General features: G+C 36.4%; 2 protein-coding genes and 1 long non-coding RNA gene across 4 annotated transcripts; 2 read left to right on the top strand and 1 right to left on the bottom strand.

Moving 5' to 3' along the window:
* Nucleotides 1-2496: 2496 nt before the first annotated feature.
* Nucleotides 2497-6437, bottom strand: vip (vasoactive intestinal peptide). The gene is made up of 6 exons (XM_065297503.1): nt 6281-6437; nt 5762-5866; nt 4927-5031; nt 3615-3746; nt 2870-2978; nt 2497-2768 (listed from the first exon to the last, which is right to left on the bottom strand). Coding segments are annotated over exons 1-6 (462 nt in total). The 5' UTR covers nt 6283-6437; the 3' UTR covers nt 2497-2759.
* Nucleotides 6438-10013: 3576 nt separating this feature from the next.
* Nucleotides 10014-74667, top strand: anapc1 (anaphase promoting complex subunit 1). The gene is made up of 48 exons (XM_065296176.2): nt 10014-10184; nt 10881-11117; nt 11831-11986; nt 12090-12132; nt 12534-12634; nt 13283-13365; nt 13456-13529; nt 15129-15271; nt 15539-15762; nt 15842-16051; nt 16136-16231; nt 16591-16681; nt 17098-17163; nt 20816-20953; nt 21916-22056; nt 24431-24491; nt 28378-28565; nt 28730-28804; nt 30538-30803; nt 32151-32242; nt 32519-32667; nt 36683-36761; nt 37711-37747; nt 37848-37921; nt 38817-38995; nt 41356-41582; nt 41868-41986; nt 43945-44216; nt 47116-47350; nt 48053-48144; nt 48536-48670; nt 49929-50011; nt 50870-50948; nt 53182-53256; nt 53724-53794; nt 53888-53978; nt 55950-56003; nt 56096-56289; nt 58406-58492; nt 59097-59214; nt 61411-61488; nt 61626-61693; nt 65125-65263; nt 65600-65686; nt 69949-70044; nt 72365-72563; nt 72658-72792; nt 73259-74667. The coding sequence occupies exons 2-48, from the start codon at nt 10905-10907 to the stop codon at nt 73363-73365; spliced, it is 5820 nt and encodes a 1939-aa protein (XP_065152248.1). The 5' UTR covers nt 10014-10184; nt 10881-10904; the 3' UTR covers nt 73366-74667.
* A 4871-nt stretch (nt 74668-79538) lies between these two features.
* LOC135786675 (uncharacterized) lies at nt 79539-117680 on the top strand. Of its 2 annotated transcripts, XR_010546977.1 has the most exons (3): nt 79566-79862; nt 88881-89227; nt 117042-117680. It is a non-coding gene; the product is annotated as an uncharacterized lncRNA (long non-coding RNA). The 2 variants fall into 2 exon arrangements; XR_010546976.1 differs by lacking the exon at nt 88881-89227 and having other exon boundaries at nt 79539-79862.
* The last annotated feature ends 26118 nt before the right edge of the window (nt 117681-143798 follow it).

Genomic DNA, 143798 nt, shown 5'->3' on the forward strand with positions numbered 1-143798 from the left:
TTTTACAAAATGTATAAAGTATAGGTAAAAATGTTTAAATATGTATAAAATATAAAATTATAAGTATATGTTTGCAGTTGAGCATTTAATTTGAACCTTTTCTAACCTGTTATGTTTTTCTTTCAATGCGAAAATGCTTTAAAATATATTTATAAAAAAATAAATATATTTTAAAGCATATATGATTATATATATATAAAACATTTTTTTTTAAGAATTTATGTTAGAAAAAAATATATTACAATGACCAAAAAATATACAAAAATGACCAAAATATATTTTTGTAAACAAAAATTTGCTGTAGTTATGCAGCTGTTTGCAAGTAACTATACTGTAGATTTCAATGTAGGCTATGTTATTTACTGGCAACTGGTTTGTTTAAAGTTAAATGAACATGAAACATTAACACGTCTTTGTATTTACAGATTAAAAACTATAAAATAAAAGCATAACGCAAAGCATTCTGGGAACCAGAAATCCTCATCTTCCTTTTTCTGTTTTTTTTCTCCATCAGATTTTGGTTCCCAGAATACTTTGCATGAGGCTGTTATTTTATAGTTTTATTCTGTAAAGACAAAGACTTGTTAATGTTTAATTTTCATTTAACTTTAAACAAACTGTTGCCAGTAAATAACATACATTTAAATCTAAGTTACTGGCAAACAGCTGCAAAACTATGCAATTTTTTAAATATATTTCAACACATATATTTTTTGACCATTTTTTGAACTTATGTTTAAAAATATATATTTTTGCCATATGGATTTGGTCAAATATATTTTTTTGTGTTATTTAAACCCAATGGCTGGGTTTGATTCTTTTTGACCCAGCGCTGGGTTGAAAATAAGACAGCATTTGAAGAGTGTAACACTAACCTTTACCCTTAACCTGATCTCCAATTATTTTCCCATTTTAATTGATCAATCCTAAAACTTGGATGAATCAGTTGTTAAAAAATGAAGTTATTTTTAACCCTGCATTGGATCGAAAAAGGGATAGTTCACCCAAAAACGAAAATTCTGTCATCATTTACTCACTCTCATAAACACGCATACATTTCTTTGTTCTGATGAACATGAAGGAAGATATTTTGAGAAATAGAAAAGGAGAGTTTTCTGCTCTTCTGTGATCCACAACAATCCGATGCAACCAGGAAGGAAAGAACAACACAACACAGACCAAAGGAATCGCTGGTGCAGCCCAGATGTCAATTTAGAAATAATTTAAGGTGCACAACAATGGCTAATGTTTTAATGCACAATTACATCTTCATCAGAGTCCTGATATTTTGAGAAATGTTTGTAACCAAACCGTTTCTGGACCCCATTCCCGAAAAAAGAATACTAAATGGGGTTCATTTATGCGTGTTTGTAACAACATGAGAGTGAGAAAATGATGACAACATTTTCATTTTTGGGTGAATTATCCCTTTAACATTGTTGGGTCAAACATGAACATGGCTGCGTTCAACCCTTTTTGACCCAACACTTTTGAAAATAACCCAGCATTTTAGTGTATCAGTTATAGTTGTTTTTGCAAGCCAGAAAGATTTTACAGGCCAATTAACAAGTAAAAATACACTGAACTTGACAGACATGTCTAATTTTGGCACCACTGCCTTATATAATGCCGTTTTGTATCCTTTGACATTTATGATTCAAATTTCCTGGGCTGTGTTGTACACAAGCTTAGTCACAGTCCAACTAACACTAAAGACCATTTCCTAATGCTACGAAATCAGGCCCTCAACAGACGTCAGAGCAATGAATTATGTGTATATTGAATCACACACCATTTCTGTAGTATGATTTAGTTGAGTAATTTCATGTATTTTGAGCGTAAACCCTCTTTCAAATGAAGATTTTCAAATTGCATACTCCATACATCATCTCATGACACTCATATATAATTGTTTATATTTACATTTCTTGCATTTTCTCAACTTTATCTGAAAAGTGAGAGCAATGCAACCATCTTATTTTGTATTTTTGTCCGGCACTGTTCCGATTTATCATCACGTCCAATTTATTTGTCTTTTTCTGGGACGAAAAACAAATGGCAGTCATAAGTCCTAGAAATAAAATTGAGACATTACTCAAAATAATGGCCCACAACAGGTCATTTCTTGTGGCAGAAAACAGGAAGAAGATTGACAAATTGTCATAAGACTACGGGTTTCATTGCATGGTTAAAGATGCAACGATGTACATGTGAACTTGAAATTGACAGCAGTCAAAATGTTTATGGCTCTTTACATTTTTATTATACTTTGAATGGCAAAAATAAAGTTTTCCATTGCCCCAATCCCCACAGCCCCGAATGATTCTTTCAGACTTAACATAGAAGCGACATCGATAGTTTTACAAAATAATTTCATTTACAAAATGCATGAGGAAACATGAGGATTTGCTGTTGAGGTTAATGTTATATTTGCTGCTTCCGATCGGCAGTCTTCAGGTCTGAATGTGTGGTTCTCTTATTGTACCAGTCCAGGACTTGTTTCAATACATTTATTGATCTACAATTTACAAGAAACATGTCAAAGTCTCGCCTCGGAGGCCAAAACACATTATGTACATCTCCAAGCTAACATCTTTCATCAAAGTTTATTTTCTATGTACAGTGCAAACGTTTACGTCATAGGCAACCACATTTTTTTTCTTTAAGACGTTGTTTTAGTATTATGCTGATGTCCTACTATATTGTGTAGATGGAAAACCTATGATGGTCACAGATGTTTTCTTGCGGTCAAACCGTCCTCAGAGAGGCTAGAAGAGAAAAGAGCAGAATGTGGATTTACTTGCACAGGATGTAGTTTAACAAATTATATCAAACTGTTATAACATCACTAGCCCTGCATCTAACCTACCAATGGTAAATGATTCAGAAGTCGATCTACGGTGACGTCATCATAGCTCTCTCGATAAGTGGTCTCTCCACCAGTCGATTCTTCCTGTACACTGGGTGGGTCTTCTTGACTGAAGATATGAAAATAAAAGTTTGAAAAAGTACACAAAAAGTGTTTAGGACAATGCAAGTCATGTGAAAAAAAAAAAACATTTCAGGGAGTTAAAAATAAAGGAGCATAACAGAACTATTTTTGGTTCCTCAAAGAATATTTTGGCCATTTTTTCTTAAGTTTCTAGAATCTAAAGAACCTTTTTTCACAACACAGATGTTAAAGGGATAGTTCCTTCAAAAATGAAAATTCTGTCATCATTTACTCACTGTCATGTTGTTACAAACCTGTATAAATGTCTTTGTTCTGATGAACACGAAGGAAGATATGTTGAGGAATGTAAACAAACCCGTCATGAGCCCCATTCACTTCCACAGTATTCTTTTTTCTTACTATGTAAGTGAATGGGGTTCATGATTGGTTTCGTTACAAACATTCCTCAAAATATTTTCCGTCGTGTTTATCAGAACAAAGAAATACATTTTTGGGTGAACTATCCCTTTAAGGGTTCTTTATGGAACCATTCAGGCACAAATGGTTCTTGTATGGCATCATGAAGCATCTTTTAAAGAGTGTATATCACTATATAGATAACATCTATGTACAAAATGTGTGGCCTGTGAAAGCAGGGGTGAGTGTTTTTTTCATACAGTACCTTCTTTTTCCTGTGAGAACAGAGTTGAGATATTTCTTCACGGCCATCTGCTTGCGAAAGCGGCTGTAGTTATCTGTGAATATTGCATCTGAATGACGCTTCATCGGTGCCTGGTCTTCCATCAAATCATCACTAAAATTACACAGGAAACATCAGAAATACATTACATACTTTACTGAAAACACAATGTACAAGATTGTGTGTGATTCATATCAAAATATTGATATGAGAGATCATGAGAAAGCATTTTGCATTTGCTTTTGTTAATTTCTTAGACTTTCTGATATAAAGTACAGTACGGAGCAAGTGTCCAAGTATTGACCAATAATCATTCAATGAATTTGCATAAGTGTCAATGTTAAACTATTTTACAAGAATTTTAAATAATTCTTAGTTACCATATTAATCAATTATTAACAGATCTGATTTTGCTGATTTTTAAGCAAGGGATAGTAAAATTTTAAATCAGGCATCTATTTAAAAATGAAATCTAATTCAGATTTAAAATCTTGAATCTGCTCTTGATAACCAAATATAAATATAAGACAGTTAAATTAGTATGCATGTGCAGATTCCTCACCTCTCTGCTGAAAGACCAACTAAACCAGCCTGTTTGAGTTTACTATCTAGACCCCAAGGTGGTTTTCACAAGCTTATCTGGTTTAACTAGTTTTTGAGGACATTTGGCGGACTAGCTAGATCAGTTGAACACTTACCTACCTAATAAAGGTGATTAAAAGGTTTTTCACAGCGATGCCATAAAATAACCATTTTGAACGAAGCATTTCTTTCATACATTTTTATAATCTAAACCTTTAATGAAACAGAAAGGTTCTTCTGATGTTAAAGGTTCTTTATGGAACCAAACAGCCCCAAAATTCTTCCCAGCAAGCAATTTTGGCTAAAACGAGAAAGTCTAATAGACGTCTAACCATATAGCCCAAGAATAGACGATGTTTATACATTTAGAAGATGTAAAAGAAATTAAAGCAAACGCTTTGAACACCTGTAGACTTTGCTTACATGATAGAATATAGTACTTCTCCAAGTTATTTATATACCAAATTTAAGCTTATTTAAGAGGATTATTCATAGCTCGACTTGGGTCTATAGTTAGTCTCGTTTTTTGCTTGCTGGGTTCTATGGCATCGCTGTGAAGAATCCATAGCACTTCTTTTTGTAAGAGTTTGGCCAAGACCCATAAACCAACTTGGGCTGGTTTAAGATGTTTTGTTCAAAAGGATTTCTTCTCTAACATGTTCGGTCTAGATTGTTAACATCATACATTAGCATAAATAAAGTGATGATTTACCTGACTCGCTTTCCAATCAGTGACTCCAGATATCGTCTGGCAGACAACTGACCTAAAAGTTTACTGTATCCACTTGTGAAGAGACCATCTGCATGTCTAGGATCTCTGCACAAAAACACAAAAGCAGCTCCTAAGAACATCATCACATCCTCTTTTTCAGTCGCTCTTGCAGTTCATTTGATTTGGTCTAAAAGCTGCTTGCTTTAATCATTTAAATGCATTTTACAGTCCCCCTTACAAAAAAGTTACCATGGTTACCACAAATTCCCTCAATATACCACAATCACTTATTATTGTCTCCCATCAATATGATAAAGATATAAAACACAATGACAGAATCACAGAGCTTCTAACACTGTGAATTATTTACTTTTTTTATAACATCAGGAGAAACCTATGATTTCCATCTCCATAGTAAATTTCTCAGGTTTTGTAAGAACTGCCAACAGTAAAGCATTCAGGGGTAGAAATAAATAACCTTAATCAAAGAATACAATATAATAGCATTGTATTATATTGTATATACTGTATAATACTTTTAAACTATGATTTAGGATACATTTTATAATAAATAATTTTATACTGACTTGAAAACACAGGGGCGTGTTTGATTGAGACTAAATACTGAATTAAATTTAATTTAAATTAATTAAATATCTAATAAGAGGTCGAAAAAATCACTTTTGTGTTTTTTTCATTATCTTTTCTGAGGAGATTCACCTGCGCTCCTGTGCGCTCTGATGTCGCAACCAAAGCGCGCGCTTATCCCCTCTCATGAAACAACATAAAAAAAAGTTAATTTTGTTCTTGGTTTATTGTATTGTAGAGGTCTTACCTCATGGAGGCGTAGGGTAAACTTAGGGTCCGGGCATAAAAAACACTGCAAACGGTTATGAAGAGCAAAAGCTGAGAGCCGTTCCTCACGAGCATCGCTTTAAACCTGCGCGTGTATGCATACATGTGTTAGTTTGCATAAAATACAAATGCAACTTAAAAAAAGATAACTAAAAACATTTATCAAACACCAGTAAGAATTAAGTCACTCGAAACTTGCAGAGAAATGTGTAACCTAATTCATTAATTTATTCATAAAATAATTCGTAAATAATTGCGCTTTATTTCTATGTCATTAGAGTTTGCGCAGAGTTTAAGATTAGTTTAGTTGTTGAGTAAATAAATTCTTTATCATAAGACAATATTACTTAAATGACAAAAATATCAAGAGAATGTTACATGTGGACATAGCCAACTGCGTAATTGTAAACGTATAGACAATGTATTGAAATAACCTCCATATAACAAATGTAGCATAAATGTAAGTGAAAACGTAATAAATTGAATGAAAGGAACTTACATGTGCAAAAGAGATGTGATCCGCGCAGCTGAAACAGTCAAAGCTCCAAAAGTTAGCAGGTGATTTGTTTAAGTTCCTTTAGTTGCTCGTGCGTCTCTTTGAATAGTCTCTCCTCTCGCCTGGTTTTATATTGCTGAATACTTTCCATCACACAGAAAGACAATCAGATTTGATAAGCGTTAATACGTCACGAAGAAAGTCCCATTGGGATGCATGTTGTGTTCGTCATTGGTCGGCTGGCATGCTCAGTTCATGAAGCCAATACGCGCGCACACTGGTGAAATTAGGTTTGCGTCTGCCCAAAATGTTTTGTGTCAATCCTGGTGATTCATTCGGTGCATGGGTGGCCTTTTTCCAAAGAAGTTTGGAAGATGCATGAAACAATAAATGGCTTCCCTGCATGAATTCCATCTCTAAAATATTCCAAAAGAATGCCAATCCTAATTTTCATATCATCATAATATTCAATCATATTTACACTAATGGATAGATAGATAGATAGATAGATAGATAGATAGATAGATAGATAGATAGATAGATAGATAGATAGATAGATAGATAGATAGATAGATAGATTTTTTAGCTTCTGTGATCTCATCTTAACCCCAGCTTAAGTCTTTGCTAATAAAATCATCATCAGTGTTAAATCTATCAGTGCCAAAATAATGGAAAAACATTTCCAATTGTTATGATGACACAAAGCAGACGCTTTTAAGGCATCAACACAGGAAATGTTTACATCCTTACTAATAAGTGGCCAGCCAGTCCCTGAAGATGGTTGCCTGATTGTGCAATTCTCATTTAATAACTTAAAGGGTCATGACTCGTGATTGTTCTCATCAACGATTACATTGTCTTACGGCACTCCCGAACGAAGAGCCCTGGTTTGTACATTTCCCTGCAGTAACAGTTACCACTTGCCCTGTGACCTTAACAACATTTTAATGATTTTAGGGCCTGGAAACTTGTGGTTAAAGTGATTAATGAGGGCCGTAGAGTGCCGAAGTGTTGCCAATAAATCAAGTTTACAAATAGTCTGATAGTGAGTGTTGTCTAGTGGAATCAGGGACAGCAGTCTTACATCTGCATGTTGAAATCATGTGTTAGTGCACATGCTTATTAAAGGCGGAGTCCATGATGTTTGAAAGCCAATGTTGATATTTGAAATAGAATCTGGACCTTCTGTTGATAGACCCACCCCACACATACGCAACCCGGCATTTGATTTGATTTGATTGGCTATAAGTGTGTTTTGGTAGTCGGCCCGTCTCCTTTTCCAAACCGTTTTTCAAACATCGTGGACTCCGTGTTTCATATATTATACAAATTCAAAATTCTGGCTTTTATATTTCTTGATTCCTTTCTTTTCCCTCTCAACCCTCGTATTTTGCATTTTAATAAAATGGAAAAGGTAAAAAAAAAAATTCTTAAAAACAAATTTGGCCTCTGACATAAAAGTGACATTCCTCATTTACCGAATCGATATGCTGTATTGTAATCTGTTCCTTATTGGCATTTTCATGATGAGTGTGATATGTTAATGGTTGAAGAGTCAGATCTAATTCACAGCACATGTGAAGTCATGAAGATCCTATCGTTCTACTGTTGTCTAAAACCCTTGTGACAGATCAGTTAGGCAAACATTTAAATGCATGGCAGCTAAAGCTGTAAATATATCCATACATCTTTTCACACACAGGACATTAGTGTCAATAATTCTATCAGAGCATCATTATGGTATCACAGCATCATGCCTCTGAGACACCACACGGCCAATCATATTAGTCTTTTTAGCCTTTCCTCAACCATTTAAATTTAAATTATCCATCCAACATACAATCATCAAAATTCCCATAGGTAAAATTTCCCTCTTCTAGGATTGGTTTTAAAATCATTACAGAAATACTACAGGGATTCAGTACAAATGTGTAATTCTAATTGTTTTACTCCACTTTAAAATGTAATGATTTCCAAAGGTGATACTTTGTACAGACGACATATACAAGAAACTCAGACTTATTTTTTGGACAACATCTACCACATATCAGTCTCCTGAAATTCTTCAGCATTGCTTGTGTATTGCATATTTTGACTTGGACAAGTGATGACACACGATTATTAGTCAAATATTTATTCTGCATTTCTTCAGTCGATATTGGCAATTGAGCTAAAGGCCGTGTGTGCGGTTGAAAGTCTTGGGTTTAGTAATTCACCCAAAGAATTTGAAGGACTGAAAAACAGTCCTGTGGTGACGCTTGCCATATGTGTGACAGGGAAGAGCTTTATTGAAAAATAATCAAGTGAAATGTCAACACTGGAGACACATTCTTTCAGCCATCTAGTGCGCAGTAAGATTTCCTGTGAGTCTTTAGAAAAATGGAGAAACCCCTTTTTCATTCTATTGAATTCATATTGATCTCAGCACATTTGTCTTTATTTTCTATGTGTCAGAGTTTATGGGAACTAATATATGCGAAATTCACTACCAAACCCAACAAACTATATTTAGCAGTTTCAAATGGAATCTATTTCGCTATTGATTGCTTTATACAAATATGCATCAAAATATAAATAAGAAATACATAGCATGCATAAAATTCATGCTTGCATTTTCAAGTATAGATCTTAAATTCAAGTAGCAGCATAAGCAATTAAAAAAAGTTTCTGGTGTTCAACTGAAACTGAATTGAAAATTTAGTTTTGTATGGCATTTATATTTCTAATTATACCCATTATGTCCTGTCAGCCTTAAAGAGCAAAATACTGTAGAAAGGCAATACGGGTTTATGTTATTGTGGTCTCAGTCCTATATGACAACTGGTTGGGAAATAGTTACAAATGTCAGCATTGATATGCAATCACTTCAATCGACTGATCAAAAAATTGTTTTATGGATGTACTGGAAATAAAAGCATAAAACATATTCTGTTGATGCTACATTCAAACTTTTATTTATGTGATTTATTGTTTAAGTTTGGTTAAATGGAGTGTAATTGTAGGAGCTATTAAAGGGGTAGATCACCCAAAAATTAAAATTCTGTTATTATTTTCTCACTCTCATGTTGGCACAAGCCTGCATAAATGTCTTTGTTCTGATGAACACAGAGGAAGATATTTCGAGCAATGTTTGTAACCAAACTGTTTGTAAGCCCCATTCACTTCCATATACACTTTCAATACTATGTAGGTGAATGGGGCTCATGAATAGTTTGGCTTACAAACATTCCTCAAAATATCTTCCTCTGTGTTCATCAAAACAAATACATTTATACAGGTTTGTGACAAAATGAGGGGGATTAAATGATGACAGAATTGTCATTTTTGGGTGAACTATCCCATTAAGATGATTTGTGGAACAGAATTAAACAGAATCAGAAACTCTTTATGAACAATAATATGTAGATGAGTTTGTTGTTAGACACACTCAAAATAATTTAGTAAAAAATAAATTATGTATTTAATATAACTTCCATTCTACGGAAGTATTTTCAAAAAATAAACACTTCAGACTTATAGATTTTGACACAAAGATGTCAAAGAAAAACCCGTGAAAAGTACCATGACAAACCTACTGGATTTATTTTTAAACAACTTGGAGTAAATAAATATGGTATATATCAGATATATTGATATATGTTTTATCACATCACTGACAGCATTTTTTCGCAGCTGCCGTATTGCTGATTTGTGATTGGTCAAACCGCCCGGAAGTGCGTCACGGGCTACCAATATGTCCGCGTTCATTTAAAACGGCGAAGTGAAGTGTGCCCGATCGCTTTTCACTGCTTACTTCTGTCCGTTTGTATGTTGGGCGACACGAACAGCCGATTTCAGAGGCAGAGGCATCTGTTAAAAGAAAGAAGCGCACATCAGGACAGAAAACTTGATTATTTGTTATTAACAGGTGTGTGTTTGAGCGGATGTTGTTAGCCGTAGCGCAGCAGCTAATGCTCACTGACAGACTGAAGGAAAGGGGTTTCGTGTTTCCCCCCCGAATGTAATAAAGCTGCCACTAATGCTCTATTGTGGTTGAAATCTCTGGTAAATGCAGTAGTATTGTCTGTTGTTAGATATTTTTGTGCTAAAATCAGCGCGTAAAAATGACGTAACGTCGTGTACATAACGTTAGATGTTGATAGATAACTGTTACATTAATAGAAGCGGACGCCATATATTTTTCTTTATATGGTGTAGCTGTGAGTTTATTTATGATTATTTATATTCTGGTAATGCTTTACAAAAGTTATATTTGTTAACATTAGTTAATGCATTAGCTAACATTGAACTAACAATGATTAATACTTCTACCGCACTTGTCTTATCAATCCTAGTTCACGTTATTTGCAGAATACATTTATAAAAAATCTAAAATTGTAACTGTTATTAGTAGTTAATGTGCAATGAATAAAACAATTTTTACAATAAATAAATAAATGACAAATAAATCTATGTTATGCTCCAGCCCCCATCACCACCATCCTCCAGAGGACAAGCAGGTTTAAAGGATTAATCTGTGTGTGCAGAGGTTATCTGAGGCAGGTGGACAGACATCCGGATAATACATCTGTCATGTATTAATGTGTGTGTCCTTTACCCACAGAAATAATGCTGATATTGGGAACTCATGTCGCACGTCTATGAAGAGAGACCCACAATGATAGCCGCAGGCGAGTTGCAGTCGTTTGTCCCGTTCGGTCGTGAGCACTGCAAAAATCACCCGAATGCTGTGAACCTCCAGCTGCGGCAGTTGCAGCCGGCGTCTGAGCTCTGGTCCTCTGATGGGGCCGCTGGACTCGTGGGGTCCCTTCAGGAGGTCACTTTACAGGAGAGAGAGAAGGTAGCCGGCCACATCTTCACAACATAGGGATAAAACAGTTTGATGTTCACAAGCATCAGTACATATTTTACATGCATTTTGTCAGGCCCAAAGCAAAGTCCCTTTATGGAAGTTTTGCATTGTTTGCATTGCCTCTGGATAGTTATTTTGTACCATATAAGTTTAATTTCTTAAATTGTGCTAAACACCTTTTGTCATAGTTGTTTTAGCTTCTGTGAATGCACACAGGTTGACAAGCGCTTCAAGCGACCCTATACATAGCCCCTCCCTCTGAGAATAGCAGTCTTTATAGACTGATGATTTGTTGGTGGTACATCTGTTGCCCAAGTGGCCATATTGAGCGTGACATTGTCCCATATTCATATAAACAGCATTGCTTAATCTTGTTATATCCAATATCTTTGCCCAAAGTGACTTAAAGCGCATTTACATAAAAAAAAAATTATGTTGAATCTACAACCTTTGCACTTCTAACGCAATGCCCTACAAAGTGAGCTACAGGAACACTAAAATATACTTTCATATATCCACTTATAGTCTAGATTTTTGACAAATTTACTTGGATATATTTTTTCAGAGGAACAGAAGTATATGCAAGAAAATTGTGTTGGCAATGATTTGTACCTCTTGTCTACCTTGCAGTGCACTGTCATCATGGGCCGATATTGAATGCATTGTTTGTATGATAAGTATGATATTTTTGGGATTGGCAGGAGCGCTGGCAGCTGAGGAAGGGAATGGCTGCTGATGGGGTTCATTATGAGGAGGAGCTGTATGTGGTCGGAAACATGGTCATATGGAGCCATGGTAGTAAAAATCAAGCCTCTTGTGTTTACAAGGCTTTCACTGTGGACAGCCCTGTTCAGCAGGTACTAACAACAGATTTGTATATATATTGATCTGTCTAAAAATAATATTGTCTTTATAAGGTTTAAATGTATTTATTTATAATTAAATTTGTGTTTTTTGTAGGCTCTGTGGTGTAATTTTACTGTCCCTCAGCCTAAAACGGATGGTAAGCATTTTGTAGATTTTTTGTGTACTAATGTCTAATAGTTGTGTTATTGTTGGTTACTCTTTTTATTATTTGACAGTCAGGTATGCTTGTTTCTGTCTGGTCAGTTGCCAAGCACTGTGTGGCTAAACATTGTGTTTAATGATCAGTAAACTGGCAGATTTGACCATTGTATCTCAGTTGCTTCAGCTGCACAAAGGTCATGGATTTGAAACCCATGAAGTGATAAAATGTATAGCTTGTAATGCACCGCAAGTCGGTTTGGATAAAACTGCAAAATGCTTAAAAGATAAAGTGAAAAGTCTGTCTGTACACTTTCTGTTACTTGATTGCTCTAAGATAACATTGTGCCCAGCTTTATTCACCCATTGTGTTGATATATTTTCTTTTGTGACCTTTAGCGAAAGATGTGGTGGAGCAGACAGTGTGTATCGTCCAGAGCACCTGTGTGAACGTTCACAGCACGAGTGGAAAAGACTTCATATCTCCACTCCCCTTCCAGGTCAGAGGATGCAAACTTTTCTGTCTGTTGAGTTTCACATATGACAGGACTCTATGACTCCCAAATATATGTGTCGACTTCAGATCTCATTCTGTAGAGACAGTCACAGCACAACATTAGTAAGTGTCATCAGGGATTGAACCAGCCTGACTGTCTTTTAAGCTCAGTGACGGATGTTACTTTCAAGTTGTCTATTCATGAGGCATAATGGGTTATTTGGCATGCAGACAGGAATGCATTTGAGTTAAAGAACTGCCTGTATTTAGACAACACCATTTACTGTTTTGGCTCAGTCTACTTATATTTTACATGAACATGCTCTGCTGCTGATGTAATTCTGCTGTCTCGGGGGCTTTTTGGAAACATAACAGACTTGTGACACATTCATGCTGTGTATAATAAAATTATGAAATGGGCAATGTTTTACCATTTCTTTAGAATTTAGTATGTCGTCTTTCAGAAGACGAACCATTTTTGCAGCTGACTTAGGAGTAAGTGGATGTGTTCTGCAAGTAGTACACAAATTATTTTATTTTTCAAGATCAAGGATGACGTCTTCTCATGCAATGACAATGTAAACATTACTTTTCAGGTCCCTAAAACTTGCAAGCATCCCTTTTTCTCTTCACATGAATCTTTCTGATTTAGGTCTCTACTCTTTGGTCGACAAAGTTTGGTCTGCTTTTAGAGCGCAAAAACATCACAGCTGAAGGTCACATGAGCCCCAGCAGGTATGTACATATTCATACAGTAACTGAGTGTTTGTTTGGGCCAATGGAGAGTGTGATATTCGCATGTAGTAATCATATCTCTTTTATTAGGGAACCTCTTCCGACACTCTTCAGCATGCTGCATCCCTTAGATGAAATTGCACCTGTTGTTTGTAAGTCTACAGGTAAGGCCTAAAAGAAAATTGTAAGATTATCAATATGTATAACACCCTGTGTGTATAGTAAATCTGACAGTTCATCAAGGATGTTCTTATATTTAGATTTTAACTTGGTGTGGTGCAGTTCTTAACTCTTTCCCCACCAGCGTTTTAAAAAAAGTTGCCAGCCAGCGCCATCATTTTTTATGATTTTTACAAAAGTTAAAAGGCAGGGAATCTCATTTGATCCAGAAACATTTTTATTTATGCTGGTTAAAAGTCTCCTCACATCCTGATAGCAATCACTATGTTAAGTTGTTTAAATGTATTTGTAGAAATTTATGTCATCTGTGAAAGGCGTACGACCAAAAAAATTTTCAACCAATCATAGATCTCAGTCCGAACGGACGTTTCCTTTTTTGTCCTTCATCGGTACGCATAAATTGAATGCCACCATACAGCCTGTTCACGCAGACACCATATGTCATCGGCGCGTTCATGTGCACTCAACTCCTGACCTGTCTGTAAACGGGGAGGATGGCAAACTTTCCTGAATTGACAACCTGCACAGGAGCCACAAAGCGAAAAACATGTTTTATAACAACAACAGCAAAAACTGCCTGGATCAGCAAAGAGCAAAAACCCAAATTAACATCGGTAACTTTACTGCTTTACCACCCGATGCAAGATGCAAACAGCAGCTAAATTAGGCAAAGGGTCTGAAAGGGGTCGTTGCACTGTTTATTTTGGTAAGGTAGGTACGCGATATGTTTGTATTAAGATGGATTCAGATATTCTACTTTGATGAAACATTCTGTTGCTTATGAAATGTGTGTTCGTTTACGGATAAGCGTAACAATATAGTTACTACGTCTACGCAACCGAAAGTGTGCTTTAACTAATTGTGATGTAAACCAGTTGTTTATGTTGGTTGTTTTGGTAATGTTATTCACTTTGTACTGCAAAGTTTTCTCACTGGTGAATGAGACATGAGATGTGACCGTCTGATCTGTGCGTGTTCATGTGTTTTGGAAGACGCGTGACTTTGGATGGCGATTTGAATAGAGGGTGGGATCGTGATTTAATTGTTAGTCGGCTACCGTTAGCATTTTTCAAAATTTGATACCATACCTTAAATGCCTTCCAGAAAATGTTCTTCTTTAAATATATAAACATACAATATATCAAATGAAAGGACAGACCCTCTGCTTTCAAAAAAAAAAAAGTTTCATCCTACCCTAATTTGTTCTCTTTTATCACCTCTCTTATATTGGTAGGTTTCTTCAAAAATACAAAATTTTGAGCAAAAAGCTAAGAAAATTGCGTTTTTGTCAAGGACAAAACATGCTTTGCAGGATTAACTCATCATTGGCAGGGAAGCATTTTCTCTTAATTGACTAGTTAATTCGTCAATGGCCGGGAAAGAGTTAATAAAATTTTAATCAACTTCATTTTTCCACCAAAGCCTATTTTACACTTCTTTGGCACTTGGAGATTGTTAATTTTGTATGATGTTGAATTGACACCATTACTTTAATAATTCAGCTCTAATGCCCTGTTGTTGACATCTAAGCGACTGACAGTGAACTCATGACTTTCTCTGAATGCTCCTCTCTGATGGCTCAGGTCTGTTTGAGTCACGGCTCCAGTATGTCTCAGATAGCGCTCTGAGAGTCGTGTTCACGTGCCTTGAGCCCTCCATCATCATGACGTATGACACGCAGCAGTGTACGCACACAGTCTGGGCTCTGCGTAAAGTCACACCTGAGGTACAGCCATCTGTCCCATGCTTCTGTTTCCTTATGTTTTTTGTCATTAGTTGATATGTCAGGTTGCTCTTCCTCATATGAATATTACATTTTTTTCCTTTTGATATTATTAAATGCATAACAATGTTATGTTTGAGTGGTTTTAACCTTTAATATCATACACATATTACGTTTTAGTAATAAAATGCATTAAAACTTAATGTACTGCATTGTAAAATAAATCAATCATGCAGCCCTATTTACTGGTTTCGTTTGTGTCTTTTGCAGGAACAGAGAACAGTGTTAAAGTGTCCCGAGCAGCCCGGGCCGGTTCACACACCCGGTGCAGCCCCCAGCCTTCTCGGCCCCCACCTAAGAAACGTAACCCGGCTGGACTTGCCCGCCTCACCCCTGCACTGTCACGCCCTACACAATCAAAGCCGAATCCCAGCCTCCCCCGGCCTGCACTCTCGTGTTCACTCACCCAGCATTTCTAACATGGCTGCTCTCAGGTACAAAATCATAGTGTTTAGTAGAACAAAATTAAAGACACGGTTGTGTTACGCATATTAATTTGTGTTTGGTGGTCAGCCGGGCTCACTCTCCTGGCATCGCCACGCCCTCCTTCTCTGGAGCTCAGCGCTTCAACACGTCGTTCCACACTCCTTCTCCGCGAGGTCACAGCATCCTGGCTTCACCCAACAGCACTCTAAATGATACCGCCCTGACGCCCGAAATGGAGCCCATTCCCCCAGACCTCTGCATTGAACAGCTGTGGACAGAGACCAGTGGTACCTCCAGGTCTGCTGTCATGCATTTAGAGTTTACAAAATGAGATATACTTATTGTCTGTGGTCTCCTGTGAACAATGTTGTCTGCCTACAGGGAGAAGGCCGGTCATGCGTCTAAAGTCTTTATCACCTCTGACCTGTGTGAGAACAGGTACCTGTGTTTCCTGATCGAGTCCCACCAGCAGCTCAGGTGCATATGTTTTTCCTTCCCTTAAAAGGTGCATGATTTTTGAAAAGGGAGTACCAAAATCATCAGTATGGGGCATGTCTACTAACCAACATTGTTGCCTGGGGGGGGGGGGGTCTATCAAAAGAAGGTCCAGATTCTACTGGGGTAGGGGAGTCTTTGTTTAGGTGATTTTAAATGTCAACATTGGCTTTCAGAGATCATGCACCCCGCCTTTAACTTTCTTTTTTGAAATAAGTTTGTTTGTGTATATGCTGAAACTTGAGTATTATTATAGGCGGAGCTCAGATGAACAAACAAAATAATCAAAACACATGAATTTTAAATATTTAAACGGTTCTATAAAACGTCCCTGTTCACAGGTGTGTCAAATTTCTTGAGAGCAACGAAACATCTCAGTTAATATTTGCATCAGTGACCATCATCAGTGCAAAAGACGCTGTGCCCCTTGAGGTGAGTGCTGGAACATTTTAAAAAATCTTAAATAATAAAACCGAAATTATGAAAGCATTTTGGTAGCTTAAATTTTTTTCTTTCACCTATGTTAAAGTTAATATCTAATCGGTATAATTGGCCCTATTTATAAAGTACATCAAATACATGTCTGATCTTGGGCATATTTCATCGGTAATCACATTGTAATTTTTTATTTAAAATATAGTACCTAAGTACCTAATGGGTGAGTAAATATTGGCAGAATTTGTATTTTTTGTATAAGCTGTCTCTTTAAGGGTATACATTCGCATTTCACCAAAGTACCGCTCTTTAGTATCATCTATAAAGAATAGTTTAAGCAGTCTTATAATTTTTTGTATGTCATCTTTCTTCGCTGTCGTCATCAAGACATATTTTCTCTTTATTTCTTGAAGGACATTCATGCCATGCTGGTGCTGGAAGCCAGTGGAAGTCTGGTCCTTTACACGGGAGTCACACGGGTGAGCGTTATTGACATTATTACTGCAATGCCTCATTTATCGATGCTCAGGTGTTTTGCTGTGAAATCTCAGACTAAACTAAAGTATGCATTGTATTCTCCATGCATACTTCTCTTTTATTAAAAAGCCCAAAGGCATCTGTACATTACAGTCATTGCTCACAGCTTGGTCTTAACTTCAGCACATCACATCTATCATGTTCCCCACAAATCACCAGAGATTTGAAAATTGGTTGTAGGTGAGTCACTCATATCTGGCTGAGAGTCACGTGATCTAGAGAGAATGCAACGATTGTTTACAGACATTGAGGCATTTCTATTTATACGGTTAAAATAAAAGTGATAACACTTAAGATAAGGTTCTATTAGTGAACTACATTAGTTAGCATGAACAATTAATAGTACTTGTACAGCATTTATTATTTTTAGTTATGTTAATTTCCACATTTACTACTCAAAAAAAAAAAAACTCAAAAGTTGCATCTGTTAACATTAGTTAATGCACAATGAAATAACATGAACGAACAGTTAATAGTTAAACTGTATTTGTATTAACTAACATTAAAGTCACAATGAAATTAAAATGAAAAACTTTCATTTGTTTTGGAATATTGTGGTATTTTTTACAAATGACTTATCTGCAAGCTTCATTGTTTTTTTTTTCAAATTCATGTGCGCTCATAATCTTTAATCAAAAACGCAAATCTCATCCTCTCCTTGAAACAATCTCTTTTTACTTCCGATCATATGGTAATGGAAGGTAGGCGAGGTCTGGGAAAAGATTGCAGCGATTAGCAAATAGCAACATGACCCATCTTCAACGATGGAATCAGTTTTCGATGGACGAGTTCAAGTCCCATCCTACCTTTTTTTATTTTAAAAGTCGTTTTACTCGGATATACGTCACCACTGGGAAAATAAGACAATCGCTACTTCTGTTTCATGGTGACTTTAACAAAGATTAAATGCAGTAAAAACATATTCATGTTAGGGCATTAACGATGTTAACAAAAATAACTTTGTTTTTACATATATATTTATTGACATTAAGGGTGCAATGTGTAGATTTTAGTTGGTAATGAATCAGAACCAACGGCTCAGTCCACTTCTCACCCCTGCCTTTTGAAGTACATAAAGTAGCTATGATAGCCACCACAAGATAAACATGTCATCGTTTCGGACAACATAGTGATGAAACACACTCTGTAGAGCAGTTTGTCCATTTAGGGCTACTGTAGAAACATGGCTGTGCAAAATGGCAACTTCCATGTAAGGGGAGCCATGGTGTATTTAGTTGAAAATGGCTCATTATAAGGTAATAAAACATAACAGGTCATTATGTTTTTATACACAACTAAAAATATTGTTTATTATTATGTTAGATTTCTGTCAATAGATCATCCTAAAATTTACACATTGTACCTTTAACTCTTATACAAATGGGGTGGCCGGTGACTTTTTTGAGGGAGCACAACATCTATTTGAGGGAAGCTCGTCAAAACATCTATTTAGCCCATCATGGGTGGCTCGTCATGTCAAAATATGCTGGGTTCCCACGGGTCCTTGAAATCCTTGACGTTTGTGAATCAGGGGGGAAAATTTCAAGGCCCTGGGAAGTTTTTTTAAATATACATACATAGATACAGGTCATTGAAAGTGCTTGAATCTATTTTATGCAAGAAGTTTTTTGAAAAATAAAATTATCTCCTGTCTAGTGTAGGATAACATCATAAAAATTCTAGACTTTTTAAGCACACGTGCTAAACTGTTCGCTTTAAATGCTTATATCTTCTGTATGCAAATGTTGATTCATACCAAAATGCTTTTTTAGTTTTTTAGCTTTCATAGTTGTGTTTGACACATGAAAACTTTTTGGGTTACGTATATAACTGCTGTGCAATATTTCAGATAGTGATATACTTCCTGGCTCCCACATCACCCTGTCTTTGTCGTTAAGCCTCACCATTGGTTGAATTTGATATACACATTCAGACGCACTTACCCTAAAGTGTCACCGCAGTGACGCAGCGCGAGTTCCCTCAAAAGGGAACTGTAACAATGTATCTTTTTTTTTTTTTTGGGCCATGTTTGCCTTTATTTGATAGAAAGTAATTTCAGAGATGACAGAAAAGTATAGGGTGAAGAGAGGGGTAAGGGATTGGCAAAGGACCTCGAGCCGGGATTCGAACTCAGGTCGCCAGAAGTGCATCTGCACCATGTGTCGGAGCACCGTCCACTACACCATCAGCTCCGACACAATGTATCTTTAAAGGTAACACAATGTAACCTTGCTCTCACTTGAAATGTGTCCCCACATTTAGTCCTTGAATTTGAGGGTATTGGACCTGGTAAGTCCTTGAAAGGTCCTTGAATTTGAAGTTAACTAAGGTGTGGGAACCCTGAATATGTTTTCGGCGTATCATGTAAACATATGTGCATCACGCGTCATTTCTAAATACGTGCCTGCTGAAGATGCTTCAAAGGGGTTTATGATAAAAGGGAGTTTATTGTTAAGTTAGTGTGAACAAGTATTTTGTAAACATGAGTGTCTGTTTTATCATAAACCCTTTTGAGGCGTGTGCAGCAGGCACGTATTTTGACATGACGCATGATGCACAAAGGTTCTGTTCAACTGATGTTCGAACACATATTTTGACATGACGAGCCACACAAGACACCCGTCCGAACACATATTTGGAATTTGCAGAAGAAAGAAGAAGAAAAGTCACCGGCCGCCACTGTATACAAACATACAGTTAATCATACAACGAACAAACCAACCAACAATCTAAAAAGGAACAATACAATAAGGCAACAAAATAATTTAAACCGATATAAATATATATAACATGTAATATGTAACAGACAAACAAAATAATAAATAACACTTATTTCTCAGTGTGTTTATATGAATGATTTGAAGAGCACCTCTTTTCTCAGTTGCCTATAAGCATCAGTTTCATCTTGTTTATTTCATTTTGGTAAAAAATGGGATTCCATATCTCCTCAAAGGTGCTATATTTATCTTTTCGAATATAACATATCTTCTCCGTTGTCACAGTACTCTACCAATGTCTTATGTCTGGGAATTTAACACATTTCTAATCCAAAGAAATCAGCAATTTTGCTTGTAATATACATATAGAAAGAAATATATATTTATAATCTTTAAGCTTTAGTTTACAGGGATTAGTTGTTTTGACTAAAGGTACTAATTGTATTTATATGTTTAGGATTTGCATCAACCATGTCATCATTTCAGAATTTTTTATCTATTTAATCCAACCCAATCTTACGCAAATTCGAATCAGTAAAAATGTTTGTGACTAACACAAATTTTCGTGAGATTGGGTTGCATAATCACATTCCCAGATACAATGAAAGAAGGTTTCGTTTGAGTTATTTGCAATGCTTTACCACTGAGCTATACAGGATTTATAAAAAGCCTTTTTCACTTCAGCACACGTTGATAACATGAATGATAACTCTATAGGTGTAATTTTCTAGTGATTGTTGTGCTGCCGATGCGAAGTGACACATCAAATCAAAACATGGTAGTACAAGGTTTCCCCGTCAGACTAAATTTGTCTTGTATAGTGTGTGTTGGTTGAACTTTTTGCCACTTATGCAATCATGATTTTTTTGCTTTTCAGGTCAGCAAAGTGTTTGTCCCAGGTCTTCTGTCTCCCACTTTCAGTGTACCGAATCATCAGCCCCAGTTAAGCACACCTTTCGAGAATGTGAGCACTCCGGCCAGGGCTACGGTTCAGCACATAAGTCGACTGGAGGAGGTAACATGCTGTGATTGTTATGTGAATATTGTATATGGGATTTTATTGTAGGGTCAGTGATTATTTAATGTCATGTAACAGGAATCATACATATAACCAAGATAAGATAGAGTATTTTAGAGAGATCTCTCTTAATATTATGTCCTAAAACTAATGGGCTTTCATTTAGTTTATGTGGCCGGATCAATATCTGTATTAAATTGCAGTGTTACGCACAACTCCATTTGCTTTTCTTTGACAACAAACAAAACAAGTTGATCAAAGGATGGTTTGATAATCTAATTTCACGAAGCTGAGATCTTAAATAAAGTATACAATTGATTGTAAGCTTAATAAATTATTTAGCATGGCCAATAGAGTATATTAATTTATATTGGGTTACAAGAGTAAACCCATCTTGAACCTTCATTTAACATAAAAACATCTCTGTGAAACCACAAACAGCATTTTATTGACTTCATATCCTGAGAGCAGCATTAAGGGAAGATGATTTACTTACAGATTTACTTACGGAAAACAGATTGCAGTTTGTTTCTTTTGGACTAATTTCATTAATTTAATACTAAAACGCTAATCGAGTAAAACATTTATTTTATTGTCTTTTACAGAATAGTAAATAGGCTGTGTTTAATTTATCACATGCAAATTGTAATGTACATACGTATGTAAAAATTCTGTGCCATTTCCAGCATAAATCTAAAAAAAATTCTTAAATTGAGATATATTTACTTGATAAGCGAAATTATTAAGATAATAAGTCTTGTGTAAACAATTATGAAAATTTTTTAAGCATGAGTTTATGCTTAAAACAAGTAAGAATATCTGCCTAAATCTTAAATTCAGTTTTACCTAAGATCAGCCTTTTGTGACTTCGATCATATTTATGTTTCCTGAACATGACAGTTTAATTAAGTGTGTTTTTTAGCATTTTCTGTCCTCTGTGTCTCTTACTTTGATCTCAGGTCGGCATGCCGTCCCCAGTGTTGGAGATTCGAAGCTCGGCACAGCACCACGAGTCGTCATGGATGGAAGAGTCACCGTTTCAGCAGGCTGTTTCACACATTCACACGCTCAGAGACGCTGTTGGCAACAAACTTACGCTGGTCAGTGAGTCCTGTCAATTTTGATTCATTTGATTATGCTTGCTGGATAATACAGTGTGGAGTGGAGAGATTACAGTTTAATTTAACACATTTAATCATAATCCCTTGCCCTTAGTTTCACCGATTTTCCCCAAAATCAACACTTGGGTGACCATCCCAAAGATTCCAAAGATTGTGAATTATGTAGTACTGAATTGTGGAGTTTTTCCACACTTCTGTGTTTAGGAATATTTGGGCGGGGCTAAAACTAGGGATGCACCGATGCCACTTTTTTGGAATACGAGTACGAGTACGAGTACTTGCATTTCAGTACTTGCCGATACCGATACCGAGTACTGAATAAAAAACATGATTTAAATTTACAGGTAACAGCTTTAGTCATATAATTTAACAAAAAAACAAGGGACTAGTTTTCCAGTTTGTTGTAAACTCTGCCTCTTTGGACAACACAAGAGGCATTAACCCCTTACACGCTGCTCAAACATAGACATTTCTCAGACCGTGGTATCGATCCCTGGTATCGGGGGACTTTTAACGAGGACGAGTACTTTAGAAAATGTGGTATCGAGGCCGATACCCGATACCAGTATCGGTATCGGTGCATCCCTAGCTAAAACGGTGTCTTGATGATGGACTGGAGCCATCGTGCATGGCTCCACCCCTAAAACAATCGCAAGCATCTATTCAGGTTGTGGCTGTATTTGAACGTTATGATGGACAGCAGGTTTCTACGAGTGGGTGTGGTTTCAGTGCAGACAGCGGACATGCCCCTACCGCTTCAAAGCAGAGAATCCTGCTTATTTTTCCAAAATTTTTATAACTTATTTTATTTACTAGGCAGTTTCAGGGTTCCCACTGATCCTTGAAATCCTTGAAAGTTTGTGAATCTGGGGGAAAAAATTCAAGGCTCTGGGAAGTTTTTTTTAAATAAACATACATAGATACAGGTCATTGAAAGTGCTTGAATCTATTTTATGCAAGAAGTTTTCTGGAAAAATCCTTATTATTCCCTGTGTAGTGTAGTGTAGGATAATATCATAAAAAAAACTGTTTGCTTTAAATGCTTATATCTTCTGTATGCGAATGTTGATTCATACCAAAATGCTTTTTTGCATAGTTGTGTTTGACACACGAAAATGTCTTGGTTTACGTATGTAACTGTTGTTCCCTGAGAAGGGAACGAGACGCTGCGTCTCCCTTGCCATACTTCCTGCGTCCCTGTAACGCCGTCTTTGGCAATATTTCAGATAGCGATATACTTCCTGGCTTCCGCGTCACCCTGTCTTAGTTGTTAAGCCTCACCGTTGGTTCAATTTGATATAAACATTCAGACGCACTTACCCCTGGAGGCGTCCCCAAAGTGTCGCCGCAGTGACCCAGCGCAAGTTCCCTCGAAAGGGAACTGTAACAATGTATCTTAAAAGGTAACACGCTGTAACCTTGCTCTCACTTGCTCTCACATATAATCCTTGAATTTGAGATTATTGGACCTGCAAAGTCCTTGAAAGCTGAAATTTTTTGGATACTTTTTAGCTTGCATTCTTGTTATTTCATTTTTGAATGAATATATTGATACTTCTTTCCACTGTTGAATGTGGTAAATGTGTAACATAAATGAATGCCACCAGATAAGACATACACAGAATTGCTTTACCCAGTTATAAAGTTGCGGCCAAACAGGGTGATAAATACTGCGTCCATGCTTGTTCTCTCCGCTGTTGCTAAAGGCACGAGCTGGTAATTGCTTGTGTCATACAGTGGCCGGTCTGTAATTGAGTGCTGTCACAGCGGCAGGACACGACCGCCACGTCTGTGTGGTGCTTCAGACATAAGCACCAGGAGCCCGTCACTGTTTTGACAAGACTCAATAAGGTCTGATCCCCTGCAGTCGAGCCCCTGTCCGCAGGGCCAGTCTTGTCATTCCCGACTGAACGATGTGTTCCTGCCAAAAGAAATCCCCTCGCAGGCATGTCAAAGCAATTTCTCCTCGACAAACTTATGTCGGATGATATGCTTCTTAAGAAAGCCTTTTAAATAGCAAACGACTGTAAAGGTCTACATTTATCCAAATTTCTTCAGATGCAAATGTTTTTTTGTATTTACATGCACGCATTTGGCTGATGCTTTTATCCAATCGACTTATAGTTCATTCAAACTATACATTTCATTAGTATGTGTGTTGCTAACTTAATCCTGTACCAATTGTACTACTACAGGAAAAGGAAGACAACATAAGGACAATACAAGAAGAGTCTAGTTGCTTTTGACTAAATTTAACTGGATGTAAACCGCAACATGGCTTTTGTTGGTTTGAGTTTTTATTTGCTATTGTCTGTGTTGTTGTTGCTAATACCTCTCATTTTTTATTGTTCAGGAATTAAGCACCGGCTCGATGTTAAGAATCACCATTCCTGAGGTGGCCACTTCAGAACTGGGTAAGAGAAAACTCTCATATATGTATATATATATATATATATATATATATATATATATATATATATATATATATATATATGTATATATGTATATGTATATATATATATATATGTATATATATGTATATGTATGTATATGTATATATATGTATATGTATATATATGTATATGTATATATATGTATATATATATATGTATATGTATATATATGTATATATATATATATATATATATATATATGTATATATATGTATATACACACACATACATTTACTGCCCAATGGCGTGATGACGCAGTTCATAGCTGAGTCACAGTTTGTTTATGAGCTACTTTAAAAGTTCCATTTGAGCTATAAAAATGGACAAATGTATTTTATAAAATCTTTTTAGCGTAAATGATGTAGAACTGCCCAACTTGGTTGAAGTAAACCTAAAGTGATTCATATTCAACACTCTGAGGCTGTATACACTTGATATTATGATACGTTTTGGTCAATCGGATCAAAATTTCACGACGCTAAATACAGGTGTAAATGAAACGTTTTGAGCTGGTGATGAATTAAATCTATTAATATTGCTTGTAATAAGGATAAGGGATTTGAATACATCCTTTACCCTAAAAATTAACTTGATCTTTGATTGAGTAACCCGAGCATTATCCGTAAAATCATAGTGGCTCACAACACAAGGGCCATCCAGAATGCCCTAGCTACATTTTTTTGCACGGGTAAGAGGCACTTAAATTGTATTAGTGACATTCGTAACTGGGGGATGATATTTCCCCATGGCGAGTTAATTTAATTTCTTAGCTGGTCCTTTGTCGTAGGCTAATGGCACTTGATATCTTCCTATCCAGATTTCTTTACAATTATTCTCAATTAATGCCAGTCTCCCTTTAATAAAGGCTGTCGTTTGAAGTAAGTGGTCCTTCTGCTGCTAATAAAGTGGCATTTTCTTCAGCTCTGTCCTGACCTTTTACTGTTTGTTTGCTAATGAAGCCGCAGGCGTCATCGAGAGCGTGATGGTATGTTTGCTGCTGATTTCCAACATGAACAAGAAAAGTCTTTTCTTGTTCACATCCTGATTTACTTCATAAAAGTGAACTTAAACGACTATGTTTCATTATTTAGAAGTTTATTCACCTTAAATCCTTAAAGGATTTTATATAGATTCATATCATACTGTCTGTATTCAGTTCTGAATGCTTTTTACTCGTTTCAAATGATATAAATCCCTAGAGATTGCTGGGATCCTCCTTTCTCTGACTGGATTTTGGGAAGAGTACCACTATTTCAGTAGTTTTTACAATATTGAAATGATCTATCAAAAATTTGTCTGGGGCGGTACCCTTTTTTAAAAAAAGTACAGCTTTGGACCAAAATAGTTCATATTAGTACCTCAGAGGTACATATTGGTACCAAATGTATAAATATCTGTACCTAATGGTACATATTAAAATTTACTACGAGACACATGAGAAAGCAACAAGTATCATCATCATAAATCAAGTTATCATAAGATATGAAAACAGTTAAAGTTATCAGGGGTTATGGTACTAACTACTTATGTTAAATTAAATTAATAAACCAATGAATTGAACTGATCACAGCATGGTACTGAGCATTTGTTTCGTGTAAGCTGTGTGTTTACATTTTGCATTATTCCTTCTGTTCTTCACGTTTACAATGCTATGAAATCAGCTGAAATAGTACCCTAGAAGTCATTTTTGATGAGGTATGTGTCTTGTATAAAAAAAAAGGAAAAAAATTGGATAAAAATAGGATTTAGGCTACAGAAATTGTTCAATTAATTGAATTAGAAACACTGCAAAAAATGACTCTCTTATTTAGTTTTTTTTGTCTTCTTTTCAGTACAAATAGCAACAAATTCTTAAGTCGAGATGCATTTTCTTTATGGGCAAAATGACCAAATAAGTCACGAAGAAAATAAGTCTAATTTTTAGACCAAAATATCAATTTTGATATAAACTGCCACTACTTAATTATAGAAAAAAATTAAAGAAAAAGATTTTTTGCATGTTTTAAGCACAAATTCACTTCAATTATTTTTTGTCTTAAAGCTAGATTTTTCTTAGGGGATTTTGCTTATCAAAAAATGCATCTTGATTTAAGAATTTTTAGATATTTGTACTGAAAACAAGACTGTTAACTAATAAGTAAGTAATTTTTTGCAGTAAATCCACAACAATAAAAATCAGAAAACTTTCAAAAAAAGTTTTGTCCCCATTTTTTTTTTACAGCAAATGATATTTTAATGATATTTTAACCATTTAACTAGGAAATGTCCCCGGTTTTCATTTAAAAAATCTGGTCACCTTACTGTAAGTTAACTCCTGTTAGCATTGCATTGTGAGCGAATCATTCAAACATGGTAAGGAGCGTCACATTTCCAGCTGACGTCAGAGGTATTCAGACCAATCACAACGTTTAGATTAACTGGCCAATCAGGGACACAGAGCTTTTCAAATCGGTGCGTTTCAGGAAGAGAGTGAAATCTGGAGCTACAAAAATATGGTATGTGTAAAATAATGTGTTTTTAATCATAAACAAGGCAAACACATTGTATTATACCAAATACACAAAATAACGTTGTTTTTAAGCAATGAAATAGGTGCTCTTAAAAACACTTGATGTTATTGTGCAGGATTCATAAGTGGTAATAAATGTCTGTGCTTTCCTAAATTATATCAAAACCCTACCATAAACAAAGTACTAAACTTGACTTTCCTTTTCGTTTTCTCATGCTGTAAAATTCCAGTCGAATCAAAACCTGATGTGTCTCTCCACCCTCAAATGTTCTCTTCCACATCTCTTCCTCTCTGCATCAGCTTGTGTCACACACTTTGGCAAACAGTCATCTATGTGTAGTGGTCCTCTGTTTTTTGTGGCCGCCCCCTCACACAGATTTGAGTTCCAACTCTGGCTGTGTCTTTTGAAGTGGCGGCCCCCTCCGTGCATACCATTCTATAGGATCACCTCCGTGTGGAGCATCTCAATTATCATCACCCCCTCATTTTATCAACACGCTAACGCTTTGATGTACAAGTGGGGGTGTGCGATATGGCCTAAAAATGATGTTTTAACATCTTCTGTCATTTTCACTTAAGGAAATATAATATTATGATAATAATTCATTCATTTAGAGTGGGTCAGTGAAACATCAGAATAGTCTGGTCCATGTATAATTAAATAAATCTCTTAATCAGTCTGTAGACACAGGGGGTGATGCTTGTTAGACTTGGGCCACAAAGCATTTTTTAGTTACTTTTTTTTTTTTTTAAATATGCCCATTTTCCAGCTCCCCTAGAGTTAAACATTTCATTTTTAGCGTTTTGGTAACCATTCAGCTGATTTCTGGGTCTGGCGCTAGCACTTTTAGCATAGCTTAGCATAATCCATTGAATCTGATTAGACCATTAGCATCGCCCAAAACAATAACCATTGGTTATAACAAAAATAACCAATGCTAATGGTCTTATCAGATTAAATAGACTATGCTAAGCTATGCTAAAAGTGGTACCAGCAGACCCGGAGATCGGCTGAATGGATAACAAAACGGTAAAAATCAAATGTTTAACTCTTGGGGAGCTGAAAATTAGCATATTTTCAAAAACAGTGGAGTGTCCCTTTAAAACAACCTTATTAGTTTTTACAAACATACCTTGCAAATAAACATTACTGGTGTGCATCTTGAGACAAAACAATGGCACTGATATATTTTAAGACGTCAGTGCCAGCTGCTTTAAGGAAAGACAGCTTAAAACATGCATTTAAGTCTTGGACTAGACTTAAGCCATGTCTAGGAAACCAACCTGCAGCTTACCAACTGCTTACAGAACATCTTTGTTTGTCCTTTATTTCTACAGTCAAGCGTTGCTTGCAAGCTATCAGATTTATTCTTCCCAAAGACACTGCCATGAAAGTGCTGGTCAAGTGGTACAACAGTTACAACGCCCCTGGAGGTCCCAGCATGCACCTGGAGTGGAACCTGTTTGTGACGTGTCTAATGACAATGATGGGTTACAACACAGAGCGACTGACATGGACGCGCAATGTGAGCATTTCCTTATGCTGAGTTTTTTTGTCTATTGTTTATTACTTAAGTGGCTGATAGAAACGGGACATTACTTATAAAAGGGGTGCAGTGAAGTTTCAATTGGCGAGTACTTCTATGTTTTCAGCTATTATTAATAATATAGTTGTTGTTTTTTTCTACAGCTTCATTTTGAAGTGCCTCTCTCGCCAGTAATTGCCCCTAAAAAAGCTCGTCCTGCAGAGACAGGTTCTGATAAGGTAAGTGTCCTCCTTGCACATGTTAGAGGTCAGGGTCAAAAGATCCTGCATGATCTACTGTAGGCTTTCCTGTCATCCAGCTTTTAGGGTTAATCATATACTATATAATTAATAATTTACAGTAATGTACAGAATATTTTGATCTTTGAGATAAAACATTTGGATTTATTTTTATTATTGGAATTTTCTTGTTCTCTTGTTATTTTTCGTGCAAGATCTGGCAACACTAGTCAACAAACGCTTGTGCCTCTGTCCAGGATTCATGGAATTTTAAAAGGGCTTTTCCAGACATTGATAGTCAGGGAATTTTTGATTTTTTTTTGACCAAGTCATGGAAAATCAGGGATTTTTGTTTGTTGCTTTAAATTTAGTTTCCTTTTTTTAATTTAATCTGCTTGCTTGCTTTTGACGTAAAATTGTAATACACTACATTATCCAGGCTCATGCATCCTGGACATAGGTCATGGAAATTCAGCATTTTAGTCAGGGAAAAGCCAGGAAATTTGACATTTGACTTAAAGTGTAAACCCTGTCTGTCATTTTTTGCACTGCGCATACAGAAGACTTTTTCCCATAGGCATTTTTTTTTTAGAAAAGAGACCTGTCATGTGCATGATAAACATTTAAAAACTTCATTAACAACTCGTTGTTCAATTCAGTTTGGCTTACTTACAATAAATCACTTACTATATGTTTAATATTATATAGATAAATAAGATTTAAGTTGAAAATATTACATCATAACACTTTACAATAAGGTTGTAACTTTAGTTAATGTAGTAGTCCACCAAAAAAATGGGGCCCATTGACTATAGTCATAGTAGAAATAAAAATCAGTCCTTCCAGAAAAACGCACAGTTTTTTGTGATTGTTGCGGGCTAAAATCCTTGGTCTTGCGGCATGTTTTCTTAAAAAATGCGATGGAATATGTGGGATATTTATACAATTTAATGCGATAAAACTGCAGGAACTTGCAAAAACTGCATGAACTTGAAAAAACTGTTTGATTTCATTGATGTTCACTTCGCGTAATTACATCACTTCATAACATTCCATTGACAACAGGGGACATGGCTGCGCATGTGTGAAGTAAATGCAAAACTTTCCGCTAAGATATATATGACTTTTTGCTACGAAAATGTGGGGATTATGAAATCATGCAAGCCCCACATATTTTGCGACAAGAAATCTGCAATTTATGGGGCAAAAGTGCTGCGTATTTAAAAAATGCGCCCCCCGCATAAATATGCAGACTTTGGCTGATTATGCATTGAATCATGCGATCGCATAATCGTGTTTTTCTGGAGGGACTGAAAAATGACAACTAACAAGAACAAGTGTATAACAATTATAACAATTGTAAATATTAAATAAGATGAATGAATGCTGAAAAACAATATTGCTAATTGTTAGTTCATGTTAGCTAATGCATATACTAATGTTAAGAAATACAGTCTTATCGGATACAATAGCTTTACCATAAGAAAATGCCTGTCCTGCTTTTTACAACGTTGCTTTGTTTTAACGCAGCTTTACAAGAAAATAAAACAAAAGCACAGGAAACTTATTAAATATGTAGCATGCATATGGATTAGAATATGTATGACATTATAGCAAATGTCATTGTCCTCATGAAAAAATTGTAATCCACTAAACTATACATACATTTGTTTGAGACTATAGGAAATTAAGTATAAGGTTTCAAATATGACTACATCTGTTTTGACCAATAGGATTGGGCATACCTCCGTTGCTCCAACTACCACTGGCAGGTTTCCATGCGACCTGTTGTGGCTGTTCAGGGCATGGAGGCGGTGTCGCCCCCTGCTGGTGTGGAGAAGTATGAGTCTCCTTTGGGTCTGGAGTCTTCTGCACTGCTCTTTCCACACATCCCAGTTCTTTTCTACGTGCTGCACCTGCTTTATGAAGACCTGAAACTGGACGAGCTCCAGCGAAGTGGGGCGAGAGCTCTGGTCGTCCTTCTGCAGCAGATGGCCAAGTATTTATTTATTTTTTTCAAACTTTTCCACTTTTTTTTTCAGTATAGTTGAAAGAGTACAATCATGTTATTAGAAAGAGGACAGAAAATAAAATATTTTTTTATGTTTAACTTTGAAATTGTATTCATTGTATAAGGCGCCACAGCTCAGTTATACTGAGTAATGTCACCTTCCTTACATTGTTGTTTCTTTGTAGGTTTATTTAGGCTGGATTGCTGTAATGCATACTCTATTGTTTATTGAAATGTTAAGTGTTTACATGGATAAATCTTTAGTGAGGGTTTAATCTGATGCTATATTACCAATATGGCCATATAACCTGAAAGCAATATGTTCTGATAATCATCATATTATGACTAATGTTGATACCAGACCAAAGAGGATCTTAGTAGTAGTCCTTTATTGACTGGTCATCTTCTGAGTATTGTTTGATATACATTGGATGATATACCTGCCAGTGCCAATAACTAAAAATAATTAAAACCCCTTAAACCAGTCCTTCCAGAAAAAGCAGTTTTTTGTTATTGTTGCGGGCAAAAATCCATGCTCTTGCGACACATTTTCTTAAAAAAAGCGATGGAATATGTGGGATATGTATCCAATTTTATGCAATGAAATTGCAGGAACTTGCAAAACTGTTTGCAGCTTTTCATTGATGTTCACGTTGTGTAATTACGTCACTTCATAATATTCCCATGACGCATGTGTGAAGTAAATGCAAAATTTTTCAACTTTCTGCTAAGAAAGTCTTTTTGCTACGAAAATGTGGGGATTATGAAATCATGCAAGCCCCGCATATTTTGTTAGCAGAAATCTGCAAATTATGCGGCGAAAGAGCGGCGTATTTAAAAAATGCGGCCCCCACATAAATTGCGGACTTTGGGTGATTATGCAATGAATCATGTGATTGCATAATCACGTTTTTTCTGGAGGGACGGTTAAGCTACTGATGAACTGATGGTTGCATGTTTGTGACGTAAGAAATTGAGGCGATTTCAAATCGTGGTTTGAAAAACTGCAGTTTTATAAAGAAAATACCCAGCAATGGTCTTAAATGATGAATTTATACATGGTTTGTCTTAAAGCATAATAAAAACACCATAAAGACATATAAATATAATAAAAACTTGATTTTCAATACAGGGCGACTTTATAATCGTAATGAGACTTTGTACAATTCTGTCTTTATCAACCAGACGACTTATAAAGACTTGTTAATCAGATCTCTATTGGGATTCGGTGTGAATGAGTCACGCTTTGGTCTGGATCTTACACCAGTATTAGTGTATATTGACAATCTGACGACTCTTTTAGCCACTAACCATTTTTTACTCTCATTTCATTAGGGACCTACAGCTGGACGAATACATTGATCTGTACTGGCGCGATTACCCCTCATTCATCAAAACCTTCAAGGAGGCCTGCGTGATTGATCAAGGTACGAACCCGATCAATGCTCATTAGCACCCAAAGGCATTTTTATCCATTTGCCACCCAATCTTGACTTGTTAAAGGGAGTTGGAACAGATGTGCTTGTGGTTTTTTTGTGGGGTTTGATTGAGGGGCTGGGTTGTATTTGTGGGAAGTACTAGTAGTAGAAGGAGCAGGCACCTGTGCATTATTCGGAGATGTTTAAAATAGTTTTTGATGCAGCCGCCTCACCGCAAGGCTCTGCTGTCATTTGTTTGACATGTCATTTCCTGTTTGTGTGCAGACCAGATGGAGTTAATGACTTGGCCAGTGTTCTTAAATGGAGAGGCTCCATGTGTTTTCGGGTGGCTTAGTCGCTGTCTCAGAGGGCAAAATGTGCTACCCTTTCCCTATTTGCCTGGTATCTGTCAGAGGACCAAACTACTAGTGCTGGTAAGGGCTAAAATGACTCCTGTGAAAAACTTTTGCTATGATCTTTAATAGGGCTCCAAGATATACAGGAAAACTGCAAATGCGCATATAACATGCATCAATAATTCAAAAAGTTATGTATAGTCTTGTAAAGTTTAAGGTCAATCCAGTGGCGTAGCATCTGGGCATGCAGGGTATGCACGTGCAAATGGGCCTGGGCCTGCCCCAGCTTTTAATTAAAAAAAAAATTTCAATAAAATTTTTTTTGGCAGCAATAAATATATTTTTGTATGCATATCATGTGTAGTGATTTCTTATTTCTCCGTAATGTCTACGTCATTTCTTGTTTGCGTTTATTATTTTTTTGCACTCCGCTGCTGCCATAGACTTATACGGCATCATTTTTTTACATAATGCATCGCCGTGCCAAAAAAAAAAGAAGTTTTCACACAGTGTGAGAGGTTACTATAGCCACTATCTACATGAACATTAAGGATGGACAAATATAAACATAAAAGTGGGGCCTCAAAGAGAAAAGAGAAGGCGGAGAAGTTACTCACAAGTCAAAAACTACCCAAAACATTAAGTTTTTCTTTATTTAAATCTACCCTTTAAACAGTGCTTTAAGTGGCCCAAAAGAAGTGCCGGTACTCTATTTTTCTTTCTTTTTTTTTTTTGCTGACTGGACTTCTATATTGAAGGGGTTTTATATTCAGCAGTCAACAGACGACCTTGTAAAAAATAATAAATCCTTATATAAGTTTGTGGATTTGCTTGAGCTAGAAATAGCTATTGAACATACATAAAATCTGCAAAAGGTAGATATATATAAGTAAAATTTTCAGCATGGTCAAATGCTAAAACTAGTTGTTCAGATAGAAAGAGCTTAAAAACAAAAACTTTAAAATGACACCAAGACCATGTCTATGGGTTCAAGAATAACAAAATACTGGCAATTTAAAACTAGAAAGTCGTCACTTTATTTTTTCCCATTGTTTTCCATTTTGCTGGTGGTAAAACTACTGTGCGCGTCGTTCAAATTCATTGAAATTTCGTTGGGCAGTGTCCCAAACCAAAAAGGGCACTAATGGGGGTGGTACTATTAGTATGGTTTTAATAAAGTATTATAAATATGATGTGTTATATTACTAGCATCAACTTAGACAAGTGATTATAATGGGAAATATAATAACAAGAATTAAAGTGTGACAAAAAATATTCAATATGATTTACCTGCTGGCTTGATGGATCTTTGAATCCATGTTTGCAATGTTGAACTGCCTTTAGAAGCAGCCTCCCTTTCCATTCTCTGTCTTTATTTTGTGAAGTCATTTGTGTTTTTTGTATTTTTTGCCTACAAAGTGTGCCAACAACAGCAAATTTAGTGTTTATATTAACTTAGATCTGCTCGGGAACATTAAATCCATTAGACAAGCGATAATAGTAAGAATGTGGATATTTTGTTGTTGTTTGCTTGCTAAGTTGTTAGCACTTTTACATTTTACAAATACATAAACTTCCAAATGAGTAATTCTGCGGTTTAACAGATATAATGTAATAAATCTACCTGTTAATGCAACGAACTTCAGAAACTGTCGTCCAGGCAGAGAGTGCACACAGAGATGCTGCGGAGCGGGCGGGAAAACACGAAGTGGATTAGCGGAATCAGTGGATCTTTAGCGATCTTTAGGGTCTTTTTATAGATCACAACCTTTGCGTGCGAAATTACGGAGGATAAAATACGGGAGATTTAAGGGAAAATACTAATACGGGAGGACGGCGGGAAAGAAGGGTAAAATACGGGACTTTCCCAGCCAAAACGGGATACTTGACGGCTACGGTGAGTCACGTTGAGGCTGACTGACAGCAGGCGACGCATGCGCTTTTAATTTGTAAACTCAAGGGTGTATGGGTAATGTAGTCTCTGCTCTCGGTGGGACGAATTAGGAAGTGTACATTGTGAAGAGCGCTCTGAAAAGCGGCAGCGTCGCCAAAGGATTAAAACCTCTGATTTAAACAGATGTGCAAATGAGCGATCCGGTACGCTAAAAGCACGATCTGGGCTCAGGGAGAGGTGGTGGTACGCTCAAGAGCTATTTTTAGAAGTGGCGGTACTGAGTACCGGCGCGTTCCGGCCCACTTAAAGCACTGCCTTTAAAGTAAAAAGTAAAGTAAAAATATTTGACTACCTTATTAAAAGTATATGTTGTTAACAGACCTGCACTCACAGGTAACAGTGCCAACGTGCAAGGTTGGGGGGGCTTTGGCTTAAGGGGGCCCGTACATTTTTTTTGCATATGGGCCTGGGACTCACTTGCTACGCCACTGGGTCAATCCGCATTTCAGAAAGTCTGCCACGACAGAGAGAGTGATGATTTCTTTTTCCAAAAATCATGTAAAAATGTATGTTTAATAATTTGCAGTTTTTAAATATATTTTTATTTAATTTAAATAGATTTTACAACCTTAAAGTATTACTGTATTACACATCGAATAGCATTTTATTTAGCAAGTTCGATATGACCCTTATGCCTCGTTTGGGATCGTTTAGAGCCCTTTGAAGCTGCGTTGAAACAATAAAGTCTATTAAATTGAGAAAAATCCTGGAATGTTTTCCAAAAAAAAAAAAATTTCTTCTCAACTGAACAAAGAAAGATATTAAGAATCAACATTTTGGATGACAAGGGGGTGAGTAAACTATCCAGATTTATTTATGAAAGTGGAGTATTCCTTTCACAAAAAACATAATTCCACACAAAAAATGTGATTGACTCAATATGCTTCCAAAAGTTTTCATGTGATTATAAGCCCCAGTACTGAATCCTCCTTATTGGTTTCACTGCTGACCAACAGGGGGCGCTAACAGTGAGCAGAGAAACTGGGTTGCATGCCCTTAACTCGCACGCATGTTCTGTGGAAATGTCAAGTAGTTAGATGGCAAAATGCTGCAAGCTAATCATAATGACATTTTATAATCACGCAGTTCTCCCAGGGCGGACTCTACTTCCTGTGTGTGTGCACGAGAAAGATGTCCCACCTCAATTAATCCATGGAAATGTTGGGCTGAATCACTCAAAAGGGTGTTGGGAGGGGTCATGGGTGGCATGATGTGTGTGTGTTGGCTTTTTACTTCCATCAGACCGGGCAAAGTGACGCACAACAAACCCAGTAAGGCTGCTGACGACCCGTTACGCAATTATGGACCGTGTTTACCCCACTGCTCCCATCCTTTAGATTATAGCCCAGAACATTAGAGCATCCATTTAACCGTTTACACGAACACGAGCTCTCTCTCAATCTCTATTTCTTTCACATCTGGCAGATGCTTTTATTCAAAATGACTTGCAGTGCATTCGGTGTATAATTTTTTTTTACAGCATGTGTTATGCTAAGAATCAAACCCATAAGTTAACGTTTGAGCTAACTCCATGCTCACTTTATAGCTTTCTGTCTCTCTCTTGTTTCTTTCAACACATGATGTTTAGTGATGTTTGTTAAGGCAAACATAACTATTATTGTTACTTAAGTGAAAAATCTGTTTTGTGCTTTAAATGCATGGTACCTCAAATCTGCAGCTTGTAAAAAGTGCTGTTTGCTTTCCAAACGTTTTCTTAAGAAATCTGTAGGAGCGTCGAAGGGATCCAAACCATTTCCATGGACCTAAAGGATCCAGAACACCTTAGCATCAGAGGATCCTAGCAACCATGTAGCAAAATATTAAAAACCACACAAAACACCTTATCAACCACATAAATGACTTGGTATTCACCCACGTTAACCCAGCATCCCAGGTGGCGATTTTTACTAAAATGGTCTTCCTGCGCTGTGCCCCAAACACCATATTACCCATGTGCTGCGGTTATGTTGCATGCAGTCATGTATGTGGTTGATGACTCTGTTCCTGCGTCACGTCATGATGAAACATGTTCATTCCCCCTCACATGACAGCAGCAAACCAAAGCCACACAGGTGCTGCCCCACTGCTAATACTCATCGTATTTCTCTTTCTCTCTCTGCCTGTCTGTCTGTCTCTCAGAGCTACGCCCTGTATGTGGTTGGAGATGAGGATGCAATCTCAACCAACGTGTCTAAGTACCTCTCCAAGCTATCAGCAGGTGGGCTCGCTGAAAGGGGACGCTGCGTATGTGTGTGTGTCATTGATGGGGTTTTATAACCCTCATCTTTAACACTGTACAGTATAAACACTGTACACTATACGCTACGTAAAACCTTGACAAATAATATCCATTATTATTAGCAAAGCATTAATATGGACTTTTTATCTATTCCAACTGCAAATAATTATTTTAATTATATATATAATTATTTAATTGGGGCTGTCAAAAGATTCATTGCAATTAATAATAATTAAAATAATTAAAAATTAAAAGTTTGTTTATATATAATATAAATACATTAAAAAAATATATATATATAGGGATGCTAAACAATTAATCGCGATTAATCGTTAGCAGAATAAAAGTTTTTGTTTAAATCACATATGTGTGTAAACTGTGTATAATAAATATTTATATATATATATATATATAAATATGAACACATTCATGTATAATTTTAAGAAATTTTTTTTTATATATTAAGTATTTCTATTTATATATAATATAAATTATACAAAAATATACAAATGTATATACACATGTAAACATTTCTAAAACATATACATGCATGTGTGTACATTTATTTATACAAAGTTATTATACACAGTTCACACACATATATGATCTAAACAAAAACTTTTATTCTGCTAACGATTAATCGCGATTAATCGTTAAACATTCCTGCATCCATGCATGCATGTGTTTGTATTTATATATACAATAATAGCACACACAGTGCACAGACGTATATTATGCAAAAACAAACTTTTATTTTGTATGCGATTAATTGCGATTAATCTTTTGACCGCAATCATTTTAATGATTGATTTCAACATGAACCTTAAATATTGTATTTAAAATTGTAGCGTATTAAATAAAAAAAATTCTAAAACAAATATATCCCTTGACAGTGTTTTAAAAATATTTTTGGTCTGTTGTTTTACAGGGCAAAAGAAAAACTTCAGCGAGTCTTTTCTGAGCAGGTATCAGGGCATCAAAAGTCTTCTCATGTGCCTTATGTTTGTTAACGTTAAGAAGTCGTCTTATTTAGTTTTTCCTTTGTTGGGTGTATTTTATCCACAGGCAGAACAGCGTGAAGCTCGGTCCATCATCCGGCTGTTTGGCTGAGAAACTGGTGGTTTGGTTAACCTCTTCAGGTCAGAATCACATATGAAACATTGATACTTCCACCTTTAAAGCCAAAAATATGCTTAGCGCAAGTATGCATATGCAAGCGCCTGGTCCTGTTGTGCAATTTTGTCTTACTGTGCTGATAACAGACCTCAGTACTTAAGAATGTGCTAATTTTCTAACACACTTAAAGGGATAGTTCAGACAAAAATAAAATAAACCCTAGATTTGCTTACCATTAAAGGGGCCATATCATAAAAATCTGACTTTTTCCATGTTTAAGTGCTATATTTGGGTCCACAGTGTTTCTATCAGCCTAGAAAATGTGAAAAAGATCACACCAGTAACTTAGTTTTGGTAAACCATTATCTGCAAGCATGTAAAAAATAGGTAATTGAAATTTGGCTCCCCTGTGATGTCAAAAGGGGATAATACCGCCCCTTAATCTGCACTATCCGGCACATTTTTGCTACAAAGTGGCAATTTTAACATGCTATAATAAATAATCTATATGGGATTTTGAGCTAGAACTTCACACACATACTCTGGAGACACCAAAGGTTTATTTTACATCTTAAAAACGTCTTTGTGAAATGTTCCCTTTACGCCATTCTTGATGTATATAATTAACTTCTTTAGACTACCACAATCAGAGTTAACAGTAACAACTGACATTTTTGGCTGATCTATCCCCTTCAGAAAACAACAGTGTATGAAACTGGGTTTGCATACTTATTTTAGACTTGATCACGATTAAGATCTTACTTGGTCTTACGAAATCTCTTGCATTTCTGCTAATGCTAGCCCAGAATGTGCCTAGTCAAAAACATCCTGCTTAAATAAAAACATTATGTCTTGTCAAGCTGTCAAAAGGCTTATGTGAGTGGATGCTATTTGACAAGTTTTTGGATTTACACTCAGGATTTACATTGAAGGATCTTGAGTCCGTTCCGTTTGGTGTGGCTCTGCCGATCAGAGATGCCATCTACCAGTGCAGAGAACACCCCTGCTCTGATTGGTCTGAGGAGGTCTGCGCTCTGATTGGACGACAAGACCTGACCAAGCAAGCTCACAAAGTTACCCTAGCCAATCGTAAATCGGTAAGGAAATTAATGACCCCTATAAAATATTGAAGATCAGAACTCTTGTTGTGTAAACTCAATGAGTTTAAAGGAGTTGCGCAATTGAGTCTCATATTGTGGTCGATTATTAAATACTTGGCGAATAGAGCAAAGGGCACAAAATGCCGTTTGGAAATCACCTGACTATCTTCATATTTAGTATACTGTGCATAGTATGTAAATTTTGTGTTTAAAATGCAGAACAGTCACATAAAATGTGGCTAAACTTCAGTGAAAACAAAAACTAAATATATAGACCTCTTCAAGGTTTGTAAACATTGAATGACAATCGGGTGCGCGCGCAGCATGGGGTCAAACTCTTCATACCATTTAGGCTTTAAAATTTAATCTAACATGGCTGAAAAAAGATGACTTGCCTCAAATGAAGTGAGCACTACAAACACAAGCCTCTTTGATATTTGCATTGTCCCAGTCTGCACGTTAATTGCTTGCAGACGCAGATGTTGTATTTTTTTGTTTTTGAGATTGTGCATGGATCGCGAAAACTTAACGGAAGACCTGGTGCGATTTTCACAGCCCACAACATAAGTAGGCATTTTTGACGATACCGAATAATACCCAACTCAATCTGCTGTAATGACTTTTCTGACCCCGACATGCGCAGTGGAAACTGCCTGTGTGATGTGAACCGTGAAGGGGTCTATAAAATGTCCTTACACAACCATTTATTTGAAGAGTTTGGTTCCAAAATGCAATGAATCCATTTGGACTAATTTGGGTAAAAATTTGTTTTATACACGAAGAAAATGACAAGATGAAAACCACTATTTTCTGTTAAAAACCTTTACATAGCATCTTTATGTTATAATAACATTAAAAATTCAAATCCATAATTCGATTTTTAAATATTTATTATAAAAACTGATTATTTTTTCTGCAAAATGCAATAAATCCAAGTTTTTTTTTTCAAAATTCTATAAATCTATTGAGTCAATATATAAATGTGCATTAATCTTTGCCATGTTATATTCATTTAGTTGACTAGTGGTATTGACTGATTAAAAAAATAAACATTAATGGCATTAATCAAAATACTTACTTTGTCACATTAAGAACACTATCATAGATTTTTTTATCTGTAAAATGTTTTGGTCCTGCTCGATTTTTCGTTGACTTCGAGTGAAATAATGGAAAGTTTTTCATAAGATCCCCTGGGGTCAATGTGTTAGCATGACAGAAACTTGATGCTGTTGTGTGAGAACAAGTGTGCCTCCCACATAAATTATTAGATTTTATTACACGGCTCTCTGGAATGCTTGATTCTGATTGGTCAGTTGAGACATTTGCAGGTTCGTTCTTTTCAAATAATAACCGCTCCAAATTAATAACGCATAGCCGGACTACTTGCACGAGTAAAATCGCTCCGCGCCAAAGATCTGTTTGGCGCCATCTTGTGACAAACACTGGACAACCACGACAAGACACAGACAGCTTACTGAGACTGAACTTGACAAAATAGAGCATGACAGCTACGAAGCCAACACACACAAAAATACAGAATGGGGATTAAAACTTCTCAAAGACTGGCTAAAAGAGAAAAAATGGAGACAGACAAGTATGAAGCAGAGGATCTTAATAAGATATTACGATTATTTTATGCATCTGTGCAGAGTTTCGCGGAAGGATAAAAATGTTAATTTAAAACAAATATGCCAATAAAATGTTTAAAATTCATATTCATGTCCAGTTTTTTTTCTTATGTGGCAAGTAGCCGTGTAATAAGCGGGATAATGTAGAGGCAGCCGGTAGTTATTGGGAAAAAAGCCCCTTCAGTGTGATACAAGACCCTCCGCTTCGCGTCGGGTCCTGATCACACTGTCGGGGCTTATTTCCCAATAACTACCGGCTGCCTCTACATTATCCCTTACTTGTTGCGCACGTTTTTTCCCCGTCACAGAAAACCAGCACAGGTTTATCAATGCCATCAAATTTTTATTTTGTTTTTGTTTGTTTGTTGATCACAAAGTACAAAGTAGATAAGCAAAACTAGGATTCTGTGTGTATTCAAAGTGCCGCCCTTATTGTTTACAATGCATGGAATGGTGCGCTGTGATTGGTTAAACGAATTTATTGCATTTTGCATAGAAGGAGGGCTGACGTTTGTCGCATCTTGGAAAAAAAGGTAGAAAAGATGACAGAATAACACGGCGGATATCGGCTTTTGCGTAAAATAAAGAATTTACTTTTTAATACTGACCAGATACAATACTGATTTTGGCGGTAACTAATAAAAAAAGTAACCAAACTCTTAATTTGATGTATAATGTTATAATTGCAGTTTTTTACAGTAGGCATATTAAATTGTGCATTTTGTGTAGGCTGTGGGTCTGAATGTGATGTTAGAGCCGCCAGTCACCAACGAAGCAGATGAGGAGGAGGACGGTATGGCGGACCTGCACCCAGATGTCATGGGCTTGATCTGGAGTCAGGACCTGAGGGTACAGGAGGTCAGACGTCTACTTCAGAGCTCCAGACCTGTACGGGTCAATGTGCCCCACCTGCCTGAAGTCAGTGACCACGAGTACATTGAGGAGAAAGAGAACAAGTGAGTGTGCTCAGTTAGGCCACCGTCATGACTCCATGTTTCTTAATTTTAAGTTTTCTCTCCCCTGTTTATGTATTTAATTTCTACCTCATATTTAAGTAACACATCTTAACAAAATCAATGACAGCCCTCATTCTAAGTGTGTAATATTACACTGGACAGAAAACCTAAACAGTCTCTGCCATTATTATAAATGTGCCATCAAAAAACTGTAGTATGTTCTTAATGTTTGGCTCATAAGTCAGTTATATAGGATTTTAAGACAGGTTTTTTTTTTCTTTACAGGCTACTACAATTGTGTCAGCGCACCATGGCTCTTCCTGTCGGGCGAGGGCTCTTCACTCTCTTCTCATATCACCCTGTGCCAACTGAACCACTCCCTGTGCCCAAACTCAACCTGACTGGTACTGTCATTAAACACCACCCATACTTTAAAGTTCCTTAATGAATGTCTTTATAGGGTTAGCAAGACGAAACAAGCCTCATACCGATCCCACCACAGAGGGTGTTACTGTACATCTCTTACTCTTCTTCATTTTAACAATTAAACGACTTCCCCATACTGACACTCCAGTCCAGAGATTTTGCAAAATAGTGTTGCACAATAGTAATAATTAATGCTCTATGCTGTTTTTTATAACAAACTTATTTTCCTGTGTAATTTGAAACACATCACATTCTTAATGTAGGCGGCATTTTCCATGAATAGTCTGCAAAATAGGGCCTGGAAATCTGAAGTCAGCTTTTTCATCAAAAGGTTAATTAACCTCAAAATATTTATAGTCAACCAAATTAGGTCAAACGAAATATTATGTGCTTTATGTGTTTGTTTTGTGTAAGGTTTGATCGTTTTTAATAGTAGTCAAAATGTGGGATGTCTCAGAATAGCCTTACATTGAAATAAAATTAGATAAAATTATAACATAAAAAAAGGAATTGAAAAACTACACCATAAATGGGTTACATGGTTGCAGATGTAGTCTAAATTAACTTCATTCAATCTTTTACCAGAAGCTAGCTATTTGTAACCACACGTAGGGTTTTGTTAACTTCCCAGTATTTCTTAGGGGTTGTGTACACCAAAACTTTTACGCCCGCGGCCGGCGCATGTTTTCAATTGTTTCCAATGGAAGCTCAGCGTTTTTCAAATAAGCCAGCAGCTAGCGGGTTTTTCCGCGCTGAAAACCGGCGCTCAGCGGTTTTTCCGCGCTCGGCGCTGAGCGTCGAGAGTTGAAAGAGATTCAACTTTGGGAGAAAAGCTCCACTCGTCAATGTCAGTTCTCACACAGCCGCCCAATCACAGTGGAGGAGGGGCAGGACATTACCACAGCAACCAACCGGCTCGCAGCTGAAGTATCACAGCTACCAAAGCGCTCAGCTGAAGAAAGCTGGCACTCAGCTGAAAAACAGCTGGTATTCGGCGTCCTCAAGGGGTTTTCAGCCGCGTTTAAAAGTTTTGGTGTGTCCAGCCCCTTATAGTAACTTTGGTAAGTGGTAGGGATGCACGATGGTGATGTTCTGCTTTTATGAAATATTTGGCCCACGCCGCACCACTGTATCTTTATTTACAACCATAACCATCCTCCTGCACCTCCTCTTTCATCTTCTTTCATATTTCCCAATTTGTTTTGTTGTTGTGGCTGGCAGCGGGAGCTAACATTACTAGGCACTTTTAGACTGAGGCCAAAAGTTTGGGGATATCAAGTTACGTTGCTACGTAGACCGACATAATTTAATATTATAAAAAAATCTAATAAAAAAGGAAATATATATTCCTAAATATTTAAAATAGGCTAGGGAATTGCATGCAAGATACATGTTTTTTTTATTTTGTTTTTACGACCCGCCTTGCAATGAAGTGACATTTTTCTTCACCCGCCCCGCGGGGTCGCTTGGATATTAATCGCGTGATCAGTCCAGAGGATTAATATCCAAACAGAGCGGATTGTCTTTTTCATCTACCACAGTGGGACACATTTCAAAAAGTTTTGCTTCTCTGTTTGTGCAAAAAGAAAGATGTTAATGGTCAGGGTCTAGGACAGAGGAGATCATTTTTTAAATTTATTATATGTGCTGCGTCATCTTGCGCACACATGTGCGTCTCCATGCACTGCGTGCAGCTTTCAGACCGAACTCAAGCACGGATACATATGCAGTACAAATGATTTCTCATACAAATTATTACTTTACCAGACCGTCAAGGCAGCAATAATTTACATAATTTACAGGCCAATCACAAATTAACGATTAAAAAGTGGAGAAAATTCTGTAGGCAATATTTTTTTCTTTTAACTTATATTATTCGGTCATAAATTCTTCTGTTCATATTACTTATACTGTCCTTTTATTTTTCCTCACTAAGGTCGGGCTCCTCCTAGAAACACAATGGTGGACTTAAACAGCGGCAACATTGACGTGCCGCTCAACATGACCTGCTGGCCGAGCTTCCATAACGGAGTTGCAGCCGGATTAAAAATCGCTTCCGCCTCTCAAGTGGAATCAGCCTGGATTGCCTACAATAAACCCAAAAGCGCTGACCTTGCCAATGAGTACGCAGGGTTCCTCATGGCTCTGGGCCTTAATGGCCACCTGACCAAATTAGCAACACTTAACATCCATGACTACCTCACCAAGGTTAGTTGTCAGCAGTAGCCATAGAGCTTAATTAAAGGATTTGTGAAAAGGGAGTCGGGCCGAGTACCAAAACACACTTGTAGCCAATCAGCAGTAAGGGGCCTGTCTGCTTACCCACATCATTGCCTGGCTTGTCAATGTATGGGGCAGGTATTTCAAAAGATTGGGGTAGGGGCATGTTTGTTTAGGTGATTTCAAATGTCAACATTGGCTTTCATAGATCATGCACCCCGCCTTAAAAGGAAGAGTGATGTGATTTTTTAAGAAAAAATATTTAAAACTTGCTGCACTATAATAACTGGCCTCGGGATCGATCACCTGCACTTATCCATAATGGAAATCTAGATTTGATTCCTGTTTTGGAGCATTGTAAAACTTACCATATAAAGTTTAAGTTGGGTATTGTAAACAAATTTAAGTGAAAAATCTAATTTAACGTAATGAAATCTGGACACAGAAATGAAGTACAATGCACAATCAAGCTTAACGTCTTCAGTTTGAATTTTACCATCCGACATTCAAAATGAACCATTAGTCTTTGACCCAGAGAACAAAGAGACTCTTTTCCCAAAATCACTTCCTCCTTTCCGCCTGATTCTCTTATCTCTCCATTTGTAGCATTGGAGTTGTCGGGTTTGCATGTTTTTGGGTTTTTTGCTCTCATCCTGTTGTTTTTCTCACATGAAAGGCAAACGTAGAGCTGAGTTTCACTCTGACAGTTCACAGGGCATTAACGTGTTCTGTTCTCTCATTTCCAGTCAGGTCAGGCTTTGTTGATACTTTCTGTGGTCGTTGAGCGTATCTGTAATCTATAAGCTATATCGAGCCTTGAGCTAGCGTGGTGTTTACACTGCCCTCTCCCACACTAAGATCTGTGGCCACGCTTTCTAGTCTCTCATAGTGCCTGTGCCGGTTTTACAAGAATCTGATAGAAAAACATCCTGTTGTACTTAATACAAACACGAAAATGAATGAATGAATGAGTGCCTTTAATCAATGAATGAGGTGTGTGCGCACTTCACTTGCATTCACATTCTCAGGCTGAATAGAGAGAGCAAATCAAATGATGATAATTAGACAATAGATGATAATAAATACATTTTTTTTTTCTTTGAGAGATTAGTGTTGGAATACCAATTATGTGACTTGAATCGGTATAAAAATAGACAAATGTTGGGCAAAATAGTAATGTCTTCAGGGTTTCCCGCAGAAAATTTGTTAGTTAAGGTGGTAGGGTTGGGTGAGTGGGCGGGGCCAAGGGTGTGGTAATCAAGGGGGCGGAGCGTATGAGTCATGATGAAATTTTTTATATTTTTATTTAAAACACTCAAAAAAAAAATTTAATTTTGAAGAAACTATGACAGAAAATGAACACATACTAGATTATTAATGAATTAAATGTTTTTACCTCTAACAGGAATAGCTGCCTGATGAAGTGAAACTAAAGGGTTAATAAACACAAACTAAGGCAGATGTTGTAAAACGTCAAGCGAACGATGATAGATAGCGCAAAAATTGTAAAAACTGATGATTTCCCACTATTAATTACATTATCTTAAAGGAGTGTAACTACTGTAGCATGTTAATAATGTGTATAAATAACGTGAGCAGAGCACTCAACAATTATATCGAATCAACAGGCACGTGAAACCTAGCTAGCAGGTTGCTCAAACAACAAAATTACCAGCTAACTTACTTTAAATTTGCAAGAACTATAGACTAATTCAATAACAGGCTTAAATAAACCCAAAACATAAGTTCACTTACAGTTCTCACGGACACGTGTTTTATCAACTAGCTATCCTTCAGACATGATGGACCACGTCTTTATCTCATTTCGGCCGTGTGACACACGTGCACGCTCGCGGTGTGAAGCACTTGACAGACTTTTTTTTTGGACAACCTAGTTAAGGCGGTAGAGTTTCCAAGCTAAGGCGGGCCGCCCGAACTGAAATGTGCTGCGGGAAACCCTGGTCTTTAAACTTTCAATATTTTTTAAGCATTGAATAAATACTAATAATCACCCATTTTGAATTTATTTTTCACTGAATGTTTGGTCTTTTTACCAAAATATACAGCGGGGAAAATAAGTATTTGAAACATCAGCATTTTTATCAGTAAAGGGATTTCTTAGTGGGCTATTGACACAAAATTTCCACCTGATGTAGCCATCAAGCCAAATATCTAATTCATACAAAAGAAATCAGAACATTTAAGTGTACAAGTTGAGTCATAATAAATAAAGTGAAATGACACAGGGAATAAGTATTGAACACAAGAAGAGAACAAGGTGCAAAATGGCATAGAAAGCCATGAGATCACCTGAAATCTGTCAGTACTGAAAGAAAAACCCTGCCCCCTTATCAAATTATAAGATATTAGCTGCTTTAGTCTTAATTGATGGCCTATAAAGGCTTCTCATTCCCAGGAGGCACACAGGAAAGACTTCATGATGGGTAAAAGCAAAGAACTCTCTCAAGATCTTCGTAATCTAATCGTTGAAAAGCATTTTAATTGGAATGGTTATAGGCGCAGAAGCTGTAATCACCAACAAAGGCATTTCTACAAAGCGTTAAATAAAGTGTTCTCAATACTTATTCCCTGTGTCATTTCACTTTATTATGACTCAACTTGTATACTTAAATGTTCTGATTTCTTTGTATGAATTCAATATTTGGCTTGATGGCTACATCTGGTGGAAATCTTAGAAATCCCCTTACTGATAAAAATGCTGATGTGTCAAATACTTATTTTTCACGCTGTACATGTGACGCTGCTTTATAGTTTAAATGTGTTTGGAATAAACATACGATCCCTTAAAATGCTGCCTACTTGGGCAGCTCACTAACATATATAACAGAACCACTGTAACATTCTTATCTCATTTCCTCCATATTAGGGTCACGAGATGACAAGCATCGGGCTTCTGCTAGGCGTATCTGCTGCCAAACTAGGCACCATGGATATGTCCATCACCCGCCTGCTAAGCATCCACATCCCTGCGCTGCTGCCCCCCACTTCAACCGAGCTGGATGTGCCGCACAGTGTTCAGGTGGCCGCTGTGGTCGGCATCGGTCTGGTCTACCAGGGTACCGGACACCGGCACAACGCTGAAGTGTTGCTGGCTGAGATCGGTTAGTTTAGTCAAATTTGGCTGCTTATTTTTGTAATTCAGTTTTATTTTCTATTTGCCTTCCATGACTATTAGCTTTAGTGTCTTTTTTTTGGGTGGGGGTGCTAATTTTTTGCATAGTTGTGTTTGACACATGAAAACGTCTCGGGTTACGTATGTAACTGTTGATCCCTGAGAAGGGAACGGGACGCTGCGTCTCCCTTGCCATACTTCCTGCGTCCCTGTAACGCCGTCTTTGGCAATATTTCAGATAGCAATATACTTCCTAGATCCCGCGTCACCCTGTCTTTGTCGTTAAGCTTCACCATTGGTTGAAATTGATATACACATTTAGACGCACTTACCCCTGGAGGCATCCCCAAAGTGTCACCGCAGTGACGCAGCGCGAGTTCCCTCAAAAGGGAACTATAACAATGTATCTTTAAAGGTAACACAATGTAACCTTGCTCTCACTTGAAATGTGTGCCCACATTTACTCCTTAAATTTGAGGGTATTGGACCTGAAAATTCCTTGAAAGGTCCTTGAATTTTAAGTTGATTAAGCTGTGGGAACCCTGTAGGATCATCTGGTGTTTAATTCATTTTGATTTCTTTACAAAATACTGTTTTCAAAACGTGAAAATAAATTCATTTAGACTCATTCACTGAATGAGTTTGTTATGTTATTTGTAACCTGTAAATGTGTTTGTGTGTTATTGTGTAGGCCGTCCTCCGGGTCCTGAGATGGAGTATTGTACAGATAGAGAGTCTTATTCTCTAGCAGCGGGGTTGGCACTTGGCATGGTCTGCCTTGGAGTGAGTTTTAGTTTTTTTATGTTTCCTAAACATTTTCCGAATGTTGTCCTCATTTTATTTGGCTGTAACTTTTTTTCAGCTTATAAGTATACTATCTTTGTAGTAGGGTAGTAGTGCAGTTAATAATGGCTTTATCTTTCTACGTACCCATATTTCATTCAAGGCATAGTTCATTCAGAATAGTGCATATGAACAATTTTCCACCACAAACTAAGCTAATGTACACCATCATTTCAGTGTACAACTTTTCAAAGTGTTTTTAAAGTATGAGTCAGTATTTATTTGTCTTTTGAGGGAAAGCAAGCGTGTCATATGTATTGTTGATGTGTATCAATGAGAGTACAGTTGTGGAGTTTTTCCCATGCTGAACAGTCTATTTTCTGTCTTCCAGCACGGCAGTAATTTGATCGGAATGACCGACCTCAACGTTCCCGAGCAACTCTATCAGTATATGGTCGGAGGACACCGGCGAACACATGCTGGCATCAACAGAGAGAAACACAAGTCTCCAAGCTATCAGATTAAGGTGCAGTTACAACTCATTAAAATGTAAAACTCACCTGTGGCTTTTCATGTGCTGGGAAAGATGCCACACCTCTCACAATACTCAAATACAGATATACATGGGTTATTGTTTGCAGTATTTTACAAGTTGGATCATTTATTATTATTATGCTTTTTCACATTACAGTAACATATCTGAGAGATTTGAACTGGTGAAAGAAGTACGGTTAAGCTCAGATGGAGATATTAAAGGATTAGTCAATAAAAAAAAAATCCTGATCATTTACTCACCACCATGTCATTCAAAATGTTGATGTTTTCTTTGTTCAGTCGAGAAGTAATTATGTTTTTTGTGGAAAACATTCCAGGATTTTTCTCATTTTAATGGACTTTAATGAACCCCAACTCTTAACAGTTTTAATGCAGTTTAAAATTTTAGTTTCAAAGGACTCTAAACGATCCCAAACGGGGCATAAGGGTCTTATCAAGCGAAACGATTGTCATTTTTGGCAAGAAAAAAAAGCACTTTAAAACCACAACTTCTCGTCTATGTCCGGTCCTGTGACGCACCAGCACGACTTCACGTAATACGCCATCACGTCTAGAGGTCACGGAAGACGTATGCGAAACTACGCCCCAGTGTTTACAAGTGTGGAGAAAAAGGACCATTCCGAAGTTGTTGTATGTCGAATGATACTAATTAATGTCTTTCTGTCAGTTTATTGTTTTAAATGGTCCACAAATGTGCGTTTAATATATGTAACACCTGACCTTTCGACGTCATTATGCAATTACGTGAGGTCACGCTGGCATGTCACAGGACCAGAAGATGACGAGAAGTTGTGGTTTAAAAGTATTTTTTATATTTCTTGCCAAAAAGACAATTGTTTCACTAGATAAGACCCTTATGCCTTGTTCGAGATCGTTTAGAGTCCTTTGAAACTGCAATTTAAAACTGCAATTTTAAACTGCATTAAAACTGTTAAGTGTTGGGGTCTATTAAAGTCCATTAAAATGAGAAAAATCCTGGAATGTTTGTTTTCCTCAAAAAACATAATTTCTTTTCGACTGAACAAAGAAAGACATCAACATTTTGAATGACATGGTGGTGAGGAAATTTTCTGTATTTTTTTTTTTTTAAGAAAATGGACTGATCCTTTAACATACCGCTTTTATTAATAGAAAATAGTGTTGTGCACACATGCAATGTAAAAACATTATTTTGACTGCAATGTGTAATAATAAAATTCAAAGGCAATAGTTTTTGTTATTTTTTAAAGGAAGGTGACACTATCAATGTGGATGTGACCTGTCCTGGTGCAACGCTTGCCTTAGCCATGATCTACCTGAAAACTAATAATAGGTGAGTGTTTGTGCGTATTCAGTTTAATTTCATCTCTTAATAAAGCAACAAATAGCAGGCTAATGTTTAGATTACACCTAACCAGATGCAACGTTCCTCGAGTCCATCCACCTGTTACCAACTAACAGTAGCAAGTATCATCAAATACTCATAACTAACATTGACATTGATGACATTGTCCGACTTCCTCTTTCATTAGCAATTATAGAAGCAAAGGAAAGAAAACTGTTCTCGTCAAACTACATTTTTACAGTATGTGGCTGTTAATATACATGTTACCAGAGATTCTGAACCAGTAAGATTTTACTGTCGATTGTCAAGTCTGTTTAAGATTAGAATTAAAATTCTTAAGATTTACAAACATAGAAATAACACACTTTGAACACTTGTTGCTTTATCTCAATTCGTCTGGTCAAGACACTGTGTTAATGTTCAAAAATAATGCATTTGATGTGCTGGAAGCAGGGCCTTAAAGGGAACATTTCACAAGACTTTTTTAAAGATTTAAAAAAAATCTTTGGTGTCCCCAGTGTACGTATGTGAAGTTTTAGTTCAAAATACCCCACAGATAATTTATTATAGCATGTTAAAGTTGACACTTTGTAGGTGTGAGCAAAAATGTGCCGTTTTAGGGTTGTGCTTCAACATGCAAATGAGCTGATCTGCACTAAATGGCAGTGCCGTGGTTGGTTAGTGCAGATTAAGGGGCTGTATTATCCCCTTCTGACGTCACAAGGGGAGGCAAATTTCAATGACCTATTTTTCACATGCTCGCAGAGAATGGTTTACCGAAACTAAGTTACAGGGTTGATCTTTTTCACAGTTTGAACATTATCACATCTCTGTGGACTTTTCCAGGTCTATTGCTGAATGGTTGAAAGCCCCTGACACCATGTTCCTGCTGGACTTCATTAAACCCGAGTTTCTGCTGTTAAGGGTGAGAGGGTCGGCAGAAGGGTCGTTTTGACCTTTGGGCTCAAACACTTACACATTAACACCTCGTTTTGGGTTCAGTCACACTTTTACCTAGCGGGCCTGTGGGATGTTTTATGGCTATAAAGACAACATATAGGTCAGTTCAGCACAGCCTAATTTACTTGTTAATCAACAGGAACCTTATTTTGGTTCCAAGGTACCTGACACCTAGTAAGGTGCAGTAGGTATAGTCCTGACCTGATGGCTGTTCCAATAAAATAGCCAGTATGACTTTGTTGTCTTTAAAGATATCTTATTTCGGCCATGTTTTTAGCTAGGATTGCATAAAAAGACAATCTCACGATGCATTACGAGAGATATAAGATAAATGAAAAAATAGAGACATGCTTGAGGTTCGTATAAAATTAATAGACTTTAAGATATCAGTATGATGCTTGTTTGATGTTTATCATGCTTTTGTTGGCTTATTGTGTACATGCACTGAAAAAACCCCTGAATGGACAGAAACACAACAAGATCAGCATGCATCTATTGGCCAGTATTAATGCAAACACAATTGTTTAGGTCTTATCATTAATAATATGTGTTGCTATCCTTAGCATTTGGACAACTTTAAAGGCGTTTTTCTTAATATTCAGATTTTTGCATCCTTATGGTACATTTACAAAGGGTGAAAGCATTAACCCTTGACCGAAGGCGTGTCTGAAGCATGGCCAACAGCCAATCATAGTGACAGCAACACATGCTCTTTTGTTTTCCGGTCTTGCATAAACGTAATTTGCTTGATTCGCACTAGGTTTTTGCATAAGGCGATCTGATTGGCTGATGCACACGTTGGCGCTTGAAAAGTTGAGAAATGTTCAACTTCTGCTGCAAGCAACGACAGTGACGCAACGTTGATGGATCCACAATTAAATTTGCAACACATTACATAACCCATTAAAAGTAAATGAGAAGTGTTAACCCTTGCGCACCGTGTGAATGTACTGTTAGATTCTAGATTTTCAAATCTTTACCAAATGATGTGTAAATCTCAAAAAAATGACTATTATGACTGGTTTTGTGGTACAGGGTTACAAATGTGTTACCCAATTTATGAAAACACTGAAGCCAAAACGTTACATTTACTAATTTTAAACTCTATGTATGTTTTGATAATCGGTCTGCATCTGATCTCCACCAAATTTCTTCACAAAAATGCAATTATTTCAGCTTTTTGCAAAAATTCTTTTAAGAAAAATATCCATATTTAAGAGTTTATAAGCAGAGAAAAAATATAGATGGGATGAAACTAGTGATGCATAACGATTAATCGTGATTAATCTATAGCAGATTAAAAGTTTTTGTTGAAATCAAATATGTGTATGAACTGTGCATAATACATTTGTATAGATAAATGCACACATCACACATGCATGTATATATTTAAAAAAATGTTTACATGTGTATATAAATTTGTATATTTATGTATAATTTATATTATATACAAATATAAATACTTAGAATATAAATACACATTTTAAAAAAAAATTACACATGCATGTTTGCATATTTAATTATTATACACAGTTCACACACATATATAATGTAAACAAAACTTTTATTCTGCTATAGATCAATTGCGATTAATCGTTAAGCATCCCTAGATGAAACATTTTTTTCTCGTTATTGTTTGTTTGTTGTTTGTTTGAAAACAGAGCATCTGTTATTTTATTTGATATATTTGTATGTTTATATATTTTTAGAAGAAAATTTTCCTGGAAGGCATTTTGTGAAACTTTTGTGAAAATCACAGAAAAATGGCTGGCGGGGAATGAGTTAACGATTTAAGACATACATTCATAGAAAATAATGTTTTAGATTTTTAGATACATGACGTGATGTGGTGTGGTGTGTGACCCCCTTTAGTCGTACATAAAAAGGCACTTCATACTCCTACCTAAATAACTTCAGTAGCTTAAATCGGTGTCATTTTTAAATCAACGTGAAGAATATTTAATTACATTAAAATATGAATTATATCTTTGTTTCATTGTCTGTTTTTTGTTCTTAATTTATAACTGACTATTTACTATCTTTAAGAGTGCTTGAAAAAGATAGTTTACTTTATTAAGCAAAGTGAAGTGAACAAACATTTGCAAACTTCCTTGCACACGCCTGTTGACAATTCGCCGGAGGTTTATTTGTAGCTTTTAGTGTTTAGTAACTGTCAAAGCATTTCCTTTTTTCTGCAGACGCTGGCCAGATGTCTGATCATGTGGGATGAGATCTTTCCCAATGCAGACTGGGTGAAAAGCAACGTCCCTCAGGTACAAGCTGCAGGGACCTAACCCAACATTGTGTTCTGTTTCTGATTGGCTGCTCGCTAGAGAAAGCTGATCATATAGACTTGGTTCATAATCTGAAAATACAAGTTCCCCCTCTGCACGTTGAAGTTCAAAGGCTTGTCAGGAATTTTGTAATAGTACTGTTGCATAAGGTTTAGTCACTGCTATGGTGGTCTGCTGGTCCTTGAGCAACAGAGAGGAATAGGAAGGTCATGTGAAGGTATTTTCATGATAAAGTTCATTCACCTTGTTACCATTGTTTAGATTTGGTTTATTCAGCCAAATTCTGACCCAGACTCATTTTTAATTTGTTCACAGAGATGTGTACATTGCAAACAGCATATTTTTATTAAAATTAAAAGGCCCAATTTCAGAGACACACAGTAATGAGCTGAGTTTGGCATTGCTAGCGTCACACTCCATTCATCACACAGTCGTTGTGTTTTCAGATTATCCAAGAGAACATTGGAAACCAGGACCAGGCGGCCGTCTCTGAAGATCTCAACATGGAGACTTTAGTGTGAGTCAGATACTGCGTTCAAATCGTTCTCATGTGTATTTCCATTAAAGTTTGATTGAATTATGACTAACACATCTGTTTTTCTTTGTACAGACAAGCTCATGACTATATTATCGCTGGAGGCTGTCTGGCCGTTGGGTTTCGGTTTGCTGGGTCTGCAAATTCAGATGCATTTGAATGCCTGGTATGAGAAAATTTTGCTATAGCAATAACAAAAATTACAGACGTCAATACCATAGTGTTACCATGCTTGTTTGGACTTGGAAAATAGCATGTTTTTTAGATTCAGTGCCATAATAAATAATAAAATACCATAGCATTAACATCACCACAGTGCACTTTTTGTAAGAGGCTCTTACAGGTGTTTCCTACAGTAAGTGCCACAGGGATGACATATTTTTTAAGTAAAACCCGAAGGCAAGTTAGCACTTCTGATTCCATCGTCCAGAAGTCAAATAGGTTTTTTGAATGGGGTTTTCATTTAACATAAGCCTAAGATGTTTTCACGTTTTGTTAAGTGCCATAAAACAAACTAGTAATACCCTCACTCGTGACTTTTTAAAGCTTTAAAGGGACACTCCACTTTTTGTTTTGAAAATATGCTCATTTTCCAGCACCTCTAGAGTTAAACAATTGATTCTTACCGTTTTGGATGATGGATTCTTATCCATTCAGCTGATCTCTGGGTCTGGAGTTACCACTTTTAGCATAGCTTAGCACAATCCATTGAATCTGATTAGACCATTAGCATTACGCTCAAAAAGTATTTTTCCTATTTTAAACTTGACTCTTCTGTAGTAGGGCTGGGCAAAATTTTTTTCCGATTAACTGTTTTTAAAACGTGGTCGATTCAGAATCGATTCTCAAAGAGCAAAATCGATTTTTTTCTTTCATATTTATTTCTGCAAACATTGAACGAAAGATTAACGTTAATCAAATTACTATTCTTCTTCACTAGATGTCACCCTCTTTTTTGCATTGCGCAATGTTACCAAGGGGCGAGAGGCAAGCCTGTCAGTCATTCATGATTTCAGGTGCTTCATCGATTTTATTAAATTCCCACTTGTAACCTGCTGCTCACTGTTCTTTTTATTAATATATTATTTGTATTAAATCTATATTCATTGAGTTAAATCGAGAATCGAGTATAAAAACCGGCCCAAGAACCGGAATCGAAAATTGAATCGAGAATTGAAATCGAATCGATTTGTTAGCTTGTGAATCGGAATCGAATCGATCTGAAAAATCTGAATCGATACCCAGCCCTATTCTGTAGTTACATCGTGTACTAAGAATGACGGAAAATTAAAAGTTGTGATTTTCTCGGCAGATATGGCTAGGAACTGTAGTCTTATTCTGGCGTATTAATCATGGACTTTGCTTTCCGTAAACATGACTGCAGGAGGCGCAATGATATTACGTAGTGCCCCAAAAATATTCCGCTGCTGTTGAAGACTATTGAATGATACGAAGGGTACTATTTTCGACTGCTGCGTAATATCATTATTTTAAAACTTTTTGGTTATTTTTAGGTGCGATGCTAATGGTCTAATCAGATTCAATGGATTATGCTAAGCTATGCTAAAAGTGGTACCGCCAGACCCGGAGATCAGCTAAATGGATTCCAAAACTGTAAAAATCAAATGTTTAACTCTAGAAAATGAGCTGGACAATGAGCATTTTTTAAAAATGGGGGTTGCTAACAAGTTGCTACATGCGACTACAAACTTTGTGGATTACACTTTTTTTGGGGATTGTGCCCACGTGGTATTGTTTTTGAGATTTTCATGCATGATATTTCATTATCAGGGAACATGTTTTAAATGTGTTTAATAAGGTTTGAAAGAGCTGTTAGAAGCTTGGTGGTGATGATGTTGATCTTGAGAGACAGCTGGTGTAGTTCACTTGTAACCTTTGATTTCTAGTAAATTCAAAATCAAGTTGTGTTAATCTGTGAAGATTATTTTGTTGGACAACACGTGTAAGCATCATAAACATTTGTTCAACACAATTCTTATTTTTTGCGAAGTCTATGGAAAAAATTAATGGGCTTTTTGTCCCACTAACTAAATATGTCATCCCTGCAACACTCTATTGTGGTTTTAAAAAAGTGTTAACTAAATGTTTCCTTATGTCTGTCACTGATGTATTTCAGTACAAATTTGCCCGCAACTTCATGCAGTGTCTGACAACGTCTACAGCTACCGTGGTAAGCAGCTTCGGCATTTATTTACTCCACTTTGATAAACTCATATATGCGTATTCACACAACTGATATTGCATGTGTTTGGTACGGTCCAGACCGGACAGTATAACCTGCAGACGTGTCTGAGTATGGTCCTCCTGGCCGTTTCAATGGTCATGTCCGGTTCGGGGAACTTGAAAGTGTTGCAGCTGTGTCGATTCCTCCATAAACGCACCTTTGGTGAGATGAACTACGGCTTCCACATGGCCCATCACATGGCTTTGGGTCTGCTCTTCCTGGGCGGAGGAAGGTTAGTCTGATTTTACTGGTAGAGCATTGTGTCACACACATCACACTCTGGTGTTATTTTTTTTTTTGGACAAAAAATCGGTTGCGGTAAAACACTAATCAGCTCACGCTCCCTTTCGATTCCCGAAGTTGCAAATCAGACTTAAAATCTTCACATGTGTGACCAGTCTTTGCGGCGCAAAAGATCTGGGTTCGATACCTAGGAAACTTGTACAATTGCAAAGCGTCTGCCAAATGCATAAGATTGTAAACATAAATCTTATGCATTCTACCAAAATAAAAATCAGATTGAGTGAAATTTATAAAACTAGTGTTCACAGAGGCAGGGCACATTTCACAAGACTTTTTTAAGATGTAAAGGAAATTTTTGGTGCCCCCCAGTAAACGTTTGTGAAGTTTTAGCTCAAAATATCCCACAGATAATTTATTATAGCATGTTAAAATTGCCACTTTGTATGTGTGAGCAAAAATTAGCAGTTTTTTGGGTGTGTCCTTTTAAATGCAAATGAGCTGATCTCTGTACTAAATGGTAGTGCCGTGATTGGATAGTGCAGATTAAGAGGCGGTATTATCCCCTTCTGACATCACAAGGGGAGCCATATTTCAATTACCTATTTTTCACGTGCTTGCGTGAAAAAAATCCACATTATTATTCCCTGTGTAGTGTAGGATAATATCATAAAATTCTAGACTTTTTAAGCACACATGCTAAACTGTTCGCTTTAAATGCTTATATCTTCTGTATGCCAATGTTGATTCATACCAAAATGCTTTTTTGCATAGTTGTGTTTGAAAACATGAAAACCCCAGAGAGGGTTAGGTATGTAACTGTTGTTCCCTGAGAAGGGAATGAGACTCTGTGTCTCCCTTGCCATACTTCCTGCGTCCCTGTAATGCCATCTTTGCCAATATTTCAGATAGCGATATACTTCCCGGCTCCCGCGTCACGCAGTGTTTGTCTTTTAGCCTCACCATTGGTTGAATTTCAGACGCACTCACTTACCCCTGGAGGCGTCGCCAAAGTGTCACCGCAGTGACGCAGCTCTAGTTCCCTCAATAGGGAACTGTAATAATGTATCTTAAAAGGTAACCCGATGTAACCTTGCTCTCACTTGAAATGTGTCCCCCCATTTAGTCCTTAAATTTAAGGGTTTGGACCTGGAAAGTCCTTGAAAGGTCCTTTAATTTCAAGTTAATTAAGGTGTGGGAGCCTTGAATTAAGAAAAAATGCTTTGCTGCCAATGACAAAGTTTCTATGGCAATTCATAATCCGCTATTATCCAGTAGATGGCACTCTTACCCAACTTATAAACATTAACGTTTGTGAAAATAATAAAAAAAATGCTGCCGCGGGCTGGCGGCTTTTAAAAAAAATGCTGGTGGGGTAAGAGTTGATGCTAAGTATAACGTTTCCTCCGTCTTTTATCCATTACCTTGAGTTGTTAAATTTACTTAAGGAAATTACAATAGCCTTTGTAACCCTTTTCCTGTACTACAGACTTTACTGCCAAATATACTCCTTTATCTCTCTTGACCCCACGCCCTGTTTTTGGTTCAGTAATGCCACACACACATTAAGCCTGCAGCAGTGGTGGACGCCACCCATATTTGTTTATAAAACCTCAACTGGAGTAGATATGAAAAAAATGCTTTATAACAAGCGTGGTAAAATAAGCAGCGTTTGGTACGAGGGGACGGCACTTTCGTGCTTTTAAAATTAGCTGAGTGACCTGCAGTCAGGTCAACGAAAGTCACAGCGAGAGCTCTCCTCCTGTCATAAGCTGTTCAAGTAGACTCTTTAACTCGGCCATTATTTGAAGAGAGGCCTTTTAAAGAGCACAAATCATACCATTGAACAATGGATGACCAATTTCCCCCGCTAGTCAATTGTGCGTGTCACATGCGTTGAGAAATATTGCCTCTAGGGACAATTGAATATGTTGCTTGTTGGGTCCTTTGTTTGTTTTCCAACATCATTGTGCCTTTATTGTTCAATGATGCATGTTTACTTCAACGATTGGTAAAGTCAAATACTCAGTCAAGATGGAAAGTAATAAAAACACACCTGTTATGGGGACATATGTTTTTAATAGACTCATGTTGACTTTATTTTACAGGTACACGCTCAGCACTTCCAACTCGGCTATTGCCGCTCTCCTTTGTGCACTTTATCCTCATTTTCCGGCTCACAGCACTGATAACAGGTAAACACACAGCCGTCGAAACAGCTGCTGACACACACTGTCTTTCAATGAGGGAAAATAATGGTTGTGTTCACTTATGAAGAAAACCACTTTCACTTTTACTGGAATGACACTTGTTATTCAGAACTGGCACTGTGGGGGATCGACATGGTGACGTTACTGTTGTATGGTGGGCTTAAAATATATTTGGACACTTAAATTTATATAATAAAACAAATTAGTCAAATATGACTACATCTCTGAAATCCAGACTAAGTTTCATAATAATAATGATAGTGATGACTTCACATTAATTTCAATCTTTGACACAATCTTACTCAATATTAAAGATATCAAGATTATGTTTTTACAGAATGGTCTATGCATTATGTTGGATGACTATATAGCAAACAGTACAAAATATATATAAAACACATACAGAGTATGAAAAATTCTGCACCTGTACATAAAAATTTAAAGATGCAAGTTTCTGATTAGTTGTTTATAGCTAAACAACGTGCCTTTAGATGTTAGCACTATAACACGTGTATGTGTCAGTGTTGTGGGCAGTTCTGAGTTTTTTTTTTGGTTTAAAGTAAACCGATGTTTCTGGTCATATCTGTAGGTATCACCTTCAGGCTTTACGGCACCTGGTTGTCCTCGCTGCAGAAGCTCGCCTGCTGGTTCCTGTAGACGTGGACACGCTGAAACCCTGCTATGCTCTGCTAGATGTCACCTACAAGGTATGTGTTGCATGTGCTATGTGTTTTGTGGCTTTAGACAAGACTTGTTTGCATATAAAGTCAAAATGAAATCAACTTCAAATTCATATATATGAAGAGTTGGGTTCCAAAATGCAATAAATCCATTTTGACTAATTTGGTTAAAAACTTGTTTTCTATACCAAGAAAGTGACAAGATGAAAACCACTATTTTCTGTGACAAACTTTCACATAGCATCTTTAGGTTATAATAACATTAAAATACATAAGTCTATTAAATCATTATATAAATATGCATTCATCTTTGCCATTATATATTTATTTAGTTGACTAGTGCTATACACTGATAAAAATAAACATTAATGGCATTGATCAAAACACTTACTTTGTCATATTGAGAACACTGTCATTGCTGCTGTCATCCTTGGGACGTCACCGCTGAACTTTTTTGACATCGATCAGCTGTAAAATGTTTTGGTCCTGCTCGATTTTTGTTGACTTAGAGTAAAATAATGGAAAGTTTTTCATAAGATCCTCTGGGGTCAATGTGTTAGCATGACATAAGCTTGATACTGTCGTGTGAGAGATTTTTCCTTCGCCTGAGTGCCTCTCACGTAAATTATAAAATTTTAATGGTTTACTTTTCTTCCCTGCCACAGAAAATCACCAATGGTTTATTAAGGGCATCAAAGTATTATTTTGTTTTTGTTTGTTTGTTGATCATGAAGTATAAAGTAGATGAGGAAAACTAGGATTCCATGTGTATTCAAAGCTCCGCCATTATTGTTTACAATGTGTGGAATGGTGCGCTGTGATTGGTTAAGCTGATTTATTGCATTCTGCAGAAAAGGAGGACCGGTGTTTGTCGCGGTTTGAAAAAAGGGAGAAAAGATGACACAATAACATGGCTGATATCTGATTTTGCATAAAATAAAGAATTTAATTTTTAATACTGACTTGATACAATACTGATTTTGGCGGAAACAAATTTTTTTTAAATGGCGTTTATCGCATTTTGAAACCAAACTCTTCATATATTGTTTATAGTATTTTATGCAGTCTACATTTTCAATGCTGGTTATGGTTACAATAAAGGTTACAACACTAACAGCATAACAATAGAGTTCAAAACTATTAGCGTATGTGCTCATTCTGAAATCTAAAAAATAATCATGCTTTGTACCGTATGTGCATGCAATAATTTGCTAGTTTTGTAATTATATTATCTAAACTTACAAGTTACCTAAACTTATTTAGAGAAATAACGCTGACCATCACAGTGTAGCTGAATGTCAAAAAAAACTTTATTTATACCCGTGTCATTAACAAATGCAACAGACACACTCACCTTAACGTTTTTTTTATAAATCCATTATCCTGCCCGATTAAAACATAAACATTGCAACACCAGAATTAACAAATAATTTACGTACACATCCTAAAAATTAACCTTGTGTAACTGATACGCTGTAAAGCGGGTGAAATTAGATCATGATTTTGAATGGAAGTCAATGACGCCCTCTGCCGGTTGGGTATTCCAAGATGGCCGCTCGAACTCTGTGCTGGCTTCACCTCACGCAGTTACGTCAAGCGTTCTATGCGCAATCCAGTCATTTATATAGATCAGTGGGAAGGACTGATAATATCCGCGCTATCCTTGGTTTACGATTGTGAATTCCATTGGTGAAAAAGTCATCTCCCATCTTTCAACTTTCCTTCATAGCATCAAGCTTCGCCTCCTTATTGTTTTGAAAATACGACCTCTGGCGGCGAAAAGTTACATACTGTACCATAAAATTTTACAGTTGTGAATAACATTTCATGTGTACCCATTTAATTTATAAGTTTAGCAAACTCGAGTACAATCATGTAATATTTTTTGAAGTTCTTGAAATCACTGTGATGAATGGAGAGCGTAATGTGTGTGTGTCCCAGCGTTTAGCTGTGTGATTATGTCAGCGGGCCACATCAAAGAGATTCTCAGAAGATAAAAACAGTACAGGACTGTTGAAGGTTGACCGTTCCCCCTCCGGTGCTTTCAAGAGGATTCATCTTTTCAATTAAATGCCAGCAGCCAAAGGAAGAGAACAAGCTGTTCCTGCAATTACAAAGACGCACGCCTCTGCTTACGCAGACATCCAGATACGCATGGTGGACGTATAAGTTGTAATGCGTGGCTATTGGCTAACTCTTTGTGTATGTGTGTATGTTTAATAGGAGACGCAGTGGTACGAGGAGACCACCGTTGAGTTAATGGCTCCCACTATGCTGCCTGAACTTCATCTTCTTAAACGGGTAACAAACACTCGCCAGTTACATGTATGCATTTTTTAATGCAAGTGATTCTCTGGGAATCAAACACATGACTTAGTTGTAAAAGTCGTGAACACTTAAATACCCTTTTATAAATGCATTTCTTCATCTGTATCCAGATTATGGTGAAAGGTCCAAGATATTGGGAGCTGAACATTGACATCAGCAAAGGAACCCAACACCTACAGTAAGTCTGCGTGTAGCTTTTATTAGTTATTGTAGTAGTCATTGTTTACTTACCATTATGCTGTTTCCAAACCACTATGACTGACTTCTGTGGAACACAAAATGAAACACCTCAGCTCAGGCAATGTAGACAAATAAACTCTGTATCCACACATATTCATACCCAGCAAGCAATTTTATGCTTAAGAGATGTCTAGCAGCCGTCTAAACCATCTTAAATAAAAAATATTAATAATAGATGTCTAACCATAGGTAAAAAGTAAATGAAATGAGTAAAATGAAACCAAACACTGTTGACTTTACTTATGTGATCATACATCTTGCAAGTTGTTTTTTGCAAAAAACGACATTAAAACCAAATTCAGGATTTTGTGGACTAGAAGCGGGTTACACATAGCCGGTCTATATTGTGTCTATAGTTAACCTAGACGGTGAAATGATGGCTGTTGGTTGCTAGGTAGTCATTGGAATAAAACAGGACAGGACATGTGAAATTAAAGGAATTATAAGGGATTAAAGGATAATTTACTCACTCTGTCATCCAAGATGTTTGTCTTTCTTTGTTCAGAAATTAAGTTTTTGAGGAAAAAAATTTTCCCCATATAGGTGGACCTCAACTGTTTGCAGTTTCAATGCAGCTTCAAAGGGCTTTAAACAGTCCAAACCGAGGCATGCGGGCCGATACATACATACATACATACATACATACATACATACATACATACATATATATATATATATATATATATATATATATATACATACATACATACATACATACATACATACATACATACATACATACATACATACATACATACATACATACATACATACATACATACATACATACATACATACATATATATATATATATATAATAGAGCCCTTTGCAGTAGTATAGGCCAAGATATCTGTGCTTTCATAACAGAAGTCATTGATTTAAAAGATGACTTGAGAGAGAGACAGAGAGAGCGCACGGCGCGCAAGTTGTGCAGACGCATGCGCCGCGAGACACAGCTACTCCGTTGGTCACATACGTCCTTTCCATATGGATCACGGATCAACAGAGATTCGTCACGTTACTTTCAAAAGTGCATCCGAAACGATACTGAAAGTGCTGTATTTTGAACACACAGCGCTGCATTTAAATTTTATTTATTTACATATAATAATACTTATTTATTTACATATAATAAAACTTAATACTATAATATTAACAGTGCTTCCAACCTTTTTTATAAATTATTTTATAACTGTAAGTATCGTTTCTTAATCTTATCTTTAAAAACTTTTTCTATTAAAACCTTGCACTAAACTAACAAATTCAATTCCTGAATACATTTATGAACTATTATAGCCTACATTTTTGCAACCAAAATTAAAAAGAGAATTAAATATGGCACGACTGTGTGCATGTTTTTGAGTTTCTGCCCGTCTGGTATGTGCGCTGCTCACGCTGGATTTCCACCGGCTGCGGATCCGCTGCGGAACGGCGGCAGAGTCAATCAGTTTCCATTCAAGTCAATGTGTGTATTTCCACTGACTGCGTTCCGGATCCGTCACAGCTCCGGCCATCCGCAGCCCTTCAGAACAAATACGCAGAGCTTTTATTTTCAGACAGCTCCACAGGGCGGAGCCATGACTATATCGCGTGATCATACCTGAATTCGCGAGATCTCGTGTCATGATCTGGGCTGGTCCAGCAAAACGTCGTAATTTAACGTCATAATGGGCAGAGACAGAACTAGATATCGCACGATCATCACGTGAATTTGCGAGACCTCATGGGTCCTTGTCACTTCAGCATGCAGTCGATCTGCAACAAATTCGGAACTGGTGGGTATTGGCGGACGCCGGAGTGCGGAGCCGTAACGCAGCGGAGCCGATCTGCAGCCGCTCTGCAGTTGGTGGAAATCCAGCGTCAGTGTGGGTGATTGTGACAGTGTGCATAGAAATGTCAGATCGGTTACCCGATCCAGAATTTTATTCCATATTGAAGCCGATACCCGATACGAATATCGGAGGTTAGTCAAAAACTCTTATATTGACGTAATTTTTCTGGGAAGTAGAGGGTTGCAGTCCAAACCGGCCGCTCTCTGTAGTCCTTGAAAAGCGAAATTTTGTTAAAAAAAATATGTCGCTTGGCATTGAACTTTGAGCTATATAATTTTGCATGCATTATTTATGCTCTAACAGCAATTTTACACACCAAATAAAGTTGGGATCATGAAAAACAACGGCTTTAATGTCTTTGTGTCAGTTTATTGTTTAAAACGGTCCACAAGTGTGCGTTTCACGTATGTCCTGTGTGACCTTTTGATGTGATTACGCAATACGTAAGGTCCCGCTGGCATGTCACACGGCTAGGGCAAGATGAAAAGTTGTGTTTTTGGAAAATGGCGATTGTTTTGCTAGATAAAACCCTTATGCCTCGGTTGGGATCGTTGAACTGCATTGAAACTGTAAACACTAAAGTCCACTATATGGAGAACAATCCTGGAATGTTTTCCTCAAAAAACTTTAACAAACACCTTGAATTACATGGATTTGAGTAAATTATCAGATTTTTTTTTAATGAAAATAAGTTGTGTGCAAATACAAATAAAGATATCAGCAAGGTACTGATAGATCATTGGTGGAACGGTTGGAACAGTTGGCTATCGGCATAGTTTTTCCGAGTACCAATAGTTTTTCCGAGTTGCATCCGTCACTTCATATCATTTTAAAGTATGGTAATTAATTTGCTGAATAGATGGCAGGAAACAATGGCAGGAACCTAAGTTTTTCATCAAGGCTGACAGGACACTTATATTAGTGGTACCACAAACGGTTACACTAAAATACACGCACATAAATCCAACCCAAATTATTAATGCATCAGTTTATATCCAGCTGGTTACTTTTGTCCATGATTTATCCAAATTTTATCCAAATTTTAAGTTAATAACGAGAAAAAGCAAACTATATGCAGATGTCGGCTACGTTAACATATCCAACGAATCAAAATCTGAATTTAGTTATTTTTATCACTGCAATACATCAACACTTTTGTTATTTTCATTAGATAATCATTAAATGTTAAAACGGAAGCAAATAAAGTATAAGACTACACAAATAATATACATTTATTTAATTTCAAATTTACCAGTGGGAGTACTTACTTCAATACTTATTAATATAATAAATATAATTTTATGTATACATTGTTTTTTAGCATATTTTCATGGTCCAGTACTGTTGTTTTATTACTTTTGTAATACATCAGCACTGTTTCACTTGTGCTATGTTTATTTTTTTTATCCAGTATCCATTTTAAAAACTATCGGTTGATTAATCGGTTATCGGCAAGCAGGGATCAACTTAGATATATCGGTATCTGTAAAATCGTCCTCTTTGTACCAAGATTGTTAACTTAGTTTTATTTTCCAGATCAATTCTCTCCAGAGATGGCGTTCTGTATGTAAAGCTTCGGGCGGGACAACTCCCATACAAAGACGATCCACATGGCTGGAAGAGTCTTCTGGCTCCCAACCTCAACAACAGAAACCCTGAAGCTCACACATTTAAGGTCTGTGTGTACATGAGAGATATTATGACACACAACAGGTTTTGCTAAGGACTGTCAATATTTACTGAGGCTCGACTGCCACATATCCCTTCAAATAGAGTAATTGGTAATATAAAGCTAAAATTTATGTCAGGCGTCTCATTTAAAGCTCTAACTCAAATACAGCAGACAAACATATGAATTTTGTTCCGGATGTTTGTCTTTGAAGAGGTTGTGTTTCTGGCTGGCTAAATGTAGCATAATGTCTTCTTTCAAAGTCAAACCACGAGTGAAGAATTTTGTTTTCATGTCAATGAGCTGTTTTTCCCTTCCCTCCCACTTCTGTCTCCCTCGCAGCCCGAGGCCATCTCAACCTTCACCTCAGACGCGGCTTTGGTCTCCTTCGCCGAATACTTCTGCAGAGCCTCGGAAAACATGAAGCATGTGAGACCATAAACATGTTGCTGTTTTCAGTTGGAAAAAATTGTTCAGGGTTTTCTTACAGTGCTGAAGTCAGGATCATGCGCCTTTTGCATTCCTAAGCAAATATCTTTGAGTAGATCAGTCAGAGGTGGAAATGCGTTATTCTCTGAACACTTGATCTCTTAATAAATGTTTAGGTAAGAAGAAAACCCTAAACATACAGTATATCAGCTGCGGCGTTGGTGGTTTTCTTTGCAGACGTGTTAAACCTCAGATGGAACGAGTGAATTTTTGTTGGAAGTGGAGGTGGAATATTCCAGCTAAACTTAAAGAAAATCGCTTGTCTCTCAATCTTGCTAAAGTTTTCGCAAGCCTAGGTTTTCTTGTCAATCAAACAGTTATTGAAAGATCAACTAACAGCCTTTTGGTTTTTATGTTTATCGGTCTTTGACTATAAATAAATGAAGAGCTTTTAATGAATGCATAACGATTAATCACGATTAATCTTTAGCAGAGTAAATGTTTTTGTTTACATTTATATATATATGTGTGAACTGTGTATAATAACTTTGTATAGATAAATTCACACGTGTGCATATTTATTTATACATAATTGTTATAAAGTACACAGTTCGCACACATATGATGTAAGCAAAAACTTTTATTCTGCTGTAGATTAATCGCGATTAATCGTTTGCTCAGATGCAGAACCCTCTAAGTGCGTCTGACATTTTTTCTTGTAAATGAGCATTTTTTTTTCCTCTTAATGGATTTTGCCAACAAACAAGTATTTTTCAAGGTTAAGATTAAGCAGATTTGAAATGAAAGGGTATTTAATGAATGTGCTATATGTGCTGAGAGGATTCGGTTAATATCATCATCTCATTTTTTATTTAAGGTGGCGTTTGGAGGCTTTTGCATTTCAGCTCCTCGCATATAAAAACAGTTAAACACCACCTCTGTATTTAGTAGTGGAGATTGCATGCAGGTTTTGCAGTGAAAGAGTCAAATTTATTAGGCATAATAAGCAAAAATAAGGCATTTCCATTACTGACTAATACCGTAACCTTTTCATTGCCATTAAAGTGAAATTACTGAACCTAAACATAAGAGCCTGATAAAAATGCTCATTAACATAAAATCATGTCAGACACACCTGGGTTTTGCATCAGAGCTTGTTTTTGTATCTTGGTGAGGACTTGAACATTAACCAGCTCACACCTAAATTGAAGATGGATGAACAAACAAGCTTATAAATCGAACAGAATGACTTTTTTATGATTGATATTTTATTGATCATCATTATATCATACAGGAAAACGCCTTCCTTACACACCAACCCCAGATATCCAGCCACCACACCATAGTTCATAGTGCCATGACACATGACTCCTTAATCCAATGCCACATAGTCCCTCTTGCTTTAAAGGGTCCATCGTTTTTCAGACAAACACATTTTTGGATATTTTAGAAAATGTTTTAGATCTTTCAGTTAATTAAATTTAATGTTACGGGGTCCACCCATAGTCCACGACCTTCAAGTCCAAAAAAAGTGCGTCCATCCTAAACAAAATAAATCCAAACGGCTCCAGGATGATAAACAAAGTCTTCTGAGGGTAATCCGTGCGGTGTTGTTGTAGAAATATCCATATTTAAAACTTTATTAACGAAAATAAATACCTTCTGGTAGCGCCAGCATCTTAGTCGCGTCCGCATTCAGGATGAGAGCTTACGCAGCCTACGTAGGCTACTCTGCTGCTGCTCTGTGCCCCCGCCCTCCGAATTTGTCATTCGTCACTAAGGAAAGTGCGTACACTACGCTAATACTCTCTCCTGAATACAGAGGAGTCTAAGATGGCGGCGCTACCGGAAGGTATTTATTTTCATTAATAAAGTTTTAAATATGGATATTTCTACAACAACACCGCGAGGATTACCCTCAGAAGACCTTTGTTTATCATCCTGGAGCCGTTTGGATTTAATTTGTGAAGGATGGATGCACATTTTTTGGACTTGAAGGTCATGGACTAACGGTGGACCCCGTAAAATTACATTTAATCAACTGAAAGATCTAAAACATTTTCTAAAATATCCGAAAATGTGTTTGTCTGAAAAACGATGGACATATGCAACTCGGACAGCTTGGGGGTGAGTAAATAATGGGTTTAATATCATTTTTGGCCGAACTATCCCTTTAAGTCCATTGAAATCTAGTCCATGTAGTCATTTTGCCAACAGAAATATATTTTTTGAAAATCTAAAATGGCAAAAAGTTTTCTGTGAGAGGGGTACGGTTAGGGGATAGAAAATACAGTTCAGTATAAAACCATAAATCCTATGGAAATCATTAAAGTGCATCTGACATGTTATATATATATATCTCATATTACTGCTGGTGTTGACTATGCATCTCACCTGTGACCTACTGTCAGTAACCACAAACATAACCTTTTACCTTAGTGCACAAATGTGTACAGGTACAGGTGAATCTCACACAGAAAAGCCTGGGACATATTTCACCCTAAAATAAAAAAAATCTTTATATATACAATTTTTAAATTACGCTTATTTTTGCATTGTATTAGAAATTAGAATTTGCTCTGCTATGTGATAGGACCTTGAAGGATTACTCAACTTCTATAAAAAAAATCCCAATACTGTAATTTACTCACCCCCATGTCTTCTAAAATGTTGATGTCTTTCTTTGTTCAGTTGAGAAGAAATTTAAGTTTTTTAAGAAAACATTCCAAGATTTTCTCAATTTAATAGACTTTATTGGACCTCAACAGTTTAATGCAGTTTAAAATTGCAGTTTCAACGCAGCTTCAAAGGACTCTAAACGATCCAAACGAGGCATAAGGGTCTTACCTAGCGAAAAGATTGTCATTTTTGGCAAGAAAAATTAAAAATATGTACTTTTAAACCACAACATCTCATCATGCACTAGCCGTGTGACGCGCCAGCGCGACCTCATGTAATGCGTCATGACGTCAAAAGGTCAAGCATGACTTATGCAAAACTACCGCACTAGTTTACAAGTGTGGAGAAGAGGATCGTTCTGAAGTTGTTGTATGTGGAATAATACAAATTAATGTCCCTATGTTAGTTTATTATTTAAAATGGTCTGCAAATGTGCATTTCACATATGTAACTCCTGACATTTCTCATCATGACGCATTATGTAAAGTCGCAATGGTGCGTCACACAGATAGTGCAAGAAGAGAAGTTGTGGTTTGAAAGTACATATTTTTATTTTTATTGCCAAAAATGGCAATCATTTTGCTAGATAAGACCCTTATACCTCTGTTGGGATCGTTTAGAGACCTTTGAAGCTGTATTGAAACTGTTGGTGTCCAATAAAGTCTATTAAATTGAGAAAAATTGCTCAGAAAAATGTAATTATTTTCGACTGAACAAAGGAAGACCTCAACATTTTGGAGGACATGGGTGTGAGTAAATAAAACTATGGATGGCATCCATATACTGTAAGACATAAACTAAAATACCACAATAAAATGTGACTCAACCAGCTAAATTTGATCATGTTGCCAAGTAATTTATTTAAGGCAGGGTCCATGATTTTTGAAAAACACTTTGGAAAAAGGAGTCGGGGTTGACTACCAAAACACACTTGTAGCCAATCAGCAGTAAGGGCGTGTCTACTAGCTGACATCATTGCCTGGGTTGCGTATATGTGGGGTGGGTCTAGCAAATGAAGGTCCAGATTCTATTGGGGTAGGGGCGTGTTTGTTTAGGTGATTTCAAATGTCAACATTAGCTTTCAGAGATCATGGACCCCGAGGATTTAAATCATCCTACATAATTACATCCTACAAAGAACATTCTGTGAAAATATAACCTTGATATCTTTAATAAAAAATTAAAATCAATGAATGAAATCAAACTTTGTATTCCCTCTCATCATTAGATTGAGACTTAAACCTGGATTTCATAGACTGGGTCACAAACTTTCAAACAGCATTAAAGCATTTAAAACACTTATTACACATGTTAGCATGAAGCTGTCTTGATTACTAAACTCAACCTACTTTAAGCAAACCAGAGAGGGAGACGATGTAGCTATTCATAAAGTGTTATTTACACTGAGTTTTTATTCATTTGCTAAATAATGTGTAGCCCGAGTCCAAAATAGTTTTTGTAGTGTTTGACAGCACTTCGCAGATGTGCATTCATTTTGTGACCCCTAATCTTCCTCTCATTTACCAGGCAATTCACGTGAGGCTTTTCTTCAATGTTTGTATGTTGTTGTCTTGTTTGTGCAGAAGCGGGAGACAGTGGCTTTATTGTCAGCAATTCTGTACGAATGTGTAACACAGGAAAACCCAGAAATGCTGCCGACACACATCTCTATTGACCAGGTCAGTTACAGTAAAGCAAATCACACATGAGGTTTCACACGCTGCTAATGTTCACACAGAGTTTCAGGAATTAACATGTTGCTAATTTAACAGCCCAAACCACTAAAGACTATAGTTCACAGAAAAGTGTTTTTAACTTCTATAAATTTCTTTTAAAGGGACACTGGACTTTTTTTTGGAAATATGCTCATTTTCCAGCTCCTCTAGAGTTAAACATTTTATTCTTACCTTTTTGGAATCCCTTTAGCTGATCTCTGGGTCTGGCGGTACCACTTTTAGCGTAGCTTAGCATAATCCATTGAATCTGATTAGACCATTAGCATCGCGCTAAAAAATAACCAAAGAGTTTGCAGGAGGCAAAATTAATATTACGCAGCAGCCAAAAATAGTCCTCTTAGTATCTTTCAATAGCAGGGGACTATTTTCTGGCAGTGCGTAATATTATTGCGCCTCCTGCAGCCATGTTACAGCAGCAAGTCCTTTATTATTACGCCAGAATGAGAGTATAGTTCCTAGCCATATCTGCTTAGAAAATCGCAACTTTTAATTTTTCGTACACGATGTAAATACAGAAAAGTCAAGTTTTAAATAGGAAAAATATCCAAACTTTTGGTTGTGTTTAGCGCAATGCCAATGGTCTAATCAGATTCAATGGATTGTGCTAAGCTATGCTAAAAGTGGTAGCTCCAGACCCGGAGATCAGCTGAATGGATTTCAAAGCGGTAAAAATCTAATGTTTAACTCCAGGGGAGCTGGAAAATGAGCATTTTTCAAAAAAGTGGAGTATCCCTTTAATTGAAGATTTTTTGAAGAATGTTTGTAACAAAGCAGATCTGGGGCACCATTGACTTCAATATTAGGAACAATAATACTATGGAAGTGAATAGTGCCACAGATCTGTTTGGTTATTACCATTTTTACAAATGTTTTTGTGTTTAACAGAACAAAAATTTCATAAACGTTTGGAACAGTTTGAGGTTGCCTAAATGATGAAAGAATTGTAATTTTTTTTTGTGAACGATCCCTTTAAGGAAGTTGCGCCGTTGCAGATCTTTCAGTCTTATAAGACTAAACTCCTATCTACTTGAATGGAGAAAGACGGATATTTCTAGAATCTGTGCTAAAATCACAATTAAACATCATATTTTGTAGCAGGTTGTTTTGGCTATTGCGCATGCACATGTGACTGTACAGTGCCCCACCCCTAGAGAATCATTAGATGTTATTGATCCATGATTGGTTCTTTAAAACTGGAGATGGGACTTCTGTCACCAGAGTGACCATATTGAGCTTCCCCTATACCTACAGGGTTCCCACAGGTCCTTGAAAGTTTGTGAATATGGGGGGGAGGGATTCAAGGTCCTGGGAAGTTTTTAAAAATAGAGATACATAGATACAGGTCATGGAAAGTGCTTGAATTTATTTTATGCAAGAAAAATCCATATTATTCCCTATGTAGTGTAGGATAATATCATAAAAATTCTAGACTTTTTAAGCACACGTGCTAAATTGTTCGCTTTAAATGCTTATATCTTCTGTATGCGAATGTTGATGCATACCAAATTGCTTTTTTGCATAGTTGTGTTTGATAAATGAAAACATCTCAGGTTACGTATGTAACTGTTGTTCCCTGAGAAGAGAACGAGACGCTGCGTCTGCCTTGCCATACTTCCTGCGTCCCTGTAACGCCGTCTTTGGCAATATTTCAGATAGCGATATACTTCCTGGCTCCCGCGTCACCCCGTCTTTGTCGTTAAGCCTCACCATTGGTTGAATTTGATGTACACATTCAGACGCACTTACCCTTGGAGGCGTACCCAAAGTGTCACCGCAGTGACGCAGCGTGAGTTCCCTTGAAAGGGAACTGTAACAATGTATCTTTAAAGGTACCACGATATAACCTTGCTCTCACTTGAAATGTGTCCCCACATGTACTCCTTTAAATTTAGGGTATTGGACCTGGAAAGTCCTTGAAAGGTTCTTGAATTTAAAGTTAAGTAAGGTGTGGGAACCCTGTACCTAGTTTTATAGCAGTGCTCTTGTTATATCCAAAATCTTTGTTTATACCACCACAACAAATGCCAACATTCTGAAGTTATTAGATGGAAAATATTGAGCAACGTATACCCAAACTTGCAAGTCAGTTGGGCAACAATTTTACTGAGATTTTGCATGGGTAAGCACATTTACTTTAGAGCTTGTTTGCCTTCCTACTGTTTGGAGTAATCATTGGAGGTAAGCAGCACACTAAAACCTAACCACAGTCACAGTGACGCTATAAACATGAATTTTATTAAGATTGGTGTGATTGTGTCCGCAGGCCGTGCGCACTCTTGAAAGGGACGATCTTTGCGAAACGTTCAGTCTTTGGCAGATGAAGTTGGTTCTGGAAGTTTGTGAGAGCAGAGTTTTGCAGCAGAGACTCAGAGAGGAACCCGGTCGCGGCCTACTGCTCACTTCCGAGTTTCTTCCCGTCATGAAGAGCTCAGCAGATCGAACCCTGGATCGCTGGCTCTGTGGTGAGAAACATCTAATGCATGATTTCAATATGCTGATGTATTAAGTATGTATACATGTTAAACTGTGTATTATATATCCATCTTTTACACATAGATAACAGCGGGGTACTGCAGGCGTACTTAAAAGGGCAGCCAATAAACAACGATAGTGATGTCAACATGCTTGCCTGCTTTTTGGTCTACCATTCCATTCCCAGTCTCAGGAAAATTATGGCCTCTGATCTTGAAGGTACACACATGCTTAAACACTAGCTGTATAACTATAGGTCTCTCTCAGTAGTCTGGCTCCTGATGTTATCATCTAAATAAACATGAAATTTCTGTCTTCGTCTTTACCCCAAAAGCTTTAAGAGCCCATCCACATAGAAACGCATTAAAGGGGTTAGGTGAATTGGGGATGCCAAATTGCCCCTCCTCCAACCTGTGTATGGATTAATTTGAGTGGATTAAATTATGTATGGGTTAACCAGTTCTCGCCATAAATATAGCCATAGTTGCTGGGATGGCGTGAAGAATAATAAAAAAAGAAAGAAAGAGGTCATCTGACTTGTAATGCAAACCAATCATAGTTTGGCATTGTTTCCGATAAAAAGCGTGTGTAGATTTTAACCAATCAGAATGACTTCAGAACTCCCAAAGTATTTAAAATTTTTCGTACTTTCTCTCCTAATGTTGTCTTTCTCATCTGTGTCCAGGATGTTCCTGTTTTCCAGAGTTGCTCCTCAAGAGCAGTCAGTTGGGCGTTCCTGTCCGTGCTCTGCTGCGCTTGAGTCCACTTCTTCTGCAGAATCACATTTCTTGAGTTCAGACACATCTAAAAACTTCTGAAATCCGAACAAACCACCGACTTACAGAAACCTGCTGTAGCCTCAACACTTTGTGTCGACTTTTAACATGTATGTATTATGTGAAAATGATATCATTCTGTGTCTTGTGAACGTGAGTATGCACAGATGCTCTTTAGAAGCATAGCTAGTCATCTGTTTTCAAATGTAAATAGTTTGTATCTATATTTGTACTTATGAGGCCATAAATATAACTTGAAGGAATGTTTTGATAAAATATGCATGAATTTGTACTAAACATTACTTCTTGTCTGGTTTTGTCAGAGGTGTCTAGTATTGTTTTTCTACAACGGACATAAATGATAGATTTAAAGAGCACCAATTATCTGATTTATACATTTCATTTGGTGTGTAAGTGTGTGTTAGTACATGTAAAGATATGCAAAAGGTACAAACCCCAAAGTAAACGATGACACAAGTTATCATATCCAACGTAAATCTCTTTTCTTGGACTACAACAAACACACAGATTGTAGGCAACAGTTTACTTCCTGGGATTGGTGATGTAGAGAAGACCGGCATTATCATAATTCCTCCCGCTTGGACTCACAGCCTGTTAGTTAACTCCTGTTAGCATTGCATTGTGATTGAATCTTTCAAACATGGTAAGAAGCGTCACATTTCCAGCTGACGTCAGATGAATTCAGGCCAATCGCAATGTACAGATTAGCTGGCCAATCAGGGACACAGAGCTTTTCAAATTGATGAGTTTTGTACAAAATCCATGTGTTTCAGTAAGAGAAGGAAATCTAGAGTATTTTATATGAAAATAATCTGTTTTTTGAACCCTAAACCACGCGAACACATTGTATACCAAATACACACAATAACGTTGTTTTTGGCAATGAAATAGGTGCCGTTTAAAGGTGCTGTGTGTAGATTTGAGGAATCTAGTGGTGAGATTTTGAATTGCAACCAACGGCTTAGTCCACCGCTCACCCCTACCTTTCAAAACGTGTAGGGAAGCTATTAGAGGTCTTCACGCGTCCACTTAGATCCGAAAACCCGAGGTCCGACCCGAGACCCGATCGGGTTCGGGTCTAAAAGTTTCACATGTGCCTCGGACACGGGTCGGGTACAATAATAGCGGCATCGGGTCTCGGGTAATTTAAAAATGAATGTGTTTTTTCTGAACGGACCCGAGAAGACCCGAACTCTCTCGCCTGTGTGCGTCAATGTCCTTTTCAAACCTCTCATCTGTTTGCCAAGAGCGCTTGCGACATTGTGTGGTTGTCGGAAGGTTCATTTTCGTTGAGACAAACATGTCAGTAAATTATAAATGTACATTTTAGCAGTTACGTTGGTGTCGTCGTCAGATAACAAAGTAAAACGAATGGAGCAGCTCGCCAAATTGGTTGCAAGGCCACCGGAGTTTCTTTCTGTCTGAATGCTGCGCGTGGGTCTGCAGAATGCACACACGTCAGTGCCGTTTACATTCGGTTCCAGTCGGGTTAAAAAAAAAATTCTCGGGTTTGTCTCGGGTCGGGTCTTTCTTTAAAAAAAAATTATTTATGCACGTCGGATTCGGGTATGAAGTGATTAGGGTCATTTCGGGTCGGGTACATTTCTTTGGACCCGAGAAGACCTCTAGAAGCTATGGTAGACAACGTAGTGTTGAAACATGCTCTATGGAATCCATTCAGCCGATTTCCGGGTCTGGCGGTACCACTTTTAGCATAGTTTAGCATAATCCATTGAATCTGATTAGATCATTAGCATCACGCTCAAAAATAATCAAATAGTTTCGATATTTTTTCTATTTAAAACTTGACTCTTTTGTAGTTACGTCGCGTACTAAGACTGACAGAAATTAAAAGTTTTTTCTAGGCCGATATGACTAGGAACTATATTCTCATTCTGGCGTAATAATCAAGGACTTTGCTGACGTACCATGGCTGCAGGAGGCACAATGATATTACGCAGTGCCCAGAAATAGTCCCCGCCATTGAAAGAGACCAAGGGGACTACTTTCAGGCGCTGTGTAATATCATTGCGCCTGCTGCAGCCATGGTACGTCAGCAAAGTCCTTGATTATTATGCCAGAATTGAGAGTCTTTGGTCATTTTTGAGCGCGATGCTAATGATCTAATCAGATTCAATGAATTATGCTAAGCTATGCTAAATGTGCTAGCGCCAGACCCTGAGATCAGCTGAATGGATTCCAAAACAGTAAAAATCTAATATTTAACTCTATAGGAGCTGGAAAATGAGCAAATTTTCAAAACAAGTGGAGTGTCCCTTTAAGTGATCATCCATTTGTGCTTAACTGAAGGAGCCTTGACATAGGGGCTCTTTTGACTTAAAGCCAATGTAAAACCCTTGCTATCTTTCAAAACCACATCAGGTTTTGCGTAGGCATCACTCACATTTTATCTAAATGTCCAGCTTGCACATTTTTCTATTCCCCTCCTTTTTCTTATTTGCTGTACTGTAGCAAAACAAGTATCACAAGAGCATTCCTCTATAAATGAAAACCATCCTACTGCCAGGAACACATCGCCACACACACCCTCTTACATACCACGCTATTTGAATAGCCACGTTGCTGTTTCAAAATAGTTCAGGCTCCTCTGTGCTTTGAATACTGCTTTCTTTTCCCATCTAGCTATTTTACTAAATTTAACCAGACTGAAGTGAAAGTTCTGTGAAATGTGAAAATGTGAAGTGATATAAACTTTGCAGATGTTAAAGTAATGAGGATATGTGACATGTTTGAAGGTTAATATCATTGAATTTCCCTAAAATGGATAGTTCACAGAAATGAAATCTCCATCATCTAATCGCCCTTGTGTTGGTCATAACCAGTAGGTTTTTCTCTTTTCGAATGACATCAAGTGGAATTGGACAAATTGACTCGATTTTAAATCAAATAAATGAATGTTATTAGTTTCCCTGTAACTGAATAGGTTTCTATGTGGAGCAGATATCACATGAGCTTTAACCAGATTTCAGTTGTTTCCTAATTTATGCTTTTACTAAAAGTGTTGTTCATTCAGAGTCCATTTATACACTAAGAGTATGGTAAAGCATAACTGGGCACTAGCGCTGTGTTCACGCCATCTCTATCAAAAATGAGAATGATATTTACCGAATGCTTTATCAGATACTTTCGCTTCATATCTGCTTAAATGGATAGTTCACCCAAAAATGAAAATTCTGTCATTTACTCACTCTCTGTATAAATTTCTTTGTTCTTATGACCACAAAGGAAGATATTTTGAGAAATGCTCGTAATCAAATCGTAATCAAGCCCCATTCACTTCCATGGTATTCTTTTTTTGAACACCGGTTCAATTTCTCATTAATGCAATTATCTAATCAACCAATCGCATGGCAGTTGCTTCAATGCTTTTTGGGGTGTGGTCCTGGTCAAGACAATCCCCTGAACTCCAAACTGAATGTCAGAATGGGAAAGAAAGGTGATTTAAGCAATTTTGAGCGTGGCATGGTTGTTGGTGCCAGACGGCCGGTCTGAGTATTTCACCATCTGCTCAGTTACTGGGATTTTTACACACAACCATTTCTAGGTCTAGGGTTTAGAAAGAATGGTGTGAAAAGGGAAAAACATCCAGTATGGGGCAGTCCTGTGGGCGAAAATGCCTTGTTGATGCTAGAGGTCAGATGAGAATGGGCCGACCGATTCAAGCTGATAGAAGAGCAACTTCGACTGAAATAACCACTCGTTACAACCGAGGTATGCAGCAAAGCATTTATGAAGCCACAACGCGCACAACCTTGAGGCGGATGGGCTACAACAGCAGAAGACCCCACCGGGTACCACTCATCTCCACTACAAATAGGAAAAAGAGGCTACAATTTGCACGAGCTCACCAAAATTGAACAGTTGAAGACTGAAAAATTGTTGCCTGGTCTGATGAGTCTCGATTTCTGTTGAGACATTCAGATGGTAGAGCCAGAATTTGGCATAAACAGAATGAGAACATGGATCCATCATGCCTTGTTACCACTGTGCAGGCTGCTGGTGGTGGTGTAATGGTGTGGGGGATGTTTTCTTGGCACACTTTAGGCCACTTAGTGCCAATTGGGCATCGTTTAAATGCCACGGCCTACCTGAGCATTGTTTCTGACCATGTCCATCCCTTTATGACCACCATTTACCCATCCTCTGATGGCTACTTTCCGAAGGATAATGTACCATGTCACAAAGCTTGAATCATTTCAAATTGGTTTCTTGAACATGACAATGAGTTCACTGTACTAAAATGGCCCCCACAGTCACCAGATCTCAACCCAATAGAGCATCTTTGGGATGTGGTGGAACGGGAGCTTCGTGCCCTGGATGTGCATCCCACAAATCTCCATTAACTGCAAGATGCTATCCTATCAATATGGGCCAACATTTCTAAAGAATGCTTTCAGTACCTTGTTGAATCAATGCCATGTAAAATTAAGGCAGTTCTGAAAGTGAAAGGGGGTCAAACACAGTATTAGTATGGTGTTCCTAATAATCCTTTTTAGGTAAGTGTACATAATAGTAACCCCCTAGTAAATATGAATTGAAAATAAATAGAATACAATAAACAATTTTGATATATTATTATGATATATATATATATATATATTAGAATATAGATTTTTTTTACTTTTATTCAGAAAGGGCAATGAAGAGTGACTGAATACTTTTTAAAAAGAAGCAAAATGTGAACTCTTGAAATGTAAACCTGTTTAAAAGTGAGAGGAACCGAGACACATTCACACCAGTTGGAAAAACTAAAAAGCTCAAGCATTGTTTATTTGTAGATGTCACTGGGTTTATTATTTTAATGCAATGTTTACTCTAAATATGTCTGGATACTGTCTGCGTGGCTGTATTTGATGTTTGATCATATCAAACAGTGTATGTGTGTGTGTGGCATGTGCTCAAAAGCATTATTTCAGTTTGTTTCCCTTTAGATTTTGTTAAATCATCAAATCCACAGTCAACCATCACCCCGGATTCCGGTAACCACTGAAAGGCCAAGTATAAAGACACAAAAGTGCCCTGGAATAACCTCTGCGCACGTGTCTGGACATTCCTGTCTGCTGATGCTTCTGATTACTAAGCCTAAACCAGCATGAGATCTCATGGTTTAAAAGATTCGTTTTATGGCAAAAATTGCACACTTCTCTTTAAACGTGTCACGTTTTCCTGAACAGTTTTGGGTTCGTTTTAAACTGTTGCTCATTATAGCTTGGGTATTCAGGAAGGAAAGCAAATTAAGATTCCAGATATGGGATGTTTGGAATGTGAACAATGATGTTGTGCAACTTTGAGGAAAAGGGGCGGGGTGGTGTTTTCCCACACGTTTGGCTTCGTACAGTTTTACATTTAACATATTTATATCTTTGCCGTCGAGTCTTCTCTGATGCAATCAAACGTGCTCTGTTTAAACACGATCGGACATCCCCCCAATCTACAGACCCACGTCTATATTTGGCATGATTAGTCAAAACACAACGTCTTTCAAGGACTTCTGCTGTGAAATCACAATGCACTGATATTCAGAGTTTCAGTTTGTAGAATAAGATGTATTGACTGTATTTGAATTGAAATTAACTGTTTGGATGACTTGTAAAAGTCTGTATTTTAGTTCCTCATATGACCTTCACTTTGAATGACAAGCATTTAAAACATGCAGGAACAGGCCTTGTTTGGAAAATCACACTTTGAAGTCTCATTCACACACCCAAATTCTTTTAAATCTTTTTTTCCTACAGATCACAATCCTGGCCATTAAACAAACTTTTTATTGTAAGATTCAAAGGCATATGAAAAAGTATTTCTTTTAAGACAATCATACCGGCCATTGTTTTGCATCTTTTTGCAGTTAAGCTAAATAACTTTAAGAACTTTTAAAATGATAAAAAATACTTTTCAATACATTTTTTTTTTAGATTGACAGTTGTAAAAAATGCTGTACTCAAATGTTTGACCCATCTGTAGATGACTAACCAATGCTGTGTGCATTTCCTCTTTACTTTCAAATCTGTTTACATTTGAAAATCTTAAAGTTTATTTGCCAGGACACTTAACTTGAACCACAACTTTGGCACACATCACAATAAGCACGTTGACTTCAATGCACCATGGAGTTATTAAAGAGATTATTTTACTTGGGAAACTGAAGTCACTGCTGTCAAGGCGTTGACTGAGACTATTCATTCACAAGCTCTACAGTACAGAGCGCGTTTGAATCGTTGCGGCGAGCTCTGCGTGTCGGATGAAGTGGGCGTCACCAACCAACTGAGCTTAAGGGAAAGTCTGTATGCGGACCTGTGACTCCACATGAATGAGTCAAGTGAAGAACATACATGAGAGCACTATTGCAAAGAAATTAAGAAGAGGAAGAAGTGGGCATTTTGAACACACTCAGTGGAACTTGCTCGTGCGCATTTGCGCAAACTCTCCAAAGTGACTTGGTAACTTGCGCAGATGCGCAGCTCCAGTCTTTGGGTAAGTCCCACTTAACGCACAGACTATCAACATTAAGTAGGCTATTTATTTAAAAACAGGAATGTTTTGAGTTCTACATAGGCTTGCATACTTATTTTATTCTTGAAACTCTTCCTGTTGAATGCACCCTTATCTGCTCTCTCGTATAGAAATGAGTCGAAATTTGAACGGACACTAGTGTGCTCCTCCAATCACCGAAGACCCACCATTGCATCTATATGCTATAACTATGAATATTCATGATGCATTGCATTACACTGTCATTTAGTGACAACTAAAGAGATGCGTGAGACAAACGAGAGAATGAGTTATTCGGGTCATTTTATTCTTATTGAGCGCTCGATGAAGATAAGAGGAAGCCTGCGGTGGAAGCATGAGATAGTGTTTCTCACTTCCTGTTCCTCTTCAGAAAAGACACTTAATTGGAATATGTGTACGGCAACCACACGCGCATGCTTGCGCGCGCCACATGGAGTAGAGCAGCGTGTACGCGAACGCTTCCCATGAAACCCGTTCCAACTTTCATGTAAAAAGAAAGTTTGGTATCCAACTGCGTGGCGTTTGACCCGTTATAAGAAGCCCGTTCTGTGGTTAGTCAGTGTGTCGAGTCACGTACTTACTAGCTTGTCCAACTACGTCACGGCGAGGGGGGCGTGATCCGCGACTTGTCAACGCAACATCTGCGCGTTTGTATCTGGGTAGAAAAGCGCGCGCGAATGGGTGTGTGCCAAAACTCGATGAACTGCATTTGTAGATGGCACATTAGGGTTTGATATCAAGTAAATATTGTGCGTAAGGCGCGTGTTTGTTTTCAAAACAGTTAAATGGAGCGTAACAACACGAGTTCAGTTAAGTCAAGCGTATAGGGAAATAAGAATATTAACAAAATTAAAACGAAAACGAAACTGCATTGTTTTAGCGTTTTTATCTCGACACGCTGAATACGCGACGTAGTGACGCAAAAAGCATGACGCGACGCCACGACCACTCACGGTTCATGTTAAACACAGCGCAGACATAAGATCGACCCTTAAAGGTATAGTTCACACAAAAATGTAAATTCTCACGTTGTTACAAACCTGTATAAGATTTTTTTATAAACACAAAGGACGATATTTTTAGGAATGTTTATAACCAATGAGCCTCGTTCACTTCCATAGTATCCTTTTATTTGACCATAGTAGTGAATGGAGCTCAAATACATTTATACAGGTTTTTAACAACATGAGAGTGAATAAATAATGACAGAATTTTTACTTTTGGGTGAACTATCCCTTTAAGAAAATCATTGTAGTTTTATTATACTAAAACTGTTGCTTTTTTGCAAATGTATTACCATTTGTATTAGTTTTATTACAAATAGGCCTATCGTGGTTGTGAGATCACTGTAGATTTGTGGTTAGTATGGTTTTAGAACAAATATTATAGTTAAACTATGGTCGATGTAGTAAAACCATCATGTAGTATACTATGCTATTAATAGCATCCAGTTCTGCCCCTGTGCTTTTTGTAAGGGAGTTCTTATGAGTTTCAGTGTTTTTGTTATGTTGCTTATTTAAATCTCTAAAGTAAAGAAAGTCTTGTATATTAGTTTGTAAGTTCACATTTGTACACTGTCATTTTACACTGCCCCCACATCTACTTTTAGTTAGGCAACTTTGGTTTCCAGTAAAACCTGTTATGGTGGCCGTAGAGAGACGGAAGTGGTGACAGAAACTTACATTCATAAAAAGTGTCGGTGTGTCTATTGTTCTGCTTCAGATGGGTTTGAAATGACTGTACTCCGATCTAAGACTGTTTGCAACAGTCTGGTAGTTGAAGGGATTTAGATCACACATCTTGTAATTCAAACTCTCGTGCGATTCATTTTGGCTCCAAGTTTGACTATGTGAGAGGGAAACCTCAAAATCACCCGGTCTGATTTTTCTTTCTGATTTGTTGGGCACGAGAAAGACAACAAACTTTGTGAAACATACATAGCAAATGATGAATATCTGATGAGGAATGGGTGATTAAAATAAAAGATATGTGGCTCTTGTGCTCTTACCGTGATGAACTCTGCATAAGGGCCTCGTGTTCCTCCTCTTAGCTTTTTGCGCCATCTAGTGGACATTTTACTACACTACAAACTTTATTTCAGGTTAACGTAATTAGTTTATCTGTATACATTCTGGTCTTCTGTAGTATTAAAAAATGAAAAACACAAAAGCATTACTTTAAGCTTTATATATCACACTCTGTTTTACTTAAATGCAATGTACAATAATATTAACTTAAAATATATGATTAAGTTATTATATGTCTTATTATGGCGAAATACTATTTTAAGACGTTACTTCAGTTTGCAGTTTTTTTACATTTAGGCATTTACCAGACAAATCCAAAGCAATTTACAAAGATTAGGAAACAATAAAGCGAGTTGTCATAGGGTGGCATTAATACAAGAAGTGCATGTATACCAAGTTACAAGTTTTCACTATTTCGATGCAATACCTCGGTGGTGGTAAAGTAGATTTCTCCACCAAACCTTTATAACTAATTTTTTTTGTTAGAATAGTGTAAGTGAATTTTATTGTCTGATGGTAATGGTCAGCAATAAAATTAAATCAACTGAAGGCTTCTGCCATGTGACGATGTCTCATTGGTCCACAAGGTGGCGGTATTTACAACATTACTCTTTTTAGATGGCAGGCTTTAACCCAGCTGACCTCTTTCAGGTAAATGGTGTTTTTGGATTCTACTTTATGTATAACTGCAATCCTTTAGGATACACATTTTCTCTTCCCAGGGCTTTTATTGTGCAACCAGCCGCCCTCGAGGGTTATGTGTCTTTGCCACACGTAAAAATTGCATACAAAATATTTATTTGTTATATTTTTGCGGCAGTTAGACCTATTTTGTTAATGTCATCATGAGAAAACAGCGGAGTGATACATATCATACATTAAACAAGTACCGTTCGATACCGCGCAGTAATATCCGGGTGGGCAGTGCGTTGTCACTTTTAGCGGCGGAATTTCACTGATTAAAGTATTCCAGATAGCTGTATAATAACTTTATAAACTTCGGAGGTATAAACTGCAAGTTAAACTTATGTTTTTACGCGTAAACACCAGACACCAAACATTTCATTGAGTCTATAGAAATGTTTGCTGTAACACGAGGGTCACATGAGCCCTCTCAAATAATTATTGAGCGTCCTTAGAGGTCTTTTGTGTTTGATGGGATACACTGCAGTTTCCGAGTCCCTAAGGAGTGTGTAATAGGAGAGTATTGATCAGATGTTTTGTGAGGGTCCGATCACATCCAGTGAGAATGAATATAGAGTGCGTTCTCACACACACAGAGAGACGCAGGTGCGCGCATGACACGGTCGGCGTGTCTTAACTGATGCGTATTGATTGATGCATTCACTGACTTAAAGTTAGTTCTAGGCGTTTCTGAGTGCCGTGCAAACGTTGTAGGCAATGCATTTGTGTACATAAAGCATGTGGTGAAGGAACAGTAAAATTCACTCTCATCCCTCCAGCCTGTTTTGTGATGCAAATGATGGTGAGTTTCTGTTTGATGTCATTGCTGCTGCTTGTTCAGTCTTGCTCAGTAGCCACCCCAGAATGTTCCAGTTTTACGTACTACGATTTAAACCAATTAACCAGCTAAATAAAGTTAGCACAGATTACCGGTAGTATTTTAACTAATAATAATGGTGTGACTTAAAGTGTAAAATGACTGGAGAGCCAAAAATTGGGGATGCTGGCCTGGTGCTGCAGAAATGACATATTTAACTTTTTTGGCTCATCTTACCTTACCATGATTTCTTTAGTATTTTGACTGTGTTTATGCTATAAACAGAAACTGAGATGGTAACGAAAGGGACTTTTTCCTTGTTTGTGTCCCCAGTGCTTCTATTAACCTAGACAATGTGAAAAAGATCAACCCAGTAACTTTGTTTTGATAAACCATTTTATGCAAGCATGTAAAATAGGTCATAAAAATGTGGCTCCCCTTGTGATGTTAGAAGGGGATCTCATTATAATAATACCGCCCCTTAATCTGCACTATCCAACCACGGCACTGCCATTTACTGCAAAGAGAGAGAAAATATTGACAGCACAACTGAGTTTCAAGTTAAACAAACCACCATCATGGCGATAAGTGTTTGCATTTCATCAGCTCGTTTGCATTTAAAAGGACACACCCAAAAACGGAATCTCATAGGAATTTCTGGGAATTCTACAGTGAGCATTAAGAGTGATCTGTTTCCTGACTGTTTCTTTGTACTGTCACATGCCGGTGACTTCTCTTTCGAGGGCAGTGGAGTCAAAATATGTGTTTGGAGTGTCATGTGTGAGGTTTGTCATGTCAAAATATGTGTTTGGAGTGTCATGTGTGAGGTTTGTCATGTCAAAATATGTGTTTGGTGCGTCATGTGAACCTATATGCATCACGCGGCGAACACATATTTTGACATGACGAGCCACACACATGATGGGCTAAATTCGTGTTTTGATGAGCTTCGCATCATGTACCCCCGAAAAAGAAGTCACTGGCTGCCCCTGGTGCTGACAGGCCATAAGAGTTTTAATATCACTACTTTAGCAGTTCAAATATTATCTTATATTTGCTGTCCAATGTCATTATTTTTAATGGATTTTTTTAAAATGCTTGGTGATTCTCGTGAAATTAGACTTATGAGGTGTCATGAAACATTTTGATAATAAAAGTTAATGCTATCAAAATAAGAAGCATACAGTTACAAACATCTCTTCATAAACTATTTTGCACATGATTTCAAATGACATCATACAAAACAATTATATTGTTTTTTCCACATTTAAGAGGAAATTTTTCATTACCGCAATGTGTCTATGACTGGATTTGGGTTCTTTGACATGGAAATATTTATAATTAAAAAATCAAAAAAATCAAAAGCTTCAGTGCATGTTATACTAAAAACATTTACAGTAAAGAAACATGTGATATTTGGTGACCATTGGCAGATGTAGAGACAATATTAAGGAATATAAATGTGTCCAAGACCATTTTTCTAATCCTCCGCAACAATTTTCAATCATTGTTTAAGCCCTCAAGGAACTAACATTTTCAAAAAAAAAATTGTTGGAAGGGACATAATTGACTGTGACACTCAAGATGGCTACCAGGTAAGCAGTTCTTATTTTTTCTCCCCAGATAAAAGTTGAAATTTTGTTGTTCATAGTACCTAGACAACTTTTTAGTTCTCATTACCGAAACATGAGTTTGTAAATGCATATATTTAATGCAATATCATGTTGCGGTAATGATAATTTTTTATAATGATAATCTAAAAAATGTAAATAATTCTATAGGAAATATTTTTTAAATCCTCTAAAAATAATGGTTATAGTACGTTCAGACCTTAATCTTATATGTGCAAAAAAAATTGGCTTCTAGGGCTTTTTAAAAATCTGATTCCGGACACCTTCTAAATCTGGATTTTGTGAGAATCACCCCTATGTATTTTTATTTTTTTTTATATATTTGGTACCCGTTTTTCATGGATCACTAGATGTCACAGGCTAAAAAACATTTAAAAAATCAGAAAATTATTACACTGAATTAGTAACAAGTCTGTTACCAAGGTAGAGTAACAGGCAGTCATATATAGAGAATTTCTCTCTCTCTCTCTCTCTCTCTCTCTCTCTCTCTCTCTCTCTCTCTCTCTCTCTCGTACACACAACTATTTGTAACCATTTGAAACAAATTATTGACTATATAGTGATTATATTATCACACATCTGCATTGCAGTCAGGAGAGATGACTCCTAACTTCTGACTGATGACATTTATTCTGGGAAAAACGCCTACATGCACAGGAAAAGACCAGATGAGTTTACTTCATATCTCTGATGAATTATTGAATGTAGTCGGTAGCATTACAGCGTGAGGTGATGCATACGTGTACTGTGAAAGTTCATATGACCCTAAATGACTCTGGTGTGTCATAGCAGTGTGTGATTGTATGAAACTGAAACAGAGGAGATCTGCTGTGGAATGGGGGTGGATAAGAACCCACATGATAATGAGTCAGAAAGTACAGTATTCACTATTGCATATAGCTTGAAATGTGCATGTTCATATAGCAGCGCTTTATCAGTATTACGTTGCCTTTTCGTTTCAGCTGTCGATTACTTATATCAATATCTTGTTTTTGTTCGTTTTAAAATGTCGTTGTAATAAAAACTTTGAATGGTAACTTTATATGAAGTTAAATATGAAGTTAACATGCTTCATGACATCTTAGGCTGAGGAGTAATAAAGGGGAATAATACATTTTAAAGGTTAAATATTGTTAATAAATGTACCTTTTAATACTATATAGTGTAAGCATACAGTATGGACCTAGTTGCAAATGCGTCTCTTTAAGGAAACTTATATGCTTATGTATAGGTACTGATGAATAGTATTTATGTATTTCCGCTATTATGCAATGATGTTAAGTTTTGGGTGGTTGCCATGAGGCTGCAACGCAGTTGCTAAGGCGTTCTGAATTGTTGTTACGTAGCCTGTTTCTGTGTGGCCCTTACAAAATTAACCATGTTTTTTTTTGTTGTAAAAGTGTAAAATTAGCAAACCCTGCCTGCCATAATTCCCATGCTGGTCTATGCTGGTTTGGTGCTGGTTTAGCTGGTTATCATCATCATACCAGCACCAGCATCCCATGCTGGTCATACCAGCAAGACCAGCTTGTGTTTTGGTGTTGATATGCTGGTGACCACCAGCTAAACCAACACCAAACCAGCATGGGAGTGATGCAGGTCTATGCTGTTTTTAGCAGGGCATGGTTATTTTGTGGTTACCAAGGTTTTACTACTGTAGGTTTTTTATTTTAACTGTAGTAAAACCATAGTAATTGCGCAAAGTGTTCTGAGTGGTTGTCAGTACATTGATAGGTGGTTGCTAAGGCAATCTGAATGGTTGTCAGCATGTTTCTCTGTGGTTGCTAAGGTGTTCTGAGTGGTTGTTAGCATGATTTTGTGTGACTGCTAAGGTGTTTTTTTGAGTTGTTGTTAGTATGTTGCTAGGTGGTTGTTAAGGTTTTTTGAGTGGCTGTTAGTACATTGCTAAGTGATTGCTAAGGCAATCTAAACGGCTGTTAGCATGTCTCTGTGTGGTTGCTAAAGTTTTCTGAGTGGTTGTTAGTACATTGCTAAGTGGTTGCTAAGGCATTCTAAATGGTTATTAGCATGTTTCTGTGTGGTTGCTAAGGTGTTCTAAATGGTTGTTAGTACATTGCTAGATGGTTGCCAAGGTGTTTGAATAGCTGTTAGTACATTGCTAAGTGGTTGCTAAAGCAATCTAAATGGCTGTTAGCATGTCTCTGTGTGGTTGCGGAAGTTTTCTGAGTCGTTGTTTGTACACCCTGCTGAAAAAACCAGCATCAAACCAGCATGGACCAGCATGTGAATTATGCTGGTTTAGCTGGTGTTCACTAGCAAACCAGCACCAAAACACAACATATGCTGGTCTTGCTGGTATGCTGTTTTTTTCAGCAGGGCATTGCTAAGTGGTTGCTAAGGCAGTTTGAATGGTTGTTAGCATGGCTTTGTGTGGTTGCTAAATTTTTCTGAGTGGTTGTTAGTACATTGCTAAGTGGTTGCTAAGGCAATTTGAATGGTTGTTAGCATGTTTTGGGTGGTTGTTTGCTAAGTGTTTTGAGTGGGTATTAGTATGTTGCTAGGTGGTTGCTAATGTGGAGTGAGTGATAATAGTACATTGCTAAGTGGTTGCTACGGCATTCTAAATGGTTATTGGCATGTTTCTGTGTGGTTGCCAAGGTGTTTAAATAGCTGTTAGTACATTGCTAAGTGGTTTTCTAAGGCGTTCTGAATGGTTGTTAGCATGTTTCAGTGCGGCTGCTAAGGTGTTTTAAATGGTTGTTAGTACGTTGCTAGGTTGTTGCTAAGGTTTTTTGAGTGGTTGTTAGTACGTTTTTTAAGTGGTTGCCAAGTTTTTTGAGTGGTTGTTAATGCAATTTGAATGGTTAGCATGTTTCTGTTTGGTTTCTAAAGTTTTTTGATGGTTGTTACTACATTTCAAGGTGGTTGCTAAGGCGTTCTATATGGTTGTTAACATGTTTCTATGGCATTGCTTCCTAAAGTGTTTTGAGTGGTTATTAGTATGTTGCTAGGTGGTTGCTAAGGTGTTTTGAGTGGGTGTTAGTAGGTCATTGCTAAGTGGTTGCTAAGACATTCTAAATGGTTATTAGCTTGTTTCTGTGTGGTTGCTAAGGTGTTCTAAAAGGTTGTTAGTACATTGCTAGATGGTTGTTAAGGCGTTCTTAATGGTCGTTACCATGTTTGAGTGTAGTTGCTATGGTGTTCTGAATGGTTGTTAGTACATTGCTAAGTGGTTGCTAAGGAGTTCCCAGGACAAAACCTGCAGGCATGATTGGTCAGAAAAGTAATAGCACATTTAACTGGTCAGCTGACGCCGTGTCTGATTTCTGACAGTCCCTTTAGGTGGGAAGTCTAGGCGGCCATGTCATATCTCTAAAATCGCATACATCACAACATATTTCTAACCAACAATTAAACCTGACATCAACTGTACCATAACTTTTGTTTTATAAACTCAAATTGCACTAAAAACACCACTTTTCAGCTACTGCACAGGTTGGCAATCACTTTACGTGAATCAGTCTTTATCAATTGATGATTGGTTCTTTTTAATCTGTCACCAGAGCGGCCATATTGACAGTTGCATTGTCCCCTAATTATAGTAATAGCATTTCTCAATCTTGTTATATTCAATATCTTTGGCTTGACTCAGGATGATTAAAGATCCCAGCAGTCTTGTGCTGAACATTGACAATGACTTTGAGAAGAAACATTCACCTCCTACAGACCAATGATCTTAACAGGCTGTTGTCCCAAGAATAAAATATTTTGAATATAAAAACATGAGTCTTAGCCTTTGTAACACACACTCATATTCATAAGACTGGTTTGTTTCATTGAGTTTTAATCTCTCCCACAGACTCAGTCTCATTCTCAACCCAGGGGTCACCGTCTATGTATCTCCTCTGGGGTCTGGTCCTTCGCGGCCCTCCCATGCAGTTCTGTGGGAACTTGACCAGTCATCTGAGCAGATATGAGAGGCATGTGGGGAGAGGAAATGGTGGTTTGGTGACTCAGCGTCATGAAACGTTCCATTGGCCTTTGGTTCTCCTTAGCTCTTTGAGTCATCTGCATCCCTGTGGTCCTGTGAGATGGGTGTGTTAGTGAGGGGGAGGAAAGTTTTGCTTTCTTCTGTTTCTGCTCCATTCGTTTCGGGCTTGTATTGTTTAGTGCTGGGCGTGCGTCTGTCAGGAGAGACAGTGAATGGTAAGTCAATATCTAATCAATACTTACACATGGCAGAGGGCAGGGACGGGTGCAAATTGTAACGTACAGCTGATCTCATGGCACTTTCACTGTAGAAGAATGTTTGGTCAGATTGTGACATCATTTTAGTGTGTTGTGTCTGCATTTCACTTGATATGCTGGGTTTGTATGACAGAAGTCTGCATAGTTTTGGTTGTTTGGCTTGGAAATTGTACTAGACATTATACTTGATGTATTTAAGTACTTTTACCAAGTATTTTATGTTTGAATGTGAAGTCCGCTTTCAATATGGGCCACATCAGACTTACAATACAGTCACTGATATATTCGGCACTTCCAGTTGTGTCATCGAAACGGATTCATTATGAAAGTTTTATTATCTAAATACAATAGAAGTGTGTTTCTATTAATATTCTGTTCTGGCATTTAATTTATCTTCAGTTTTTTCTTACTTAAAGGGACGGTTCACCTAAAATGATAATTTCAGTATATCCCCCCCCATGTATTTCTTTGTTCTTCAGAACCCAGCTGGAGATTTTTTGGTGTTCCCTCTCTTTCAATGCACAATCCCTAAGTCTTAATTGTTGTCTAGGCAGTTTTAGGATGTTTACTTAAAAATAATGTGTAACAACTAAAACAACAGTGATATTCACAAGAAGGAAGTAGAGGATTAAATGTTTTCAGGACACCTAAAATATATGACACAAGTTAAGTGAAGTTATTTATTTCACACTTTTGGGTCATTTTAAAGCTTAAAAGGGTTTTCTGGTTACTATGGGAGTACTATGGTCCACCTCGGTCACCATCTACTCCCATAGTAACCACCCACCAAATAAATTAAATATCCCCTTAATATAATCTGTGCTTGGGTTCTTATGAACAAAGACATTCAAATGAGTAAATGTTATGCTGTTCTGCACATGAAAAACTACATTTTAAAAACAGTATTTTCTGTTTCAGTCAGCTGACTATCTTAGTAATATTGTTAGTACTTAAGCAACTTCAGCTATTTTTTAGGATATTTATAAAAATTATATATAATTTTACATTGCATATCATCCATAATTGATATTTCCCCCAAAAAATAGCCTAGTAAGAAAACGTAAAAATAGTATACGTATCATCTTAGATTTGTTGAGTCAGTGTTGTACATTTTATAGTTCCTCATGGAGTATTTTGTCTCTCAGATGAAAAAGGAAATCAATGTGACCTTCTGCTTTTCCCAGAGACCTCTCAGATTTTTCCCATCACAGTGTGGGAATACAGCATCATGTTATGCTCTATCTTTAGCTGTAGTGTAGGCCGGCCCATCATGTGGTCCAAACTGGCAGCATCCCAATTCACATACAGCCTGTTTTAAAGTTTACAGGATTAATGCATCATAAATCATACAGTATATGCATGTGAAACAAACATGCTCGAGTGGTGTTATTTTCAGGCTTTTTGTAACACACCCTGCATGCTCCTCTCATGAATGCTTTGGGCAAATTCCTCCTACAATCTTTAACCCTAGAAGAATTTAGAGATGCACAGATATATCTGCCAATAATCTGTATTGGTGTAAAAAAAATGTACACTCTTGGCAATATATAGTCAAGGCTGATATAACCTGTCAATCAAAAGACAACAGGAAAATGCAATGAATTTGAGCTCTGTGTATAGTAAATGTAAAGAAACATCACGAGTTTAAAGGAAAATACCACCGTTTTTCCATATTTTACTATGTTTGTGCCTCAATTTAGACAAATTAATACATACCCATCTTTTTTAAATGCGTGCACTTAATCTTTGTACAGCGCGTTGTGAATGTGTTAGCATTTAGCCTAGCCTTATTTATTCCTTGGAATCCAAACAGGGATGAATTTAGAAGCCACCAAACACTTCCGCGTTTTCCCTATTTAAAGACTGTTACAGGAGTAGTTACACGAGTAAGTATGGTGGCACAAAATAAAACGTGCTGTTTTTTTAAGCGGATAAAAAATGAGAGCTATCGACCTCGACGCGCAGTAATATTGAAGGAAGTTTGAGCAAGATGGGGAGTTATCAGGAGTGATGATGTTACTGCGCGCCGAGGTCAAAGTGCTGCACTAAATGCTCTTCAGCCATAAAATATACTTCTCATTTTTTATCTGCTTAAAAAACGCCACGTTTTGTTTGTGCCACCATACTTACTTGTGTAACAACTCATGTAACAGTCTTTAAATAAGGAAAACTTGGAAGTGTTTGGTGGCTTCTAAATTCATCCCTGTTGGAATCCTAAGGATGAATGGGGCTAGGCTAAATGCTAACACATTCACGACGCACTGTACAAAGATTAAATGCACACATTGAAAAAAGATAGGTATGTATTAGAACATAGTAAATTATTGAAAAACGGTGGTGTTTTTCTTTAATGTTCAATATTAATGGTCATTATATAAATAATAACATTCAAAAAATTGTATCTTCAGAATTTTGTTAATGCAAGTTAAAGGTGGAAAAGAGGATGTTTGTTTTATACATTTTTGCAATATTACTTGAAACTGTCTTTACTAAATGATAAAAGACTATTTATTAGCTGCACTGAAAGTAATAATATTAATATACGTCATCTGTGAACAAGATAGGGCATTAAAAACATCAGCCAATTGCTCATGCGGTCATCGCATAAGCGATTGGCCCTCTGGCTTGTCAATCACTGCCATTACGATCCTTGTGAGAGACGTGCGCGCTCCAGTAACTAAACACAGGCGACGCATGCGCATAGCGCATGAAACTCCATCTTAAGTTTCGTTTTGTTTTCATTGTCGATCCTGCTTTCCTCCAGGAGGGAGGCTGTTCTTACGCATGCGCTCATTTAAAAACTCAGTAACCGTTTTTGGATTCTCAGTCGGCGAAAAACATCCTCTTTTGCCCCCTTAAGATTAACACCAAACTATCGGCATCAATATCGGCAGATATCAGTCTGAATAGTTGGCTATCGGTATCGGTTGAAATTTTTTATATTGGTGCATTTCTAGAAGAATTTATTGCTTATTTATTAGTGCATTAAAATGAATACTGGCACACGAATGAATGAACCTAACGGCGCATTCACACGGGGCGTCAGCGTTAACGCTTCCCATTCACTTTTAATGAGTGATGTCATGCGTTGCCGAACTGAATTGTGGATCCGTTGGCGCCGCGTCAGTGCCGTTGCTCCCGGCAGAAGTTGAACATTTCTCAACTTTTCAAGCAGCAACGTATGCGTCAGCCAATCAGATCGCCTTATGCAAATAACCTAGGCAGAGCCAGCCAATTACGTTTATGAAAGAACGGCGCATGTGTAGCGGCCACTGTGATTGGCTGTTGGCCACGCTTCAGACAAGCCTTCCGTTGAGCGTTAACGCTTACGCCCCGTGTGAATGTACCGTAACTGTAAGCAAATTAATCACATTAGCGAGATGCTAATGTCTACATGCAATTGCTTGTTGTGGAGGGTCCACAGTGTAAAAATATCTTTAATGACATTGTAGTCTATCCAAATAAAGGCGTACTTTCTCATAACCAATGAAGTACATACTTTAAGCACAGTAAAAATGTAGTACATTTCCTAGCATAATACATCAAATCTTTATTTTTGTGAGTGGATGTAGTTGCTGATGACTTCATTTGGACAATTAGATAAAATAAAATATTGAGAAATTGCCTTTAAAGGGGATTTTCCCAATATTAAAATTTTTGCATCCTCAGATTCCAGATTTTCAAATAGTTGTATATCGAACAAATATCCAAATGTCATATCCTAACCAACCATAAATCAATGAAAAGCTTTCAAATGATGTATAAATCTCAATAAAAAAAGACCATTATGATGGTTTTGTGGTCCAGGGTCACATTAATTGGTGGATAACTAAATATTACAGTAAAACAGCCAAACTATAGATGTTCTTCAAAAAATCTGTATCACAGAGAGCCCAACCAGTCCAGTACCGGCCAGCAGTGCACAATGAGTTTTACAATAAGCTTGAGCAGTTTTGCAGAAGTGTGAGCAGGTTTTTTCATATCGGCGTGCAGCAGCGTTAAGGAGCATGTTAAAATAACCCCTTTTTAAAGGCATGTACCCCACACTAGTGTACCATTTACAGTAAGTGCAGAACGTCAGATATGATAGCACAAACCGCTGGCTCCAGGGACCATGATGCAGTAAGACTGTGCGTGGGGTTGTGTGGGCTGTTATGACAGATATGACTCAGCAATCTTACCCAGCAAAAAAAAAAGAAGAAAAAACTTTATTAGTCTCTCTTTAAATCTTGGTCTGAAACGCGGCAAGCCTGACAGCGACAGGTTTAAACAGCAGCATTTGAAGTGAGATTTTTTGTTTTAGTTTTTTTTTAATCCTGATAGAAGGTTGAGACTCAGAATGGATGATGGTAAGATATTACACATTTTGACAATTAATGTATGCACTGACATCTATGCATGCCTTATTTACATCTTTTTGAGATTTTATAGCATTCTTGTAGACGATTTAAGTCTTTATGTGATAAAGATTTGTATTTCCGATGCATGTATACAGTAGTTTCAGCAATCGATACCAAATGTTTGTCACTAAAAACTGCAAAACGGCGTTTTTCATTCTCTGAGGTAGGCAGGAAACTAGCATTCACAAAAGTAGTATTTACAAAGTAATCTTATTTATATGTTTTTCATTTATATGTTTGTATAACAAGTTGGTCAACTGCGGTCCTGGAGGGCACCTGACCTGCCAGATTTATTTCCAACCCTCATCTAACACCCCCCTGTTAGTTTCGAGTAATCCTGAAGACTTTGATTCACTTGTTCAGGTGTTTTGGGTTTGAGGTAAACTGTGCGGGACTTTGGCCCTACGTGAGCAAAGCTGAAAAGACTTGTGGTATAATGTATATCATAACTATACATTATAGTCATGTTTTTAACACTTTAGTGTAGATATAATAGATATTTTCTGATCAGATGTTGCAATGAGTGTATTTATACTTTCACTCGACAGCAGATGTTGACCACGTCATTTATTTCAGTGACCTGACCGCTTGATTTTGCACACGTCATTTGGTGACCATGATTGTAACCTCCAGTATTATAGTAGTAAAATAATAACCATTCTGTAGCACACAAAATAGGATTTGTAGATTATAAATATTAAATGTTAAATAACTTATTTTTTGTGATAAATAGTTTTTACTTAAGGGGACATTTCACAAGACTTTTTTAAGGACTTTTTTTAAACCTTTGGTTTATTTTTAGCACAAAATACCACACAGATAATTTATTATAGCATGTAATTGTGAGCAGAAAATTTGCAGTTTTTGGTTTGTCCTTTTAAATGCAAATGAACCGATGAAATGCAAACACTGATCACCATAATGGTGGTTTGTTGAAATTCAAACTCAATCGTGCTGTCAATAGGCTTTATGCCCAGCTGCACTACTTCCTGAACTTCAGCCAGCTCCTTGTTTCCTGTCTGCCATTATTGGACAAACTGATTAATCTAGGTGTGCCTGACCTCAGTAGTCACAACACCAAATAATCAGACACACCTGGATTAATCAGTTTGTCCAATAATGGCAGACAGGAAACAAGGAGCTGGCTGAAGTTCAGGAAGTAGTGCAGCCGGGCATAAAGCCTATTAGTTTCTCTCGCTCTCTCTTTCTCTCTGCACTAAATGCCAGTGCCGTGGTTGGATGGTTGCAGATTAAGGGGCGGTATTATTATAATTAGATCCCTTCTGACATCACAAGGGGAGACAAATTTCAATGACCTATTTTTTCACATGCTTGCAGAGAATGGTTTACCAAAACTAAGTTACTAATCATTTCAAATTTTGTAGGTTGATAGAAGCACTGAGGACCCAATTATAGCATTAAACATGAAAAAGTCAGATTTTCATAATGTGTCCACTTTAAAACAATGACAGTTTTTATTTTTGAAATATTGGATTTTCCTCACATTTATATTTCTGTCATGCTCATCATTACAATCTGCTGCGATTTTTATATATTGGAAAAATGTACGCTTTTTTTAAAGTTGGCTTTAAGTTTATATGAGTTGTTATGATTTCTGGTAAAGATGATGTTGAGCTGGCAAAATGTCAACCTTAATGTCACAGGAAAAGGAGGAGTATCAGTTGTTTAAGTAGAATCAGGTGCCAAATGACTCTTAAATTACCTATTTGATCATCAGGGCTTGGTTTCGGTTCGATTTACCGTCATACCAAACTAGCCAAATTACGAGTCATGAAATGTTTGTGAAATGTTTTAGTCATTTCGACTGGTCTCTCTTTTTAGTAGTAAGATTCAGCACATTTTTTACGGGTGCAACTGCATGATGATGTCAGATGCCCTGTAGAGATCTGCACGGTCGCTGTCCTTTTGAGTTATTTTGCTCTTAGTCAGCTCAGCAGATTCACAAGATTGTAGATAATAAATGCCTATCGCTCCATCATGAAAAAGGCATCTTGTGGCTGTTATTATTTTTACTTTCACTTCTTAGAAGTGTACATTTTAATTTATTTGATTTATTTACAGTTATGTGCTTTAAAACTCATAAGACTTTTCTTTATCCATTAACATAAAGACGATATAGCAGAACGATCAACCTGCTTTGTTCTGAATCCCAACAAACTTGATGCTCACTTCAGCTGTCCAGCTAGATTTTGAATTCAAAAGCTTTAATGATTCGGACCTTATTTCATTTTATTTCAGTATGAATTACTTTTATTACTCATTTTATGTTCTTTTTTTTAAAGAGCACCTATTTCATTGCGAAAAACAACTTTATTTTGTCTGATTTGGTATAAATTGTGTTTGCATGGTTTAGGATTAAAAAAACACATTATTTTCCACATACCGTACATTTTTGTAGTTCCAGATTTCCTGTCTTTTCATATGAAAAGCTCTGTGTCCCTGATTGGCCAGCTAATCTGTACGTTGTGATTGGTCTGAATACCTCTGACGTCAGCCGGGAAAGTGACACTCCTTACCATGTTTGAAAGATTTGCTCACAATGCAATGCTAACAGGAGTTAACTTACAGGCTGTGAGTGCAAGCGGGAGGAATTATGATAATGTCGGTCTTGTCTACATCACCAATCCCAGGAAAAAAACTGTTGCCTACAATCCGTGTGTTTGTTGGGGACGATAACTCCTGTCATCGTTTACTTTGGGGTTTGTACCTTTTGCATATTGTTAAAGCAAAACCAAAGAGTTTTTTTTTTTTACCTTAAAATAACGTTTCCAAAAAAGTTTTAGTCGTACATCAACTCGAAACAGGGTGAACGGCACTTTCACGTTCGCTTTGCAACCCTCTATCGGCCAAAACCGCACTAAAGAAGTTTCCAACCGTCGGGTCGTGGCCCTGTAGTTCGAGTGAAAACTACAAAAACTTGCCTTACGGCAGACCTGAAATCCAATCAGAGCCAGCTATGCTGCAGTATTTACGATAGTGGTAATGGACAATTACGCTTCTAACCTGTAGGTGGAGCAAAGAGCAAAAACTCTTTAGTGTTGCTTTAACATGCACTAATACACACTTACACACCAAAGAAAATGTAAAATCGTGAATCAAACAATAGGGGCTCTTTAAAATGTCCTTTTTTCACTTGTTACAGCATCCAGCTCTGATTTTTTAAAAAAATGTTCTTTCATGAAACAAACCCATACTGGATTGGTATTTTTTAAAATAACTAATCCTTTAAAGAGCCCCTATTTTACTTTTCATGAATTTGCATTGTCTGTAGTGTGTAAGTGTGTAAGTATGTTAACGATCTGCAAAGTTACAAATCCCAAACTCTAGGATGACGCGAGTTAATGTCTCTAACTAAATTTTAAAAGTTTTATTATACCACGGGGCTGTTGAACACTTTATGTTGATTGGTCAAGAAATGTTCCACGGGTATGCATTATTTTTTGATAAATGCACACCTGACCTGTTAAATGTCTTTATTCTAAAGATTTATTATAAAAACAAAAAATGCAATTAATCCAAGTAGAAGTTTTTTTTCAAAATGCTATAAATCTATTGTTGAATCAATATATAAATGTGCATTCATCTTCTCTTTAAAATGTCTTTTAACATCTTTGCCATGATATATTCATTTTCTTGACTAGTGGTATACACTGATTAAAAAATAGACATGAATGGCATTAATCACAACTCATAGAACACTGTCATTGCTGCGGTCATCCTTGGGACGGCTGAACTTTGTTTTGACAGCGATCAGCTGTAAAATGTTTAGTCCTGCTCGATTTTCACTTCAACTTCGAGTAAAATAATGAAAAGTTTTTCATAAGATCCTTTGGGGTCAGTGTGTTAGCATGACAGAAGCTTGATGCTGTGATGTGAGAACATGCAACAGCCGGCATTTCTCCTTCGCCCGAGTGCCTCTCACATAAATAATTTGATTTTAATGGCTTACATTTCTTCCCCACCACAGAAAACCACCACAGGTTTATCAATGCCATCAAAATTACTATTTTGTTTTCGTTTGTTTGTTTGTTGAAAGTAGATGAGGAAAACTAGGATTCTGTGTGTATTCAAAGCTCCGCCATTGTTGTTTACAATGAGTGGGATGGTGCGCGGTTATTAGTTAAGCGGATTTGTCGCCGTTTGAAAAAGCGGGGAAAAAAGATGACAGAATAACACGGCGGATATTGGATTTTGCGTAAAATTAAGAATTGACTTTTTAATACTGACTTGATACGATGCATTTCAGAAAAGGCGAGGCATAGAGGAGCAACAATAATGAATGGCATGTGTAAAATAATTTGTTTTTTGTACCATAAACCATGCAAACACATTGCATTACACAAAATACACAAAATAACATTATTTTTAGCAAGGTAATAGGGGTTCTTTAACTAGATATTTGTAGTGGTCTTTTCCCAAAACATTTCAAAGACCAGACATTAAGTTTCTCTGAAAATATTTTGTCTGATAATATATTTATATTGTAGTTTACCTAAATGACATAGTAAAAATGTAGTTTACTTTGTTTACATTTGTTGTAGTTATAACTATGAATGTATACCCTCTATTGATGCCTTTGATGTGCAAAACTGAATTTGCTTTTTGAACCTAAACCTGTTCATTTTTAATATGCAAATGATAACTGTTGACTTGCTCAGAGTGAAATTAGTTTATTTGAACAACAGACTGTTTTTTGTGTTACTCAAACAGTGACCACTACAAACATTTGCAAAAGCAGTTGTGATATTTTTACTCATCAAGTCAGTCATTCGGTTCTAAAAATCAAAAGTTTAAGATTAGACCTTGTCTGACTAAAACCAGTAAGCCAATGACAGATGTTGCTTAGTCAGAAGTCTACAACATATTATGTGTTATGTGTAAAATAAGCCAAAAACGTTTACTCTTTAGTGTCAGACATTGTCATGATGTCAAATCATTGTGAGCTCTTTCACTCACATTCAAATAATCAAAATATGCACAAATTATACTTTACCCTATAAATACAGTTAAAAAAAAGTTATTGAAAGTTGCGATACCAATGTTCTCCTCTCATTAATTATAGATGTCGTAGGGGAGACCGGGGCTGGTTGTCTCACGGGTTGGTTGTCACATTGCTTATTCCAGACACACTGCATGGCACTGTTGTACAATTTTGATATCAATCTGTTAGCCTTTGATAGCTTACTCATTTGCACCTGTAATTTTGCTGAGCAGACACAAAACATTGCGGTTAGGAGATAATTTTTTATTTTCATGTTTGTTTTATTTTTGTTTTGAGAAAAACAAAACACTCATTAAAAAGCCAAAAGTAGTAGCTTTATTATGAGTCATCTTTTAGCTATCAAGTTAAAGCCCACTTTAATCCCATTGTTTAAACATAAGGTGCATTGATGACAACTATCATAGAGGTGGTATTCATATTAAAACTTATTTGCAGTTTCTAGCTTAAAAAACGAAAAAGTTACACATTATCTTTTCAGATCCCAATTTATCACTGAAATCCTATTGAACCTCTATAGGGATAACCAACCACGTGATGCGTCAGAGTGTCTTTGATGGTTAATTACTTCCTGTTACAATACATTCTAAAAGTAAAAAGTATACACATTTAAAGCCAAGATCCCAAGTTTTCATTTCATGTAGGAATTACTGCTTAAAGATTTTTTGAAGATGAGCAATTCATGCATGAGTAAAAATGGTGACAACCAACCCCGGTCTCCCCTACTTGCCATCTCCAATAGGGGGCGCCAAATACTCAATGAAACACCAAAAATTCATCAACTTATTATTGAGAGAAGTTTTCTTGTGAAGTTTCGGTGCATGTATATCTCTCCACATTGACACATATGAGTCATTTTTCGTCATTTTGAAAGAGAGAAAGCTCTTAATATTATAGTTTCATTTACAAAAGTCCAATCTTCACCACTTCAAAAAATCTCGGATGTGATAATGGACCCAAACACGCAGATTCTGACCAAAAACCCATTGTGCGGTTCATTCAGACACACGGTGCAATAAAGGCACTGTTTTTATTATTATAATAAATTAGTCCTACTCACAAACGACTCTACAAATACTTTAAAAAAGCTTGTGTGGGATTTTGTTCTGTTTGGTTTCAGACAAAAGCAGTAGGCTAGTCGTGTTTAAATAGCTCGATGAAATTATAGACATATAAGGATGTGGTAATTTGCTATATACAAACTTTTAGAATTTATTGACTTTACTTTATTCACTTTATTTAACAAATTTGAAATAATTAACTTAAAATGAACAGTTTATTATAGCTGGAATGAGATTAGGACATGTATGGTGCACATAAAAATCACAGTCATTATTCAGTAAAATAATGTGATTGTCATAGATTTAGGCAACATCTGGAAATTAACAGGAATAAAAGAAATTTTAAAGTTTTGTTGTCATTTGATATTTGTCACCAAATATTTATTTAGGGCTCATAGATATTAAATAGGCTTCATTGAAAATTAATTTCAATAGAGGTTAAAATTAAATGTTTATGTTAAATATAGATATAATTATGAAAGGTAAGTCTAGATTTAACACAGTAAAATATTCACTTTTTTCTTAGCAAAAAGCTAAAGTGAAGATATACAATTGTTTTTAGCACATGTTTCTACTGTTTCTAGCCTCGTATGATTGTATAGTTAAATACTTTTTATTTAAAACCTCTTAAATTTAGGCTACTTTTGCGTATGCACCTGCCACAGACTAAAACCATGAATGTAATGTTTCATATTTTATAAGCTGGACCAAAACCGATTATATTCGGTTTACATTTGCGTCAGATATAAATTTAAATCTGGAAACATGAACTTACCTCATTAAACCTTTCTTTTGCGCAAGCATTAATGTGGTGACAATTCATAATTATGTTCATGACATTTGTAAAAAAGAATATTGTTTTGTCATCTTAAGGTCCTAATAAAACAAAATAAATGCATTTCACAACACTAAAGAGATGCGGATTATGCAGTTGTGTAAAATGTCCGTGCGCGTGCGCGTCTTTTAACCGCCGCCTAATCCATAAAATCAATGTATGAGATCTCAGTCGTGTTTACCTCAGTGACATTTGTGTCATGACTTTCACACACATTGGGCGTTTGAAGTAGTTTCAGGAGCATTATTAATTTCAGCCAACACAAAAACGTATAATGTTTCACTAAAGAAGATAGCAAATCAGAGTAAATGGATAAATCAGTCCAATTACATTTGCATTTCCATAACATTTGGTTATTATAAGCTTAAGGTTGATGGCTTGCATTTTACAACTGATATTGATTTTAATCCTAACCCAATCTGAACTCAAATATGAGATAATAACCTAAAGATCAAATTTAAAATGTGTGTGTTTTCTTACCGTGTGCTGTTTCCTGTTTATTTTATTTCTCACTTTACCTCAGCTTGTTAGCTATTTGCTGCTGTTAGGCCAACTGATAACACAAAATGATGCGAAACCTTTATTTTCAGATGAACGTTGTGTATGTAGGTTGTGGTGTTATATAAAGAAGTTGTAGTTCACAGTCACACACTGTGGGTGGACGAAGAAAAAATGTTTAATTTGCCTTCAGAAATGCTGGATGTTAAGGGCGTTGTTTTTCCATGATTGTAGGCTGTATACTCCCCAATATGAGTGACTATTGCAAAAAGTTATAGTTTGATAAGAGATAATGATCATTTCAGTATTACTCATTGGAAACTAAGTGGGTATAGCCGTGTAAATGTTTCTACTTCACATTTTGTTTGTCTGTTGTAGAAGATTTGAAGACACTGCACACAGCCCGGTAACTTTTTTGTTGTCCATCATGTTTTTATATTGGTAACTATGGAGGCGTGTTGTTTGCTGTTGTTTTTCTGTCATAACTGTGAGGATTAGACTGTGCTGCTTTAAAACAATGAAAGAAATGTGATATCAGTAACTCAGGTTGAATTTAAATATGTCTGTTGTATTTGAATAGTGTGTGCTTTGAGATTTGCCTCTATACATTAAATGCTCGCGTGTTGTGTTTTTGTTGTAGGGTGTAGTTTGGACACAGATGATGCATGTGTGTTTGTGTATGTTTGTGTATGGGTGTGAATGTGCGTGGCGTGTTGAGTTTAAAGGAAGCACTTTGACAGACGTTCCCTTTGTTTTGAAGTATTGCAGTGCTTCACCACCGGTTTTGCCTCAGGACTACGTATTCGACCCAACACTGTATCCCACCAAAATGATTTATTGCACAAAAGTACCCATTTGACCTTTATCAAGTATTATAATGTCTTAATATTGGTATGGGCAGCAATATGCATAATTATTAACATGTAAATATTTTTAAATGTCTCTTAAATTTTGTTTATACATGTAAACTTCTATTTTGGATGTATTTTCTTTGACCTTGCATGATGTTGTTCATGGTTTTTGATAATGAGAGCATGTCACGCAACCTTTTCTTATTGGCGTCTGTAAAGTCGTCTATGTCAAAAGATAAGGAGACTATTTCTCCATAAATGTTTTTCAAACCTGTTTATCAAACATAAATGGTTACATGCATTTTATGTTAGGATTGAACATTTGTTTCTCCTTATATTTTGCTCACATCTGTGCTCTTTGAGAACAAACCACCGAGTTGTGAGCCAAGTTGTGCTGGTTTAAATAAGTTACAGAACTACCAGACATAATGGTGTTTAATTTTCCCCAGTTCATCTCATTTATCCTTTCTTCACCAAGTTTTTATGTATCAGCAGACGACTCAGGGCAGATTTGCACCGATATCGGCGTGGTTCCGGAGCGGATCCGGCCCGGAGTCGTCTGCTGTCTGAGATATGCATAATGCATGCTTTGGTGGCCTAATACTGCCTAATATAACATTGGAGCTTTTCAACAAAGGAGGAACCGAAAGAATATTATGTTGATTGAAAACAAACATCCAGTTATTCACCGAAAATACTGTATAGTAGTACAGACAGGAATAGATATATTTAATGTCTATTATATAAAGAAAACCATGCTATCAAGTTTTTGCTGATGTGCATTCAGCTAAAGTTTGTCTTTGCCAGCTTTGTGAACTAGATTGATTTCATAGCAGTTGTCCTCAGGCCTTATACTGCGTAAACGCGACAGTCTCCTCGTATGGTCCCCGTGGGCTCCGAAAGTTTGAATATGACAGCGATGAGAGAAAGCGAAGATGACACAACGCAGATAAGAGCAAAATCTAGCGCCTGAAAGGCGAGCTGCTGTTAAGGACTATTGTAAATTGCACACGGCTGAGACAAAGTGAAACTCGAGTGGACTTCCACATTGTAGTTATTTGAAAGCAGCCTGATGGCACAATTGTTGAGGAAATTAAGCAAGGGTGCTTATTTAAACAGTGCCAAGGAAATACATAACATTCTTGTCCACTGGCCTAAAAATGACACCGTCTGCAAATTTTGTTACCAAATGTGAACACTGTAGGATTGCTTAGGAACTGTACTGGTTATTTTTATACAAACCTATTTTTATATTTACAATACGCCTAATGCATGACCTAGAAAACAGTCATTTATGTGTGATGAGCTGAAGTTTATTAGTCGGGTTATTCATAAATCACTTCATGTTTGTGTCTTTTTTTGACATTAAACAGTAAACAGCTGTTTCTAACACAGACAAGTTGAATGTGAATTCTTCAGAATATTTAATTCCCAGAGTCTTTTTAATTCCCCGGCCTGTTTCAGCGTGACCTTTAACCTTTTATTGGTTTCTTTGAACAGCTGCACTCTTGCCGCAGCTTTGACAAAACTCGTCTTTTGTGCCAAATTGACAGTCCTTTGTGTTTTTACACAAAGCTGCAATACCGACAGTCAGCTACAATATTTGGAGTTTATTTATGTGCACATTGAATGTGATCACTGGCTGTAATACTGCATGCATGCACTGACACTGAATTATGACTCGTGTACTGAGGAAGTAGAGAGAGAGAGAAAGAGAGATCGCTAGGCTGCGCGTGGGTTTGAATGCACAGATGGCACCAACCAAAAGCATAGGATGTTTAAATGTCAGGCTAAAATACCATATCCTCCACAAAATATTGTACAGTGTCGGCCTAAATAAATCGTGACTTTTTCTATTCTCTCTCTCTCTCTCTCTCTCTCTTTTCTAAAAAACCACAAGACTTTTCAGTTTTGTTTTTCGGGCGTAATTTGGTTTATCTTTAAGTTCATCATCTTTGAGTTAAGACAAACATTCCAGGAACCTCCTTTCAACATCAGCAGGATTATTCAGAAAACCTGTCGCTCTTGGCTTTATGTTGGGTTTTGTAACACGTGTCAAACCTAAAGTCACAGATATCAGTTTACAGACCTGTATTCTTCTGTATTATTACTAGTTTTAGTAATAAAGTAAAGCTAGAATTACATCTATGTATGACCATACTGATACTCCAGATTGAATGCGATTGTTTTTATTTGTGAACTATACAAACTGTTGTTTATGCATGAAATGGATAAATTAAATTGCATTACATATTTTATATATATATATATATATATATATATATATATATATATATATATATATATATATAGCATTTAAATATGCATTTGATCAGTTTGTATGTTTTCGAATTGAGCTCATGACTCTGGTATGTCTAAATCCAAACTACATTTTATCTCTATGTAAGTGTAGTATAGCTAGGATTATACTTTAAATAATTCATACAGTATTTTATTTTAACTCATGACCCAGATTTAGTTGTGTTGCTTTTTAAAAAAAAAAATGACCATACTGAATTTAGGATGAAATGATTTTCATATAACTCACTTATTTGTTTACCTAGCTTGAAATAATCTGTTCATCGAGTCGACTCTTTAAAATTGACTCAATAAATCCGATGGCCATCTCTGATGCAAAAACAGGTCACGGCTTGAAATTGTGCGTGGACATTTGTGTGTAGATGTATATCACTGCATTTCTGCTATATGACACTTTTGTTTCATTTTATATTTAAATTTGCATGCATTGAAATGAAATAATTTTAAAGTATTAGCATTTAAAAATTCACCTTAAAGTTTTAATGTTTATGTAAGTGTGTATTGTTGAGTGTGTGATTGTGTATGTCTGTGTATTGTTAAATGTGTGTGTGTGTTTGTACTCCCACACCTGTGGTTGTGTGTGCTGTTTTGCTCAGACAGTAGGAGGGCTGCAGACGTTTTAACGGCAGTCTCATAAACGTTCCCACAAAAAGCACGAATGAGAAAAAATACCCAGCTGCACAAAATGGACACTTAAATTTTGTTGAATTTGTTTACTAGTGTTTGTTTTGTTTAGCTCCAGTCACTGTCGAGACTCTCTGTGTTTTGGTTAAAGGATATGGGCAGATATAATGACATCAAACTTTCCATGTTTACATAAATGCCCTTCTTTCACCTAATGACCTTTATACAGTTAAATAAATTATTCATATTTGCAAAAAATATTCTTTATAGATAAGTGAAACACATATTTGATTACACAATGAAAATAATCTCGAATTTAACGTGGGTTTCTGTGACTGTTTAATGTCGATTTTCAGACGTCCTTTCAGACAGGTCAGACATGACTAATATAAAATTATTATGGATTTAATTATAAACTTCAGTGGGCACATGAGATGTGTTGAGGGCTCGTCTGTGTTGACTGTGAAAGTTTCAGTATTAATTGTCAGCGTGTGTAGGTGTAACTTGTTATCAGAAGTCGAAAAACACGACGCATGATTTTACTCAAACTATACGTATTAGAATTGTCATTATTTGTGTTTCATTTTGCACATTAGCTACGGCGAGTTTTTCGTGAGATGTTCAAGTAAAAACTGAAGCAGTTGTGTCACGTGTAGATGTAAACAAGTGCACCAGAATAATAGCAAAGTTTGTATTCAAGAGCTTATTTGAGCACATGACATTTTAACATGACATTAAAGCATTAAATTGTTTGATTCATTCCACGATTATTCAAAAACAGCAGATATGAGATAGAAATCAAAAAAGGCCAAATTGTTTTTTTTATCTTTGTGAGGAAGATGTGCTTGAGCTCACTCAGCACTGTTGCATTTGTTGCACTTGAATGTAAATGACTCGTGGTAATGCATCTTCTCTCAGCCGTTTATATTTTTATCATCATCTTTTTCTTACTTTGAGTGATGGAGGACAAGAAAGACAGGGAGAGACTTCAGCCCACGGCTGTCTGCTCCTCTCTGCTTAACCACGGAGACTCATCAAACACAACGCTGCTTTCTTCATCGCCTCAAATGACTAATTTTGATCGAGTAGAAATGCAGAGTAAACCGTGTACGTGTGTGTGTTTTTCGTGTCATCTTTACTCGTCTCTTATATGTCGGTCTGAAATGTGGAAATTGAAATAGGGTTTTAGGATGAAAGATGTTGGAAGGTTTAGCTTGTTTTGTGTTGTCACACCATAAAGTTAAGGCATAGTTTAATTATTTCTGCAATGTATATTTTATTTGCATTTGTAAAGCAATATCCAAGCATGTTTAAGGGAACATATATGATGTTATGCATCAGTAATTTCAGAAAATGTCAATTCTCTGAAGGTTTGCATGCTATTTACAGTATGTAGTTTTTCTCATCGAAATGATTCATTTAAAAATTAATGTGTAAACATGAATCTAAAGACATATTTGTCTTGTAGTTGTTTTTATATAAATAAATCTTTGTCATTTTGAAACTGATGGTTTAGGTGATATTATAGAGACACAAGGGGAAATTTGCCTGTTGATGTTCTCTCACAACCCACTCAGTTTCGATAGGAAAAATCTTTAACCTTTTCTGCGACAACAAATGCCCATCAAAAAAAAAAAAAAGACAGAGAGATCGAGCTGTTTTTGAGGCCACGAATCATTCGACGCACTCACATCTTAAAGGACTCCATTTGTGATATTCATTTTTGTTATGACTCAGTTTTCACTTGTCTCGGTGAATACTCGCTGAATATTTCTTTGATGAAAATCGCTTGTATATAGGAATGCATTTTAGCTATTATTTTGCCTCATGGTGTGCTTATTTAAATTAAAGTATTTATGCATGTTAGACAGTTGTCAGAGGTTTGTGTGTGATCAGCTGGAAGCCATTTTAGCATTTGAACATTACACTTTTTAGAGTTATGATTTGTTTACAATCAATTGTTTCTGTTTCTGTCATTTATTTGGTTTTATCTGGTTTATCTTTCATGTTTATTTCAAACAAACTAAAGAACTTGCCAGATATCTTAAAAGTCGATTTATATATGACTGTTAGTGTACAAATTTGGCATGTAAAACTGAAATAATTTAATTTTAGTAATGTTGACACCTGCTTCATTTCTAAACATCAGCATTGTGTACAATTCTTGTTTTTTTAAACAAGTTAGATTTACTCATTTGAAGACTGAAAGATTTTTCAGGCTGTGGTAGGCCTTACCTCGACCTTTTGGCACCCTTAAGGTCATCTTAATTTTCTGTGTGAAATGTCGAGAGGATGACTTTGAATATTTTACTTTGTGTTTTTCTTGTGAAGTGGCTGTAAACAGGCACACAGATATTAGTCTGTCACTTCCTGTTTAAGTTTTGTTTACCGTTGGAAGGTGCTATTTTTAACCAGCGGCCGTTCGAGTGCTTTCTTGTGTCCTATATTTCTCTCCTAGTGCATATCTTCTGTTTTAAATGAAACATTTATTTCACAACATTTATGGTGTTGTCACACACCAGCTTTGATGTCAAGTCACTCAGTTTCCCAAAGCTGTGACCCATGAAACAGACACCTGTTTGTGCAATGCCTCTAAGTGATAATACAAACTGACATACATGTTTAAAAAAAAAAAAACCGGTGTACGCTAATACAGTGCTATAGACAATAGTGACGGTGTATTAGCGTTGTGAATGCTCTGGGAAACCGCGCAGTTACTCTCTCTTGCTCTGACTAACTCCTGTACTGTTTTGTGGTGAGTTAATTCAAACGCTTTACAAAATTTGACTATAGGATTGGCATAAACTTGACTTTAAGTTGCCGGTGTCCTTCTTGAGAAGTGTGTGTCATAACCTCTGACTTTCTGTCTTATCCAAATGAGTAAGCGCACATTTTGATCAATATCTCGCAGGAACCTTTGCACATGAAGAAATTACTCGCCTACTAGCCACCTACAAGACAGACACTTCTTTAAACAGCTGCTTCCAACCAGAAAACAGGATAACTGGTCACATTCAGCACTGGTTGCCAAATTGGAGCTTATTGATTAACAGGCCTTCAGTAAGTGATGTAAGCTTTTATGTCAGCACAAGATTGCATTATGACACGGAGACGTTCAAGATTCCCACTGCAGTTCCCTTTGAAATTATCAAGGGAAAATGTTTTTATTACAGATTTGGCAACGACGTTGAAATGCTTTTAAATAGACACGTATGCATACTACAGTAACTGCCTCATACCCATATCATTTTATAACCGTGACAGATTTTATCAAATGGCTAGGATGTTACAATACTTTTGAGTCATCTTACACCTTATTGTTTTTTTACCACAACAAACAAGTCAGGATATATGAGAAAACTCCCAACGCCAGCTCTCGCACCCCTCCCTCTTCATTAAATATTCATGAGTGTCCGCCTGTCAGTAGCCACACTGTAAAAAATTACTCTGGAGGGTGTTAAATTTAACCCATGAAAATTAGTTATAATTTAATTAAGTATATAAGCTAGCAAGTAAAATAAAAAATAATGGGTATATTCTACCTTCACTATCCAATTTTTAACAGTAATAACTGCAATATTAAAAAAATAAGTAACATATACCCCAAAATATTGGCCTTAGCACCGCAAAGTGCGCATGAATTAACATCCAGGCGGGACTCGAGTCACCATTTTTTCATGTCATATCGGCGGGAGAACTGCGGTTTGTTGACAGGTAAGTTTTTATTTAACTTGTTGATATCATCATGAATGGAAATGTTAAGTTGGTTAACTGTAAAATCTACCAGAAGTTTAGTCATTTGCGTGCTTCTCTGTCTCTGTTGTTGACAGATTGATAGGTTAGAATATGTCAGTCAGGTTAGCTTTGAATGAAACATCGCCCAGTTCTTGCACCTGCGAATACGAATAAATATCCATATTTATGATTAAAATATTAACTTCCATTATTATTATTTACATGTCTGAATCTCGTGAACAGCGGAGCTGCTCAATATGAGTGGTTGAACTTGAGCAAGCCACGTGACGAGAGAGAGCAGCGGACGGTTGATGTACGATACAGACGGGAGGGCGTCGAGCAGACAAACAAACAACGGTAAAGCTGTCGATGCTAGATAATTACTGTAAAAGTTTTCTTGCATTTATCTGTTAATATATTGAGTTTTGTTTTAGAAGGGATCCATTTATGAAGCCATTTTATTATTATTATTATCATTTACGGATATATACTTAACGTTGCCTTTCGCTTTTTAATGTCTGTTCAAAAAAGTATTTCGGAGTTCATATGTTATATATGAGACTTGTATATGAAGTTGAATCACTTAAAATTGAATGTAAGTACTTCTTGTTAGTGTTCAATGTTTTATGCACGTGTACTGTGAGTTATAGCATAATATGAAGTTGTATTTTTGCACTTAATAAGTTTTAAATGAAGTTGAAATGTTTGTTTGTATCGATATAGCATGCTAGTCTACTGAGGTAAATGAGATCAGTTTTTCCTCTCATATTATTGTCTTCTTTAATTTTCTAATGATAACGTGAAGAACAGTATTTAGGAATCTTGCTTTTAATGGTTTTTTAACATCTCATGAAGCCTTGGTTTATTTTGTTTTATGAAATAATATGTTCAAGAAGCTTTATGTAAAACTATGATATGTTGTATTTCACTTGAAATGTATTGGGGTTATTATACGTCCAATAATTAGTTTTAAATGTTTACAGAATGTTATTTGGTCAATAAAGCAAGCAATTTATGCAATCTTGTGCATGACTATTTTCTTATTCAACCCTCTCTGAATAAGTAATATGTAATGTTTCTTAATGGCTTATCATTATTAATAATAATTTAATAGATCTGTGCCTTAATACCAATAGGGTTAATGTTATTCATTTTTTTATAAGTAATTAGTTGTGAAAAAATAGGTAGACCTTACCTAATTTTTTTTACTTTATCATAGTAATTAAATTTAGGTACTTTTTAATCAAATATATAGGATATAATTTACTCAAACAAAGTGAGTGCAAATTGTTACAACAATTTTTTTGAGTAAATTCTATAGGTTGTTTTTTACAGTGCAGAGAGCCTAGAGATTAACATCTTTGCAGTTATTCTTTAAAGATCCCATTGCAAACAAACATCCCTGTCCGATGAATGCCGTACGGAGAGACGTTGGGAGAACCCTCTCTCTCTCTTTTCTGTAGGCATTTGGTGAGTTTCTGTTCGTCACGTACGTCGAATCACCCTTTTCAATCATTAATCATTAATTCGGTCTACGTGGAGGAGCCTTAGATGACCTGATATATACGTGTTGTGTAGGAGAGAGCGGGCAAGAGACGGAGGAGACGGTGCAAACCTTTGACTCTGAAAGTAAAAGTCTTGGATGAAATGCATCCCAGCCATGCTGATATTCAGTACCAGATAACCCTATTGCTCTTGACGTTGGGTTATTTAGCTGTCTATATCACAATGCCATAAATTACAGACTGTAAAAGTGGTATTTAATGAATTTGTGCTTTAATGAAATTATTGTGCTTTGAAAGCAACGATGGACATGAGGCCGTGTCAGTCAAACATAGAAATTAGCAACAATATTTTGCACAAATGCATTGTGACATTTTTATGTCATTTAAGCGCTATCAACCCCAAATGTTCTTGTTACTGTAATACTGTTTTATTTCCCTTTATTCTCATATATTCCTCTCACTACTGTAATACAGCGATAAGCACAACCACAGTAAAATCATAATACTGTCGATTGTGAATGTTTACCCCATTGTGAAACAAGAAGGTTTGACATTTATATTTTGACATGAAATGCTATGAATCATTCCAATAGTTTGACTGCGTGAACTGTTTTGTGTTGTTTTCGGTCTGGTTGGTCTTGTACATAGTCTTTGTGTGGGCTCTCAAATGCACACACTTGGTGTGTGTGGGCCTCTCTGTGTGTGTGTGTGTGTGTGTGTGTGTGTGTGTGTGTGTGTGTGTGTGTGTGTGTGTGTGTGTGTGTGTGTGTGTGTGTGTGTGTGTGTGTGTGTGTGTGTGTGTGTGTGTGTGTGTGTGTGTGTAGTGTTAGGTTTCACATCAGGCCCCTGAGAGCCTCTCTGTCTCTTATCTCTTTAGTCACGAGCAGCTCGGCCCCTCCAGGTCTGTAAAAGACACTCGACTTCACTCCTATAACACCATCAACGACTCATTCTGCAGTCATTCTAGATTCTTATTTCAATATCTGAATTATAATAATCCTGCAGATGAAAGATAAGAATCGACACAACAGCCGGAGGTAGTTGGTATTTCTCAGAAGTTGCTCAGTTTTAACTCAGGAGTTTGCGGTGGTGTATAGACTTTTCTTAAACTTGTCCTTTCTTTGAAAATGCTTCGTAAGAATGCGAAAATGAAATGCAAATACAGTCTGAGCATCAAAGGATAATTTGGTCTTGAAAGAATATCAAAATAAAGTGTAGGCATTTTGAATCAGTGTATGTCAAATCTCTGAGATTTCTTTGCAGACTTACAGTAAAGTGTACAGTTTGAAACTACATTGGACACATGATCTTACAAGAGTCTTTAAGGCAAGTTTATTTATACACTGTAAAAAATGATATCAAAGTAACATGTAAGTTTTTGTTACTTTAACTTAGCAAATTAAGTGAAACAATTTCAACTTGTTTTTATAAGTTATTTCAACTTAAGCATAAGTCAAAACTTAAAATAGTATGTTGAATTCACTTGCATAACCAAGTTGTTTTAACTTCATATTGCATTGTTTTACAGTGTAGTAAAAATACACAAACGTAATTAAAAGTGCTTTGCACAAAGAAAGAAAGGTACAGGGTGCACGGTGCAAAAACTAATGCGGGGTTAGTTGTAACCCTATTAACTGTTACATTGTTACACAAGGTTGAGCGTTTTGTTTTTCCGGTATTTTTTTATGCTGCCAAAAGACGATCTCCCGCATATTATTGGAAATGTATAATGTTTTATCCAGAGAGTTATTGATGAACGAGTGTTTTGGTGGCATGTAAGTAAATTTTTTCATCAAATGTTTTTTTTTCGGTATCCAAATTAAATGTGTAAGATACCAAATCCAATGCTATGTCATATTAATCAGTGTCTTGTTGACTAAAACATATAGCATTGTTTTGAAATATGTCTGCAGCTCTTAGCAACTTTTTTGGTGGACTTGAAAATATTTTGACACAGCGGGGTTAATTGTAATGCTGTGTTACAACTAACCCCTCAGCACTTACGATATGAAAACTGCTAACGTTTGCGTAATTCTTGCCGTTGTTTTAAATAGGCTATACACACGAATTATTGCTGGCTGACAATAAAAAAAAATGTGCCTGTCTTATCTTAAATCGTGTGTCAAATGTATTTTTGTTCATATCTTTAATATTGATTGAATAAGGTCACGTCAAAGATTGAATTCATAATGACATGAACGGCTAAAATCAGACTTTGATGCTCATTATCCTTGATGCTCATTTTTGAAACTGTAGTATGATTAATACAGACTGGATCACATATAAAAAAATTTTTGTCATAATTGTAGTGCTTTTTCTCACATAGGCCTATTTATACATTTGCATCCATAAACTATTGTTAGATGAGGGATGAATATAGATACCTGTCTTATTATAGACAGATATATAAACATTATCCACTTTAAGTATATAAGTATTGAAATATTTTCCTGCAAACTTAATTTTTATCAAGTGTTACAACTAACCCCCTGCCTGTTACATTTAACCCCACCTATGGGGTAAGTTGTAACGTTTGCACTTCTGTCACGTTTGGTGTAATTGTACAAGAAAGGTAAATACTAGAAACAATCTTCAAATGTTCATTTGTAGCAGAGATGTGTGTGTGTTGCTTGTGTAAAAATATAATAAATCAAACACAAATATTTTTTGAATGATTGAGCCAAACTAAAAAGTGTTAGGTTTTGCCCTGCTCTCCCCTAAAAAAAAGTACACCCTTTGTATCTAGTGTACATATTAGTACCTTAAAGATACACAGTAAAGAACACAAATCAATTCAACCTACTATTTTAAAACAATAATTCAGCCAAATATCAAAATTACCCCATGATTTACTCACCGTTAAGCAATAAGAGAAACATATGTCCATCATCTTTCAGACGAACACATTTGGTGTTATTTTAGTGAATTGTTCTTGCTTTTCCAAGCTTGTAATGGCAGAAAGCAGGACTTCTGACTTTGAAGCCCAAAAAAGACATATGTATCTCGGATGACTTGAGGGTGAATAAATCATGGAGTAATTTTGATATTTAGCTGGAGGATCGCTATTAAAAACTTAATTTGTTAAAGGCGGGATGCGTGATTTTTGAAAAACACTTTGGAAAAGTGAGTCGGAGCTACTATCAAAACACACTTGTTGCCAATAGGCATTAAAGGGCATGTATACTAACCGACATCAATGCCTGGGTTGCGTATGTGTTGGGAGGGTCTATTCAAAGAAGATCCAGATTTTATTAGGGTAGGGGCGAGTTTGTTTGTGTCATTTTTAAATGTCAACATTGGCTTTCAGAGATCATGCACCCACCTTTAAGTTGAAATAACGTAAAATCTTTAGTAGTTTGATGATATAATTTTGCAGTGTACATTTTGGAAACTTATGTATACCCACTGGGGCGGCAGTGGCCTAGTGGTTCATGTAGGTTGTCTACAAACCGGAAGGTTGGTGGTTCAATCCCCGGCTCCACCAGACCAAGTGTCGAGGTGTCCTTGAGCAAGACACCTAACCCCAGCTGCTCCCGACGAGCTGGCTGGCGCCTTGCATGGCTGACACCGCTGTCGGTGTATGAATGTGTGAGTGAATGGGTGAATGTGAGGCTAATTGTAAAGCGCTTTGGATGGCCATAGGTCTGTTAAAAGCACTATATAAATGCAGTCCATTTACTGTAAATGGTACATAATGGGACCCTTTTTAAAGGGTACTGCCCCTGCATAATCAATAAGTTCAAAGATCTTCTTTTAATCTCATTGCTGTCTAGGATAAGTAATTTTGAAGATTAATTATAATAATGTTTCCTTATTTACAAAGGATATAGCTCAGGTCGGGTTCATTTACTGTACACAAACTCTTTTCCTGTAAAATCTGTTAGTTTCGTCTTGTCGTGTATCATATTTATTGAGGATGTGGGCTGTTATACGTTTGTCAACCATATTAAACTGCACAGTTTTGGTTATCAATGACTTTATACAGGGGATTAACACAGAAGACCCTGTGGTTTAGGTAGAGAGGCCATGAACGCAGTTTAGCCATGCAGAATGCAAATTTAAGAATATGTGTGGGTTAATATGTATTTGTTTTGACATCGTTTTCTAGCACAGGTTGTACCGCTGATTTTCATTTGAATCTTAAATAGAGCACTCGATTTGTTTTTGGCACATTAGGTATAGAAACAGGTCCGATGTGATTTTTGTATAACTGTCAGATGTAAATGTGATCAGACTGTGTTTGTTTATCGCATTACAGAAGTCACAAATAAAATCTTTTCAATGTTTCATTTTTTTTAAAAGCAGTGATTAAATGGTGAGCAGGAATGAGTTTATCTTAGGCTTTCTTCTTCTGAGAGTAATCTCATAATGTGCACAGATTTACCAAAATTCAGTACTAAAGTCTTCAATAAAAATGTGAGATTTCAATATGAAATCAACCATTTCTCATTAAATTACATTTATTTACATTTCATATATGTATATTAAGTATTCATTTTCTAGCTCTGTACACTTACTGTAGACTTGTATTAAAAAGAGACGAGTACTTCTGTTGGATCACATTAAAGGGACACTCCACTTTTTTGAAAATATGCTGATTTCCAGCTCCTATAGAGTTAAACATTTGATTTTTACAGTTTTGGAATCCATTCAGCAGATCTTTGGGTCTGGCGCTAGCACTTTTAGCATAGCTTAGCATAATCCATTGAATCTGATTAGACCATTAGCATCGGGCAAAAAATAACCAAAGAGTTTCAATATTTTTCTTATTTAAAACTTGACTCTTCTGTAGTTACATCGTGTACTAAGACTGACAGAAAATTAAAAGTTGTGATTTTGTAGGCAGATATACCTAGGAATTTTACACTTATTATGGCGTAATAGTCAAGTACTTTGCTGCCGTAACATGGCTGCAGCAGGCGCGATGATATTACGTAGCGCCTGAAAATAGTCCCATTGGTAACTTTTAATAGCAGGGGACTATTTTCGGGCACTGCATAATATAATTGCGGAAAAGTATAGAAACTCTTTGGTTATTTTTTAGTGCGATGCTAATGGTCTAATCAGATTCAATGGATTATGCTAAGCTATGCTAAAAGTGGTATCGTCAGACCCGGAGATCAGCTGAATGGATTCCAAAATGCTAAAAATCAAATGTTTAACTCTAGGGGAGCTGGAAAATGAGCATATTTAAAAAAGCAGAGTGTCCCTTTTAACATTTAAAATGTTTATATTTGACCCAACAATGGGTTAAAACAACCCAGCATTTTGAGTTGAAACAACCAAGCATAGGTTAAAGGAATATTCAATTTTCTTAAAAGAAAAATCCAGATTATTTACTCACCACCAAGTCATGCAAAATGTTGATGTCTTTCTTTGTTCAGTCCAAAAGAAATTATGTTTTTTGAGGAAAACATTGCAGGATTTTTCTCATTTAATGGACTTTAATAGAGCCCAACATTTAATACTTAACTCAACACTTAACAGTTTTTTTCAACGGAGTTTCAAGGGACTCTAAACAATCCCAAACGAGGCAAAAGGGTCTTATCTAGCAAAACGATTTTCATTTTTGACAATAAAAATAAAAAATATGTACTTTTAAACCACAACTTTTCGTCTAGGTCCGGTCCAGCGCGACCTAACGTAAATGCGTAGTGACGTAGGGAGGTCACGTGTTACATATATAAAACGCACATTTGCGGACCATTGTAAACAATAAACTGCCACAAAGACATTAATTAGGATCAGTTGACATACAACAACGTAGGAACGGTCCTCTTTCTCAACACTTGTAAACACTGGGGCGGAGTTTCGCGTTCGTCCTCTGTGACCTCTTGATGTCATTACGTATTGCGTGGGGTCAGCTGGCGCATCACGACTGGATCTACATGACAAAAAGTTGTGGTTTAAAAGTGTATATTTGTTATTTTTATTGTCAAAAATGAAAATCGTTTTTCTAGATAAGACCCTTATGACTCGTTTGGGATTGTTTATAGTCCTTTGAAACTCCGTTGAAAAAAAAACGTTAAGTGTTGAGTTAAATATTAAATGTTGGGCTCTATCAAAGTCCATTAAAATGAGAAAAATCCTGCAATGTTTTCCTCAAAAAACATAATTTCTTCTCGACTGAACAAAGAAAGACATCAACATTTTGGATGACATGGTGGTGAGTAAATTATCTGGATTTTTCTTTTAAGAAAATGGACTAATCCTTTAAATTACAAGGCTTGGCCTTTTTTTCTTTTGTTACTTAGCGCTGGGTTGGAAATAACCCAGCATTTTAATGTGTTTGTCAAAAATGACCCATTTGTGTTTTTTATTTTTCACAAGACAAAGTGACTTAAGTGAAACACACCTAAAACTTTTTTGTGAGCAACTGTGTTTTTGCGCAACACTTCAAAGAAAACGCATTTCATAAGTCTTTCTTTGGTTTGTAAATCTTTTTAAAAGTTTTAAAACTATTTGGACTACTGTAGTGCAAGGTTCACGTATTGTGTTTCCAAAACAACGTGCACAAAGGCTTAGTGATCACATTTGTCTAATACGAACCCAGTTTACACTAAAAAGCAGTAATCTGTTGCAGTCATTATCTTCCTTGCATTTGTGTAATGAAGTCCGCCTGGCCGTCTCACACAAAGAGATTCCTCTCCCTCTCATGACTGGCTGTAGATCATGGAGGAGGGGTGGAAAGGAAAACACACAAAAAAAGCAGAAGACCGGGGCTGTTGAGGGCACGGCCTCGGGCTCTGAAACCTCAGACCTGCTATTAGTTGCCTGTCTGTAGAGAGCAGTGTAATGCATACAGACAGGTGCCAAAGCTTCGGGCTCTTTATCTTTCTCTCTTTCCTGAGCTTTACTTTAATAGGTGTCTTTCTGAAAGCTTTGTGAGCTCTATTAACCAAAGTTTGTGTCCCCTGTGTGCAGGTCACACTGGAAGAGACTGTAAATGGCGACTTCCTCCTGCAGAATGACATCTGACATGAACCACAACGCTTGACGTCCGTCGTTCAGTGAGCTCAAAGTTTTTATCCTGCCTTCATCCTTGGGAGTTTAACATGAGTTTAATATGGGAGTCTGGTTGGATAAATAAGAACAAAGACTTTTGAATGAAGAAGTGCTTTTTATGAAATCTTTTGTAATTAAATGCATGCACTTTCTGTGTAAATACACTTTAGGTTGTTACAGTTTTGTATATGCCAAAATTTCTATTAATGCATTGAAATCTTTATTGGACATTGATATCATTTCTCATATTTTATAAACCAATAAGCCATTTGAAATCGTGCATTACAAAGGGGATTTGAGTAATGCAAAAGAAAACCCCCAAGCTGAAAGTCAGATCTTCATGAAATTGCAACCCTGCGGTGGTTTTCTTCTGTAAAAACAGTCATTACTCGACCTAAACTTGAGATATTCTTGAATGCACAATTATTTATTGTCACTCCAAAGTCATTCGGGTTTGTAAATGCAAACAGTAGCCCGGCTGTGCCCGATATCACTGAAGTCGGTGAAGTTCAAATGAACACCGATCACCGGCAATAAATGTTTCCTTGAAAAAAACGATCAGTTTGACATTTGTCTGTTTCTGTGGTCAGACTTGTGACTGTTTGTTTTAACGGTGTGTTTACATTGATCTGTCCTCCTACGACACATCTGCCAGTCGCGAACAAGAGTGGTTGAACTGTGGTTAACATGCGCGCACTTTATTCCCAGACTGTGTGTGTGTGTGTGAGGACACATGAGGCTCTTAAATGTCACACACACACGACATGAGATCTGCACAACGAGGTTGACATACAAATACTGACTATTAGAAAACTTTGGGAATCAATTTAAATTAGGTTTTATATAAAAAGTTTTGATTATTTCTTTTTTATGCATTTTTTAATTTAAATCATTAATAAAAAATAATTATAAATAATTATTCAAGGCTGATTACATAACAAACACTTAATGTTTTTGTGCAAATATAATTACAAAATATTTCAGGTTTATTTAGTCTTATATTTGAAGCTGTCATCTCATTTGCATATCTCTGCTGTAAATGCATACTCCACTTGAGTTTGGAGAAAATGCAGATTTGCAGAGATGTTGCATTCAGATCTTCCACTAATAACACTTATGGGCGTTGTGAGCGTTAGATCAGACGGTTGAATCATGCATTTTGCATGTCAGAAAACAGCATGTTGGGTTATTGAAGGTCACCAGAATATTTGTGATGATAAATAGGGATTTCATTGTGAGTCACTGTTGATTAAAATAAGTCAACTTGTGTAAGATTGAGTGGTTTTCAAAACATCTTTATGAATGATTCTTAACCTAATATAAAAATGTTGCTGAAATCTGTAGGTGTGCAAATAAAAACCAAATATAAATGTAAATCATCACTTTCATAATAATTTATTAATCTGTGTAGTGCTTAGATTAATTTTTGCTTTATGCATGCATGTTATTTATATAAAAAAAAATAAAAATAAAAAATTATTGTATTTTGCTTAAAAGTTAAAATTTATTTAAAACATTACATATTACAAATTTTGGGTTATTCCGGATGTTTTGTATTCTATCATAATATCTTGGTTTCATATAGCTAATGTTGACATTTTCTGAAATGTCAAAACATAAGATGCGTGATGTTATTGAATGATAAGAAACATGTTGGGTTGATAGTGAACAGATGTGTAGAGAGAGCTGATCAGATTGGGTAATTATAGGATAGGTCATTTAAGGTTAAAGGTCTGAACCTGTGCCAGGATTACGACCTACTAATTTGATTGGGGTCACATGATACTGTAGATATGTGTGACTGTTTACTCAGCCTCAGTAAACAACACACATTTAAAGAAAGTGTTTGTTGTCATGTTTTGATCTTATTCACTTCCTAAATGCATTTACAACATTTAAAAAAGCAAATGTAATTTGTAATAAAAAAATGTAAGGCCCCTACAAATGATATCTAATCTGTGATATAATTAGATATACATTAGATATATTTAGTGTTTTATAATTTTAAAAAGTTATATTTTTAGTGCACATGTGCTTTTATCCAATGCATTTTGTAGTTTAACCTATAGTATACATTTTTCAGTATGTGCAGTCTTTTGCATTTTTGAGACTAAATTCAGAACAAAATTTAATTGAATTTAATTTAATGCAAATTATTTCTAAGGTATAAAAAGATAGTTCTGTATGTCAGTCGTCTTTAAAAAACAAAAACAGTGGAAGTTTATGAAGGGTGTAATTGTTTGAATCATATAAAGATATAAGTGAATGTATAATCATGTTCAACCTTAAAATACAAACATCCTGGAGTCAGGCCTGCATCTACACTCACATCTGTGTTACCTCTGTGGTCTGTTAAATTTCTTTTAATCTCAAGATCGAACAGATTTGCAATGAGAGACAGAAATCACACAGCTGTGACTTTATACCTAAAGGTCAAGTCTTTTCTAGGCATCTCTTACTTTATCTTAATGTCATAAGCAAATAGATCACAAGCTCCAATTTCTGTTTTAATACATTATATGACTTATTGTAATCAGGGCTGGAAATGGGGGAGCCCCGGTGGGACGGAGTCCGGGGAGTTAATTTCGAGGGGGGTGTAGTTCCAACTCAGAAATGCATTATGTTATAATGCATCATCAAGCACGTGACACAACACAGTCATAGAGGCACAAAATCATTTATGATTTTTCTCCTTTTTAAAATATCCATTATATGCATATACATTATATTTTCACACTTTACACTTTACTTTAACTTGAGGACAATTTTTTAGAAAAGTTTATTTAACTTAAATACTCAAGGCACATTTTTTTTTTTTTTTAAATGTTATAAGTTATTTTTAACCCATGTAAATCATCTAAAATCAACTACCCCAAACCAGAGTCCCCCAGTGAATTTCTGCCATTTCCAGCCCTGATTCTAATACAGTAAAAGCACGCTGCTTTAATGATAAATTATCACTGTTTGTCAAAGATGTTGTTGTATTTTGACTTTTAACAGCACACATAACATTGACAGTGTTTACTAATTCAGAAATCACACATTTCGGCTGAATCTGTCACAGGTGTATGATCTGAAGTCTCTGCTCAATAACTTGCAACACAACATGACACTTGAAATAAAATCAGGAAGTTGCTCTACTTTTAAAAGCATGGGTAAAGCGTATCTGGCAGTGGAAAAAATTACATATGAGAAAATAAACCCCCTGAAATTACCGTCAATAGGTTATATTTAATATTTTAAACATTTAATAAGTCTACTGTATAAAGCTGTTTACAGCTAAGATGTTAGTCAGTGAGAGCAGTTTACTGTAGTGTTTTTTTAATTAAAATATATGCATTGTTCTTGTATAATAAATAAATAATTTAATTCAATATGCATACTTAAAAATAAATAAATTGGTCCACAAAACAAATAAATATTTATTTAAAAAAATGATTAATAAATGCATTAGGTAACATGAGCTAACAATATTTATGACCCTGCACCACAAAACTTGAACAAAGTTGAACAAATTTGCTTCCCATTGATGTATGGTTTGTTAGGATAGGACAATATTTGGCTGAGATACAATTATTTGAAAATCTGGAATTTGGGGGTTAAAAAAATCGAAATATTAGGAAAATCACATTTAAAGTCCGAATGAAGTCCTAAGCAACACATATTACTAATGATAAATAAAACAACTTATATATTTATGATAGGAAATTTAGAAAATATCTTCATGGACATCATAATGATTTTTGGCATACAAACAATATATCATTTTGACTCATACAATGTATTGTTGGCTATTGCTACCAATAAACATGCGAATTATGAAATCACATTAAAATGTATTAATCATTGTTAATTTTATTTAATTCCAATGCAGTTGTTCATGTAAATTCATTGTGTAACTAATGTTAACAAATGTAAAACATTTTAAAATTAATAAGAACTAAGACTAATAAATGCTGTAGAAGTTCATTGTTAGCATGTTAGCTAATGCATTAAGTTATGTAAAATAATTTAACCTTATTATAAATAATTTAGGTCATATGAAGTATCTGATACTAAAATTCATGTTTGAGAAGATTATTATTTAAATTATTTTATTAAGGCTGTCAAAAAAATGATCGTGATTAATCGCATACAAAATAAAAGTTTATTGCATAATTTATGTGTGTGCACTGTGTGTAATTATATATATATATATATATATATATATATATATATATATATATATATATATATATATATATATATACACATACACTCATGTTAATGTTTGTATTTAAGAAACATTTACATGTATATTTATATATATTTTGATATATTTTTTATTATTATAAATAAAAATATACCTAAATAACATTTTTCTTAAATTCATACATGGTATGTATATACACACACATATATACATTATGCAAACACAAACTTTTATTTTGTATGTGATTGATCACGATTAATCTTTTGACAGCCCTACATTTTATATTTGACAGTGATTGTATGTTATACATACCGGGGGGAAGAGAAAACAGATTTTAAGCTCCTGTTCACTTTTGTCCTCCTGACCACAGCCACACCCTTATGTGACTCAGCTAAAAAATACAGGAAGTTGACAGATTATATGAGGCCGCTTGCTTACTGTTCCCTGTTCTGTCACACCGTAGTAAGTCCTTACGGAAACCCATTTGCTTTATCACATTTGAACATCGTCCCATAACTTCATGTCAAACACAATCCTGTACGATTATCATTATCTTACCCCTCTCCAGAGAAAGGAGGTGAAGTTCACCCGAGTCCAGGAGATATCACATCAGGACTGAAGAGAAGGGCGAGCGAGACACATGACAGGGATTGATGGAGGTGTCGGAGCCAAAGCTCGTGTGATAAAGATATGATGAATATCTGTTTACAGGCCAGCAGGAGTCACATCACAAAGGTTTGTGGTGACTCATGGCAGTTTGAGACGGGGATGATCTTTTCGACTGGGACTGTAAGTCATGCATTGGCGCCTAAAGCAGTCAGACCATCAAACGGCCTGTATTTAAACCAACACGTCACATTTAACCACCAGGATCAGACTCTTCGAAAAATTCATCTTAGCTCATATTAATTTCACCCTAATACGTTTTATAATTAAAAGTTGTAACTTTTAACGTTAGTAAATGCACAATGAACTAACATGAACTATTATATTGATATTAACTAACCTTAAGATTAATTAAAGCTGATATTGTGCAGCTCATGCATTTATTAATGTTAACAAATACAACCTTATTGTAAATTGTTACCAACTATATAGTCACTGTAGAAAAACCATGGTTAATTTTTGGTAACCATAACTTAACTGTTTATAGGGGATTTAACCATGGTTAATAGTTTAGAATGGCTCGAAGGAATAAGCTCGCTAAAATTCACAAAATTACACTGCAAAAAATGACTTTCAAGAAAGTTTTACTTAGTATTTTTATCTTGTTTTCAGTAAAAATATCTAAAAATTCTTAAATTAAGATGCTTTTTCTTGATGAGCAAAACGACCCAGGAAAATAAGTGTAGTTTTTAAACCAAAAATATTAAATTTAAGTGATTTTGTGCATAAAAACAAATCTGCCAATGGGGTAAGCAAATTTTTGTTGATTTTTTTTCTTGAATTTAGTGTTTAAGAAAAAATTTCAAGATTTTTTGCTAACCCCATTGGCAGATTTTTTTTGCTTGTTTTATGCACAAAATCACTTACATTTTATATTTTTGGTCTAAAAAGTAGACTTACATCTTAATTAAAAAAAAATTAAATATATTTTTACTGAAAAGAAGACAAAAATACTAAATACAATTTTTCTTAAAAGTAATTTTTTGCAGTGTAGCACAAATGTTTAAAAAGCATAAAACCCTGAACCCATCTAACATCCCAAACTGGCATGATTTAGATTTATTAAGCTGAAATGTTTTCATAATTTCATGACATTGAGACTAATATGAATGGAGGAAAATATGCATCAAAGTCACGCAAATGAATGACAACTATTTAAGAAAGTTAATTTCAGACACTCCTGTTCAACACCATTTGAATGGTCTCAAAATGAAAGTGATAAATCATGGAGAATTATTTACAGTTTAAAACTTTGTTTGTGTGTCACATTTGATGTTGTTTCACATGAAGACTGTGTGTTCGTCTTTCTACTTAATCCTCCACTAAAACCGTCTGTTACAGATTGTACCTGACACAAAGTGATATATATTAGTATTTGTACCCAGCATACCGTGACAACTCGCCCCCAATTACTTCTGTGAGGTGCGGTCATTATCTCCAGACAACAGTCTGCCTATTGTTTGTTCATTGGTAGTTATGACAGTAAGAGAGAAGTTTGTCCGGACCCTGCTGCTGAACAAACTCCATGTGCCGCGGGCTTAAGACTCCCCGCAGCAGATCCGCCCTGACATGTTGATCTCTAGCACCCTCTTCACTCTTCTTTGTCCAGCGCTTGTAAACAAAAGACACAAATCAGATGGTGAGATCAGACAAAGGAGCACATACTGATAATCAAGCACTTTTTTACATTTACTTTACATTTATAGCTTTGGCACACGCATTTATCCAAAGTAACTTACAGTGCAGTCCCCAGAGGAAAATGTTACCCAAGTCTCAGATGTTTCTACTAAATTTGCTTAGGAGAAATAAAAAAAGATCAATTGTTAAAATACACTGAGATTATGGAGCTGTAAAATCTATGTAAATTGTATAAATTAAATAATCTGGATTAGGCATGGGCCGGTATAGGATTCTGGCGGTATGATAACCTTTAGCAAAAATACCACAGTTTCACGGTGTTGCGGCATTGCAACACTAAAATGTGTTAATTTCAAATGCCAGATAAAAATAAAGCCTTTAAATTATAATATGCTTTCAAAAATATATAATATGTTCGTAATGTATATTAAATGTAAACATCAAATCAATCACATGATTTAATAAGTTTAATGAACTTTGTATAAACACAGCTTACACCTTGGAGACGGAATCACAGAACATTTGAATAGTTTTGAAACCTTGACTGTTTAAAACCTCGGTATACTTTGAAACCGAAACCGGCCCATGCCTAATCTGGATTTGTGTAAATGATGAGAAACGCTCGTATTGAGTTGATGTTAAAATCATTAATATTGACTTTTGATTACAGACTTGGCAAATCTGAGCTCAGTTTGTGTCATTGTTGAGTTCTCTTCTGAAACTCTAATGGAGACATTTGTGAGATTTCTGGGTCTTTTACTTCGATATTAAAGCAATCTCATCTTTGATTTCCTTTTTTTATGGGTCAAGCTAAAAGTCTTGAAAATTGAATCCATAAACTTTGCACTGTGACCCCAACTAAGCTACAATACCCTTCTTTAAATGTCACCTTGCTGTGCAAAAGAAAAATAGAAGATCTTTTTAACAGTGGCGGCTCATGCCGAGGGTTGCAAATTCAAAATAAGTGTCCGGAGTGTCATGTTTGTTGCTTGCGTTTTCAAAATATGTGTTTGTTGCGTCATGTATCCATGTGCATCACGTGTTTTGTCAAAATAAGTGCCTGCTGCACATGCGTCAAAACCGTTTATGATAAAAGAGACGCTTAGGTTCACAAAATACAGCCAAGACACTCCCTTAACAATAAACTCTGATTATGCATGAGATTATGGGAGTATCTGACAAACAAGAGCGTCTCTTTATCATTAACCTTTTAAACGTGTCTGCAGCAGGCACTTATTTTGACAAGACACGTGAAACACATATGATCACTCGACGCGCAGAACACATATTTTGATAAAAGGAACCACATGACGGGATGCATACATGTTGTTACGAGCTTTGCATCGAGCGCCCTCGAAAAAGAAGTCATCGGCCGCCACTGCTTTTTAATATGTTTATTGTTTCTTCAAGTCAGAATTTAAATGGAGAGGACATGGAGACATCTCCGATTTTTTTGACAACTTTACCCCAGTAATCTCATGTGCCTCCTCCAGAGATTCAGAAGAGTTCTTTGATATATATGTGCTATATATGTTGTTATTATAGTCTGTACTACTCAGACATGCCAACATCTGTAGTCAAATGTCAGAAACCTATTTATAAAGTCACACGTCTTACATGCAGATTATCTGTGCTGTGAAACAAGACTACACGCTTACTGTGTGTCAACAATTCACAGGCATTTTAGAGGAAGCACTTAGAAACAAAGTTAATGCTTAAAGTAAACAACAGTGAACTTTATTAAAGGGATAGTTCACCCAAAAATGAAAATTCTGTTGTCATGTTGGCACAAAGTTTTATACATTTCTTTGTTCTGATGAACACAAATGAAGATATTTTGAAGAATGTTTATAACCTAATATTCCTTTCCATAGTATCTTTTTCCTACTATGGGGCTCATGAACGGTCTGGTTACAAATATTCCTCAAAATATCTTTCTTTGTGTTCATCAGAATCAAGAAATTAATACAGGTCTGTAACAACATAAGAGTGAGTAAATGATGACAGAAGTTTCATTGTTGGGCGAACTGTCCCTTTAAGTCTCATTTTACATCACAGACAATAACAATACATCTTTTTTGAAAATTTATAACCACCCATAGGAGTGGTTTCCCGTACACGGATTAGCTTAGACCTTAGTTTAATTAGGATGTAACTAGTTTTAACAAACATGGCTTACTAAAAACATTACTTGTGCTTTTTGAGGCTAAACAAAGGGCAATCATGTATTTTAAGATATGTCAGTGCAAGTTGTTTTCAGTTTGGACAGCTCTTACATTTATTTTAGTCTAAAACTAGTCTAATCCCTGTCTGGGAAACCAACCCATAAAGTACTTAATTAAATAGGCACTATGAATGTAATTGTTCATTACAAACATACAGACCATTATGTGTAGAGTTGGTATTGCAAATATACATCTTCTGCAAAACACATTGAATACCATATATTCTCTATATATGTTATTCTTTGTGTCTCTTCTGTCTTTACCAGTGGCAGCTGGTGACTTCTCTTGCAAGGGGCATGAATTCAAAATATGTGTTTGGTGCGTCATGTGAACCTATGTGCATCATGGGTCATGTCAAAATATGTGCCTGCTGCACACGTATCGAAAGGGTTTATGATTAAATAGACGCTCACTTTTACAAAATACTGACAAGACATTAACTTACATTAACTTATTTCACCCAAAAATGAAAATAGTGTCATTAATGACTCACTCTCATATCGTTCAAAACTCATAAGACCTCCGTTCATCTTCGTAACACAGTTTAAGATGTTTTATATTTAGTTCGAAAGCTTTCTGACCCTCCATTGAAAATGTATGTACGGTATACTGTCCATGTACAGAAAGGTAATAAAAACATCATCAAAGTAGTCCATGTGACATAAGTGGGTCAGTTAGAATGTGTTGAAGCATCGACAATACATTTTGGTCCAAAAATAAAAAAATACGACTTTTCTCAGCATTGTCTTTTTTTTCGGGTCTGTAAAAAAGAAGCTGGGGTGCACCAGATAACACGTCAGCAGCGTCGTACGTCAACAGAGTCACTGCAGTCTTGTGCACGCGGTTCACAAGACTGCAGTGACGCTGCTTATGTACGACGCTGCTTACGTATGACGCTGCTTACGTACGATGCTGCTGATGTGTTATTTCGTGCACCCCAGCTTCTTTTTTACATTCTGAGGGAGACGCACGGTGTAAGTTTGAAAAAAAAAATCTTCGCAAACATGTCTGAGGATAACACGTCAGCAGCGGCAATGTGCGCGCGCATTTGAAACAGACGCAGGATAAAAGACAATGTTGAATAAAGTTCAACTAAAATGTATTTTCAATGCCTCAACAAATTCTAACTGACCCTCTGATGTCACATGGAACACTTTGGTGATGTTTTTATTACCTTTCTGGACACGGACAGTATACCGTACATAGATTTTCAATGGAGGGTCAGAAAGCTCTCTGACTAAATATAAAACATCTTAAACTGTGTTTCCAAAGATGAAATGAGGACTTACGAGTTTGGAACAGCATGAGGGTGAGTCATTAATGACATTATTTTCATTTTTGGGTGAACTAAACTCTGATTACACATGAGATTAAAGTCGCCATGAAACGGAAGTATCAATTGCCTAATTTTCCCCGTGGTGACGTGTATCCGAGTAAAGCCAGCCTCTGAAATGAAATAAGGCAGGGCTGGATTTGAATTTGTCCATCGAGATCTGATTGGATCATTTGAAGTTGGGTCGTGTTGCCAGTGTTGGGTGTAACTAGTTACAAAGTAACTAGTTACTGTAATAAAATTACTCTTTTCAGTAACTAGTAGTGTAAGGCATTACCCGTCTGAAAATGGTAATATTATTACAGTTTTCCCGAGCTAGTTACTTGAGTTACATTCGCCAGTAGCACCTTCATCACACAAGGCACAAAACACAGAGAACAAAAGGGAAGGGGAGGAGGGCGTGAATGGAACAGTGATTGGTCTAAGTTTGGCACGAGGTATCATTTACCATCACCGATTGGTCGACACCCGGCAGCCAGCAGCACAGAGCGGCACACTCAAAGACAGATCGGGAAAATGGAAGCGTCAACAACGGCAAGCTCTTTTTCAGAGGAAGGTTCCCAGCAACAGAAAGCTAGTTTCGACGGGTGGATATTCAGTCATATTTTATTATGTTCAACGGAAGGAAAATAACTTGACGGTGAAGTGCACATTCTTTAATGTTTCTCCGAACGCTGTGCCCCGCGTCCGGTAGCGGGTAAGGAAGCCAGCATTTTCTTGGCCGTGGCTTGCCCAAATAAACATTCTTGTCCAGAAAAAAAAATGTAACTAGTAATATAACTAGTAATATAACTAGTTACTTTCTCCAGGGAGTAATAAAGTAAAGTAAGGCATTACTATTTTTGAGAGTAATATGTAATACGTAATATATTACTTTTTTGAGTAACTAGCCCCAACACTGCGTGTTGCTAATTGGTAATCGCAGCGATATTCTCCCGGACCCCGCCCACCTGCCATACATTTTGACCGGAAGTAAAGAGAGATCGATTTTAGGAGGGGAGGAGATTTGCATTTTTGATTAAAGATTATGAGGGCACATGAATTTTTAAAAATTAATGAAGCTCACAGATAAATTATTTGTAAAAAATACCACAATATTACAAAACAAATTACAGTTTTTTATTTTACTTTTCATTGCGACTTTAAGCGAGTATCTGGCAAACACAAGCATCTGTTTTATCATAAACCCCTTCGAAGCAGCAGGCACGTATTTTGACATGACCCGTGATGCACATAGGGTCACATGATGCACACATTTTGACATGACGAGCCACACACATGATGGGCTAAATACATGTTTTGACGAGCTTTGCACCGTGCGCCCTCAAAAAAGAAGTCACCAGCCTAACATTTATAGACGGTTTAAGAAGTAACAACATAAACAAGTGGCTTTCAACACGTAACTTCCGGTTAACTCCGCTAAGAATTGTAAGGGTCCAAATATGACCCCATCCATCCGTTTGGCCCAACGGCGGAATCCAAACGAGGATTTTAGCGCGTTCTGTCTTTTCCGGCGCTTGCAGATGACGTTTGGCATTATGCAATTTTGTATTATTATCTGACTCCAAGATAATGTTAATATAAATCGGATTGAGAATTACTTTTAACAGTTACAGAATTTGGGTGGATGTTTGGTCATTCTTGTTTAGCCCTACTTGTTATTGCATCCGTTCATTCGGCTACTCATGTCGCTTTGGACTCACGCACCGGCCGTTTATTAATATTTAATAATCATGCGGGCCCACGATCACAACCGAATCAGGCTTGGTCGCTGCTAGAGGTTAGACCATATGTTCAGAAGGCAGCTCTTACACGTGCTCATCTCTGAACATACTTTATTTAGTCCCCATAGAGGTGCAACTTAATTATTACAATATTTATTTCTAAACAGAGGCTCACGACCACTATCATAAAACAAACTGACCGTCTTCTCCAATGATAGCTTTGTATAATCGTGTCATAATTTAATATGCAACTTAGATAGATTAATATTGAAATAACCAGAGGCTGAGGCTCATCTGATTTAGAGTGGTCAGACAACATTTACTTGTTACTCTAAACAGGAAATTAGCCTCCACGCATCTAATTTAACTTAAACTAACGCCAAGTGCTAGTCGGATCTCCAAAATCCTCCGCTGATGTACTACTATGCCATCTAGTCTGGGATTTTGGTCCGTAATACTAGCCTGATTTTCAGACATTGCGGTAACAAGGATACATCGTAATTTACTAATCATGTCAATAACTTTCGTAGCAACACAGAATAATCCAAACACAATTTATTAACCAGGTAGGTAAAACATAATTCAGAAGCCAATTTACATTCCAATTCAAATACGAAATAAACAAAAACCGTTGCATACCTGGTAAGGAGATGGAGATCTGGTTACAGATTCCTCAAAGTAAAATGACAATACATGATGCTGTGCCAGGACAGCATCATGGGGGTACATTTCTCGATATTGAAAGTCCCGCCTAAATCTTCTACACATCTCCTTAAATAACCAGAGAACAAAGCATATAGGAATTTGGTACTGATTGGTTGTTGGTAAAACTAAGGGCTGTCCTTAATCTGTATACAGTGGGTGATTGGTTTATGCTTAGAAAGGGAGGTGTCTATCAACATTGAATGAAGTTTCACATATACTTTCACATTGAATTCTGTTGTTATATGAGTGAGACCTGTAACCACTTGCAATGAGACATTCCAATAGAAAACAAATAAGATACAGATTTTAGATTCTTTGTGCATGTAGCATTTCATATACAGTTTGCTTTTAGAGAAAAGAATACAAATGTATGACACCCTAAAGGTGTGTCTTTGAAACCCAAATGTGTCTCAGTGGGAAGTCCACTGTGAATCGTGGAGAGTGGCTTTTCCCGCGCACTCACTTTGCCCCCATGCAGTGTTCTTTGGGGAGGTGCTATCTTATTTAGGAAATTGTCTTACAGCTCCGCCGCTTGATAATATCGGAGAACATAACAGTCCCGATGAGATCAACATATAGTAAGATGTTAGCTCTTGGTGGTGTCCAATCTCTGTAGTGTTCAAGTTCAGTGTGTCAACCAAGGCCTGCGTGCTTTGTTCAATGAATGTCCCATTCTTTTGCGAAAAAACCACCTGTTTTTAGACGTTCGGTCCCTTTGAAGAAAGTTGTCACCTCTGAACGGTGATCTCCTCTGATTTCAGACATCGTCAGGTGGGGATCATGTCATTGACAATACATCACTGTGTGAAACACCTGCACATCTTAAGGACCATTCATTGATTGAACATTGATCAGTACTGATAGACTCAGCAACATTATCAAGAGATTCATAGGGTAAACCATAAATAAAATAAATAAAAAACATAGCACATAATACCTTGATGTGAAAAGTGCAAGTGGTACGGTCTCACCAGGTCAAATATATCTGATCTATAAAATTACCAATGTTCTTTCCCACTGTTGTATTTGGAGTTTAGTTGAATTTAAATGTACTTGGTCTCTGGATATTGAAGAAGAAGATGCAAAAGATCAGGTTAAAACAACAATGCATAACATTGAGGTATGCATATTATAAAAATAAAACCCAGAAAATAAAATGTTAAAATAACCTTGAGATATGCATGTTACAGATTGTATGAAAATAAAACCCAGGAATGGTTAAAATAACCTTCTTCAGGTAATAGATTGTATGAAAATAAAACCCAGAAAATGTAAAAATAACCTTCTTCAGGTATGCATATTGGGTCATGTGAAAATAAAAGAAAATAAAAACCAGAAAGTGTTAAATAACATTCAGGTATGCATATATTGGGTCATGTAAAAAAAATAACGGAACATGTTAAAGTAAAATTTGGTAATGCATCTCATAGGGTGTATCAATAAACGTGATAGTAAAATATTGCTACAATAGATTTAGGTATGGGCATGGTAGACCATATATAACAATAATAATAATAATAATAATAATAATAAGCACATAATGTTGTAATCATACCATACACACATCTATAATGAATGTTGAGGGAACTCTGAATTTTCTAATATAAGCACCTTGTAGGCCTAAGATTAACTTAGTATATGTTCAGAACATGTTGAGTCCATGAGCACAATTGAAGATTCAGAATCTCATGTTAGATTTCTATGTGTGCAGGTATGTGCCTATGTGTATATGTATCTGTATGTGAATGTGTATGTATAGTCCATACATTTGAAGATTTAGAATCTCAGATTTCAATGTGTTTGCGTGTATAAGTAGGTGTATGAGTGTAGAGATATGTGAATACTTATATAGGTGTGTATCTGATATGTCGGCTAAGTCACATTTGATATTAGGAGTTGAGATGTAAATGGTTTGATTGATTCTTGAAAATTGTTTGTGCTGTTGTTTAGTGATAAGTTGAGGATCAGGGCGCCACTGGTCCCCACTTATGACAACAACAGTCAGATTATTGATTTGAGATTAAGACAGTAAATTTGTTATTGCAATTAGAAACATAATCATCAAAGTGTGACTTTGCCATGTAAGTTTCTTATGAATGTTGTAGTTTTGCTAATATGGGTGTGAATGATATCACTTAGAATTTGTGTTGGATTAGATGTCCCTGTTTGTGTAACAGGAGAATGTTGATTTTAAATGTAATGTTAAGTTTGGAATATGTTGTGTGGTGTGTAGTGTTTATGTCTGGATAGTCTTTACGTCTATACCAGATGTGTTACGAGATTGTTTTAGTCAATGTGTGTGCTGTACAGTCAGTGTTTGTCTGAAAGATGGGTGGATTTTATCTCTAACAATTAGGGTTGCAAATTTTGAGGCCATGTCTATTCATGATGGTATAGTGTAGTGAGGTCTAAAATGGCCTTTGAATGTCTTCGCACCCATCCTCAGTTTTCTAGATTGTTTTTTCTGCAGGATTCGCTGTCTTTGATGTGGCCAGACATCTCTGGCCAGGATTTACAGCTTTCAACCTGATAAAAAGACAAACAGAGAAGCAATTTAGTTTTTAACCCTTTATGCAATTTGCATTAAGACATGCGGTACAATTTCTCCTTTTGGTGATCAGTCATTAGGGAATAGATGTACCATTGTCATATTATTTTGCAAATTTATTTTCAGAGATTAAATTAGCTTTACATCCTTTGGTCAGAGTTGTTTTTTTTTTTTTTTATTGACTACTGCTATTGCAGTGTAGTCCGACAGCATATTACTTTAAGCTGTGAAAGCATCTAAACCCTTGCTGTCTGCTGTGAGCATTCAAACTCCATTTCTGCTGGAGAACTTTTCCATAAGCTCAAGTGGCTTCATTTTAAGTTGCTCAGTTCAGTCAGACCTGTGGGCAATTCATCAGCTCATCACACCTTTGACTGCTTCAGATCTCTGACCCAAAAGGACTCTTTTGTTTTATGTGTTCAGCATTTATCATAGGTTTAGTTACCAAATGATTAAAATAGACCTCTGTATTGGATAAAAAAATGGGTTAGGGATTTCCAATGAAGGAGATTTGGTTCACTATCATCACGAGTGTCATGTAATTTTTCAGTGTTAAAACATGGCAACACGTGACAGCGTGCTCCGCTCCTTGACACACTGTGTAGTGAACCAATTCTGTGAGTTTGGCCTGTGTAAGTTATTTCATATAGTATACATACATGTAAAACACCACAATATTTACCATCTGAGGCCTGTTTGGCCATTATAATATAATGTATATTGCAACTTGAGCACAATGTAGATTACATTATATTAAAAATAGTATTAATTAAAAATACATTCATTACTGATCTCTTAAGGATAACCAGATTGATGTTTTTAGTTTGCAAGATGTTCCTTTATCAATGTATTTGAATGTGAAAAGGTTTCAAAGCCCTGGACAGACTGGTGTGAGGCACAGACGTTTATTGGTTCATGCTAATGTGTTCCTACAACAGTTTCAAGACTACGAATTGTGTGGCCTTTCACATCTCTATAAAGCTGTAAAAAACTGTCTTTAAACAATTTTCACAGACTCATAGGGAAAGACTAAGCCAAGAACTTTTAACAGTCCTGGTGTTTATCAAGTTCTTAAATAACACGGAGATTGATTTACAGAAGGAAAAATATGGTTACAGACAAATGTCTCTCTTAAAACCAATGTGCTCTCTTGGGAACAATGGCCCGTTATCTGAGTGGGGGGTAAGCCCTTTTATCTCAGTTGGGTGTCTCACAGTGAGAGATAAGACCATTTGTGTTGGCCTAGAACAACATTGTATTTTCCTGCAACAATTTTAGGTTTTGCTTAATTGTATCTCATCAATGGAGGAATACTACATTGAATTAGAAGTTTGTAATTGTAATATGACTTACTGATTCCATTCTATCCTCATTCAATTCAGAGTGATCTTTTAGAAGGCTCACTCACAACAACTCATTTAAAATCATTTCCCTACTTGCTCCCTACTTGCTTAATGTCCAGCATTCAGTTACATTTCTCTATGCGTTGGGGATTTTTAAATCCAACAACGCTGCCTTCAATCATTCATACATTTCCTTCATTCTCCAGCTTCATTACAATATTACCTTTACTCATCAAATATAGATTGTACACTGATGTTTGCAGCATTTAAAAATCTTACTATCTGTGTGCTTTTCACATATCAATTGTCCAAGTCCTCCCTTCACATGCAAACACATTCATTGCATTGTAGTTTAAATCATCCAACATCATTTTTCAATTGTTTTTTACAATGTGTTTTTTAGCTGTTTTTCCATGTTGTGCATTTGCTGTCACAACAGAAACAATTGTGTATAGGATTTGGTGATTTAAATTTAGATTCTAGATGTTTTCCTTGTTTGAGAATCAGAATAAATTTTGGATGATTTAACTCCAATGTAAGACGATCTTTTGTTTTCCGTAGGCACGTAAACAAAAGATCTTAACAGAGCAAAGCAATTCATTCTTCATTTAGCATTGCACAGCATTTCCTAATAATGTGGTTTCATTTCATTCTTAAAGCCCCACCGGATTTGATTTCCAGTCTAATATTAGGTATATTTACAACCTATTTAATAAATGTGGGATGTTTAAAACATTCCCTCAAACATTTTTAAAAGGCAAAGAAAAGATTGACTTACCACATCCGCTGAAGAAATAGAAGAAGTTCAAACCTTTAGCTCCATGAAAAGACTCTTATTCTCCAGGGATCGAATCAGTCGTACTTTGTACATTTTGATAAGATTTCCACTGGTTGAATATCACGTCCCGGGAATCACCACTTTGTAAGGGTCCAAATATGACCCCATCCATCCGTTTGGCCCAACGGCGGAATCCAAACGAGGATTTTAGCGCGTTCTGTCTTTTCCGGCGCTTGCAGATGACGTTTGGCATTATGCAATTTTGTATTATTATCTGACTCCAAGATAATGTTAATATAAATCGGATTGAGAATTACTTTTAACAGTTACAGAATTTGGGTGGATGTTTGGTCATTCTTGTTTAGCCCTACTTGTTATTGCATCCGTTCATTCGGCTACTCATGTCGCTTTGGACTCACGCACCGGCCGTTTATTAATATTTAATAATCATGCGGGCCCACGATCACAACCGAATCAGGCTTGGTCGCTGCTAGAGGTTAGACCATATGTTCAGAAGGCCGCTCTTACACGTGCTCATCTCTGAACATACTTTATTTAGTCCCCATAGAGGTGCAACTTAATTATTACAATATTTATTTCTAAACAGAGGCTCACGACCACTATCATAAAACAAACTGACCGTCTTCTCCAATGATAGCTTTGTATAATCGTGTCATAATTTAATATGCAACTTAGATAGATTAATATTGAAATAACCAGAGGCTGAGGCTCATCTGATTTAGAGTGGTCAGACAACATTTACTTGTTACTCTAAACAGGAAATTAGCCTCCACGCATCTAATTTAACTTAAACTAACGCCAAGTGCTAGTCGGATCTCCAAAATCCTCCGCTGATGTACTACTATGCCATCTAGTCTGGGATTTTGGTCCGTAATACTAGCCTGATTTTCAGACATTGCGGTAACAAGGATACATCGTAATTTACTAATCATGTCAATAACTTTCGTAGCAACACAGAATAATCCAAACACAATTTATTAACCAGGTAGGTAAAACATAATTCAGAAGCCAATTTACATTCCAATTCAAATACGAAATAAACAAAAACCGTTGCATACCTGGTAAGGAGATGGAGATCTGGTTACAGATTCCTCAAAGTAAAATGACAATACATGATGCTGTGCCAGGACAGCATCATGGGGGTACATTTCTCGATATTGAAAGTCCCGCCTAAATCTTCTACACATCTCCTTAAATAACCAGAGAACAAAGCATATAGGAATTTGGTACTGATTGGTTGTTGGTAAAACTAAGGGCTGTCCTTAATCTGTATACAGTGGGTGATTGGTTTATGCTTAGAAAGGGAGGTGTCTATCAACATTGAATGAAGTTTCACATATACTTTCACATTGAATTCTGTTGTTATATGAGTGAGACCTGTAACCACTTGCAATGAGACATTCCAATAGAAAACAAATAAGATACAGATTTTAGATTCTTTGTGCATGTAGCATTTCATATACAGTTTGCTTTTAGAGAAAAGAATACAAATGTATGACACCCTAAAGGTGTGTCTTTGAAACCCAAATGTGTCTCAGTGGGAAGTCCACTGTGAATCGTGGAGAGTGGCTTTTCCCGCGCACTCACTTTGCCCCCATGCAGTGTTCTTTGGGGAGGTGCTATCTTATTTAGGAAATTGTCTTACAGAATAAATAACAACAAAGTCCTTTAAAGTAGTTTATTTATATAACAAGCAAAATAAACAACACGCAGATTACCTAGGAAACCAAACCATTTGTTATTTTCGACGAGGTATTTGTTCAAGAGTTCAGTTTAGCAACTAGTCAAACAGAAACCGGAAGTAAAGTTCTGACCAGACACGTAATCGTGTCAACGCACATGCGTCCGATGAAACCGTCTATAGTAATGCCACTTTGCAGATATTCAAACCAAAAGCACTGTAGAAATAAACAATGAATGAATCAATAGCAATGAAAGAGCAATCATTGAGCATTAAATTGTCCAGTTAACAACACACAATGTTTATCCAGAGTCAGTATTGTGTGCCATAGTCAAAAATTATTTCAACATCACCTGAATTTACAAGTGGCTGTCTGGTTAACAAGTGAAAACACGTCGATCCAGAGAGAAAATTATAGTCCTTAACTTAATATCACTAAAATCTGACGCTTAAAGGGATAATTCACCCAAAAATAAACATTATGTCATCATTTACTCACCCACATGTTGTTAAAAACCTGTATCAATGATGAACACAACGGAAGATATATGTAATGAAGCAGAAAAAACAGAAGCACCATTGACTTTCATAATAGGAAAAAATACTATTGAAGTCAATGATGCTCCAAAATGGTTTGCTTACAAACATTGCCTAAAATATCTCTGTGTTCATCAGAACAAAGAAATTTGTACATGTTTGTAACAACATGATGGTGAGTAAATTATTTTTTTGGTGAACTACCCCAACAAAACAAAATAGTGAAATCATGGTTTGATGGTAAAAAAAAATTCTTACGGCAATTCATGCATATTTTGTCTTTCATAATACTTTGTATGATCACATTTGTACATTCTTAAACTTTCTGCATTCGCCCCTGCGACATTGTGGTAAGGGGTGGGTTTCAATATTGTTCAATTTCTAGTATGTTAAAAAGTAAAGTACAATACATACACATTCCCATGATATCTGCTGAGATACAGTACCTGTTTCCTTATTAACCCTTTCTTACTTTTATGAGTCATTTTTGGATCTGATCAGCTGATAGTGGTGTACAGTTTAATTGGAAGTTGCTGTTTCCCTTTGTTGCCCTGCATCTGTTCACCTCTGTAGAGGAGTCTGGGGAAGCCCGTGTCCCATGTGAATACAGTAGTTGGTTCGTGCTGGTAAGGTGGTTTGTGATGCAGGCTGTGTTGTTTTGGTAAGGGAAGCATTTCTGATGGTGGTTTAGACAGACAGTACGAGATGTACAGACATGTGTGATGTTCCTGATTGGTTATGATGGCCATTCTGCTGTAGTTGTGTTGGTCTTATCAGATTCTGGTTCATTACTGGTTCATTACTTTCCTGAGAACCGCAGGGTCATAGGAACCGAGAGAAGACGACACCGTGTCAGATTAGCACCAGACTGGAACACCTTCACTCGCAGTATTACTCAACAATAATATTGTGATTTATTTCAGTAAGTCTGAATGACAGACATTATTATTTACACTCCTTTGTTTAATGTAATTTACCGTAAATTAAAGCTGAAGAGGCGTCAAAACGCACTATGGGGAAAATAAGGAATTTGATTTTATATGAAATATATTTCATTAAACTTAAATAAGCATTTTGTAATGCTTCTGTGATGCCCTATAATTATTTAAAGATGCTTTTTTAATAAAGAGAAGTGAAAATGTGAGCGTGTTGAAACGTCGCGGCTCCTGTGAAATCAGACTGCTAACAAATTGTGATGACTCATGTTGTTGGTTGATCGGACAGGCGTGTGGCATCATACCAGTCCTGTGTTACAACCAGTACAGTAACTTACTGTAGATTCACAAAATCAAGTCACGAGTCTCCTCATTACATTAATAGTTGATGCTTTTAATATAAAAATTCCTCCAAGTAAAGACAGCACAATTTTAACATTTTACAAACTGTAATAGTTAGATATAAACTGATATAAGTCCCTTGGTTTGATATCAATGACGTTTAATGTAAATGTTAAATGTTGTTGTGACATTTCACAGATGCTCGGTCTTCCTCTCTCTGAGCTGAAGTTTCACCTGCGCCCGCTTTATACCTGCTGAAAATAACTCTGTCCAGAACGCCGGGCCACACCTCATGACTCACACCCGCGTGAGAGACAAACACACGCAACTTCACACTCAACCAACCTTTAAAAAGCCACTTCAAACACACTTCACATGATTTAATACTGTAATACATAAAAGCTACATGTGCAGATAAACTACAGTAGGAGAACAGAAACAATAGGACTATTGAGCAAGATTGTATTTTTTAAAATATTGCATATTTTGTTCAGGGTCAGCATTGCTTTATTGGCCATTTAATGTTAACATTAAATGAAATAAAAGAAAGGAATAAATTGTACAGTCCTTTCATAATACACATCGTAAAAATAAACCATGAAAGGATTGAATGAATACACTCTTGGGTCTATCTTTTAAAATCATTGGACTGAATGTTTCCTTGGAGAACCAATAATGGTTTTATAAGATCATATGGTGACTTGTATCAGTTTTTAGTTATTGCTAAGCAGGCGGACTTTAGGACTGAGCCATAGATGATGAGGAAGAAACCACCTCATCATTACAGATTGCATTCACAGACTGTTAATGGTAAAGATGATGTTGTCATGTGAGTGGCGTATCTAAGCCTCCCTCGAGCGCATCGTTCATGTTTACACTTCCTGAGGGGGAATTTTTTAGGAGGGGTTGAGGCGAGCGAGTGAAAGGCCTGTAAGATGACTAACTCCCCCCTGGAAAGTACACAGAGCTCCTGAAGGGTGAGGGAGGCCGGAATGCAGGTGTGGCAGGAAGCCTGGGCTGGAAGTATCCGTGCCGGAGATGAGGAATGGGTTAGGATTGTGTTTACCAATGGAGGTTAGCTGGAAATCTTTGGATGGCACATGTGGATGCGTTTAGACGACTTCCTGAACTTTTAAGAGGTTTGAGGGTTAGCGGTTGGTCAGCACATTCTATTAAAAACATAGTCACCCGAAATTAAAAATGATATCATACTTACCCTCAGGTCATTTGAAACCTGTTCAGGTACACTTTTATTAATTTATTTTTTGCGGGATATACAATGATTACTCTCTTTTTGTCAAAAAATTTACCAAAATATCAAAAATGTATATTTTAAATACTTTAAAAGGATAGCTTGTAGTAAGAAACCGACTTAGGAAAATTTAAATAATCCTTCTTTCCATTATTACTTGACTGTTGCACGTCACAATTGTTTGTGAGACATGTAACAACCAATGAGCAATTTCATGCAAATGTTAACCTTTCCATGGAAAAATAATGTTTTTGCCAAATCTTTTAACCGTACTGATATCTCAGATGTCTGTTAAAGCTTTTTTTCTAATTATTAAAGTGCAGCTCTCAGGATTGTCACATCCATAACATTGTTTTTCCTCCTTAATGCACACACAAAATGAAAATGAAAATAAATATTATTTGTTCTATGAAGAACCATCCCTTCTCCATTTGTTGGGTATTATTGCTTTTGGTTTGTGCAAATTTTTTTTACCTTCTTAATTCAATTATGCACACCAGTTGAACATGATTGAATCAAGTTTTTTTTAATGAAATGAATGTTAATTAATGTTAATTTAATTTTGATAAAACTTAATTCAATCATGTGCAACTGGTGTTCACACGTTTTTTTTTTTTTTTTTTTTTGTATAGTCTGGATTATATTTTTTATTATATTATAATTTTTGAATAAAAAAGTCACATCAATAAGGCTGGAATCACTCCAATAGTTTTACCACCATTAACAAAAAAAACCTTATCTATCTACCCTATCTCATGGCAAGTCATGAATTTCCTTGTTATAGTCACAGAATATTTTGCTCATTTATCTGTGTCATTGTCACGAATCTCCACATTTTTCCATGTCCGTACCATGGACTTTCTTATCCGTGTCAGTTTCACGTATTGGTTACTCAATTATTTTTCCTATTTTCTTAGCATTTTTTGCGTGGGTTTGGAATGATTTTCTGTAACATAAAATTACACCCTAACCCAAATCCAACTCTAACCCTAACATCAGGCGACAATTGTTTAAAAATCTGGGAAAAAATTAGTATAAACCAATAGTTAAAGTGACATCCTAATCCAAACCCCTAATCTAACCCCAAACCCACACAAAAATGGTTTAAAAATAGGAAAAACTATTGAGTAACCAATACGTGAAACTGACACGGAAAAGAAAGTCTGTGGTACGGACATGGAAAAATGCGGAGATCTGTGACAATGACACGAATAAGTGAGCAAAATTTTTTTGTGACTATACCACATGTGGCATGTAGTCACAAAAAATTTGATTCATTTATTCATGTTCAGGACACGATTTTCCGCTTTTTTCGTGCCATTTAGCACAAATGTATTTTTCGTGTCACTCAGCACGAATTTCTATAAATAGTATTTCATGTCCGTGGCACAACTTTCTTTTTCTTGTCATTTTATGTAATGTTTTCTCATAGTTTTTTCCTATTTTTAATCAATGTCGCTTGGGGTTAAACATTTAGAAATTACAGTATTACTGGATATTACTGGTAACTAGCTGCCAGTAACTTACTGTAGATTTTACATTTTTGTTATTTATTGGCAACAGTTTGTTCAAAGTTAAGTGAACAGGAAATATTTTCAGTCTTTATCTTCTACAGTTAGTTACTGGAAACCAGCCGCATAATTACAGCAAATGTTTTAAAGTGTAGATTTGGGGATTGGGTTAGGATGTCATTTTATATATTGGTTTCTACATGTTTTTCTTCCAATTTTAAAACTATTTTTGATTTGGGGCTTAGAGTTGGGGTTTGGGTTAGGATATCTGAAATGTAACAGAAAGTCATTCTAACTCCAACCCCAATTGTAAAAACATTGGTAAAAAAAACAATACATAAAGTGACACGAATAAAAAGTCGTGCAACGGACACGAAAGACTATCAGGAAATTTGTGTCCTGAACACGAATAAATGAATCAAATATTTTGTGTCTCAACACTTCTTATATTCATCTGCTTAGTCTGAGTATGTGAATGAGTGCAAATGACATTTGAATCAATTTTCTAGTTAACCAAACAAATTCCATAACTTCAGATGAGTCAGAATATATCACATTGTTACTTAATCTTGTTTTTGTGGCCCATCAAAGAAAGTCATATGAGTTTGAAATGACACAAGGGAAATTAAGACTGAATTTAAAGTTGAGAACACTTCTTTTATGAGTCGATTTTCAAGCAGATGCATCTGCAGGTGGTATCTCCCAAAGCAGGCAGATTTACTGCCGCCACATGGGAAATGGAGGTTTTTCGAGCGAGGCCGACCAATAATGGGGGCGATCAAAGCTGTGTGTTTATTCTTCTGAAGGAATTGGGTGACACACTTTTTCCATGACTCTGATGGCCAGCTCATGTGGTCGTCCTCTACAGAGAGCAGCTCAGACTCAAACTCAAACCCAACTGCCCCTTCCTGGAAACAGCTGCGAGGAGAGAGAAAGACAAAGAGAAAAGAAGGAAGGCAATAAAGTTTAGGGCTGGATGTATTTAGTTGGTTTTGGTCTAGATTACCAGCAGCGCAAAGTTTCTCTTCCTAATACCACTTTACCATGAGAAGTCCCCTGACGGATGGAGTCCGGCACAGTACAGTAAACTCAACCACATTGCTGTTTAGACCCCGTTGAGTCACATTCTGTATTCACACACTGGTGAATCTGTACTCTGTGTTTTATTTGTTTTGACACAAGGAAGTAAAACTGCAGAATATAATAATAAAAATGTGCTTCTGTTTGTCTTTTGAACAACAGATACATTGGACTATTATGTTTTTTCTATTATATAACCCATTGAATCCCAGCTAAGCGGACACATGCACAGGTTTGTTTTGTGTGCAAGGAAAGAGAAATCAGCAAAGCCATTTTAAATCTAAATATCAACACAGTAGTTTGACATTTAAGAATGTTTCAATGGCATTGCATTAAATCAAATATTGCAATCAGGTTTTTTTTTGCAAACTAACGGTGCTAAAGCTTTTTTCAGAAGGAACTTAAATGATGTGGATGTGATTTCTGTGAATGTCAGTTCCCATCCCGTTCACACAGGTGTCCAAACAGAGTAGCCACAGGTAGTATGGATTTATGCCAGTAATATTTCACAATCACAAAGATTCCCGGTACTTTTTGCTGTCATTTTGAGTTATATCTAACATTTTATCTTGTGAAATGTTTATTGTTGCATCTTTGACACATTACCTGAAGTTCATTGACTTGTATAACAACAGCTCCGTCTCAAAAATGACCATTTAAAGTTGTAACGCAAGAGTTCATGTAAGTGCTTCATCAAAATGTCAACCTTTATATTTCCAACACTATTTCATGGGAATTTGTAAATATTTTATGAGGTGACTAATTCTTATGACATGGGTTCAGGGGCATGGAATCATTGTTGTTTATGTTTTTTTAAAAATCGTATGTTTTTGTATGATTCACTTTATTAGCCAACTGTTTGATATTACTACACTTTAACTTGTGCATGGGTGTGTTTACTTCTGTTCTAGTTTTACTGTTTATTGTAACAAAAATTTCTGTAGAAATGAAAGTATTGCTGGCAGCTGTTTGCCAGTAACTTACTGTAAATTTAAATGTATGTTTAATATTCAAAGTTATATAAACATTGAACATTTACAAGTCTTTATCTTTGCAGAATAAAACTAAAATAACAGCATCATGCAAAGCATTCTGGGAACCAAAATCTGAAGGAAAAATAGAGAAAGGTTGATGAGGATTTCTGATTCGCATGAGGCTGTTATTTTATAGTTTTAATTCTGTAATGATAAAGACTTCAATGTTAAATCTTAAATGATAAAGTTAATGTTTAATGTTCATTTAACTTTGAACAAACTGTTGTCAGTAAATACATACATTTAAATCTACAGTAAGTTACTGGCATCCACATGACATGATGATAGAGCTTTATCAGTATATGCATAACTAACAGTTAGTTATAATAAATCATAGTTTCTGTTTGACCGTATTATTACTGTAGTTAATTTGCATGACTCACTGATTTCACAATAAAAAAGATGAGTCAAAAGCAGGTGTCAGTACCTGTTAAGTTACCGTAACCTATATGCCTAACTTTTGATCAAAAACACACACATTAACCATCAGTCCATCACCAACCTCATAAAGCTAAGCTTGTGAAACAAGTACAACAGCATATTTCTTCTTCTTTTTCACTGACACACTTTCCTTGTCTGCACAATTACTCTACGTCCCTATAATTTAACTATCTGATTTATGCCAGAACTGCTCACATGTGTTTTGGTGTCATCTGAGGGAAGACATTTTGAGAGGTCACATCAGTTCTCAAACCTGCCATTCAGGTTACTGCAATAAAGCCTCGATGACATGATTGGTTCGTTTGGAGGACTTTTATATTTATAAGGTTGGGTATGACAGTAAAGTATAATATTATCTGTGAACTCATCCTACATCATTTATCATAAAGCAGAAAATAGATACAAAATAAAAACATCACGATAAACAGACAAGATGTATGACATGTGTAAATGGAATGTACTTATACACAACAATTAATTCCCGTGTCATTATTTAGATTTGTTTTGTTTGCTTGTTTGACGTAAGCAGGCATTATGAAAATCTTGTTATTGTAATGTTTATGGGTCAGTCCTGTAATGCGGGATTTTCCTGTATTTTTGTGTTCCTGTCATAATTGATTGGGGCTGAATTGGCAATTTATTTCAAAACATAACAGGTGTTGTATCACATTCTCTCAGTAAATTTTTTAT

Source organism: Paramisgurnus dabryanus, chromosome 20, assembly GCF_030506205.2.
Source record: "Paramisgurnus dabryanus chromosome 20, PD_genome_1.1, whole genome shotgun sequence".
NCBI classification, from domain to species: domain Eukaryota; kingdom Metazoa; phylum Chordata; class Actinopteri; order Cypriniformes; family Cobitidae; genus Paramisgurnus; species Paramisgurnus dabryanus.

What these genes read in the sequence shown, in the direction of transcription:
- vip (XM_065297503.1), bottom strand. An exon ending in CTGATTGGAAAGCGAGTCAG is followed by an intron (nt 3,747 to 4,926) that starts GTAAATCATCAC and finishes GTGTAATTTTAG; the next exon opens with TGATGATTTGATGGAAGACC. An exon ending in GTTCTCACAGGAAAAAGAAG is followed by an intron (nt 2,979 to 3,614) that starts GTACTGTATGAA and finishes TCATATCTTCAG; the next exon opens with TCAAGAAGACCCACCCAGTG.
- anapc1 (XM_065296176.2), top strand. Translation starts at nt 10,905, where the DNA reads ATGTCGCACGTCTATGAAGAGAGACCCACAATGATAGCCGCAGGCGAG. An exon ending in ATTGAGGAGAAAGAGAACAA is followed by an intron (nt 41,583 to 41,867) that starts GTGAGTGTGCTC and finishes TTTTCTTTACAG; the next exon opens with GCTACTACAATTGTGTCAGC. An exon ending in AGTGTTGCTGGCTGAGATCG is followed by an intron (nt 47,351 to 48,052) that starts GTTAGTTTAGTC and finishes GTTATTGTGTAG; the next exon opens with GCCGTCCTCCGGGTCCTGAG.